General features: G+C 34.9%; 5 protein-coding genes, 1 long non-coding RNA gene and 2 pseudogenes across 28 annotated transcripts in view; 2 read left to right on the forward strand and 6 right to left on the reverse strand.

The window, feature by feature from the left end:
* Positions 1-2236, forward strand: part of LOC126690236 (uncharacterized) — a 4252-nt gene extending 2016 nt beyond the window's left edge. The window contains exons 1-3 of the mRNA XM_050385358.1: positions 1-625; positions 2039-2064; positions 2150-2236. The exon at positions 1-625 is cut by the window's left edge and continues 2016 nt beyond it. Of these exons, the coding sequence (XP_050241315.1) occupies positions 1-625; positions 2039-2064; positions 2150-2236 (738 nt within the window). The remainder of the gene's footprint in view (positions 626-2038; positions 2065-2149) is intronic.
* A 2056-nt stretch (positions 2237-4292) lies between these two features.
* On the reverse strand, positions 4293-5459 carry LOC126689728 (putative ubiquitin-conjugating enzyme E2 38; annotated as a pseudogene).
* Positions 5460-12903: 7444 nt separating this feature from the next.
* LOC126688897 (uncharacterized) lies at positions 12904-43066 on the forward strand. Its single transcript, XR_007644364.1, has 2 exons — positions 12904-13060; positions 42901-43066. It is a non-coding gene; the product is annotated as an uncharacterized LOC126688897 (long non-coding RNA).
* On the reverse strand, positions 12914-47561 carry LOC126688896 (probable enoyl-CoA hydratase 1, peroxisomal). Of its 6 annotated transcripts, XR_007644363.1 has the most exons (8): positions 46506-47549; positions 46255-46385; positions 45681-45926; positions 45340-45595; positions 45075-45174; positions 44155-44437; positions 13195-13415; positions 12914-13040 (listed from the first exon to the last, which is right to left on the reverse strand). XR_007644363.1 is itself a non-coding variant. In XM_050383800.1 (7 exons), exons 1-7 carry the CDS (start codon positions 46753-46755, stop codon positions 13311-13313), a joined length of 1371 nt encoding a protein of 456 aa, XP_050239757.1. In that variant the 5' UTR covers positions 46756-47549; the 3' UTR covers positions 12914-13310. The 6 variants fall into 6 exon arrangements, 5 of the variants coding, with proteins under 5 accessions (XP_050239757.1, XP_050239761.1, XP_050239759.1 ...); XM_050383800.1 differs by having other exon boundaries at positions 12914-13415; XM_050383801.1 differs by lacking the exons at positions 12914-13040; positions 13195-13415 and adding an exon at positions 42767-43255 and having other exon boundaries at positions 46506-47551.
* Positions 47562-60471: 12910 nt separating this feature from the next.
* On the reverse strand, positions 60472-62547 carry LOC126689729 (GDSL esterase/lipase At4g16230-like). Its single transcript, XM_050384918.1, has 5 exons — positions 62240-62547; positions 61994-62124; positions 61429-61674; positions 61090-61345; positions 60472-60916 (listed from the first exon to the last, which is right to left on the reverse strand). The coding sequence occupies exons 1-5, from the start codon at positions 62487-62489 to the stop codon at positions 60693-60695; spliced, it is 1107 nt and encodes a 368-aa protein (XP_050240875.1). The 5' UTR covers positions 62490-62547; the 3' UTR covers positions 60472-60692.
* Positions 62548-85398: 22851 nt separating this feature from the next.
* LOC126689731 (GDSL esterase/lipase At4g16230-like) lies at positions 85399-87168 on the reverse strand. The gene is made up of 5 exons (XM_050384919.1): positions 86916-87168; positions 86675-86805; positions 86290-86535; positions 85948-86203; positions 85399-85761 (listed from the first exon to the last, which is right to left on the reverse strand). The coding sequence occupies exons 1-5, from the start codon at positions 87166-87168 to the stop codon at positions 85538-85540; spliced, it is 1110 nt and encodes a 369-aa protein (XP_050240876.1). The 3' UTR covers positions 85399-85537.
* A 12430-nt stretch (positions 87169-99598) lies between these two features.
* On the reverse strand, positions 99599-101166 carry LOC126689732 (peroxidase 29-like; annotated as a pseudogene).
* A 16373-nt stretch (positions 101167-117539) lies between these two features.
* On the reverse strand, positions 117540-118950 carry LOC126688898 (glycine-rich cell wall structural protein-like). 18 transcript variants are annotated; one of them, XM_050383806.1, is made up of 3 exons: positions 118283-118949; positions 118184-118240; positions 117540-118153 (listed from the first exon to the last, which is right to left on the reverse strand). In XM_050383806.1, the coding sequence occupies exons 1-3, from the start codon at positions 118734-118736 to the stop codon at positions 117645-117647; spliced, it is 1020 nt and encodes a 339-aa protein (XP_050239763.1). In that variant the 5' UTR covers positions 118737-118949; the 3' UTR covers positions 117540-117644. The 18 variants fall into 18 exon arrangements, with proteins under 18 accessions (XP_050239763.1, XP_050239765.1, XP_050239768.1 ...); XM_050383808.1 differs by having other exon boundaries at positions 117540-117967; positions 118034-118153; positions 118184-118949; XM_050383811.1 differs by having other exon boundaries at positions 117540-117940; positions 118061-118153; positions 118184-118947.
* Between the last annotated feature and the right edge of the window lie 3740 nt (positions 118951-122690).

Below are 122690 nucleotides of genomic sequence, written 5' to 3' on the forward strand. Positions count from 1 at the left end.
GTGGATGCGTTCTATTTTCCTGTTGATTTTGTTGTGTTAGACACTGAGCCTGCTCTAAATGCCAGTACACAAATCCATGTCATTTTGGGTCGCCCTTTCTTAGCCACATCCAATGCTTTGATCAATTGTCGGAATGGTGTGATGAAGATTTCTTTTGGGAATATGACTGTTGAGCTTAATATTTTTGACATAAGTAAGCAAGTACCAGACAATGAGGATATATGTGAGGTTAACATGATTGGGAGCCTAGTCCATGATACTTTCCTACAATCAAGTTGTGAGGATCCCCCAAACGCTTGCTTAACCCGTTTTGATTGCAATTTGGATACTGAAAAATCAATTGAGGAAGTCAATGCATTGTTGGATTCTATTCCTCTCTTAAGTATTGATAGCTGGCAGTCAAAAGTGATCCCTCTTCCACTTTCTTCATCCCCATTCCCATCTATTGTAGAACCACCAAAGTTGGGTGACTTTTGGGAACACCAATTGATAAGTATACTTCAAGAGCATAAGGAAGCTATAGGTTGGAAAATTGCTGATATTAAGGGTATTAGTGCTTCTGTGGTTATGCAAAGAATTCACTTGGAAGACACTGCAATAGCTTCTCAACATGTTTTTGACCCAGGTAAGTTACAATATCATTGGACTAGTCCATTCATAATATGAATTATTTATCTCCATGGTGTTGTTGGGGTTTGGATGGTCCTGTTTATCAGGATTGATCTCCAGTTGTGTTAAATCTTTTTGCAAAAAAAAAAAAAAAAAAAAAAAAAATTCTTTTTTATTTTCTGATTTTAGATTAATCTTTGTGTTTATTTTCTTGTTTCATTTTATTTTCTTTTGTTCTAGCTAATATTTGACAGAAATTAAAATTTATAACAATCAGCTTGATTAAGGTACGTCTCCTCCTTCTCCTTACCTTACTTTTCCTACTTGAGTTTCTCATGTTGCATATTCATATTTTGCTCTCTTTTCATTAAAGACATATATTTGAGAGTATCATTTTTAACATTGAGGACAATGTTTGGTTTAGGTTTGGGGGGGATTTATATAGATTTCTATCTTTTGGTTTTGTTTTGTTTAGTTGTGTTAAAAAAAAAAAAACAAAAAACAAAAAACTTTTGCCTAGCTTGAGGTTTATGTTTTGAGTTCATTATACTACTCTTGCTTAAAGAATTTCATTGCTTTCGTGCTCAATTCATTGCACATGCACATAGCCACTTAAACAGAACTTGTTGTTGAAGGATAAAAATGATTAGAAAATCTTGATAATAACAATGTGGAGACTGTAACCCCTGTGAGTTTTGAGCCAATCATTATTTTTGGAGGGTTATTTATTGTTTCTAATCTTAAAGTTCATTTGGAAGTACGTAACATGTTTCCCTTGTTGTAGTCTCATTGTTCTTTCTTTTGGCCAAGAAAAAAAAAATATATGATTTTATGCCACACTTTAATCTTTTGAAGTCATTGATGTTGAATGAACTATACTAGTCTTTGAGAGATGAGATTATGCCGTTTTTGTCTACTTTGAGCCATATATGTGTTTTTCTTTTTCTTTCTTGATACATTATCGCTAGTCACCCCGTTGAGCCTTTTAATTAGCCTTTCTTTCTTAAAGCCCTTATCCATAGTGTTTCAAGATTGAATTTGATCAATTTGTTTCAATGTGGTGGTTTGTAAGAGAATTCAAAGAAAGAAAGAAAAATTCAAAAAAAAAAAAAAGAAAAAGAAAAAGAATTGAAAATTCAAAAAAAAAAAAAAAAAAAGAAGGAAAAGTGTCAAAAAGAAGAAAATAAAAAGGGTTCTCATCAAATTTTGAGAAGTGTAATGGAAGGAAGGAATATTACTTTGAAGAAGAAGAGTTTTAAAAAAAAAAGAAATGCTGAATGAAAATTCCAAAAAGAGTTGACATTCCAACAAATCTTGAAAACACTTCTAATTATTTACCTTCACCCATTTTTATTTCATTCCCTTTACTTTTACCCTACATTACGTCCTAATAAAGTCCTTATTTGATCTTGAAGATTGTGTAGTTCAGATATTGATATGACTGAGAAGAAAAAGGTGTGGTATGAATATTTTTGGCATCCTTTCATGAGACTACTTGTTCTTTCTTGATTAAGCGTTTTTCATGTGATTTATATGTAAGGTGTTTGATTTTGCTTACATTACTCTGCTCACATATATTGTTGAGAGTGTAATAACCTATTTCAGAGTGATTTCATTTGTTGAGTGATAACACCGGAAAGATTTGAGTTGAAGCATACTTTCAAATAGAGATTCGAGTCAAGTTTATTCTAAAACTAAGAGTATGTTTGGGTTGGCTACCACTTTTCACTCACATTGAGTTTTGATGGCATGAGAAATTTCTTTAGCATTTGTAGTGTTTTTGAACTTGAACTAATCCTCTTTGCAAAAGGCAATTGAAAAAAAAAAAAAAATTCTTTGTTTTGTTTATTTATTTATTTTTTTTTAGTATTCATTCTCAGAATTTTGTGGGTATATTCCCTGCAAACCCTCACGAGACTACAACTCGTCCACTAGTGTAAGCTAGGGGTTTAAAGGCTTGTTGCATACGCTAAATGCAATCGAAAATTCCAGCGAAAGTGGATTAGTTAGGATTTCCTTTTTCTTTGTTTTTAACTTCTTTGTTTTGTTTTACTCTTTATCTGTTTTGCTCGAGGACTAGCAAAATGTAGGTTTGGGGGTATTTGATGTGCATGAAATATATACAATAAAGTACTCACATATCTACATATTTAGCCTTACTTTTATGTTATTTTGTGACTAATTATATAAAATCTTTGTGTTGTAGGTAACAAGGGCTTTACATGCAAAGTGGGACTAAGCCAATTGAATCAAGCCAACTTACATCCAGCCAGGCATGAATTCAAGAAAAGACCAACCCAATAAAATTTAAGTCCAATTGGAGCAAGGAATCAAAGGAAATTTGCACCAAATCCAAATCCAATTCGGATTAGGATTCCAGACTGCACATCAGTTAGTATTTTTGGCATAACTTTTGGCTCAGATGTCCAATCGAGATGATTCAAGTTGGGCTGGAACGATAACTTAAAGGGCTACAACTTTGTAGTTTACCAAAAGTCCAAATTCTGACTTTAAATGGGCCAAAATTGTCGGTTAAGTGAAGCCTAAAAATCTGGGATTTTCTCCAAACGAGAATTCAACTTGTAATAGGATTCCTTGAACTATTTAAGGGCTCTTTAGGGCAAAATTCAGGGAGGCGAAGGCGGAGGCTAGTGCTAGGGCTGAGGGCTGAATGTATAGAGAGTGCGGCTTCTTCTTCGGTTTTCTTCCATGACAGTTAGTTTTATTTTATTTGTCTAGTTTAATGTTTAGTATTTTATTTTTGTGTTTTCTTTCAATTACTATGAGTAGCTAAATTTATAATTAGGGTTGAGGATGAAACCTTATTAAGGATTATCAATAATATTTATGTGATTTGATTTTTCCCACAATAGTTGTTCTTTAATGATTTAAATTGTTCTTGCTTCATATCAATTGACTAAGATGAGATTCTAGATATGAGTTCAATCATGTTTTTCTCATGATTTAGGATTTGTCTTAATTAATTGAATGCTTGGTTTATTAATTCTTGATTATAAAATTAGATATCACTTGTGATTTGTCTGTCAATGGATACAATTTATGATTTGATTTTTAGAATTGGATATATCTTGTGATTTGTTTGGCTACGGATACAATTGATGATTTGATTTTATACTTAAGAAGCGAAGAAGAACATGCTTTAGATTCTTAAACATAAGTTTTAATGATGATATTTTCCATGATAGCAAGATTGATTTCTAGATTATCATGTAGTGAGTTGGGAAAAATTAATGATCATAAATATATGCTGATATGATTTACAAGGTGGATTCCAAAACCTTAATTCCTTTCTCTTGATTGTTTACATCTTTTTATTAATTTATATCTTTTGCTTAGTTTAATTATTTGCTTAATTTTATTATTTACTTAGTTTATTTTATTGCAACCAACCAATTTTTATTTAAACTAGATTAGGATTAATTTGGTTAAGGTTTAATTAATTTTCCTACATTCATACAAGTCCCTGTGGGTTCGACCTCGTTCTTGTCCAACTATACTTCGGTACGGTTCGTACACTTGCGAGTATTTTAAAATTTCACAACATAAATCTTTTAGTATTCCCATGGGATTCAGATATTCAGGGTCAAATCCCCCTCTCTTATTATTACTATTCAATAATAATAATAATAATAATAATAATAATAAAAATCAAAAGGAAACAATCCTCTAAATTATGTCATCATAATCCTCTAAAAAAAGTTCTAGACCTGAATATGTCATCATAATCCTCTAAATTATTCAACCACCCTCTAGCTAGTGTCCCAGAAACCACTTGCTAGCTCCGTCAAGAACATTTGCTATGAAACCTGGTTCATAGAATCTTAAAAGTCTAACTGCCAAACAAATCATAGTACTCAGCCCGATTCCCCACAAAAAATCCTTGAAAATAATTTTGGTCTTGTAAATGACTTCAGCTGCAATCTTCATGTCATTAGCGATCAAAGCCCATGTAGTGATCACTGAAGTCAAGGCGGTTTTAAGGTCCGGATAGAGTTTTACCATTTGTGCCTTAAATTCTGCTGAATCTTCAATGGTAGAGGAGGAATGAGATCCATAATCTCGATAGTAGCCAACTATTGCACGACCCTCCATATATGCCTTGCAAGCTTGTAATATAAAGTTTGCACGAGTGCAAAAATGTTGATGGACAAAACCCTCAAAACTCTTTGGAGGTTTTTACAACAAGACCAACATTGTCTTACAAGATAAAAGAAAAATATTGTTGTTATAGCTCCTTGATAGCTTTTCATTAGGAAATATAGGACGACCCGGCTCATTGTAGAAGGGTTTCCTATTAAGAACAAGTCCTTGGAGTGACACCAGAACCTGGAGAATTGTGGAACTACGAGGGTTCCACCTAGCTTCCTTCTCACCAATCCATGTGTTGAAGAGGCTCAAACAGACTTTTCCATTGCTTAACAGATTTGGATTCAGCCTCATGCCATGTGCATGATAATGTGCATTTGGAGGGCTATTGGGGTAGTCAGGAGGAAACGAAAAATCGAAGAAGAAAAGGCCATCATGATAGGGTGTTCCAGCAGCCCCAACAATAACTGCTCGTAGCAAATCCATTCTTTGGTCATAGACTCGAACATATATAGATAGTTTCTGGCAGATTGTTCTCTAGGATTTTCCATTCTTGCATGATCCTCTTGAGGACGCTACAATTAGCATTTGTGAAGCAGTCTTTCTTCTTGCCAAACAAGCTCAAATTTGAGGAGGCAAAGTAATGATCCGAATAGTCTGAGACAATGTCAAATTGTTTGAACTCTTTCATTCTCTCTGCTGATGCTACATTGATAGCGTTGGTAGTGGCAGCTGCCTCTTTAATATTTCCTGATATTGTTAATTGAGATAGTAGAAAAAGATAATTATTTGGCTTTCAATTTTTGTGAATGACCGTACCCTTATGATTTTAAGAGACAGAAATAAAACGAAAGGCCAATAAAAGAATAAATTAATAAATTGTTTGTTACATCAAAGTGTGGTCAACACTAATTATACAGTTTTATTAATAGCACGATAAATTCCATTCACTAGGGCAACAAAGTATTTGTAAATTGTTTTTCATTGGATGAAGATATATATTTGTAATTTTCACCAATAACCGAAGAAAAAAATCCAGTAAAAATTATATTAAAAATACAGAACGCACACATAGACTAGTTAATCTCAGTTTCAAAGGAAAAACACACAGACACTGCATATATAGTATATACTTCAAGGCCTAGTTAAGATTGAAACTTGTTTTTATTTTTTATTTTTTAAGATTTACACGGACCACAATTTCGAAGAAGCAGAAGTCTCTTCTACCATATTCAGCTAGCTAACTCAGTTTTAATTATCTTTACAGGTTATAATATAACAATAAGCATCCAATGGGTTCACAGAGTTTAATGAAAACTTAGAAATCACATACCTGAAGACATTATATTATGCCTTTCCTCAAAATGTTTGCTCTCCTGCACTTTCTTTTGTAAGGCTAAAACCCGTTCTCAACCTAAAATTCGTCCTTCCTCACACACACACACACACACACACACACACACATATATATATATATATATATATATATATATATTTTAATCAGTTACACCTATTATTATTTTTGTTGAGTCGGTGGCTTGCTCAATAAAGGTTTGACCGAATCCTATTTATGTTAGGACTTAGGATTGTTTCAGCCGTGGAAACAAAGGACATCAAGTCCTACTTGGTTTTGGTTTCGTGGCTAGCAATGTAAGAAATCAAGTCCTAGTTGTATTAGGATTGATTAGCCGACTTGGTTAGTATATATATACACTATGCTATAGTTTTGTTTAATTGTATTGTGTGTGAAAAAGTACTGTAGCGTGAATTCTCCAAAAAAAAAAAAAAAAATGTAGCGCTAGTGCTGTTGCCACTGGTGGGTACATGTCTTTTTCTTCTTTGGACGTTTCTCCTCTCTTTGGATGTAAATTCCCCGTGTCTATTTTTCTTCTCTCTTTCTTTAATCTTGCATTAGTGGGTGTATTTTCACAACAATTTTCTTTTTTATAATTCAATTCTTTTTTGGTAGGTGAGATTCATTGTTTATTTCCCACTAATTGCAGACTCAGACAATGCTTGGGAATAAATAATTATTTTGTACTATAATATAATATATAATTTTTTCTCTAAAATTTGTTGAACATAATTTGTGGGGGGTAAAAGGCTAATAGGCCCATATCGTTGTCTACATTGGGCCAGGGGCCCAATTCAAGGAAAAATACCTCCTCGGCCATGGAGAATCCTCCTCGGACGAATATGGCCGAGGGTAAAAGAGGCAACATGTGATCAGTGGCAACACTCCATATCGTTCCATAGGATAGGAAAAACAATAAAGCAGGAAAAGACAACTGAGAGAAGAAAGACGTCTACGGGAAAAGCTGTCACGATTGTATTCAGTGCCTCATGCCTGATAGAGCCATACTTCTTTGTACCTACAACCACTCCCAACAACTGAAAAGAAAAGCTGATGGGACAAGTACCCACCCTAGGGAGTAAAGAGAGTAAAGAGAAGCAGGAAGAGGGGGGGGGGGGGCCTAAAAGGCGAGGGAGGTTAAGAAAGGCTCCTCGGATCATACCAAGGACTAATTTCCCTTGGTAGACTCGGCCCATAAGAAATACTGTGATGATCGTTTTTCATACATTCAAACCCAGCTCTTTGGCCCACTCTCTATAAATTCATTGTATTGGGCTCCCTGGACCAAGGCTCCATGCCTCTTGGGCTTGGTCTGGAAAATGTGTCCTTACAATTGGCGCCGTTTGTGGGAAGAGCTCGAGCGTTAGCAAATGCAAAAACGACCATCACAGTGGGATCAAGCTCCTGCCCCAAGGAGTCCATCAGAAAGACCATTGCGGCAGTGATACAAGCTGCATGAGAGCCCCCCCCTCCCCCCTTTATTTCCTAAAAACGCGTCGTCATCGTCGTCATTCAGCCTTCATTCAAGCTCATACTTCGAAGCGTTGATTACGTGAGAAGGGTTATTAAGTGAAACGCAGTCCTAGGGGCTTCTATCGTCAGACATTTGCCCCGGGCACCTAACATGGGGCTAATTCTCGCGGGGCCTAAAAGTCCAGTCCGTTGAGTCCCCTACGGAAAGACACAGTGAAAAGAAGGCCAAAATGCTAGACAGAACCAAGGTCTTGCATGGTCCTCGGACTCAAGCCTATGGGGAAACTAGACACAATGAAAAGAAGGCCAAAGTGCTAGACAGAACCAAGGCCTTGCATAGTCCTCAGACTCAAGCCTATGGGGAAACTAGACACACTAAAAATAAGGCCTAAGTGCTAGACAAAACCAAGGCCTTGCATGGTCCTCGGACTCAAGCCTATGGGGAAACTAGACATGGCAGATATTGCATGATCCTCAGCCCTCGGCCTTATGAAAACTAATGCACAATGATGTGTTTAAGACCATGAACAATCATTCCTCGGCCCTCGGACCATTTACCTAAAACAAATTACGCCACAAGTATTATCGAAAATGCAAGTCCTAATATCCAGTGATCCTCTCGGACGGGTTATTTCGGATTACATATCCTTAGGCGGTCATTCCATCCATAATATGGAACGTGCGACTGCTATTCAGGTTAGTCTTGTATATTAAACCTATTTGAAATTGGCATTGTTGTGCTCGTCGATTTCGATAAATAGCTGTACTAGCGAGGAGATCAGTTCTACGTACGGTTCAAAAATAAATAAATAAGTAAGTAAATAAATACATCCATCCACAAGATAATTATTACAGAAGAGAAGAGATACGTAAAATGCGATAAAATCATCTTTTATTACATAAAGGGAGAGTACAATATACATAAAGAGGCTTAGACAAGCCTGCAATCATAAGCTAACTAAAAATGAAAACAAAAATAAAGCATGTAAAGATGCACGGGGATGATAAACCCCTTCAATTTTGCTCTAACAATGACTAGGCAAATCGGAGTGGCACTAGTGATGGAAGAGAAGAAGAAGCAGAAACATCTGGGTGGCACAAAAGGCGATGGAAGAGAAGAAGAAGCAGAAACATCTAGGTGGCACAAAAAGTGATGGAAGAGAAGAGGAAGCGGAGGCACCTGGGTGGCACCAGTGATGGAAGAGAGGAGGAAGCAAAAGCACCAGGATGGCCTTAGTGAGGGAAGAGAGGAAGAAGCGGGGATGTCCCATCCCCATACCTGCTCTGGTAATGACCAAGCAAGTGTCTTTCTAGTAGCAATCGAGCAAGTATCGAATTTTTGGCTGAAGGGAGGAAAAGCTCCTTTCTCGCCTTGTCAAGGAGAAAAGGTGCCTTGAGTCTTTGTCTCACTTGTCTTGACCGGGCCATTTTGAATTTCGAAGATATCCAAGGCTTCTGAAGATGGTTTTGTTTCTTCACTTTCACCCTAGCCATGACCATTTCAATCCCAAAACCTCAGTCACTCGGAGAGGTTAGAAACCTGAAAAACTTAGGGCTCTGCAAATAATGGGGAACTGTCTCCCATTGCACGTTTTATATAGGGAGCCACTTTGGGCGCAATCAATTCACCCTAAATCTCTAGAAAGGAATTACGAACCATATCAATCTCGCTCGAATTCCAAAATAATCTTCAGCCGTTGGATTTAGGTCACCTCGTGAAAGGGCTCTAATTAAAGCGCTCCTCGTGTACCGAAACGACAGGGACGTGGCCTAGATAGACTAAAGGAATGTCTCGTGTCCAGGGACGCGCCTCAAGCAAACGAAGAGATTGTCATTAGTGAAAATCAAGGCTTAGGAAACCGTGACACAGGCTTGATTTTACCAAAACCCTCCTATCCGTCCGAGGAGTCGGACAGCAGGATTTTGAGGGGCTATTGTGGGGGATAAAAGGCTAATAGGCCCATATCGTTGTCTACATTGGGCCAGGGGCCCAATTCAAGGAAAAATACCTCCTCGGCCATGGAGAATCATCCTTGGACGAATATGGCCGAGGGTAAAAGAGGCAACATGTGATCAGTGGCAACACTCCATATCGTTCCATAGGACAGGAAAAGCAATAAAGCAGGAAAAGACAACTAAAAGAAGAAAGACGTCTAAGGGAAAAGCTGTCACGATTGTATTCAGTGCCTCATGCCTGACAGAGCCATACTTCTCTGAATCTACAACCACTCCCAACAACTGAAAAGAGAAGCTGATGGGACAAGTACCCACCATAGGAACCCTATTCAAAGAGGAGGAAACGACTATGAAAGGGAGTAAAGAGAAGCAGGAAGAGGGGGGGGGGGGACCCTAAGAGGCGAGGGAGGTTAAGAGAGGCTCCTCGGATCATACCAAGGACTAATTTCCCTTGGTAGACTCGGCCCATAAGAAATACTGTGATGATCGTTTTTCATACATTCAAACCCAGCTCTTTGGCCCACTCTCTATAAATTCATTGTATCGGGCTCCTTGGACCAAGGCTTCATGCCTCTTGGGCTTGGTCTGGAAAATGTGTCCTTACATAATTTATTCTCCCTAAAAATTAAATAATTTCTATTCAGTCCAATTAAGTCTAATTCGGTCCACTTGGTCAATTTTGGTCCCCTTCAGTCCATTTTAGACTAATTGGGCCTTGAGTTGATTCTTTTTGTAGGTTTTATTTTCAAGTTTAGCTCAAAATTTCATTTTTTTTTCTTAATTTTTGGGTTGAAAAGTATGAAATTTTATTATATTTAGGCTAAAATCTTTATTTTTTATTTAAAAAATATAAAGAAAATAAACATTAGACATGACGTTAGAAATATGAGCCCTAAAAAATAAAAATGATAAATATTCAAAGTTCTATTTGATCCATTTTGTCTCCAATTTGGCCATTTTTAGTCCATTTTGTCCACTAAAGTTATATCCGGTCCACTTTGGTCCATTCGGTCTTATTCAGTTCACTTCGGTCCTTTTGGTCCACATTGGTTCTATTCGGTCCACATTGGTCCTATTATGTCCACAAATAGAGATTTAAAAATCATAACGTATGAACCCAAATATAGTTTTAAAAATCACAATGATTCATCAATATAAAGCAGAGTTGCAGGAAAGAATAAAAAATTAAGAGAGAGAATAACCACTTTTTCAAGAGAATGTTAAAAAGAATAATAAGAAATTTATAGAAAATAATATGAGAAGAAAAAAAAGTAAAAGTAAGAAATATAGTAATAAACATTAAATTATTCAAGTCATATTTTGTAATAAAATAACATTATATTATTATACTATTTATTTTAGGAAAATTATTATATATTGTCTCTATAATGCAATATGATAACATCTATGAAATCAAAGAGAGTAAAAAATATAACAACTTAAAAACACAAAACTTAATCACATCAACCTAAAGTAAAGTTTCAAATAATACCAAAATTCATCAAACTAAAGTAGAGATACAAGAAAAATTATATAAAAAAATCAACCAAAAAAGAGAAAAAAATGAGAGAGAGAGAGAGAGAGAGAGAAATAATCCTTTGTGTATGGGGGAACGCTCTATTTATTTTGATGAAAAATATTTTCAAATGTAAAATGTTTTACATGTAAATATTTTACTTGTAAAATATTTACTGTAAAACATTTGCAAGTATTTGGCAAGTGTTGTGACCTAAATATTGCAAATATAAATCGGCCACCACTAGCCACCACATACCTAGCCAACACCAGCCATTGAAAAAATATACCCACTGTAATCCCATTCCATTAGCAACCATCATCTACCCAAACACCCAAGAGCCATTAGAATCACCACCAACCATTCAAAACACAGCCATCAAAACCACCACTAGCCACCACCAAAGCTTCAAAAAACTGCCACCAACTACCAAAAAAAACAACCATCAACCACCAAATCATTACCAACCACCCAAAAAACAACCATCAACAACCCATAAATCCATATCAGAAAAGATAAATCACCAATAAAACCAGATCAAAAACCTGAAAAGAAAATCCACAGACAAATAATCTAGTATGAACATCCAACAACTCAGCAAATCTAGCGGTAGCAAGATCAAAACAGCCACCAACAACCCAATGGACTTCATGAGAGAGACGAGAGGAGGGAGGAGTGGGAGTCGGTTGGTGGTGGCGCCAAAGGTGGGTGGCGTCGTTGGTGGGTAGCTCCGGTCGGTGAGTGGCTCCGGTCGGTGGGTGGCGTCGCTGTTGGGTTGTGCCGGTCAGTGGTTGGCACCACCAGGTTTTGGGAGAGGAGGTTCAAGTTGAGAAGGAGAGAAAATTGACAGGGAGAGAAGAGATAGCGTTAAAGGGAATGAATACTTAGCCTGAGAGTTGTCGGGTGAGAGGCAGAGAGAAATTGCAAAATATTTTACCAAAATTTTAAGTGTAAAATATTTTACACAAATTTGCTTAGGTTGATTTAGTTGATTGAAAATATTTTACTTTTGACTAAATGTTTTACTGCAAAACAAACACTGTAAAATGAGAAAATATTTTCCTGCAAATATTTTACGTCAAAACAAACGGAACGTAAGATAAATGGTAGTGAGAAGATGAAAATGTAAAAGAGGAAAGCGAAAAGTTAGAAAAAGTATAACAATAAGTTTGGAAATTAATAAGAAAACAAGTGAGAAAATGTTGAAAATAGGTGGATGATGTGACCGTTGATGTGGCTTAATAAGAGCGTAGGAACAATAAATGTTACGTTTCAGTTTTTAGATACTATAAGATAACAATCCCCACCTCCTTCATCTGTAGCCCCAGTTATCCATGGCATGCTATCCACATTACATGATTTGCGTAGAGTTGAATTTCCCCATGTTCAGTCAAGATAACAAACAATCCCCACCTCCTTCATCTGAAGCCCCAGTTATCCATGGCATGCTATCCACATTACATGATTTGCGTAGAATTGAATTTCACCATGTTCAGTTATGATAACAAACCTGCCCATTTGCTAGTAAAATATGTTTTAGGTATTGTTAATTTCTCTGCTTTGATTAAAGAAAGTCATTGTTTTTTTGAACAAACTTTTCTCCAATGATTTATTTTATTTTATTTTTTCTAAGAAAGTTCTCCATGATGTAATTTCATTTTCTATTTCTGAATAATATTCATAGTCTTTCCCATAGGAAAAAAAAAACAAACAAACAAAAAAAACACAAAAAGCAGAAAGCAAAAGAAAAAAAAAAAACAAAACAAAACATTGAAGTGAATTTAATATTTGTTATGACTTTTATGCATCGAATTTTCAATAATTTTTAATTTTGGTATATACCATCCGATTTCCCCAACAAGTAATAATAATAGTTATCAAACTACCGAGCAAAAAAATAGTTGTAAATTTGAACAATTTTATTAACAATAAACACCATTGGTTTACTTACATAGTTGGACCATCTCTTTTCTTTTTCTCTTTTCTTCTTTAAAAAGAGTTCTACTGCCTTCTTTATCTTCTTTCCTATTTTTTGAATAGGGTAGGTCAGCTTTGTGCACATCATATATATATTGAAGTTCAAAATTGGACCAAACATTTATTGATACAAAAAACTTTGAAGTTTCAAGAATTTGGAGGAAAAGAAACTGCAATTAAAGATTCACTTCATCATTGTTACCTAATAGCATCCCAAGGCTGATATGTGCAGTATTGCTATCTAAAAGAGAGGCAACTTGCATAATTTCCCACCTTTTGGGAGTTATTTTGCAACGGAGGATGTGCACATCAGAAAATCTACAGCTTTGAAGAAGGTTTCTTTGAGCTCCGACCTGCTATGAATTGCTGCATCTTCTCAAACTGCTCCTTGGTCATTCCGTTGTAATAGTCATGAGCCCTCTCCTGAAAATAACAGTGGTGCACACAAAGTTATAACAAAGTAGGAGAAATAATAAATTGCAAACTAGGTTCTTAACAGATACAACATTCCAACTAGTCACGAACAAAGAAGACAGAAACATAAGAATTTTTCAATATAGCCGTGCAGAACAGAAAACAAATACTTAATAGAAGTAGAGTAACCTATTTACAGCTCATATAATTCTATGTGATGTGTAATTTAACTCTTGCCTACTCTCTGAGGATCTGGGGGGAAATAATGACATTCTGAAACTGAGTACATCTCTCTTGCTCAGCTAAATACAAATCCAGAGCTGAATAGGCTCTTCTTCTAATTAATGCAATGGTTGTTCATTCCACATAAAATAACGCACACTTGAAATGCTCACAGCCATGAAAAAGTGATGTTACAAGCAATATGAGCTCCATCCATATCATCTATTAGTCTGACACTGTATTGATATTCTTGTAGATGCCACAGATAAAAAGTGATGTCACAAGAAACACGAACTCCATAAACAACATCTATTAGCCTGAAATAGCTACAACAACACAAATTTGATACGCTTGCATGCACCACCAAAAAAGAAGTACGTTACAAGAAATGTGATCTTTTAAAATACAGTACACACAAAATGCATGTAATTAATCCCATGCTTCAGAACAGGGTAAATGCAGACCACAGCACCTTAGAAAATTTTGGTGAAAGCCTCCAACTATGAAAACAACTTTAAGATCATCAATTTCAAAAACAGTTTATCAGTATAGAAAGGAAAATGGAACAAGGAGAGAGAGAGGCTAGATAGGAGCCATGTAAATCATCATAAGAATAACACCAATTTGATATTAATGCATTATATAATATCATTCTTAAACGTATAACAATGAAATAGACATATTACCTTTTCCAATGCAAGAGCGTGACCCAAATCCAGCTTGAGGCCATCATTTATGACTGATTTATACCTCAACACCAAGTCTTGATTATTTTTCAAAATGCCTTCACCAATTTCTCTAGCTTTCTTCAACAATTCACCTTCTTCAACAACATAGTTGACAAAGCCCAACCTCTCAGCTACTTCTGCAGTTAGTGGTGTAGCTGTTAGGGAAACCTCACGCGCTTTGTTGGGACCAATTATGCGTGAAAGCTTCTGAGAGAGACCCCATGAAGGAAATATTCCAAACCTGCAAGGAACAATTTTGAATGTACACATTCATTTACCTATCTAAGTATCTCATTTATAATAATTAAAAAAAAAAAAAAAAAAAAATCATATCTAGGTATCCCATTTCCCAGAAGCACAAATTTTGTCTTCGAGAATGAAGCGCCTTATATTATAACATTAGTAGCCGATGCCCAAGGGGCTTATTCAGTTATTATTTCCTCTCAATCAACAAGGGCTTGAGTCCCTTACAATCAATACAATGCACTAGCAGCACCTACTATAAAGGAAATTGTCATTGGACTATATTCATCATAATTACGCAATTGTTTCTTGCATTATCATTTTTTTTGCTTTTGGTACTGGCGTACCACTTGAGATAGCAACCCATATGATGTAATATATCCAAAATCAAGCATAACAAAAAGAAATACTGTATATAACAAAAAGAATGTACTCAAACATCAACTCTACCAAGCAATAAGCAAATCATGTCCAATAAAATTTATCAGAAAACGGATTTTGTGGAATCATATCAACTGCAAATGTTAACACAAAGTGCCTTCATATATAGTGCTCTTTTACCTAGCTACTATAATTCAATAAATATAACAAGTAATGGTTGGAAGACAAATTTTTTATTAGAGTTTTAAGCGTTGCTTGTACTCTTTATCATCGTACCAAAATATCAATCGGTTTTTGGTATAGGTAGGATCCCAAACCTTATAGCAAAACACTAAGGGAGCATTTGGTTATGTGCACGTTAGATTAAGGTTTTTGATTTATCTTATTTTTTCTAATATTACCAAAATTTAAAATTATAAAATATATCCCACCATCTTAATCACATAACTTGTATTCTTGTATTGAGACATTAATGTAAGATTACAAGGCGTAATGAAATATCACAACCAACCAAACGTCCCCTAAACATATACGAATTCGAATCCCAAATTTTCAAAAAAAAGAAAAAAAAAAGAAAGGAAGGAAAAGCTGTGGTTGAGCTGATAATACTAACCTTGCATGCGTGTCAATGAACTTGGTACCTTTAGCAGCGACCACAATATCACAAGCGAGCGCGATTTCGAACCCAGCAGTGATCGCGAACCCACCAATGGCTCCGATGATGGGCTTACGGGCCCGCTCCATCTGGGCCACCGGGTCGGACTCTAAATCCTTCACGTCCCCCTTGAAAACGTCCTCAGCCGATGTCAAGTCCACGCCAGAACAGAAAGCTCGACCCGACCCGGATAGAATTATGACCCGGACCGAGTCGTCACGGTCCAGGGACTTGAACGCTTGGGCCATGTCCGTCATCATCGACTTCGTCAACGAGTTCAGTGACTTCGGACGGTTTATCGTCACGTATGCGATCCCGTTCGGTTCGCGTTTTACCAGTATAAGCTTTTCCGATTCGGACCGTTTCATTTTTTTTTTTTGGGTACGGTGATGGGTCTGAGATTTTGGCTTTGGTTTTATCTTTTTTGTTTGGGTCGGTGTGAATTGGCCTTGGGATGCGTGTAGGGTTATCCACAACGACAATGACTCTGTCTTCAATCTTCATTGACCATTTATAGAAGCGGGGTGTCGTTTTCGGATTATGATCTTCTTAGAGTTTTCATGTAGCCACTGAATACGGGTATGTTTGGAATCTGTTTATTTTATTGAAATTAAATTTTTTTTGCTGAAAGTACTAAATGTAAAACTTAGCTGGAATAGTATAATAGAACCCATGAATAATACCAAAAAGTGCAGTGGGATATATGACTAGTAGCAAAAATAAACTGAATAGTAAAATAAATTAGCTTTTTAATTTTTGTCAAACCCACACACTAAATTTCTAAAAATCCTAACCATTCTTTTATAATTTAAGGGTTTAGATTTTGCTATCTCGACATTTCACTAACCATTAATAATAAAATAATATTACAAACAAAATAATTTTAACCACCAAACTCCATCTCAAAAAATTACATTGTTGTAGATTACAATCTCCTGGAAAAAAGAAAAAAAAAATCTGATTCAACTTGTTTTAACAAATTTCTCTTTAAGATATTTATCACACAAGATATATATATATATATATATACACATACACACATACACACATACATACTACTATGTTTAAAAATGCTTCATTTTTTTGTTAAAAAATGTCCCTGCACTCCTATATTTAGGTAGAGATAAAATTAAAAGATAATATAATAAAAATACAACTTTAACTCCCACTAAGACATGGCCTAAAAAAATAAGGCCGATTGATTTTCAAATTGCTTTATTCACTTATAAATTAGATTCTTAAAATAAAAATTATATATATATAAAATAAAATCATAGTTTTTTTCCCCCCTACAAAATAGGACCACTAAAAAAAAAAAAAAAAAAACCTCATCGCGCATGTGATAAGGCTAGTATGTATGTATGTATGTATGTATATATATATATATATATATATATATAACGAATTCATAATCAAAGAAAGTTTATTTTATCTCAATCAATGTGTAGTATAACTTATCCCACACTCCCTTAAAAGTTATCATGACTTCTGAGTGGAGTTTGTGGTGTACATTTGTGTTATAACTCCTTTCCCTCTTCCTCTCTCTTGTGTGTGTATTTGTATCTTTAAAAAAAAAGAAAAAAAAAAAAATATATATATATATATATATATATAGCATCACTCTTTATCAAATGATTCAGATCCATTGAGATTGTTTTGTTCAGTACAGTAAAAATTGAAATTAATAGGAACAAATGTTACAAACCCATCCCCCTGATTGGTTCCAAGGGAACAAACAAAATTGAATGTGGTAGGTTGATTTCATTTTCCAAACCAGAAAATCTTAAAATGAGAAATAAACAGCTGAGTTTAAAAGAAATCAAAAGAAAAGGTTTTCAAAACCAAAAGAGAGAAAGAATAAAAAATTTAGGGGGAAGGAGATTACAGTTGACATTAAAAATTGGAACTTTTTAAGTGAGGGTTGAGCACGAAGCACATATACAAGTTGCTAAAGAAGGAAAAATCGTCTATAATTTTGTTGGAGGTGGAAACTAGATTGGCAGATCTCCATGGGGAGAGAAGGGTTTTTTTTTTTTTTTTTTTTTTTTTTTTTTTTTTTTGCAATATTATTTTATTATTTTAAGAGTATTTTTAGTGGAATGCTGACATGACAGAATTTTAAAGAAATTTTTTTGGTAGAGTACCCTATGAACTTTAGAAAATATGAATATATTGTTTTCTAACACATGTTGTGTCGTTTAGAAGCAACAGCCATGCCAATCAGATCTCTCTAATCATGGTACAAATTTTGGATTAAAAAAATTGAAGTCCACTATATAATTATTGATCTAATTAATTAAGTTGGTAATTTGGATTAAAATTTATCAATTGGAGTTTAGGAAAATAGGGGGAACTGTTATTGTTTGTGTCCCCCCACCCTCCCCCCCCCCCCCCGCCAAAAATCTGCTTCACATTTCACTAGATGCAATCCAATTTTCTTATCTTTGGAGTTTTGTCAAAAATAAAAAATAAATAAATTGGTTGGCATTAGGGTATTTTTTGAGGTAAAATACTATTTTGGTTACAAAACCTTTAAGAAGTTCATTTCTGGTCCCTAAATGATTGAAAAGTTCATATTTTGTCCCTAAATTATTGAATTTTTTTTTTTAATCCATAAATTTTACTCAAAGTTTGTTTTTCATCCCTAAACTATTGATTTTTTTTTTCATCCATATTTTTGTGTCTAAACTATTGAAAAAACTATTTACAAAGTTTAGGGATGGAAAAAAAAAAAAAAAAACTTTTCAAATTTAGGGACGAAAAACAAACTTTTTTTGAAATTTAGGGATCAAAATAGTATATTACCCTAATTTTTATGAAGACTGTGGACCTTGCAACAAAATGTTGTCCACATCAACTTGGACCCATTAACAACATTTTCTCTCCCTTTCAGACTAAAGCAATAGTTGAGCTAAAACCTTAACACTCACTCACCATTTCCATTTCGTTCTGAACCCTACACACTAGCTAATCACTTCATCTTCTCCTTCTTCTTCTTCTTCATTTTGAGTTAGCACGAGGTATTGGTCATTGTCAAAAGAAGGGTCCATGTCGCGTTCAAGCATGAAGCGAGCTGGGGTGACTTGAGTTGTTCCTACCTTTGAGGTCCATTCTGGCAAATCCTGTGTCTCCTGACTCAAAGAAGTCATTGACATGGGCCCTCTTGAAAATCCATGGTCTAGGAGTACTCTTCAATTGTGGCATAAAGTTGGATAGAAGTAGGCAGACCTTCCCTTCTATCATCATACGGTTGATGTCTTCTTGAGTCAGCTCGCTTTGTCCATGGTTAACATTGTCTTCTTCAACTTCCTTTTCTTCAATCTAGGTGAGGTGGCTTATTATCTTCTTAAGAACTTCAACTTGCGCCTCCACCCACTTGAGCATCTTTTGCATGAGTACCTTTTCACTTGAAGCGTCCATCTTCCCTTCTTAAGGGGTTTTCCTTTTGAATGTCTCACCTTCCATTGGACTTGGATTGGAGTGGGGACGTGATGTTTGAAAAGAAGTCCCATATTCATTAAGTTCATGTCTCAACTAAATGTTTTAAAACTTTTTAGATGTCCTTAGAAAATTTTTCAGAATCATTTTAACGAAGGCTCGATTACAATATCACTACCTTTCCTCTCATGGATTTTTGCCCCTTGTTTCATTGGGCTTTGGTCCATTTACAATTAAGTTCTGTTGATATCTTATTTTGTAACTCGCATTTAACCTCACATGGAGGGTAAAAGAGTAATTTCACCTTGGAAATAGGCATTTTAATTGTGGCCATTAGATCCTTAATTTCATTTCATCAAAATGACCTTGATGTTGTAACGATCAAATCGACTAGTCATAAGCCCTAATTGGACCATCAGATTGAAAGTTATCATCAAATCAATTTTAATAGTCGAGATGCGCTATCACAAATTGAGTCCGACTATATGTGATTATGAACAATTGATTCCAATTGGTTATAATTATAATCAATTTGAGATTAATGACATGTCATAATTTGATTGGATAGGATTACATTTTATGGTAAGATTGCACACACTTAATTAATTAGATAGTCAAATATTAATTATTCAATGAGTAATTTGTGCGATTATGTTTTTAATTAGGGTAAAATTGGAACTAATTAAGTTTAATATGTGAGTGATTGGAGCGTATTAATGTTAATTAAAAACTAATTTGGGACCTATTAATGTTAATTCTGCTGAAATTATTTTCTAACAAATGACCTCTGCTTACAATTTTGTTAATATCTCTCAAAATATTTTGAATCTGTGAATAAGGTTAATTTTTCCAGAAACTAGACATCCAAGGCTTCATTTTGAGCATAAGAACGAGACAATTCCGATCAGAATTGAGTAAGATATAATTTTTTGAATTTGGCTTTACAGGTTGATACAGTAGCTACAGGAAATCCAAATTTTGCTTGCTCTTCACTCCCACCAATCTCTACATTTAACACACTAGATTTCCCCAAAGTCTAAAACAAGGTCTAGGTTTATGATTCTTTGTCAACCCTCAATAAATGACCTTCCATTTATATTTTCCCCACTACTTCTGTATAAACCCCCTTCTTCTACATTCCAAAGTATATAAAAACCCCCTCTTTTCTTCTCTCTTGAATTCTAGTGAAGTAGAGTAGTCTTGTTATATCTTGGTCTTCTTAAGACTCAAGGTATTGAGTGAGACTCACTTTCCCTCTCCTAGTTCTTCTTTTCTCCTCCACCTTTAGGACTTCCACCAAGAGCCTCCTCCTCCACCGTGTGGATCTTGCATGCAAGTATAATCTCTATCCTTAACTCGTTTTTAATGTTGCTATAATATTAATTTAAGATTAGAGCATGTTAGTGTTTATTTAAATTCCTTGAATATGTTTGAATGTTCTTAAATGTTCTTATTTGCTCTTCACATGTTCTTGGTTATTCATCATATGTTCATGCATAACACTAGCTTTGATCTTAAATCCACATAAAAAATCTGAAAAAGATATTTGTTTCATAATTTTTTTCAAATCCTTGAATCTAGGATATCTCCATCCACACACATTCACTAGAATTTATTTTTCAATCTAAATGCAATGCTTAATAAATTGAATTAGGGTTTATTACATGCACATACATTAAATTCAACATGCAAATTGATTGATAACATATTGGATGATGTGATATGAATGTTGACTACCATAGTCTATAAGACCGGTTTCACTAGGCAAGGCGGGTGCCTAACACCTTCCTACCTTGCAACATAGCCTCCCAGCTCAGACCAATGGTTGATAGATCAATGTTTATCCATGTAATTTTCAATTTCTAGAATGTAACTAGGAAACAAAGTCATGTACTTTATCTTTGATTATATCTAGGACCAAAGCCATGTAATTTCTTATGATCAATGTAAATTCATTTGCAAATCAATAAAATAAGGAATTTTTTAATTTTGGTTTTCTTATTTATTCCAATAATTAAATAAGTAGTGACTCCATTGTAATCAGTCAAACCTTCATTTTGAGAGACAATAACACAACTCCACCCATTCATGTGGGTTTGGCCCAACAAAAAAAAAAAAAAAAAGGGCCGGGGGCGCGGTCTCTCACAAGCACTCATCTTAATCACATGGGCTTTCATTAGAATGCACTTAGAAATTTTCAACCCTTTGTCTCAAACATGGACTCACAATATATTCATCACCTTTGGGCTTGTCATTTTTATTCATCATTTCATTTCATTTTGAAATAGCCCTTTAGCTAGAATATGTTGTAGCCTTCCTCTCAAAGTCCATGAAGTTCTCATCATTTTGGGCCTAGGCATACAACAAAGGGGCCCAAGATTAGGGAAGTTTATGTTGGTTTTGTAGGATTTTGGATGCTAAGTTCATAGCATATTTGTTACCTTAGACCCAAAGTTCTCTTTTTCAAAAGGGGTTTTTCCATTGGACCTATAATAACAATTAGGCTATGGTCTTATGAACCTTTCAAGTTAATATATACCTGTGGATTTAGGGACAAGCCTCTTATACGTGAGAAATTATTTTCTTTTATCCCATAACATCTTAAAATATACCATAACTTTAGGGCCATCCCTTCCATTTTTACATCTTTTATTTGTTTCTGAGAATTAAGTGGACATGTGATATATGGTTGAATAAAAAAGAGATATAAAGGGTATCCTTTGTGATAGGGTCTAGGATCTCTCTCGTGTGGGTAGGCTCCTTAAGACTAAAAGGATAGATAAGTAGGTCACTCACAACTTGGTGGGCTATGATTCCAATCGAGAGCCTAAGTGGACCCCATAGTGGATTGGTAGCAAACCTTTAACATACTCAAAGCCTATTATAGGTGATGACATCGATTGTGAGTTGGTGGAATAAAGTCTTGAAGATTTGGGCCTGAATGGAGCCTTCCATCTCCCCACTCATCACCAACCGAGGTTAAGGGACAAAAGAAACCAAGTGATGTGTGTGCGAACAAGTATTGAAATAGTTTTTGTCAAGGTTAAGAAATAAGACATAGGAATTAAACTCACAATCCCCAGTGGAGTCGCCACTGTGGACACAACGGAAATCGTCAAAGTCACCACCTAGTTTTTGTAATGGTCTAGGAACAATATATATAGCATTCTCTCAAGGAATGACCTTTTGATCTTACTATCAGAGATATGGATTCGGAATTTATGTACATTCTTAGAAAGGTGTTAGGCACCAAAGACCACCCTACACTAAAGTTGGCCTCCCATCATTATGTCTTACATCTTAACTTCGATAAAATCATGTTCAATACTTGTATTCTAAACTCACACACACACTAGCATGCATCTACGCATTCATCCCAAAACACATACATATCCATCCATACAGCATAAGAAACCCAAACACACATATATACAAACCCTATCATTCATCTAGCATGTGGAAACCCTATCATATCATACATCTAAAACAAGGCAGCAACTTGATCATGGCAACAAGGTATCATGGTAATCACAAAATTATATAAAACATGTAATTGGAATTAAAAGACATAAAACAAATATTCAAACAATATACATCATCAAATGCATGTTCATACCAATGCATGACTTACCTTTACTTACCTTTCAACAACTTAACACGTATGGCATTATGCATGAGCATATGAATGCATGTACGTAGCATTTTAAACAAGAAAGCCTTAATCTAACAAGTTAAAAGCAAACAAGAAAATAAACATGTTAAACAAGAACTCAGATATAGATATGTATGTAAAAAATGACTTAAACAGAGGCAAAATATGTGAAACAAGCAAACCAAACAAAGCAGAAATCTGAATTACGGTTTCTGGGCAAATGCATGCGTATGCAGACAGAGGCCTGCGTATGCAGGCCAAATCCCACATACGCAGGATTTGACCTGCGTACGCATGCTCATGACATTTGTGCGTAGGATTGTTCAAAACCTTAACCTAGAAACACATAACAAAAAAATAGAGCATAAAAGAAAAACATAAACCTAACAACCTAGCATGCTTATAAACGTCGCACAAACATAAAGCTAAGCTAAATAAACATATACAAACATAAACTAAACAAGAAAAACAGATCAAAATGACAAAAGAAAAATAGAAAAGAAAAGAAATCTAGAATGAATACCTTAAAGCAAAAAGCTCCTAGGCCTAATTTTTTACCATTCCCCTCAGTCAAATCTATCACAATCAATAAACACGTGATTAGCAAATGTTAAACTAAAAGGATTGGGGCTAGATTAGGTCACAATCAAACAAAAATGACTTGAGGGTGTTTTGTAAAAAACTCCCTTTTAATTCACTATTTTATAGTGAACCTTGTATTTTTCCCGTAGGATTTCTGTATGTTTTGAAAATGTACCATGTAAAGCTTTATATAGTAAAAAAATAAGGTTTAGAATGGCTCCCAGATAATGTGGGATTCATTCCAAACCTCAACCATTATTGTAGAAAACTTGCCTTTTTTATGTCTTTGAAACCCTAGTTGCTTATGTAGGAGTGTGCCTACATATGCTTGCTTTGGCCCATGTACGCAGACTGCTACCCACATACGTGGGTTGAGGGCCTCTTTGGTGATTTATTTCTAAAAATAGATTTTTTCTTATTTAAAAAATTCTATTTTCCATTTTAGTACTTTTCAAGTTAATTTGATATCTAATTGGGCTTTAAACTGGCCTTGGGCCTTAGAGTTCGGGCATCATTGGGAAACGGAGGCCTGAGTTATAAAAGGTACAAAATGCGGTGTCTACATTAGTAGAGGCCATCAAGGCGATAGTGTCGGAATTGCATGAAATTTGGCAAGTTGAAGGGAAATGGCATTTTGATTCAAACTCATGTTACGTGAGCATCGCCTAAATTTAGGCGAATTCCTTCGTTAATACCCCGAAAATAGTGTTTTTACTATTTATAGTAATATTTGTTTTTCCTTAATAACTTTTAGTTTAAAAATCAGAATAAGATCCTGTCTGTTTTGGGACAATCCTTAAGGTCAGTTGTTTATGATTCTGCATTTAACTCAATTTTGCCATTTTTGGTAAATTTCAGTACTTTGTCACCTAATCATGTAATTAGTGCTGATGATGCAAAAAATCATCAGTATGAACTCCTCGTTGATAGAGATGGACGAAGGCGTTGGATTTATCTAGAGATGAACTTGCAATAAGATATGAAATAGAGAAATGTATACACACCAGTGTGGTGTTTGCCAAACACCCTTCGATAATTAAGTTAGAATGAGATTCAATTGAAGTATATTGCAAAAGAATTCAACTTGAGAATGGTTTTTGGGGTGAGAGTTGTGTGTACCTTTGCCTTTGGTATGTGTGGGTTTTTATAGCTCTTGTCTTCATTGTCTAAATAAATATCTGCATTCATGAGATATAGAGTCATTGGTATTAAAGGCTGGCTTTTATTGTCTGCCAACGGCTATTCGTCTGTTAATGCATGTATGTTACTCCTTAGTTGTCTTGGGCATTGAATGTCTTTTATGGCTTCATCCGTCATTGATGTCCGTACGTTACGCCTTACATTGAATAACATTTAATTCGTCTGTCGAGAGATGGATGATCTTAACACTCATCAGTAATGAATGTGGAGGCGTTATAGACATCAATGGTCTTTTGCCCATTGGTTTTTTGGTTACGCATTTGCCTATCTGGCGCATTAACCTTTACTCATTTCATTTATGGGGAACTCATTTAATGTATGCTATAGTCGTTCATCACATGGACGATGCTGGCTTGATGGATGAAGCTGGCTTTCTCTTCTTTTGGACGAGGGTGATTTTTCTCCTCATCAAGTGCAAATTAGGGTTTTAGACGTTTTTTCTCAGTATTTATATGTTTTGTAGCCGTTATAGGCAAGTCAAACTATTATCAATAAATACAAACTTTTTGTCAAATTATTTCTCTGGTGGATTCTAGTTTTCTTCTCTTTGTGAATTTAGGAAAACCCCTCATGAATTCGAGGTTTATTTCCAGAAATTAACAGTTTAGTTTTAGTTCCATCAAGAGAGCATTGTGTATGCTTTCTTCAGGCTTCCACGACATCAATTTCATAGATTTTGGTATGGCCTCTTTGAGCACAACTACACAACTTTCAAATTAAGACATAATTGGAAACAATTTTTGGAATGTGCGATCCATTTAAGATGTTAGTCATTGGAATGAAACAAATGAAGCCGATCGTCTAGCATTAGTCATAAAAATGAAACAAGTTCCTTCATTACTACATCCAATTCATCTCTACGAATAATGTGATAGTGAGAAAACTAGCACATTATACAACACACCTCAATTATTATATGGCTTCCCATAAGCTTCATTGTCACTATTCTCGGGGTACCTCTGTGTATTCTGACTGATATCAAATACGCCTGTTATTGTCATCCTAAGAGTACAAATCTTCTACTAACTTTTGCTCAAATCAATCTTTGAACGCATCTCATTACAATTGTTAGGCTTTGATCACAATTGAGCAAGTTGCCTAATGTTGATAGGTGTAATGTCATTGGTGTCACCATCCATGAGACGCCTTGCAATGAGAACATTAGTTGCTTCAGAAGGGTGAGCTGGATCCCAAAACACATACTTGGATCTGTCATTACATATTTTTGAGCGAGGACCACAGGGCGTCAAACCCCCAAAGCGACCAGCAAGGTAGCAGCATGGGGAATTGGCATTCTCAAAACCTTTTAGATAAAACATGAAGTTCTCTTTAGTGCAAAGACATGGTTCAAATTCTTCTACTTATACCAAAAGCTTAATTTGTTAGGAAATTGTAAATTTAAATGAGCATGACAATTTAAGATACTCCTATCCTATGTGATCTGGCAATAAAATCTTCAGCATACTCACCATAGGATATGTAGTTTTTCAGGATATCTTCTGTGATGCTGTATCCATCTGCATAGACAAATTTTGATCCCTGAAGATTAGTGCTGAGGTCCGTTATAAGGCTTTTCAACTCGGCGTTGAATAGTTGAGCCAACTGATTTGAAAAACTAACACATTCGTCCCCCGTAGCAAGATTGATATCCCTTTGATAAGGTATACACCCTATAGGTCCAACATTTGCCACAATAATCTTTCTAGCACCCAAATTGTAAAGCCTCTGGTAATAGAATCAATAACATTTGAATTGAACTTTTACAGTTGAAATAACGTGGCTTTAAAATAATAGGTTTCTAAAATATTACCATAAGTTGTAGTCTATATCTTGAAATCATGGCACCAACAAATACATTTGGGGTGACCAAATTTTGCTTGACGGCTGAGATGACTGGTGTCAGGTAGTTATCAAGGAAATCATTTGAGCCTATTGTAGCAAAGAAAACTGCTTTTCCAAACAATGTTAAAGCTTCAGATGCTCCAATGCTTGAGATTATGTCTTGCCTGCTGTTTGCAAAATTGTCTATCTGCGCGTCAAAGTTGAGTCGACCTCCCTATGCATCATATACAAATTTAACTGTTTATGTAAACCTATTGATAGCTGTACACCTAAGTCCTAACACAATGAAGATACTGAACCTATTATTTTGAATTCCATATTTATCAAATAGGACAAAAACTGCAAAGGGCATAAGCTTACGACTGATTAGTTTACTTGGAAGTTTACAACCTTATCTTCTTTCAGTGATTCATTCACAACATCATTGGAATTGTTATGAGAATAGTAGTGTGTACGTCAAGCAAAATAAAATCTTCATAACCACAGGAACAATTGTTTTTTAGTGCTTACTAGGGAAAAATATTATACTAGTGGAGCAGAAACCTTACAAAGATCTTTCCAGTGTCATTAAGAATTCCACCTCCACCGGAAGCATAATTGACACCCCGCAGAATCACAGTTCCTGCTGTAGTGGGAGCCAAGTAAGGAGGCAGGAAGTCTTTAAAACCCAATTCCTGACCTGATGAGAAAATTCTGATGAATAAAATACTATTCGCATTTCCATATCTAGTACTTTAATAGCCTGTACTTTATGCAAAATAGAATTAGGCATGCTAAGTGCAGGAGAATTAGTACTTGCCTATAATGTCAACAATTGTTCTTCCATTTGTGAATCGGCCTGTTGGCATTCCAAAATCAATCCCATTAGGAATATAATTAGCCTTGGCGAGTGATAGAATGTAGTTATTATTTCCAGGATCAACCAAGGAATCCCCGAAAACGAAAAAAGCAGGAACATTCTGTGCAAAGCATATTTCCACTAGGATTGAGCCTGTCAACAATGCAGCCACAATCCCACCAATGATTTGTCTATTCAAGATGAAAGCCATTTCAAACAATATAAATCTAAATACTCCTTTTCAGTTTGGAACTTGGTGATTGTGCCTATAAGAGGCAAGAGAAGATATCGAAAAAACGTAATGATTAAAAGAAGTCGAGAAAACTCAGTTGGAAGGCCAATCAAAAAGGAAAATAATATGTTACTTATATAGTTGGATGTTTTCATGTAAAGAGAGTTAGCATTATGACTCAGAATATAAAGTTCAACAGAAACCCCTAGAACAAAGAAATATATAATTGAGAATATATGTGGCCCATCCTGATTCATTAGGACTGTATTTAAGAAAGATCAAAATAAAACACTAGTGTGAAAGCTATTAGCAATATGAGCTTTTCAGTCAAGTTGTGTGGAACAATTTAATGGATGGGAATGTAAAACATTCAATGCCCTTCACGTTCAGCACCAAACCTTATCTCTTTGTTAAAGTTTCAAAGTGAATTATATTGAAGAAAGAAGCAAATTTAAACAGCTATGTATTCTAGCTCACACCATGCTATTGGGGCTTTGGAGTATACAGTAAACATTTATAAATGTTCACAGCTGCCAATTAAGCTAGAAGATGGTTTGGGTTTCAAACCAACGTGATGACGTACCTTGGAAATTAACTGCAATTGTTAGGTTCTCTTAAAATGGTTACTCTGACCAGGGAAAAAAAAAAAAAAAACTACCAAGCACACACATTGACATAGGTATCATTTTTGTTTGCGTGCCTCACAAGGAAGAAGACACTATTACTGGATAGTGAACCAACCAGAATTTATGGCTTTTACAACACATGCTTATGGGTTTGGTAAGTTGGTTCATAATTTGTTGCCTCTAAATCAGGGACAGACCCAAGTAAGGGCCTAAGGGGGCCTGGCCCCCCCCCCCCCCCCCCCCCAAAAAAAATAGTAGCTTAAATTTTTCAAAAAAAAAAAAAAGCTTGCCCCCCCCCCCCCTAGTTTTTAGCTTAGGCCCCCCTCGTGAATTCCTAGCCCAGCCGGCCCCCCTTATGAAGTATATTTATAGCCCATATATTTACACATATATTGAAAAACTAAGCCCATGACCCATGTAAATCAAAAAGAAGAAGAAGAAGAAGAAAACTCAGAAAACCTAACAGAGAAAGTGAAAGTCTGAAAGATGAAGGGGAAAAAAAGAAAGAAAGGAAATTTAGGAGAGGTGAGACAGAGTCACAGAGAGATAGAGAGGCCGAGGCGAGACAGCTGCTATTGCTACTTCATCTTCTTTTTCTTCTTTCTTCTTTTTCTTCTTCTTCTTTCTCTTCGTTCGTTGGTCCTTCTTCAATTCTATTTTGAATTTTCATTGCCTTGTTTTGTGAACCTAGCATGTGACTAGGTGTTGGAAATGACAAAGAGACTTGAAAAAAAAGTTTTAGGCTTTGTTTATGTGGGTCCACACGTAATATATAAATAATAAAACTATTTTAATATTTAACTTGAGCTTTTATATTTCTATTTTTTAATAGTAAAATTGTTTTAATAGTATTTTTTTTTTTTTTTTTTGAGAATCAATAGTATTATTATAATTATTGGGTAGAGTTTTAGACTTGAAATTGATATATTAGATGAAATATGGACTTATAGCTTTAAGACTCAATAAATTATATGGATTTTGACTCATAATATATAAAGAAATATAAGTATATAAAATTATAAATAAAAAAAAAAGTATAAAAAAGGTAACTTCGAAATAATATGCCGAAACAACCCGGTACCGAAATATTTCATTCCAATAGACAAACCGAAATGAGCACCGAAACGGTATTCATAACATTGGTCAAAACTAACCTTCAAAACAAAATGGAAAATGATTTTTTGACAGACTCTTTGATGTTATACATTGAAAAGGATATAGCTTCGACATTTAGTTTGGATTCAATCGTAGATGATTTTGAAGATTTGAAAGAGCGTCGAGTTCCATTTTCATAGATGATTGTATTAAGAAGCAATAGTGTTTCGTGTCTTTTGTTTTTGTTGGTAGATGATTGTATCTTAATATATTAAGAAACAATGGTTTTTGGGTATTTGTCTTGGTTGATAGTTTATTAATACTATATGGATGCGTATTTGAAATTTTTTTTAGCTTATCTCCGCCCCCCTGCCCCCCAAGCTTGAAATCTTGGGTCTGTCCCTGCTCTAAATGTTAGGCACAGTGAAGCCAAATTTGGGTTAAGAGAGGGGCATCACAACGGTGCTCCGCCTTCATGCTACCAAGAGTTTGTTTTTGTTTTTTCATGAGTTTCATGCCTTTGGTGGCTTGATCTCTTCGACTTCAACATCTTGACTCCCTAGAGGAGCCACAAAAATGCCAAGGTCGATTTTTTCGAATGGCAAAATAAATTGGATATTTGCCCAATCAACCTAGGTTTTAAAAAAATAAAGTCAAGTCCAAACTATTTTGATCTTTCTAAGAAATAAATTTTAAACTTTAGTCTCCCTTCGTCCTAATTTGTTTGTCCTGTTTGAATAGTCAAACTTTTTAAGAGAGCATAATTTATTATCTTGTCTGCCTCATAAAATTGTATAAGTTTACAAAACTATCCTTAAATAAGTTTATCAGTTTTTTTTTTTTTTTAAAAAGAGTTATTCTTAATAAGACAACTAAAAAGGTGCCCCAACTAGATTTATTTTTTAAATATTTGTTAGGTTTCTTTTCAAATAGTTTTGAAAATAAAGTAGGGGTATAATAGGAACATTAATAAATAAATTAATTTTATTTTTAGAAACAGGACAATATTTTGGAATATCCCAAAATAGAATAGAGGACAAACAAACTAGGACAGAGGGCGTATTTTATTACAAAAGTAAAATTAATAAATGACAAGTTGTGATTGATGGAACATAGAGTGGTACACAACAAGTGGTATAGAGGATTTGTATTCCATTTTACTACAGTGGCGGCTCTAGAAATATTCTTTTCAGGGTGGTCATTAAAAACAATTAAATTTAAAATTTTTAATAATAATAAAACTTGAATATATTAACATCACAAAATAAAAGCACACGCAAATACATAAAATTTTAAAATTTTCTTTCACAAGTTTTCATATTTTGAAATCATTGTGTAATATGATAGTTTCAATATCAATGTTATCAGCTACATCCTTTTTAATGTATACAACCAAGCAATTATTAAGCCACTGATCTCTTATTCAATTACTAACATATTTCCTAAATAAGTACTAATATAAACAAAATGCATTATCTTTTCAAAAAAATATATCACATAAATCCAAAAAATTCGGCTAAAGACTAAAGCAAGCACTAACATACTAGCTATTTAAAAGGTGTGCATTTTTTATATAAAAAAATAGCAATATTAAAATATGCCATTTGAAAACACGATTTAAAAAATCACAATTAAACGTTTGATTTGAGATTTTAAGCTAATTTGTTTGTTTGGGCAATTTTTGAGAAGTGTTATATCCACAGTATTTTTGCAACACTTTCACAACAAAACTTAGGTGATAAGTTTTTACTGGTTCTAATTTAAACTTACCATTGATTTTTTTTTTTTTTTTTTTTACTAGTAAAAACCTACTATTTAGGATTGTTATGAAAATATTGCAAAAAATATTGTGAACATTGCATTTCTTGTAATATTTTTGTTCAACATTTAATGGACCAAAATTTTGAAGAGGTTTAATTTTACTTTTAATGGGCTCAACTGTTATTGAGGGTGTTTAAGTTTTTTTTTTCTAGGGTGGTCAAGTTGTTTTTCTAGGGTGGTCAAAAGACTTATATTAATTTAAAACTCAAAATTTTTTAAGGTATATTAAAAAAAAAAAAAAAAATCTAGGGTAATCCTATGACCACCCTCATAAGTACATGGCGCCGCCCCTGCTAAAGACTAAAGCAAGCACTAACATACTAGCTATTTAAAAAATGTGCATTTTATATATATAAAAAAATAGCGATATTAAAATATGCCATTTGAAAACACAATTTAAAAAATTACAATTAAACGTTTGATTTGAGATTTTAGGCTAATTTGTTTGTTTGGGCAATTTTTGAGAAGTGTTATATCCACAACATTTTTGGAACACTTTCACAACAAAACCTAGGTGGTAAGTTTTTACTAGTTCTAATTTAAACTTACCATTGAAATTATTATTATTTATTTACTAATAACAACTTACTATTTAGGATTAATTGTTATGAAAATATTGCGAAAAATATTGTGAACATTGCATTTCTTGTAATTTTTTTGTTCAACATTCAATGGACTAAAATGTGGAAGAGGTTTAATTTTATTTTTAATGAGCTCAATTGTTATTAAGGGTGTTTAAGTTTTTTTTTTTTTAGGGTGGTCAAGTTGTTTTTCTAGGATGGTCAAAAGACCTATATTAGTTTAAAACTTAAAATTTTATAAGATATATTTTTTTAAAAAAATTCAGGGTGGTCCTGTGACCACCCTCATAAGTACGTGGCGCTGCCCCTGGCTCACCTTTATATTCTTTTTTTTTTTTTTTTTGATGAAAATCCTCATAAACTTCATTCATAAACTAGGACAAATGTCCATTGACAGTACATCAGACATTAGCTGGTCTGAAATAAAAGGAGGAGAGTCCTCCACCCATATTACACTTTCTAAAACTGACTTGGCTTCTTTAGCCATTGAATGTGCAGCTGTATTGCTGCTTCTTCTTGCATGTGAAATCTTCCAGTTGTCAAAATTCTTAAGCCACCAAGAGATACCTTCAATTACCTTTTGAATAGAGATTGCAGGGGTGACACTTCCTTTAATAGCTTGAACTACTGCCAATGAATCGCCTTCTACTACAATATTCTTTAGGCCCAGATCCCACGCAAACAAAATGCCTGCCTCCATTGCCTTTGCTTCAGCTTCAATTGCTCCCATTGGTCTGCTGATTTTCTTGCTCATCGCCCCCATCACCTCTCCTTGAACATTTCTAATAACCACCCCCACACCAATACTCCCTAGCTCTTTGAATACCGCCCCGTCCACATTAACCTTATACCAGTTTGGTGGAGGCAGAGACCATCTCTGTGGGGATTGATTGAGCTTAGGACTTGTATAAGGCATGTGAGCTCGGAATTCTTCAACATATCTCCGAGCTTCTAGTGCTATTGTTCTCCCATGTTTTCCTTGTCCACCATGTCTAATAACATTCTTGTTATTCCAAATGCCCCATGCCGCAGTAGCAAAGACCTCCCAATCACTAGTACCATCATGCTCACGCAGCCACCAAAGCACATCAATAAATGCTTCCAAAGGAGGGATCTGATTGGCATTTCGAATTTTCAGCTCCTTCCAAGTGTCCTTCGTTGTAACACAACCCTATAGGATGTGTCCTGAGGTCTCCCTTTCACCACAAATGTCACACTTATCATCCATGACGACCTTTCGCTGCTTTAGGCCGAACTTGGTAGGTAGGATGTTCCTGCAAGCTCTCCACATAAAGTGTTTGATTTTACTTTGACACTTTAAATTCCAAATCGCCTTCCAAAGAGCTTGCATTCTGGAATTGTCTGAGCAGCCAGCATTATGATTCTCCAAGTTAGCTTCCTTCAGCATTTTGTAGGCAACTTTGTATGCACTATTCACTGTAAAAATCCCATTGGGTGTTTTTGTCCATACTTGAGAATCTTCAAGTGCCATGGGGCTTAAAGGGATGCCAAGGATCACCTCCGCTTCATGAGGTAGGAAGAAGGTTCTAATAAGATCAGCATTCCATCCTCTACTCTCTTCATCAATCAACGCTGACACCATTTCCTCACCACCTCTAATCTGGACTCTTGGACTTATTACCTTATACGTATCAGCCACTGGAATCCATCCATCATTCCAAATATGCACCCTCCTGCCATTGCCAATCACCCATCTAGATCCCATTTTAATAACCTCTCTTGCCGATAGAATACTTCTCCAAATGTATGATGGTCTTCTCCCTATTTGAGCCTCCAAAAAAGTTGTCTTCGCAAAATACTTTGCTTTGAAAACTTTATGAACCAACGATTCTGGGTTCTTCAAAATTCGCCATCCTTGTTTTGCCAATAATGCCAAGTTAAAAGCCTTCAAGTCCCTAAAACCCATCCCACCATCAACCTTTGGGGAGCAAAGCTTTTCCCACGACACCCAAGCTAGCTTTCTCTCGTTTTTCTTCTGACCCCACCAGAATCTGCCCATCAAGGAATTCAAATCTGAGCAAAGCGAGTCCGGTAGTTTAAAGCAATTCATCGTGTACGTGGGCGTTGCTTGCGCTACTGCCTTTAAAAGAATTTCTCTACCTGCGTTGGACAACAGTTTGCCTTTCCAGCCAGCTATTTTCCGACTCACTTGGTCCTTTATCCGATTAAAAGCTTTCTTTTTACTTCGACCCATCAGCGGGGGCAGCCCAAGATACTTCTCATGTTGTTGGATAATTTGTGCACCAAAAGTTTCCTTAGCCATTTCCTGAATATCCATACTCGTATTTTTGCTAAAGAAAAGTGAGGTCTTCTCTTTATTCAACTTTTGCCCTGATTCCTTCTCATATGTAGCAAGCACCTCTGCAATTTGAGCACAATCCCCAACCGTAGCTCTACAAAAGATAAGATTGTCGTCCGCAAAGAAAAGATGGGATATTCTTGGGGCTCCTATCTTGACCGATACACCCCTCAGACTACCAAGCCTTTCTTTCCTTTTTATCATTGCAGATAAACCTTCAGCGCATAGAAGAAATAGATATGGGGAAATTGGATCCCCTTGTCGCAGCCCCATTGAAGGGGTGATAGAGCCTCTAGGTTCTCCATTGATTAGTACGGAATAGGACACCGTCTTCACACACATCATAATCAATGACACCCATTTATCCTTGAATCCCATTCTTTGCATAATAGCCTCCAAATAGGGCCACTCCACCCGGTCATACGCCTTACTCATATCTAGTTTTATAGCCATTAGCCCTTCCTTACCCTTCCTCCGTTGGTCTATGGTATGCATTGTTTCAAAGGCAACCAAAATGTTGTCGGTTATGAGCCTTCCCGGAGCAAAGGCACTTTGCGCTTCACTTATAACCTCAGGCAGAATCTTCTTCAAACGGTTTGCAAGTACCTTTGACATAATCTTGTATATCACATTACAGAGGCTGATAGGACGGAATTCGGTTATTTTTTGGGGGCTCTTAGTTTTAGGGATAAGGCAGATGTAAGTTTCATTAGCACGGGGAGGCATAATACCTGAGTTGAGAGCCTGTAAAACACAATCTAAAACACACGGTCCAACAATATCCCAATACTTTTGAAAAAATAAAGGGGGCATACCGTCGGGACCCGGCGCCTTAGTCGGATGCATCTGATTGAGAGCCCTTCTGACCTCCTCCGGCTTGAACTCCTTAAGCAGCTCCTTGTTCATTTCAGGGGTAATACATTCTTCAATAGCATCTATGCTGGCATCAAAGTTGGTTGGACAGTTAGATGTGAAGATATTCTTGAAGTAATCTAAGATAATAGCTTCAGTTGCACCTTCCTCTTCATGCCAAACTCCTTCAGAATCCCTTAACCCCTCAATTCTATTCTTACTCCGTCTCTGGCTGGCTGCTACATGAAAGAATTTCGTGTTCCTATCCCCATTTTGAAGCCACTCCACTCTTGATCTTTGCTTCCACATTATCTCTTCTCTAGTAAGTATTTCATTAACTTCCATCCTCAATTCCTTAATTTCAGCCTCATTGTCATTTAGCAAATTAAGCAATTCCAACTGCTGCAAGCAGGTTTGTTTCTGCCTCAAATTTTTACTCACATTGCCAAACTCTTTTTGATTCCACCACCGTAGTTGATTTTGGCACCTTGTTAGTCTCTCCTCAATGGGAAGGTCCGAAAATTCTCTATATGGGTCCCAAGCCTACTCAATCACTTCTTTGCACCCTCCTTCCCTTGCCCACATAGCTTCGAAAAAGAACCGCTTATGTCTCTTCCTCTGAGGTTTGCTCTTCTTAAGACTGAGAGCAAGCAAGCAATGATCCGATGCTGCCATAGACACATGGTAAACCATTGCTTCCGGGAACTTAGCTCTCCACCCATCATTTGCCACCATTCTATCAAGCCTAAGGAGGGTACGTTGGTCACCAAATCTCCCATTGTACCACGTGTATCTTTGCCCAATGAAACCCAAATCAAACAACCCATACACATTCAAAGATTCCCTAAAGGCTTCCATCTGGTTTGAATCCCTTTCTTTCCATCCTAGCTTTTCATCCACATGGAGGATTTCATTGAAATCTCCAAAAACCACCCACGGTAATACATATTGAGAATGGAGAGTTTTTAATAAATCCCAAGAGCTAGAGCGCATACCTGTGTCGGGATGTCCATAGAAGCCCGTCACTCGCCACGGTCCTCCACCATCGTCCTCCATCACCATCACGTCAATATGGGTATGGGAGCAGCTTTTAAAATGCACCACCGTACCTTCTTTCCATAATAGAGCTAGGCCGCCACTCTGGCCATCACTAGGCACCACAATACCTTGGGTTAATTCTAGTTTCTGCTGCAGCCCCTTAATTCGGTTAAGTTGAGCCTTAGTTTCAGCTAGAAACACCAAGGTGGGGTTCTTTGATCTCACTTCCTCGGTGAGCAAACGCACTGCTGGAGTCGACCCCAAACCCCGACAGTTCCAAGCTAGCACGCTCATTGGGCTCGGCGGTGCTACCTCGCAGCCACCGCCACACCACCATCCACATTGTTTTCCTCACATAGAGGGTTTTTTTCTGCTCTCTTTCCTTTACCTTTCTTTGCGCACAGAGTGTTGGGATCTAAATCCTGGAGAGGCACAGGTCCTTCTCTTTTAACACCGACTGGGCCAAATTTTTCACTTGGACTTGTGTCTGTATTTTTCCTAGCCATTCTCTTCCAATGTCTGCTACCAGGGCCCAACTCCTCCGAAATCCAGCCCTTATTTGGATCCAGACACATAGCCAATGGGCCCATATTGTTCTCGGCCCAGCTCATTTGAGCCTCTGATGCAGCAACGTCTTTTGTGTTGAAATTTTCGCGCCCTCTCACTTCTGCACTGTCCTTAGACGTCTCTATCATCCCCCTTATTCCCATATTTGAATCTTCATGCCCTCTTGTCTCATCCATATTCCCCATACTAATTTTATCCAACACGCCAACCTGCTTTTCCTCCTTAGAATTGATTTTTCCATTCTCGTGTAACTCCTCTGTTTTCTCCCCCCTGCTCCTGTCGCCTCAGTACAGAGTCTTGGGCTGTGCACCAATGACCGGCTTTTTTTTGCACAAGTATTGTCGTCGATCCCATCTTGCTGTTCCGGACTCACCTTTATATTCTGAGTGAATACGCTTACTGTCTTTACATGAAAATTTCGAACTTTATACGTAACATATTCTTTTCCTTTATGATTGATCTTCCAGGTTCCAACTGAGTTCTCTCTCTTTTTATTTTTATTTTTTATTTTTTATTTTTTTTATTTTTTTTTATACATCCAACTGAGTTTTCTTACTTCTTTTAATCATGAAGTTTTTTTAATTGCTTCTCTTGCTTCATATAGTTTGTAAGTGTAGTTAAATTTAGATAAAACCAAGGGCCCCAATGTTCTAACTGAAAAGGCATACTTAGATTTCTATGGTTTGTAATGGCTTTTAGGAACCTAGGGTGGTCAAAAGACCTATATTAATTTAAAACTCAAAATTTTTTAAGATATATTAAAAAAAAAATTTCAGGGTGGTCCTGTGACCATCCTCATAAGTACATGGCGCCGCCCCTGCTGCACTAGGCTGATGAAAAAATAGACAAAAGAATATTTCAAATGCCAACTCTGCAATGAATCTCGTCGACAATACACTTATCACCATTACCATGACCAAAACTCTCTCTCTCTCTCTCTCTATATATATATATATACACACTACAGTTTTGTTTAATTGTATTGTGTGTGAGAAAAGTGTAGCACTACAAGACTAGTGCAAATACAATAGGATGCTCTATTTTTTGTGTGAGAGCTTGGGTCTTGTGAGAGTGTTATTGTGTTACTATTGTAATCTCTTTATTTTATGGTGAAACTTCCTTTGTCACCACTTGTGGACATAAATTCTTTATGTCTATTTTTCTTCTCTCTTTCTTTAATCTTGCGCTAGTGGGTGTATTTTCACAACAATTTTCTTTTTTATAATTCAATTCTTTTTGGGTAGGTGAGACTCGTTGTTTATGTCCCACCAGTGGCAGACTCACACAATGCTTGGGAGTAAATAATTATTTTGTACTGTAATACAATGTATAACGTTTTCTCCAAAATTTGTTAAAAATAATTTGTTCTCTTTAAAAATTAAACTATTTCTATTCGGTCCAATTTGGTCCACTAGGTCCAATTCGGTCGATTTGGTCAATTTTGGTCCCTTCAGTCCATTTTAGACTAATTGGGCCTTGAGTTAATTCTTTTGTAGGTTTTCTTTTCAAGTTCAGCTCAAAATTTCAATTTTTTTTTTCTTAATGTCTGGGTTGAAAAATATGAAATTTTATTATATTTGGGCTAAACTCTTTATTTTTGAGTTAAAAAATACAAAGAAAATAGACATTAGAAATTAGAAATATGAACCCTAAAAATGCAATAAAAATGATAACTATTCAATAGTCTTATTGGTCCACATTGGTTCTATTTGGACCATTTTGTCATCTTCGGTCCAATTTGGCTCTATTTAGTCCATTTTGTCCACTAAAGTTATATTCGGTCCATTTGGTCTTATTTAGTCCACTTCAGTCCGTTCCGTCCATATTGGCTCTATTCGGTCCACATTGGTCCTATTCCATCTACAAGTAGAGTTTTAAAAATCACAATGATTCATCAATATAAAGTAGAGTTGCAAGAAAAAATAAAAAATAAAGAGAGAGAATAACCACTTTTTCAAGAGAATGTGAGAAAGAATAATAAGAAATTTATAGAAAATAATATGAGAAGAAAAAAAAAAGAAAAAAAGAAAAGAAAAAATATAGTAATCATAGTTGTCAGTATCATACGATACGCGATACGTATCGTATGATATATATTGTATTGTGTGTAAAAAGTTTCATATCATATCAGCGTATTTTAAGTGCTCATGAATCATATGATATAGTGTGTATCGTATGAATTGTATCATATTGTAAAATCGTATGTATTATATGATACATAGAAAAACGCTTTAAAATGATTTTTTTGGTTAAAATTTGTACTTTTATTTGAGTCTAACAAGTTGTTAGACTTGTTTTTAACACAAAATTATTAGGTTACTTAATTTGGGCTAATGAAATAACATATTCATAATTTCCCCCCCTCTCTTTCTCCTATAAAATTTGGATTACACAATACACATTTACACTTCACTTTAATATTTGCAAATTTATTTTCTATACTATGAATAAGATATTTGTAGAGCGCACAACATGGTTAATGGGCTAAAAACTAAACTTGGCTCACAATCTATTTATTGTTATGGGTGTGAGGATATCATACAATGGGAAGCTCTTAAGGGCGAAAGTACATACCCAAAGTACAATTTGTTAGGTTCTAAGACTTTAGGTTTAAATGTATTAGAACTTCATTATGTAATGTTGGCAAACCATGATCAAAACGTTTAGTCTTGTTTTAGACTTGCTCAAAGTGTGTTTAATTTTCGATCGATCGAAGCTAACGCAAATTGTTTTTCTGCAGAATTTTCCAACTCAGCCCAAGCCCGTTTAACGTGTAGGGTTTTATGTTTTGCCTTAAGTATAAAAGGAAAAACCCTAGCCACGTTTTGTTATTGTTGCTTATGCTGTGTGTATGAATCTCTTGTGAGATCTAGAGGTGTTTGCCTTTATACATACTTAAGGTTTCCAATCTCAAGATTGATGTCGAGAGTTTGGTGATCGCTTTAGTTGCTGCATAAAGAGTTTAAAGAAAACGCAAGTGGGAGTACTTGTGGTTGCTGTGAATCCAAGAAAGAAGTAGTTCGTGGACTCAGAGCTGTCACGTGGTCGTGGTAGTAAGTTTCCTACTCGAGGTAGCAATAGGATGTTAGTGGTCTAAGTCGCTATTGTGTAAACTTTAATTCTTTCATAGTGGATCTATTTTACCTTGAGGATAGCTAGGTTAAATCCTCCCCAGGTTTTTTACCAGTTTGGTTTTCCTGAGTTATCATATCGTTGTGTTATTTATTTTCCGCACTGTTTCAATGATATGATTTGTTTGTGTTAACCTAGATCTGCATAATTTACCTAAGTTAATCACATGGCTAAATAACTAGGTTAATCTGTTTGTGTTTAAGGGGTCTAAACATGTACACAATTACCTGTTTCCTTCCCGAGCAGGCTTGCTCTCTACTTCTCTCTTCCTTCCTCTTCTCTGGTTCCCTACCTAAAAGTGTCTACCCCCTGCTCTGTTATCTTCCCACTATTTATAGGCTTCCTGAGTGGGTCAGTGATGATTACCTTTGATGATTTTTCGTGCAGGTGGGGCCCTTTAGGATTATTCTTGACAAAAGGGGCCCTACTTTGGAAATAGGTGCATCAATTTTGGGGCTGGCAACAGACGTTGGATGTTGCTCTGTGGCAACCTCCCCCAAGGCATTATTGAGATACCCCGGAACGGGAATCAAGCAACATCAGACTTCGGGAATGAAATAGTCCACAGCTATTTTAGCCAAGTATCATGGACTGGAATTGATGAACTCTCATCCGACCTACGACCCATGGGCTTCCCAACGATGGGCCAATAACCGTACAATATTAATTGACTAATACAATTATTTTTAATTTTTTTTCATTATTTTTATAAGTCCAATAAACTAGAATGCCAAGAAGAAATATTTTTTTTTAATTATTATAATAAAAAGAATAAGAGGAGATAGTAAATGTTAATGATGATAAAGAAAATTTTAATGAAGAAATAAGTTTGCAAAATGATAAACATGATAATAGCATTGAGTTAGATGGGGTTTATTAGGCAATATGATGAAAAGAAATTATTATTTTTGGGTCATTTGTAATATATTATCACTTTTAAATTTAAGCAATTTGAATGTGTATGTTATAAACACATGTTAGTTTGATTTAATTAGTTAGCTTGTTAAACATTATTACATAATTGATGAATAAATTAGTCATTATGATAGGCCAAAAAAAGTATTGACCCCTTGTGATGAATTAATTGATTAATTAGCCAAGTTTAATAATTAATCAAATTAACATGCAAGCGCATGGTAGCACAAACAAATCACCAATTAAATTAAGTATGCAGCGGAAAATAAATTGACACGATGATTTGTTTACAGATGGGGAAAACCAACATGGCAAAAGCCCCACTAGGTGATTTTAAGGTCACCACTCCTAAGAATCCACTATTATCACAACAAACGGTTACAAGTAAAGGAATACCAGTACCTTATACCAACTTACAATTAAACCCTTACCCCAATACCCAATTGGACTTGTTCTGTAGTAATAATCTCTCCTTGTAATACACGACTCCCAGTACATGACTAACCAATTGTGCAGATCCCAGTATGTGACTTCAATCACCAACTAGAGAAGGTTGTTGGCTGCAAAGTTTTTCAGTTCATCCAAACGATGAATATCAAGAAGATACTTGGTCACAAAACCCAACGGTGCACATACACAACAACTTCTTCACAAGAATGATGAACTAGGGCAAATTCTATCTCTGGTCACAATTTGCTTGAACAAAATTTGCTCAACACTTGTGCAACTTGTGTTACCTTTGACTGCCCTTAAAATAATCTTTTTAAATGTCTGGGGTTGTGAGAAAAGAAAGCCCAAACATACAATCACGGATTGGAGTCAAAACAGTCTTGAATTTCTGTTTTTCATAAACCTCGATAGATACCCTATCTGTCGAGCTGCTGTCGAGCCACGGGCTTCAACTACTCTACAAGTCTCGATAGATAGCTAGCTGTCGAGCTTTAATGAATAACACTTTTCACACTTAAATTTTGGACAGACTTGCATGCCTTCAACACTTGAACTTGAAACAAGGTTTCTTAAAATATTAAACACATCCTAGATCTACCCGAATACAAGTAAAGTGCATTTTGTCAAAAGATTAGCCAATTACATAAAATAATGAAATATGTTTCTAACAAGTGAATCACATATGTCCTAACACATTAGTTGAATATATTTAAAATTTATAATGAATATTTCATTTATATATGTATATCTATAATTTTTTATAAATTTTATTGAGTGTTTGTGTATCTTAAGATACATGATACGATACAATACACGATACGGAAAAATAAAAAATCAATTTACGATACAATTCACGTTTTGACAACTATGATAGTAATAAACATCAAATTATTCAAGTCATATTATGTAATAAAACAACTATATTATTATATACCTTTTTTTTTTTAAGGAAAATTACTATATACTGTCTTTATAATGCAATATTATAACATCTATAAAATCAAAGAGAGTAAAAAAGATAACAACTTAAAAACATAAAATTTAATCACATCAACCTAAAGTAAAGTTCCAAATAATACAAAAATTCATTAAACTAAAGTAGAGATACAAGAAAAAAAAAAATCAACCAAAAAAGAGAAAAAAATGAGAGAGAGAGAGAGAGAGAGAGAAATAATCTTTTGTGTGTGGGAAAACTATGTATAGAATAGGAAAGAGAATTATAAATTTATAATAAGAGGAGGGGAATAAGAAAAGCAAAAAATAGAGGAAGATAAAAAGGATAGTGGAAAAGTGATATTAAGGTAGATAGTAATAGGGAGATGAAAAGGTAAAATGAAAGAGAAAAGTTAGAGAAGTATAACAATAAGTTTGGAAATTAATAAGAAAATAAGAGAGAGAATGTTGAAAATGTGTGGATAATATGATCGTTGATGTTGCTTAACAAGAGCGTAGTAACAATAAATACTACGCTTCAGCTTTTAGATGTTGTAAGGTAACAATCCCCACCTCCTTCATTTGTGGCCCCAGTTGTCCATGGCATGCTATCCACATTACATGATTTTCGTAGAGTTGAATTTCCCCGTGTTCATAGTCAAGATAACAAACTTGCCCATTTGCTAGTAAAATATGTTTTAGGCATTGTTAATTTCTCTGCTTTAATTGAAGAAAGTCATTGTTTTCTGTAACAAACTCTTCTCCATGATGATATATACATATATATATATATATATATATATATTAAGAAAGTTTTCCATGATGTAATTTCATTTTCTATTTCTGAATAATATTCATTGTCTTCCCAAAAAAAAAAAAAAAAAAATTTGAAGTGAATTTAATATTTGTTATGACTTTTATGCATCGAATTTTCAATCATTTTTAATTTTGGTACATACCATCCGATTTCCCCAACAAGTAATAATAATAGTTGTCAAATTACTGAGCAAAAAATAATAGTTGTAAATTTGAACAATTTTATTAACAATAAACACCATTCGTGTACTTATATAGTTGTACCATCTCTTTTCTTCTTTAAAAAGAGTTATACTGCCTTCTTTTTCTTCTTTCCTATTTTTTGAATAGGGTAGGTCAGCTTTGTGCACATCATATATATATTGAAGTTCAAAATTGGACCAAACATTTATTGATACAAAAAACTTTGAAGTTTCAAGAATTTGGAGGAAAAGAAACTGCAATTAAGGATTCACTTCATCATTGTTACCTAATAGCATCCCAAGGCTGATATGTGCAGTATTGCTATCTAAAAGAGAGGCAACTTGCATAATTTCCCACCTTTTGGGAGTTATTTTGCAACAGAGGATGTGCACATCAGAAAATCTACAGCTTTGAAGAAGGTTTCTTTGAGCTCCGACCTGCTATGAATTGCTGCATCTTCTCAAACTGCTCCTTGGTCATTCCGTTGTAATAGTCATGAGCCCTCTCCTGAAAATAACAGTGGTGCACACAAAGTTATAATAAAGTAGGAGAAATAATAAATTGCAAACTAGGTTCTTAACAGATACAACATTCCAACTAGTCACGAACAAAGAAGACAGAAACATAAGAATTTTTCAATATAGCCGTGCAGAACAGAAAACAAATACTTAATAGAAGTAGAGTAACCTATTTACAGCTCATATAATTCTATGTGAAGTGTAATTTAACTCTTGACTACTCTGTGAGGATCTGGGGGGAAATAATGACATACTGAAACTGAGTACATCTCTCTTGCTCAGCTAAATACAAATCCAGAGCTGAAGAGGCTCTTCTTCTAATTAATGCAATGGTTGTTCATTCCACCTAAAATAATGCAAATTTGAAATGCTCACAGCCATGAAAAAGTGATGTTACAAGCAATATGAGCTCCATACATATCATCTATTAGTCTGACACTGTTTTGATATTCTTGTAGACGCCACAGATAAAAAGTGATGTCACAAGAAACATGAGCTCCATACACAACATCTATTAGCCTGAAATAGCTACACCAACACAAATTTCATATGCTTGCACACACCACCAAAAAAGAAGTACGTTACAAGAAACGTGATCTTTTAAAATACAGTACACAGAAAATGCATGTAATTAAGCCCATGCTTCAGAACAGGGTAAAGGCAGACCACAGCACCTTAGAAAATTTTGGTGAAAGCCTCCAACTATTAAAACAACTTTAGGATAATCGATTTCAAAAACAGTTTATTAGTATAGAAAGGAAAATGGAACAAGGAGAGAGAGAGGCTAGATAGGAGCCATGTAAATCATCATAAGAATAACACCAATTTGATATTAATGCATTATATAATATCATTCTTAGACGTATACCAATGAAATGGACATATTACCTTTTCCAATGCAAGAGCGTGACCCAAATCCAGCTTGAGGCCATCATTTATGACTGATTTATACCTCAACACCAAGTCTTGATTATTTTTCAAAATGCCTTCACCAATTTCTCTGGCTTTCTTCAACAATTCACCTTCTTCAACAACATGGTTGACAAAGCCCAACCTCTCAGCTACTTCTGCAGTTAGTGGCGTTGCTGTTAGGGAAACCTCACGCGCTTTGTTGGGACCAATTATGTGCGAAAGCTTCTGAGAGAGACCCCATGAAGGAAATATTCCAAACCTGCAAGGAACAATTTTGAATGTACACATTCATTTACATATCTAAGTATCTCATTTATGATAATTAAAAAAAAGAAATCATATCTAGGTATCCCATTTCCCAGAAGCACAAATTTTGTCTTTGAGAATGAAGCGCCTTATATTATAACATTAGTAGCCGAGGCCCAAGGGGCTTATTCAGTTATTATTTCCTCTCAATCAACAAGGGCTTGAGTCCCTTACAATCAACACAATGCACTAGCAGCACCTACTATAAAGGAAATTGTCATTGGACTATATTCATTGTAATTACGCAATTGTTTCTTGCGTTATCAGTTTTTTGCTTTTGGTACTGGCGTACCACTTGAGATAGCAACCCATATGATCTAATATATCTCAGGGTACTCCTGTTTATTCATACTGATAAAGTCTTATAAAATACGCCTGTTATTGTCATCCAAAGAGTACTAATATCCAACTAACTTTTGCTCATATCAATCTTGGAATGCATCTCGTTACAATCATTAGGCTTTTATCACAATTGAGCAAGTTGCCTAATGTTCATAGGTGTAATGTCATTGGTGTCACCATCCATGAAACGCCTTGCAATGAGAACATTAGTAGCTTCAGTAGGATGAAATGGATCCCAATACACATACTTGGATCTGTCACTACAAACTTTTGAGAGAGGACCACAGGGCGTCAAACCCCCAAAGTGACCGACAAGATAGCAGCATGCCGAATTGGCATTCTCAAAACCTGTTAAATAAAACATGAAGTTCTCCTTAGAGCGAAGACATGGTTCAAATTCTTCTAAGTATACCGAAAGCTTAATCTGTTAGGAAATCGTAAATTTAAATGAGCAGGACAATTTAAGATAATCCTATACTATGTGGCCTGGCAAAAAATCTTCTGCATACTCACCATAGGATATGTAGTTTTTCAGGATATCTTCTACGATGCTATAAGCATCTGCATAGACAAATTTTGATCCCTGAAGATTAGAGCTGAGGTCTGTGATAAGGCATTTCAGCTCCGCGTTGAATAATTGAGCCAACTGATTTGAAAAACTAACACAGTCGGGCCCCGTAGATAGATTGATATCCCTTTGATAAGGTATACACCCTATAGGTCCAACATTTGCCACAATAATCTTTCTAGCACCCAAATTGTAAAGCCTCTGGTAACAGAATCAATAACATTTGAATTGAACTTCTACAGTTGAAATAACGTGGCTTTAAAATAATAGGTTTTAAAAATATTACCATAAGTTGTAGTCTGTATCTTGAAATCATGGCACCAACAAATACATTTGGGGTGACTAACTTTTGCTTGACGGCTGAGATGACTGGTGTCAGGTAGTTATCAAGGAAATCATTTGAGCCTATTGTAACAGAGAAAAATGCTTTTCCAAACAATGTTAGAGCTTCAGGTGCTCCAATGCTTGAGATTATGTCTTGCCTGCTGTTTGCAAAATTGTCTATCTGCGCATCTAAGTTGATTCGACCTCCCTATGCATCATATACAAATTTAAGAGTTTATGTAAACCTATTGATAGCTGTACACCTAAGTCCTAACACAATGAAGATAATGAAATGCTGCTCAAAATTATTTTGAATTCCATATTTATCAAATAGGACAAGCGTACGACTGATTAGTTTACTTGGAAGTTTACAACTTTATCTTCTTTCAGTGTTTCATTCACAACATCATTGGAATGGTTATGAGAATAGTTGTGTGTACGTCAAGCAAAATAGAAGTCTTAACAACCACAGGAACATAATTGTTTTACAGTGCTTACTGGGGAAAAATATTATACTAGTGGAGCAGAAACCTTACAAAGATCTTTCCAGTGTCATTAAGAATTCCACCTCCACCGGAAGCATAATTGACACCCTGCAGAATCACAACTCCTGCTGTAGTGGGAGCCAAGTAAGGACGCAGGTAGTCTTTAAAACCCAATTCCTGACCTGGTGAGAAAATTCTGATGAATAAAATACTATTCGCATTTGCATATCTAGTACTCTAATAGCTTGTACTTAATGCAAAATAGAATTAGGCATGCGAAGTGCAGGAGAATTAGTACTTGCCTATAATGTCAACAATTGTTCTTCCATTTGTGAATCGGCCTGTTGGCATTCCAAAATCAATCCCGTTAGGAATATAATTAGCCTTGGTGAGTGATACAATGTAGTTATTATTTCCAGGATCAACCAAGGAATCCCCGAAAACAAAAAAAGCAGGAACATTCTGTGCAAAGCATATTTCCACTAGGATTGAGACTGTCAACAATGCAGGCACAATCCCACCAATGATTTGTCTATTCAAGGTGAAAGCCATTTCAAACAATATGAATCTAAATATTCCTTTTCAGTTTGGAACTTGGGGATTGTGCATATAAGAGGCAAGAGAAGATATTGAAAAAACGTAATGATTAGAAGAAGTCGAGAAAACTCAGTTAGAAGGCCAATCAAAAAGGAAAATAATATGTTACTTATATAGTTGGATGCTTTCATGTAAAGAGAATTAGCATTAGGACTCGGAATATAAAGTTCAACAGAAACCCCTAGAACAACGAAATATATGAAATGAGAATAGATGTGGCCCATCCTGATTCATTAGGACCGTATTTAAGAAAGATCAAAATAAAACACTAGTGTGGAAGCTATTAGCAATATGAGCTTTTCAGTCAAGTTGTGTGGAACAATTTAATGGATGGGAATGTAAAACATTCAATGCCCTGCATGTTCAGCACCAAACCTTATCTCTTTGTTAAAGTTTCAAAGTGAATTATATTGAAGAAAGAAGCAAAGTGAAACAGCTATGTATTCTAGCTGACACTATGCTATTGGGGCCTTGGAGTATACAGTAAACATTTATAAATGTTCACGGCTGCCAATTAAGCTAGAAGATGGTTTGGGTTTCAAACCAACGTGATGACATACCTTGGAAATTAACTGCAATTGTTAGGTTCTCTTAAAATGGTGTTGGATATATATCAACAATTTACTTTGTGATTAAGCAAAAGGAACAACAATTTACTTTGTTAGGTTCTCACATCTTTCTTTTGTTTGTAGCCTTCTATGACTAGTCTTGCTTTGTAATAGTCAATAATTCCATCAACTCTCATATTCTTAGGTGCTAGATCCACTCAGTGGCGGCGCCACGTTATGGTCAGGGTGTTCCCAGGAACACCCTGACTTGAAAAAAAAAAAATTTATATATAATAATTAAAATTTTTTTATTTGTTTACCCTTAAAAAAAAAAATAGGAACACCCTCAACAAAAAAAAAAAAAGAACACCCTCAAATTATTTAAAAAAAAAAAAAAAAGCCCAAAAAAATTTCAACTAAAATCTGAAAAAAAAAAAAAAAATTGTAACAGAGCAAAACAACGGACGGCCAGCCCAACATCAAGCCCACGGCAAGCCCAACAGAGCCCAATAGATTACAGAGAAGCAAACCCGCCCAACAGATTACAGAGCCAATAGATTACAAAGAAGCAAACCCACGGATTAAAAAAAAAAAAAAAAAAAAAAAAATCCCAAAACCCCAATACAGAGCAGATCACTAAATCAAAAACCTCAAATCAGTAAATCGGTACATCAGAAATCACTAAAGCTAAAGCAAACCTGAAAACAAAGCAACAGAGCAAGTGAGCAACGCCTCCCCTCAGAAGTCAGATCAATCCAGTCGCACTGTCGCAGTCCAGACTCCAGCACATCGTCGCCCGACTCGACTCGTCCCTCATCAGAGATCGGTCCAGTCGCAGTCCAGAGCACATCGTCGCTCATCGGAGATCGCTCGTCGGAGATCGCTCGCGCGTCGCACATCGCTCGACGGTCACTGCGCTGCCTCAACCTCAGCCTTCACTCTTCTGGCCTCCGTGCTCGGCTACTCCGGTGCTCCCTCAAGGTATTTCTCTCACTTTTTCTCTCCGACTCTCACTCTCTCTCTCTCTCTCTCTCTCTATCTGAAATCTGAAATGAAATGAAGCTGTGTCTCAGAGTGCCTCTCTCTCTCTCTCTCTCTCTCTATTCTTTAAGAGTAACTTTAAGTCTTTATCTGAGTGATTGGCTGAAGCAGTGAAACTTTTAAGTTTATTAATATTTTGCCTATTTTTTTATTTTTTTAATTTGGTTTTATCTTATGATTCTTATCCGTTAGTTGGTGTGTGTTGGTGTTGGTTAGTTGGTTAAATATTGTCTTTTAATGTAATGTTATTGTGATTCGTGATTGTGAAATTTTCTGATTGGCAGCTAGCTCATTATTTTAATAATTAATAATTTAATTAATTAATACATTATAAAAGACAAACAAATTAAATTATGTTAGACTAAATAATAATTAATAATTTTATAATTAATGAAACAATAATATAATAAATTATAGTTTATAAAAGACAAACAAATTAATAAAACAATTAAACAACAACAATTAATAATTTTATTAATATTTTAAACGAATTTATAGTTTATTGTAAGCAACCTTTGTTCATTTATTTTCTTTTCATTTATTTTTTCCTTTTGAGGTTTTTGGATGTACAAAATGCAAATTTTTTTTGATTTTAAGAACATTTTTTTTTTTAAGCACAAACTTCATACCGGCCAAATTTTGAATTTCGGCCGGTATTTACCGAAACATCCCAAAATAGACTGAAATGACCCGAAATTTTTTCAAAGTAAAATAGGAATACCCTGGATAAAATTCCTGGAGTCGCCACTGGATCCACTAATTACTATGCATAGATTTCTAAGATGGATTTAATGCACTATTTACGGTCTCTTTTCCAAGAAGGCACCTCAGAATATCGCTTCTTTAAAACTTTAAGTTCATCTTCTAACATTTAAATTAGAAAATTTGGACCAAACGAATTTGACGTTTATCCTTTTACTATGCTTAGGCTCAACTTCTCTTCGATCAACTCTTAATCATGAGAGATACTAAACACGGACTCAAACTTTCTTTTAAGAAAGCTTAACACTTGAAATATATTCTAATTAATTTTCATGCATATAAGAATAATAGATTCATAAATTAGAAAAGTACTATGCACTACAATTATGACCATAACCAATGAAAACATAATCAATGGTTCTTTATCCTTTAAGAATAGGAATCACTACCTTCATCAAACACCCCCACATTTAAAGAATTTATAGAAAGACGATCACTCTTTCCATAATTCACAAGGTGTCTTAGCGGTTTTCTTTTAAGGCATTTCAATGAAAAAATAAAGTGGAAATAATAGCTTCCTCCCACAAGTTCTATGGTAATCAAGAACTTATTACATTCATTGAATTATTTCTCAACTTCATTTTTATAATAAATGGACATCTCTAATGTCTCATCATTGTTTACTTAATAAGCACTCATAACACTCTTATGCATACAACATTTTAGACAACTCAAGTATGTCAACTAAGGCATGTAACATATATTTCATCCAATGAAATATTATAAAACATATATTGGGATTAAACACAATAATATCCAATCAAGTTCACACATGCCCAAAATATATATACATGTATGTAATTAAATAAGACTATATTTACTCAAATACAACTATAGTATATCCTCCATGTCAATACAAATAATTCTCTAAGATTTTATAAATAATATATCTGGCCTAGGGTGAACTGTACAGCCCCACTATCGTGCAATCAATCTTTTTTTTTTTTTTTTTCTTTTCAACACCGAATTGCAGAAATAGAGCAGCACGGTACGAACACAATAAACATAAGAATCTAAAAGCGAAGCCAAGCCAAGCAATAAACCCTAAGATACAAAATAAGCCTAATATTATATAATATAATCAAAGCCACCAACACTGACAAGCACGAAATCAGCTTTATCAAATGCTTAGAAAATATCTAAGACACTGATCCAATGATTCTACACAAATATCTAAATTCAACCCACGGAAAACAAAAATCCACAAACAGTATCAAAAGTAAAACCGACACCAAAACGTAATAAAAGACAAAGACCATTAACTTTATGATAGATCAAAGTAGATATTGCGTGACAAACCCACAAAATCAAAACCCAGTTTTTTCAAAATTGCCGATAACGATTTTCAACCAACCCGAAATTCCTTTCACCATAAATCACAAAATTAAATTAAAATATATAAGTCTGTTTTAAGATGGTTGGATATATATCAACAATTTTACTTTGTAATTAAGCAAAATGAACAACATATAGATCTAAATATAAGTAATAACGCAAATAGATATGATAAATAAAACAATAAATAGATACGGTATATATAAGAAGAAATTTGTAAATAATTAAAAACTCACAGACCAAATGCATGAAGAATGAATGATTCAGATCAAGTTTTGTATTTGACACAATTTCCTTAAAGTAGATTTCGCCCCTCACACAATTACTGTGGTGCTTTTGAGACTCACGGACGTTTGCCTCCCAGGATAAAAATGATCTATAGCACGAAAACGAAGCACACAAAGTCATGCTCTACGAATTACTCAATGTCTTTTTCTCTCTCTTTGACACAAAATGAAAATGCACAAAAATATTCTCCCCTAGAGAGTTTTCTGAAAAGTAGTTTTTTTTTTTTTTGAAACCTGAAAAGTAGTTTTTATGAATGAGAGACTATGAAAAATTATATGTTAGGCACTCTGTTTCAGTAATAATTGTTGTGCACAGACTAACTCAAAAAATTAAAATAATAAAATATTATTATTTGGACAAGTAGGCCTAGTCCACATATGTCAAAGGCAAACTCATATATTTTCTCTTTCCTTTTCTATGTGGGACTTAAAATTTTTACCACTTTTAATAATATCTTCACGTGAACATAGAAAAACACTAATCCAATAATTCTATACAAATATCTAAATTCAACCGACGGGAAACAAAATTCCACAAATAGTATCAAAACAAAATTCCACAAATAGTATCAAAAGTCAAACCGACACCAAAACGTAATAAAAGACAAAAACCATTAACTTTATAATAGATCAAAGTAGGTATTTCACGACAAACCATATATCAACAATTTACTTTGTGATTAAGTAAAAGAAACAAAATACAGATCTAAATATAAGTAATAACACAAATAGATATGATAGACAAAACAATAAATAGATACTGAATATATAAAAAGAAATCTGCAAATAATTAAAAACTCATAGACCAAATGCGTGAATGATGAATGATTCAGATCAAGTCTTATGTTTGACACAATCTCTTTAAAACAGATTTCACCCCTCACACAATTACGGTGGTGCTTTGAGACTCACGGACGTTTGCCTCCCAGGAAAAAATGATCTACAGCACGAAAATGAAGCACATAAGGTCGTGTTCTGCAAACTACTTAATGTCTCTTTCTCTCTCTTTGACGCAAAATGAAAATGCACAAAAATATTCTCCCCTGGAGAGTTTTTTGAAAAGTAGTTTTTATGAATGAGGGACTATGAAAAATTATATGTTACTGAATAAGCACTCTATTTCAATAATAACTGTTGTGCACAGACTAACTAACTCAGAAAATTAAAATAATAAAATATTATTATTTGGACAAATAGGCCTAGTCCACATATGCCAAAGGCCCAACCTAATGTCCAACTCATGAGCATATAAACTCATATATTTTTTCTTTCCTTTTCTATGTGGGATTCAAGATTTTTACCACTTTTAATAACATCTTTAAGTGAACATAGAAAATATCAATTTCTTATTCACTCCATGTTATTTTTCCAACAAATGGTTACTCTGACCAGGAAAAAAAAAAAAAACAGAAAACAAAAAAACCTTTCTACCAAGCACACACATTGACACAGGTATCATTTTTCTTTGCGTGCCTCACAAGGAAGAAGACACTATTACTTCTGTAATGACCCCATCTAAACTGTGTAAATATTGTCCACTTTGGGGCCTCATACCCCTCACAGTTTTGTTCTCCCCCAAAGCACATAGCAGTGGGGGAAAAGGCCTCTACACTTTAAAGGAAGGGAGATCCCTTATAAACACATTTACATATGCTTCCTTAGGTGATGTGGGATTCCATGGAATGCAAGACCCTCCTTTTTGGGTCACTACAATGCACCCCCCTTACGGGCACACGCGTCCTCGTGTGTGGGACCCACACTTCCAGCTAAGGTATGGCTCTGATATTATCTGTAATGACCCCACCCCAACTGTGTAGATATTGTTTGCTTTGGGGCCTCATACCCCTCACGGTTTTGTTCTCTCCTAAAGCACACAGCAGTGGGGGAAAAGGCCTCTATACATTAAAGGGGGGTCATTTCTTATAAACACATTCCCATGTGCTTCCTTAGGCGATGTGGGATTCCATGGAATGCAAAACCCCCCTTTTTGGGTCACTACAACTGAATAGTGAACCATCCAGAATTTATGGCTTTTACAACACATGCTTATGGGTTTGGTAAGTTGGTTCATAATTTGTTGCCTCTAAATGTTAGGCACAGCACTGAAGCCAAATTTGGGTTAAGAGAGGGGCATCGCAACAGTGCTCCGCCTTCATGCTACCAAGAGTTTGTTTTTGTTTTTTCATGAGTTTCATGCCTTTGGTGGCTTGATCTCTTCGACTTCAACATCTTGACTCCCTAGAGAAGCCACCAAAATATCAGGGTTGATTTTTTCGAATGGCAAAATAAATTGGATATTTGCCCAATCAACCTAGGTTTAAAAAAATAAAGTCAAGTACAAACTATTTGATCTTTCTAAGAAATAAATTTGAAACTTTAGTTATTTTATAATGAAAGTAAAATAAATAAATGACAAATTGTGATTGGTGAAATATAGAGTGGTACAAAACAAGTGATACAGAGGGTTTGTATTCCACTTTACTAGGCCGATGAAAAAATAGACAAGAGAATATTTCAAATTTTAATTAGTCATAAATATAGCAAGATGAAGAAAATAGAGAAGATTATAAGAGAGAGGGACATAGAGTAGTATTTTACTGCCACGTACACAAAATACCCTTAAAATATTTTGCTTATTATATATTGTTCAAAATCTTAGGTAGACTAAGTATTGTTGGTGCGGCAGTTGTAACTTGTAACGGCTTGATAATGCAAGTTTTGATAAATGATAATAAGGTTTTGTAGCTAGTTTGGGTGTTCTTTTCTGAATAAGGATCCAATATTTTACTGTTGTATTTCTAGAAAGATGTCAACCTTCATATATCCTTTTGCTAGGATCTTATGGTGATCTGGTTTAGTCACTATTTAACTCATTTTTTTTCAACGAAAAATATTTTCCTATTTTACAGTATTTATTTTGTAGTAAAATATTTGGTCAAACTAAAATATTTTCAGTCAACCAAATCAACCTAGGTAAATTTGTGTAAAATATTTTACACTTAGGGTACGTTTGGTACACTGAATGTAGATTACATTAGGAATAGTAATCTTTATTACTGGGAATAGATGACGTTGTAATGAAATAACTATTACTATTCATTAGTTTGGTTGTTACATATGGAAAGCTTGTAAAAGATAATGTATAAGGAAACTTTATATTTTTGGAAATATATTAATTTTAAAACCTATTATATATACTAAGGAATAGTTATTACATCCATTTTAAAGAGGAATAGTTATTCTTCAATTTAAAGAATAGTCATTCCAATGTAATAACTAATCCATGTAATAAAGATACAACCAAATGACCGAATTACTATTACACATGAATAACTATTCCATTACAGGAGCTATTACAGCATACCAAACGTACCCTTAAAATTTTGGAAAAACATTTTACATTTGCTTTCCCTCTCATCTTGATAATTATCACTCCCTCACTACCTTTCACGCTCTCTCTCCCTCTCAGTTCTCTCCATAACCCAACCACTCCAATCCCTCTCTCCCACCTCCAATCCCTCCCTCGCACCCATCACTAGCTCCAAGCTCTACTCGGCACCACCAACAAGCTCCGGCCTCCGCTGGCGAAACCCATTTACGTTTTCTGTCTTTTTAGATTATATTTCTTCTTTTCTTTTCGTTATTCTTCATCTCTAACCCTTCTCTGGTTCTTGTTAGGTTCGATCTCTACTTTCCTTGCTGGAAAAACACCTCAAAGTTTCAGGTTTTATTTTTGATGAATTATAATTTTTACACATATTTGATCTCTTATCATTTTTCATATGGGTTTTTTGGTGTTGATTTGGTTGTGTGAGATTTATTCATTTCTTTGATGACTTTGGCATTGGTTGTTTGATATGAGTTAGGGTTTATGATTTTTAGGTCTATTTTTTTTTTTTTTTTTGAGTAAATGGGGGGGGGGGGGGGGGGGTGGGGTTGTTATGTGTGGCATTATGATATTTGTATGATGAAATTAGTGTTAAATACTAGTTTCTAATATGTGTTTCAGATCCAAGATCCCTTGTTAGAATTTGGAGTAGCAGCTCTAATATGGATTTATTGTTTGATTCCCTTTGAGGCCATGTTTGCACTTTGGTCCTTGGATTTCATGTAATTGACATTTAAAGGCTGTTGTAATTCTTTTAATCTTTTTCCCTGGTCCATCTTGATTACTATATAGTTTTTCTTTTTATTCTCTTTCAATTATTTTTGTTCTTCTATGAGTATATAACAAACGAAATGTATGTAGGTTTGATTATTTGGTTTCGGAAAACATAAAGTTCTTGATTTCTTTTTCTCTTCTTTTTCTCTGGATTGTTGTTGTTCCTGTTTTATTATTATTATTTTTTTCAGTGTTTCTTTGTGATATATATAACATGATTTTTTGTTTCTTTTTTTATTAAGCTTGATTTTTTGAACCCTTTTGGACAAAAACGACACCTACAATACAAAACCTGCTAAATTTGTCAAAACTTGTCAGAGAAATTTAGATAGGTGCTTTCACTTCGCTAAAAGTGGTTACCATGGGCTTGTTCATGGACTCCTATATTTTGCCACTGTCGCCAGCCTATTTGACAAATTCTATGTCTTGAGCTCATGATAAACTCCAAAATTGGCCAATATTTACCTAGAAAAATTACACTTTACCACTTTGAACTATGCCCCAAATTACACTTTGCACCCTAAACTATTCGAGTGCACAGTTTATACCTTAAACGATGACCATTATTACACTTGCACATGTGTATTACTTAAGCGGCACAAACTTAAAAGACCAAACCCCCCCCCCCCCCCTCTTCCCAATTAATTAAAAACAAAGATTTTTTTTTTAAGCTCTTTCATGCGCATCAGCCCCTCTCCTCAAATCCAAATCCCTTGTAACCCTAAATCCCCAAATCAAAACCATATTTGGTAGTTTTGAGTATGTATACGCTGCTATGAGGTTTTTATAGTTTGGTCATAGTCCTCATGGTGGTGTTGTGAATGATATTGGTGAAGACTAAAGAGAATTGATGAGGCCAGAGACCTGCTCTAAAATACCAAAAAAAAAAAAGAGGACGAACAAAGAAATTAACACAGAGAGCCACGCTAGTTGCAATCAAATAAAGAAATTAACTCAGTTTTTGTGATGAGAAGGGGCTTTGGGTAAATGAATTTGGGTGAGCCACGCTAGTAGTAGTGGTATCAAATAAATAAATGAAAAAAAAATTAAATAATCAATTAACATAGTGGTGGAGAAATGGTGTGCCAAGGGGTTGATACACAGCCCTAGAGATTTGCTTTTAATTAATTGGAAAGAAGGAGTTTTGGTCATTTAAGTTTGTGCCACTTAAACAATACACATGTGCAAGTCACATGTTTCATATTTTCGTCTAATTTAACAGTAAAATTAATTCGGGGTGTAACGTGTAACAATGGTTATAGTTTAGGGTGCAAACTACGTATCCAAATAATTTATGGTGCAGAGTATAATTTTGGGTATAATTTAGGATAATAAAGTGTAATTTTCCCAATTTACCTCCATCAAATTAATGTGCTCTAGCCTCAAGTCACGCATAAAAAAAAATTACTAATAGAGATAATGGGCCCAAAAGGGATTTGGGCCTTACTTTGTGTGACCTGGAAAGAGTTTTAGCAAAATAGCCTCAACAATATGCTAGTGATATTTTTCTTTTTACCAAGACTATTATACAAAACAAGACCTCCGCTAGTGAAATGGAGAAATCCATTTCATAGTTAAAATTTTAGTTTCTGGATGTGTCAAAGTACGAATTGCCAGATCATTTAAATTTTATATGAAATGTTACTAGATACAAATTTAAATTTGACATATTTAATCTAAAGCAGAAAAAGAATTTATTTCAAATGGATTGAATTATCAGTGTGATTACAATACATAGAAACTATGTCTCTAGTTGGAAGTTATCGTTATAACTTATAAGTTATCAGTCTGTTACGTGTTATAATTTCTATTTGTTGTGAAGTTACATTGTATCGAATTAAACCACATGCTCCACCGTTTGTGCAGGTCTTGTCCATTCCTTTGTTCTTATTCTTAGAAAGATCATACCATTTTTTTTTTATCAGGTTGCACAGAAGGGAGAGTTGATCACATTGAAATCTAAATTGCATGTGATTGAGTGCTTGACTGGAACAATGGCCTATAAAGACCGTAATTACACAGATAGTTGCTCCTTTTTTTTCTTTTTTTTTTTAAGGCTTTAAGGCGAACCGTGTGGTGGTTTCAATTGTTATATCTAAGTGTTTTGTCTCCTCCATAAACAGCTGGATGTGACCACCACCTCAGACAATTTTGGTTACAAATGTTGATGGGTCCAATTGCTAAAGAAATGTCGGAGATCTTTGAAACGAAGGGTTATTCAGTGTGGCGGCCTGCAATTGCACGTGCACTACTAACACCAAACGTGTAAGATTATCTTTTGAGGGTGTGTGAAGCACTTCAGATTGTAGCCCAAAAATCTTCCCCGTCCTTGCCTTAGCCACATGAATCATTGATGGCACTGTTGTTTCCTTTCCCTAATTAAAGGCTAATGCTGTTCGCCTATTGCTATAGTTCTTATACGACTGCACAATTTGCCATAACTTGATGATGTGATTAATGTGAGTGGTGGAGAATCACTTCCACACGAACTTACTACATTTTTCCATCACTCATAGTCGATCACTTTAAAGTTATATCATAAAAGTTATCCCTAGACTTTCTCCACCTACAAGAATTGTTATATTTAAATTAAGTTCATTGTTTTTGCAAGTTGCACCAGCAATTACTGAATATAAAAGATTCCATGTGCTTGTTTGGGAGAGTTTATTAATAAGGTGGCTCAAAAATACAATTATACTTATAAAAAAAAAAAAAAAAATTATACACAAGCCAAATAAACTCAAATATATATATATATATATATATATATATAAAAGTTTAGGCTACACCACTCAATATTTTTTAATTAGATGTGAATTTTGATAAATCCACTGTTGGATTACATTATTTTTGTATATTCTTCATGCTTTTAAAATTTAAAGATGATATCAAAGATCAATAGCTATGTCATTAATTAATTTTTTTAATTCAAGTTTTTATAGTTAAAATAATACATAAAAGATGAGTATATGGATTGTATAGTAAATTACATCTGATTGACATAAAAATTGACACGCATCTTAAGAACATATAAAACATGTAATTCAACAGTTGAATTTTTAAATATGAATTCAATAACAAGTTATTGGATGATATAATATTATTTAGAGTTATACCATGTGTAACTTGAACCCAACTCATATATATAAATATATATATATATATATATATATATATATATAGTTGATTGTTTGTGGTTAGTTGAAGGTGAATTTGTCATATATCAATTAATATTGTCCATCTGACAAATTCACCTTCAACTAACCACAAACAATCAACTATATATATATATATATATTTTTTTTCTCTGTGAGTGCGTGCTTGCTCTTTGGTGTTTCAGTAGCCTGTAGTATTTATTTATTTATAGAATGATAGCCTGTAGTATTTGTTGTAGAGAAGATTGTCATTATTTTATAGTGAAATTAGTTTTTACCGAATTAGATCTCATAGTAAATTCTCAATTGGAGGGTTTTCTATATAAAAATTTGATATCTTAATTGATGCTGAATTTTTTGTTTATATTGGCTTTTTTTTATTGGCTAATCGACGTGAATCATCGATAAAGTTTGCACCAAAGAAAAATTGAGAACAAATTTCCATTTCGTATTTTTATATTAATAGTCTAATTTTTTTCAAAAATTCTAAGACCACATAAAATGCCACAACTTGTGCTACAATTATCCACGTGACAAACTGTGATTAGTGGAATGAGTTCATATGAAAGTGACAGGCAACCAGTCATAATTTGACACATAAAATAGTTGTGACAAAAATTATAATATTTTATGTAGTACTAGAACTACTTTTTTGGGGTGGGGGGGATAGAAAACAGTTTATTTTTCAACATTGACAACTAGTGCTTGTCTATAGGGATGGCAAGAGGGCGGGGCGAGGCCGAAGGATGTGGTCTTTGCCCCCAACTTGCATGACGAGAAAAATTTTCTTCCTACATCCTCACCCCACTCCTTAAAACTCTACTTTTTTGTTAATTTTCCACAACTATTACAATTTAAAAAAATAAAATAAACATCCTTCATTAATAAAATATATATATTTGAAATCACAACTAAATTTATCCCATCAAATCAAACTAATTTTTAGCAAAAATTGAATAATATTATCGAAGTGTTTAACAAGAAAATATCACAACAGAAACAAAAACCTCATAGTATAACAAACAACAAAATAAAGGCAGAAAGCCACGTTGGAGAGAATAAAATAAGCTAGCATTGATATGTTTGTTTAATAGTAGTGTTTTAGAGTATGAAAAATTTACCATTATAATATTTATCATCACATGACAAAATTGTCATCCCTACTTGTCAACAAAAAGAGTTTGTTACAGCAACTACAGTATATTTTTATTTTTAATTTTGCATGTGAGCATGTATGTGTTTTCTTTCCCCCTAGGAATTTCACAAGCACCATATAGTTTTGCATGCTTCAAAATTGTAATCCATCACAAAACAGGCTTAACTGCTCAAGTCTTCCTTGCCACATTTTGGATTAACCTTTGGGCAAAAATGGGCTTTTGTCCCTTTCACCCAAAAAATGTAGCAAAATACCTTTATTTTGAAACTCGATTTTCTAAAAATCGAGTTTTACATTATAACTCGATTTTTAGAAAATCAAGTTATAGGCAATCAAACTAATAAAAAAAAAAAAATTTAATGGAACTCGAGTTCCATGTGAATTTTTCCAAATAACTCAATTTTCATCAAATCGAGTTTTACATTGAAACTCGATTTTCCAAAATTCAAGTTTCAAAACAGGGACATTTTGCTAGATAGTTTTAGAACTGAAGCATTTTGCTACATCTTTTAGACGAAATGGGCAAATGTCCATTTTGGCCTTAACCTTTGTCTTTCTTGTTATTCTTCGTACCTTCTTTAAGACGAAGTCAAGCTCATATGCTACATAAAGAAGAAAGTTATTTTTTAATTTATTTTCAAAAAAGATTTTGTTAAATTTAACTCATCTACTACGTAAAGTAAATAGATTTGTTCTTAATAAAGTTTCACATGGATTATGTTGTCATTTATTTTGCACAAAACATAATACATTTAATGTTGAATCTTTTTTTTTTTTTTTTTTTTGAATGGTAAATGTTGAAACTTAAGTAAATGGTAAACTCAACTTGTTGGCATCTTCTTGTGTTTTTAACGGAAATATTCAGGGTTCAAATCCCCCAACTCTCAACTATCGAATTATCAACAACAAAAAAACTATTTTTTTTTTTTAATTTAGATTTTGGATCCAAAGTTAACTCTCAAAATTTTGAAAAAATAGTTATTAACTTCACATTTACTTGTAACTAATTAGGCAAATTACAATTTTTCACACTAAACTATCACACCAATTTCACTTAACCCCCTTAACTGAATGAAGTTGAAGGCCACCTTCACCTTATAATAATGTCGTCTAGCAAGAACATATTTTTCTACGAATACCGTCAACAAATTCGATGAACTACTGACTACTGGTGTTAGTCATAGAAATGAAACGTATTCCTTCATTACTACATCCAACACATCGCTAAGAATAATATGATAGTGAGAAAACTAGAACAGTGTACAACATACCTACTCAAATATTATGTGGTTTCCGTAAGCTTCATTGTCACTATTCTTGGAGTACCTCTATTTATTCTTACGAATTAATTACGCCAGTTATTGTCATTAAAAGAGTACTAATCTCCTACTAACTTTTTCTCAAATCAATCTTCGAACGCATCTGGTTACAATCGTAGACTTTGGGTCACAATCGAGCAAATTGCCTAAGGTTCATAGGTGTAATGTCATTGGTGTCACCATCAATGAGACGCCTTGCAATGAGAAAATTAGCAGCTTCAGTAGGATGAGCCATATCCCAAAACACATACTTGGATCTGTCACTACAAACTTTTGAGAGAGGACCACATGGAATCAAACCCCCAAAGCGCCCAGCAAGATTGCAGCATGAGGAATTCGCATTTTCAAAACCTGTTAAGTAAAACATGAAGTTCTCTTTAGAATGAAGACATGGTTCAAAATTCTTTTACTTATACCAAAAGCTTAATTTGTTAGGAAATCATAAATTTAAATGAGCGTGATAATTAAGATACTCCTATGACCTATCCTGTGTGAACTGGCAGTAAAACCTAGAGCATACTCACCATAGGATATGTAGTTTTGCAGGATATCTTCTACGATTCTATAAACATCTGCATAGGCAAATTTTGATTCCTGAAGATTCGCACTGAGGTCTATGATAAGGCTTTTCAGCTCAGCATTGAATAATTGAGCCAACTGATTTGCCAAACTAACACAGTTGTCCCCTGCAGCTGGATTGGTATCCCTTACATAAGGTATACACCCTATAGGTCCAACATTTGCCACAATAATCTTCCTAGCACCCAAATTGTAAAGCCTCTGGTAACAGAATCAATAACATTTCAGTTTAACTTTTACAGTAGGAAATGTGGCTTTAACATAATAGGTTACTAAAAGATTACCGTAAGTTGTAGTCTGAATCTTGAAATCATGGTGCCAACAAATACTTCTTGGGTGATCAACTTCTGCTCAGCAGCAGAGATGACAGGTGTCAGGTAGTTATTGATGAAATCATTTGAGCCCATCATAACAAAGAAGATTGCTTTTCCTAACAATGATAGTGCTGCAGGAGCTCCAATGTTTGAGATTATGTCTTGCCTGCTGTTTGCAAAATTGTCTATTTGCGCATCCATGTTGATTCGATCTCCCTATGTACAAATTTACTTGTTTATGTAAACCTATAGATTGTTTCACATCTAACACAATATACGTACTGAAATGCTGTCAAAAATGACTTTGAAAATCATAGTTATCCAAGATAGGGTAAATATTGCACGGGTAAAGCAGATTAATTTACTTGAAAGTATACAACTTAATCTTGTTCAGTGATTCACAACATCGTTGAAATGCTGATGAGAATGGTTGTTTGTACGTCAAGTAAAATAGAAGTCTTCATAACCATTGGAACTTCAATGTTTATAGTGCTTACTTGGGAAAAAAATTACACATGTGGAGCAGAAACCTTACCAAGATCTTTCCAGTGTAATTAAGAATTCCACCTCCAGCAGAAGCATAATTGACACCCTGCAGAATCACAGATCCTGCTGTAGTGGGAGCCAAGTAAGGAGGCAGGTAGTCTTTAACACCGAATTCCTGACCTGGTGAGAAAATTTTGATGAATTAAATACTATTCACATTTGCATATACTTTAATAGCCTCTACTTTATGCAAAATAGAATTAGGCATGCAAAGTACAGGACAATTAGTACTTGCCTATAATGTCAACAGTTGTTCTTCCATTCGTGAATCGGCCTGTTGCCATTCCAAAATCAATCCCATTAGGGATATAATTAGCCTTGGCAAGTGATAAAATGTAGTCATTATTTCCAACATCAACCAAGGAATCCCCGAAAACAAAAATAGCAGGAACATTTTTTGCGAAGCATATTTCCACTAGTATTGAGACTGTCAACAATGCAGGCACAATCCCACGAATGATTTGTCTATTCAAGATGAAAGCCATTACAAACAATATAAATCTAAATATGCCTTTGCAGTTTGGAACTTGGGGATTGTGCCTATAAGAGGCAAGAGAAGCTATTGGAAAAACGTAATGATTAAAAGAAGCCAAGAAACTCAGTTGGAAGGCCAATCAAAAAGGAAAAGAATATGTTACTTAATTATATGGTTGGAAGTTTTAATGTAAAGAAGGTAAGCATAAGCTATATAAGCTTTTCAGTCAAGTTGTGTGGAACAATTTATGGGATAGCTAGGCTGTAATCGTGTAAAACATTCAATGACCTGCACATTCAGGACCAACAGTATCTCTTTGTAAAAGTTTCCAAGTAAATAATATTGAAGAAAGAAGCAAAATAAAACAGCTATGGGGTTTCCAACCGTACTTCTAGCTCACACTATGCTATTGGGGTTTTGGATATATAGAGTAAACATTTATAAATTTTCACAGCTGCCAATTAATCTAGATGACGGTTTGGGTTTCAAACCAACATGATAACACACATCAGAAATTAAATGCATTTTTTTCTTTTCTTTTTATTAGAAGAATGATAAAATAATAAATATTATTGCCAGCTTTTTATATTTCTCATAAAAGTGAACGTCAAAACTTTTCTATTATAGTTTATTAACAATTATCCAAAAGGTATATGTTATTATGACCTTTTATTTATTAGTAAATATACTCGTTATGTTCTTATGTTCCCTTTCTACCAAGGGCGCACATATATAGCATTACTCTTTTCGTGCTGCACATGGAAGATGACACTATGACTGGATAGTGAACCAAGCAGCATTTATGGCTTTTGCAACACATGCTTATGGGTTTGGTAAGATGGTTCATAATTTGTTGCCTCCAAATGCTAGGCAGAGCGAAAAAATTCTTGGGTTAAGAGAGGGGCATCACAAGGGAGCTTCGCCTTCATGTTACCAAGAGTTTTATTTTTATTTTATATTTTATATTTTCGCTTATTCATTCCTTGTCCTGATCCCTTCAACTTCAACCTCTTGACTCCCTAGCGGAGTCGGGAAAATGTCAGAATTTATTTTTAGAAAAAAAATAAAATGGATATTTGTTGATCAACCTAGGTTTTAAAAAATAGAAAGAGAGAAGTCCAAAACTCACTTTACTTGTCAAATAGAGGCAGATGTTCCAAGGTAGATTCAAGGGCACTAGCTCACAAAAGGGAAAAATAGACAAAAGAATACTTCAAATCTTTATTGGTCATAAATACAGCAGGATGGAGAAGAGAGATAGAGAGAGTAGTATTGTACTACCACATACACAAAAACACCCTCAAACTCAAAATTTGTTGCTTCGAATGTTCAAAAGCTTAGTTAGAAAACGTATTTTTGGAGAGGTAGGCGACCCTCTACTTGTGGCAGTTGAACCGCCACAATAGAAACTCCTGCTAAAGACAGTTTTAGCAGCTGTTTTGAAGCGTCGCAATAGACTGTTTTTTTGTAGTGTTTGTAGCTAGACTGGGTGTTCTTAAGATCTTTATTTATTTTTTATTTTTTCACAATAAGGATCAAAGATTTTATTGTTGTATTTCTAGAAAGATGGCAACCTTAAAATTTGTTTTTGCTAGGATCTTACACGTACGGTGATCTGGTTTAGTCATTATTTAAGTACTTTGTTGATTAAGCCTGATTTTCTGAACCCCTTGGACCAAAACAACACCTATGAAACCTGCTAAATTGAATTATTAGCATGATTACAGAGGACTATATCTCAAGTTGGAATTTATCTATGTAAGTTATCATTTTGTTATGTGTTATGGCTTCTATTTGTTGTAAAGTTACGTTGTATTGAACCACCGCTTGTGCCCTACTAACACCGAACGTGTGAGATTATCTTTTGAGGGAGTGTGAAGCACTTTAGATGCAAGCCCAAAAATCTTCCTCTTCCTTGCCTTAGCCACATGAATCATTGATGGCATTGTTGTTTCCTTTCCCTAAAGGCAACTACTATTGCTACAGTTCTTACACGACCACACCATTTGCCACAACTTGATGATGTTGTTGATGTGAGTGGTGGACAATCACTTTCGCTAAACTTACTACATTTTTTCCACCACTCATAGCTAACCATTTTAGAATTCTATCATAAAATTTGTCCATAGACTTTCTCCACCAGCAAGAATTGTTGAATTTAAATTGAGTAAGCTCATTTTTGTTAGGTTCTAAATATTTAGAATTAAATATTTAGGTTCTAATTTTATGTATGTTGGCAAACCGAGTACAATAACGTGTCTAGTATAAGATATTTATGTCTTAGAACAGTTTTAGATATTGCTCAAGTTGATATAAATAAAGATTCAAGAACATACAAGCTGTAGAAAGAAGAATCCAGAAACTACTAAGCTCGATTGATTGAGAGACAGGTTCGACCGATCGAATTGCAATGTTTGTAGATTTTAAATCAAGTCCAAAAGCCCGCGAAACATTTAGGGTTTGAAACCAACACTACTAGGTATAAAAGCAAAACCCTAATACACATTTTTCAAGACTTGTGAGTTACTCCTATGAGATCTGAGAGGTTTTGTAACCTTCTAACTCAACAAGCATTTATCTACCAGAAAGAAAAGCAAACACAAGTATCGGTGGAGATAAGTTGCTGCAACAAAATCAACTACTACTGATGATCTAAACCTTTGAGTAGGTTCTCAAAGTCACAAACATGAGCGCTTTTGTGCAACAAATTCATAATAAAAGAGTCCATAGATTCAGAACTGCGTATGGTCACGTGAGTAAGTACTACAAGAGATGGCATTAGATTTAGGGTTATGCCTATTGTAAAACTTACATTCTATTAGTGAATTGTTGCCTTGTGAATTGTTTAGGTTAAATCCTTCCTAGGATTTTTACCTTGAAACTGGACGGTTTCATTGGTTTTCTTGGGTCATCATAATACTTGTGTTCTTTACTGTTAGGGTTATATTTTATGTAATTGGCTAATCCTTTGACAAAATGTACTTTACTTGTAATTAGGTAGATCTGAGTTGGGTTTAATACATCAAGAAATATGTTGTTCAAGCATATCAAGTGTTCGTATTAAAAACATGAAGATTGATCCAAGAAACAAGTAAAGAAAAGCTGTTTCATTAAGTTTCGACAGATAGCTCGACAGATACTGCTATTGAGACTAAATGAGTAGCTTGACAGTGGCTCGATAGAAGCTCGATCTATCAAGAATTACAATTTTCAGATTTCCAGATCTAAAATTCGGTCTAAGCTTATGTATTTGTTTAGGGTTTCTATTCTCACAACCCTAGACATATATAAGACTTATTTTAAGAGCCGTCACACACGGATACAGAGACCAAGAGTTTATTTTTCTCTGTGAGAAGCTACTGCATTTGTACGCCATAGGGTTTTGTAACTAAGTGCTTCCTGATCTTCATTATTGATGAAATGAAGAACTTTACTGCCAACAACATCCATTCAAGTTGCTGGAGTTAGTCATGTACTAGGATCCGTGTAAAAGGGTTATTCACAGATTGGAGATTTATGCATCAAAGGAAAGAATGCTACTACAAGATCAAGTTCAATTGGGTATTGGAGAAAGGGTTCAATTGTAAGTTGGTATTTCGAGATAGGCCAAGGTAGTGTTAAGATTTCTTATACTTGTAATCACTTGATTGTTGATTAGTGGATTCTTGGGAGTGATGACCTTAAAATCACTCAGTGGGGTTTTTGTCTTGCAAGACATTTTCCCCATTTGTCAACAAATCACCATGTCAATTTAATTTCCGCTGCATTTAGTTTAATTGGTGGTTTGTTGGTGCCTTCACGATTTGCATGCAATTTAACTTAATTAATCAACTTGAGTAATTGAATTAATTAACTAGGATCAAGCTAATCTTAACCCAACATTTACTTTTCCGCTTTATGTGATATGATTGATATTTGTTTAACCTAGATATGTTTAATTGAACTAAGTAATTTTTTTTTTTTTTTTTTTTAGGGAAAGGTAAGTCAACTTTATTAAGAGAGATCAAACTGAAGTACATCAATCAAGTCTTGTGGTAGTTCTTCTAACCACACATCTGTATTAGCAACTAAAACTGCTCTCTTTGCCAGGGAGTGGGCCAACTTGTTGCCCCCCCTATGTATATGAATGAAATTAAAAAATTGCATGCCAGCTCCTAATCTTTGGATATCAGTTATAATATGGCCCAGCTGAGTTCTGTTGGGCTTTGGGTTATTGAGTGCCTGTATTACTTTCAAGGAATCCCCTTCCACAACGGCCTTGAAGATGCTGATCTCTTGTGCGAAATAAGTGCTCGCCTAGCAGCCAAAGCTTCCACCATGTCCACCGAGCTTGGCAAAGGGATTTTCTGACTGAGGGCCACAATGATCATCCCAGATTCGTCGCGGATGACAATACCCAGACCAGCAAGCTTCCTATCCTCAAACACAGCGCCGTCGAAGTTGATCTTGAAAAGCCCAACACCAGGTGGCTGCCATTTCGTTTCAACCTGAGGGATGACAGCTCGTGTAGGAATATCTTGCACGTCATTAAATTCCTGTAACAACTCCCTCGCTTTTTTCACTATTTCACCAACGTCCCACACAGGTTGCCTTTCTCTTAGTCTGTTACGTCTAGTCCATATACACCAAGCTACTGCGGAAAAGAGCGCAGCTGTACCTGAAGATAATTCCAATAACACGAAGGACACCAAGTCACCAAAGCTTCTGAAATTTCTTGTACTTGGGTAGTAAAATCCAAGAACCAAATACTCTTCGCATGGTCACAGAGCCATAAGCAGTGAATGACATCTTCAGGAAACTCTTCACAAAGTCCACACTTATTATCTGTTAGGATATGCCATGCACAGAGATTGAGCTTTGTAGGTAAAGACTCATTTGACGCTCGCCACAGGAAGTGCTTGACTTTGTTAGGGGTCTTAAGCCCCCAGATACCATTCCACAAGGGCTTTGAAGCTTCTGGATTGGACGAGCCAGCCTGGGATAAGAATGATTCATTTGCCAAAATCCGATAAGCACTCTTGACCGAGTAATCGCCATCCAAGGTCCACGGCCAGATAAGTGCATCCCTGTCAGTATGAAGACTAACAGGCATACTCTTTATACAATCTGCCTCCCAAGGGTAAAACATCTGATCAATAAGTTCCGAGTTCCACATCTCGTTCCCGTGATGAACGAGTCTTTCACAACAGCTAGAGATGAATCCATCTAAGGAGATAGGATTTTTCCCCCACTTGAAGAGTCTAGCCACCTATGCTTCCATATATCTATTGTAGTGCCATCCCCTATACGCCATCTAGCACCCTTACAAATAACATCCCTTGCCTGCATTATACTCTTCCATGCAAAGGAACTCCGAGGATTAATCTCAACATCAAGGATACAACCCGAAGGAAAATATTTTGGCTTAAACACTCTGTACAGCAAGGTATCTTCTTCATGGCAAAGCCTCCACACCTGTTTACCAAGGAGTGCATCATTAAATTGTCGAAGGTCACGAAACCCCATGCCTGCAAGAGCCTTTGAAGAGCAAAGCGTCTTCCACTTCACCCATTGCATCTTCCTTGAATTATCTTGATTCCCCCACCAAAATTTGCGGATCATAGATTCTATATATTTTATCAACCCAAGTGGCAAGCGGAATACATTCATGGAATAGGTAGGGATGGATTGAATCACAACCTTAATCATTACTTCCTTCTCGGATTGAGATAATAGTCTCTCTTTCCATCCTTGCATCTTGTTCCAAATTTTCTCCTTGATTTGATTGAAGCATGCTTTTTTTTGCCTCCCCACAAAAGATGGCAAACCCAAATATTTGTCATAGTGCTTTATGGCCGGCACTCCCAATAGATCCTTGATCTCCTGTTGAACCTCCTCAGAAGTGTTTTGGCTAAAGAAAATGGTTGTCTTAGCCCTGTTTACCTGTTGGCCCGAAGCAGCTTCATACCACTCAAGTAGGAGCTGAATTTTTAGGCATTCAACTACATTAGACCTGCAGAACAGAAGGCAATCATCTGCAAAAAACAGGTGAGTAATCCTTGGACCCTGCCGGCAAAGAGATAGACCCTTTATTTCCTTGTCCTCTGCTGCTTTACACAAGAGAGCATTAAGACCCTCTGCACAAAACAGAAAAAGAAAGGGAGAAAGAGGATCACCTTGTCTCAATCCCCTTGAAGGCCGAATAAAGCCTTTTGGCTCTCCATTGATGAGTATGGAATAAGTCACTGTTGATACACACTGCATTATCATTGCAACCCATGATTCTGTAAAACCCATACATAATAGAATTTTTTCCAAAAAACACCATTCCACTCTATCATAAGCCTTGCTTATATCGAGCTTCATGGCCATATACCCCTCTCTTCCTGAACATTGTGTATTCATATAGTGCAAAGATTCAAAAGCTATCAGAATGTTATCAGTGATGAGTCTATCTGCAATGAAAGCACTTTGAGCCTCTGAAATTATAGAGTTCAAGATGGGTTTGAGTCTGATGAACTCTGGGATATCAGTGGACTGAAAATGCCGGGCCTTGATAAACTTGCGACTGGATCCTGAGAAAACAAGTAAAAACTCAGAGGAGACTGGTGGAAGCCAGCCAAGAACCCTCCGATGGTGAAGTTAGTCTCTGACTGAAAAATGTAAACTCAGTTTCTCAAGAACAGAATGCCTTACTCTTTCATTGGCGTGTGCTTATATAGTATGCGGGAAGCGGTTACTTGTTTAGTAACCGCTCCTACAGTTGAGGAATCCAACAGGCTCAGAAGTAACTTCCGTAACTGACGTAGAAGTTTGTATTTCACAATGGTTGGGCTTGACTGGTGACGGTTCGTTCTTCCACTCGGCGGAGACGTAGTAACCTCCCTTCTCCTTTATGGACGAGGAGATGGTAGCAAGCTCGTCCGTCCTTTACAGACGGACGAACGCTAAAAAGCCCGTCTGTCCTCAAGGACAGACGGACAATAGTGAGCTCGTCTGTCCTTAAGGACAGACGGACGAGTTAGCAAAGACTTACCTCTTGTCTATCCTTTGGACGACGCATATGGACGGGAGATGACTTAGCGAATTTTCGTTGCACATCAGAGTCTATTTGCAATAACTTTACTAATGATTTTATAAAGCACATTGCATAAACTAATGGGTCTAAATTCCGAGACTCTTTCAAGATTGCAAACCTTAGGAATTAAAGTAATGAAAGTGTGATTTATGGATTTAAGGAGAGTACCAGAATTCAAACAGGAGAGGACAGCTTCAATAACTTCTGGACCCACATTTTGCCAAAAAGATTGATAAAAAATGGGCGGCATCCCATCTGGACCTGGTGCTTTTAAAGGTGCCATTTGTTTAATAGCATCATCCACTTCTTCTTTGCTGTAAGGCTTCAACAGTTCAACATTCATACTCTCAGAAACAACCTTATTCACACCCTCCAAGATTCGGTCAATATTATGGCCATTTGAAGAAGTAAAGAGCCTAGTATAGAAGTCAACAAATAATGAAGACACCGCCTCGTCCTCTGACTGCCATACCCCTTCATCATCTCGGATTCCTTTTATAAAATTTTTCCTTTTTCTTTGGGTAGCCACCGCATGAAAATACTTTGTATTCTTATCACCTTTAGCCAACCATTGTGTTCTCGCTCTCTGTTTCCACATCCGGCTTTCCTTGTCAAGTAGAATATTGAACTAAGTAATTACTTGGCTTTAAATTAGGTTAAATAATCTAAGTTTACAAGGGTCTAAAAAAAACTAACAATTAATTTTGCTTGCAAGTTGTACCAGCAATTATTGGATATAAAGGATGCCATGTGCTTGTTTGGAAGAGTTTATTAATAAGGTGGCTCAAAATTAGAATTATACTTCAAAAAAGTTGTACACAAGCCAAATAAACTCGAAAAGAATATTGAGCACATAATATCGTCCATCAACTAAGAAATTCTCGTTCAACTAACCACAAACAATCAACTATTGACTTTTTTTTTTTCTTTTTTCTTTTTTTTTTTTGGTGTGCTGTTGAAGAGAAGATTGTTATTATTTTATGGTGCAAGTTTTTACTGAGTTAGATCTCACAGTCTTTCCATTCTCATTTTAGGGTTTTCTATATAAAAAAATGGATATCTTAATAGGGGATTTATGCTGGATTTTTTCAGTTTATATTGGTTATTGTGTTTGGCAAATCGATGTGAATTACCCATTAAATTTGCACCCAAGAAAAAAAAAAGAGAAAATTATTGTTATATTAATAGTCTTTTTTTTCCTGTAGAAATAGTTTTTTTTTTTCAACATTGACAACTAGTGCTTGTCAACAATAAGAATTCACAAGCACCAACTAGCATTGCATGCTTCAAATGAACCCCCCCCTCCCCCCAAAAAAAAAAAAAAAGCATTTTATTATAGCTTGTTGGTCAATATAAACTAATTAAACCAAACTGCCCAAGCCAATTATTGTGGTACCTGTTACATTATATGATTTTTTAGTTAGCTAGTTATTAGGAAATATGTGAAACTTGTTAGAATATATGTTATTGTAACTTGGCTAATCCTTTGACAAAACGCATTTTACTTGTAATTGGATAGATCTAGGATGAGTTTAATACTTCTAAAAACATGTTGTTTAAGCCAAGTATTAAAGCCATGAAGATTGGACCAAGAAACAAGTGAAGAAAAGCTGTTTATTAAAGCTGGACAGAAGCTAGATAGATTCTCGATAGAAACTCAATAGAAATATCTATCAAGATCTACGAAATCAGAATTTTCAGATCTAATTTTTGGCCCATGCCAACATGTATGTGTAGGGTTTCTTTTCTCACAACCCTAAACATATATAAGACTTATTTTAAAGGTCATCATATAAGAAAATACAAGGAGAACACATGCAAAAAGTAACCGAGTGCCTCATTCTCTCTACAAGAAGTTACTGCGTCTTTTGCGCCTTAGGGTTTTGTAACCAAGTATTTCTTGATCTTTATTATTAATGAAGTGAAGAACTTTACAACCAACAATTTTCTTCAAGTTGGTGAGTTAGTCATGTACTAAGAGCCGTACATCATTGGTTAGTCACGTACTGGGATTCGTGCAAAAGGGTGGTGTTCATATATTGAAGAGTTCAGAGGTTTTGAAGCAGTAGAAGGTTTCTGCTGTAAGTTTATTTATGGGGATTGTAGAGTCTAGGAATAAAGATTTTGTACTAGATCTGAAACTTCTATTTATTATAGTGGATTGCTTTTCGAGAAGGTTTCTCCTCAGGTTTTTTTACTGTGAAACTAGTTTGTTTCATTGGTTTTCTTGAGTTATTATATCTTGTCTTATTTACTATTCCGCTGTGCATGATACTGACATGATATTGATGTTTGTTTGTTTTAACAAGATTTATTCATAATAAATCTAATTAACAACTTGGGTTTAAAACTTGTTAATTTTATCAACCGGGGTCTAAATTTCCCAATACTAATTAATATTTTGAGGTAGGAACAGAAGGAGGTATGAATTGAATCCCAAATTTCACCCTTCATAAACACACTAAAAATCAATTACACCAAATAAAACAAATTCAATGTTCTCTACTCATTCTATTCAAAAAATTTATTGCTCTATCAACTATTTTACTAAATATCATATTGGCGCAATTGCACTTTTAGTCCCTATATTTTGAAGTTTTTCCATTTTAGTCCCTACATTTTATTTTTTCCACTTTTAGTCCCTAAAACCAATTTACGCTTTCCGTTTTAGTCCTTTCCGTCAGTCAACCAACGGAAATAACTGAGGTGGCAGCCGGAACAATTAAAATATTATAAAAAATGCCACATCACCCTGACAAATCAGCATATATATTTTAAAAATTAATTTATTAATTTTAATTAAATAAAAAAATTAAAAACATAATTAAAAATAATAAAATCAAACCTAAACCCAGAAAATCAAATCCAAGAACACAAATTCAGAATTAAAAACAATGAAATCAAATGCCTATGAACACAAGAACACAAACCCAGAAAATCAAACCCAAGAACATGAAATTTATACCTAAATAAAAAAAATTAAAAACAGATAGTTTAAAAAAGAAATTAAATTAAAAGTAAGAGGATAGATTATGTTCTTCCTAGTTATCATGAAGAACATGAACTTAAATTAATCTACCACCACCACCATGCACGAAAGGAAAACCCAGAAAATCAAATCCATTCCTAAATCAAAACCCAGAAAATCAAATGCCTATGAACACAAGAACACAAACCCAGAAAATCAAAACCCAGAAAATCAAATCCAAGAAATTAAATCAAACCCAGAAAATCAAATCCAAGAACACAAGAACACAAACCCAGAAAAGCCAAGCCCCACCGTCCTTCACATCGACACAAGACACAGCCCCAACGTGTAACACAAACCCAGAAAATCAAAACCCAGAAAATCAAATCCAAGAAATTAAATCAAACCCAGAAAATCAAATCCAAGAACACAAGAACACAAACCCAGAAAAGCCAAGCCCCACCGTCCTTCACATCGACACAAGACACAGCCCCAACGTGTAACACAAACCCAGAAAATCAAATCCAAGAAATTAAATCAAACCCAGAAAATCAAATCCAAGAACACAAGAACACAAACCCAGAAAAGCCAAGCCCCACCACCACCATGCACGAAACCCACAAAATCTGAATCCAAAAGGAAAACCCATCCCTAAATCCATTCCTAAATCAAAACCCATACTAAATTCTAACCCCAAAACCCATCGGAAACCACCCCAAATCAAAACCCATGAACCATAAATCAACCCATCATCAACCACAGTGCTTCAATCAATCTACCTCAACCAACACCACTACACCACAGAGCTCAAAATTTGTCAGGGTATAAATTTAATATTGAGGCGGAGGAGGTGGGTCTGCCATGGATAAAGGCTCAGTCTTAGTTTTGCGGTGGTACCGACATAGGAGAGTAGGAGGTGGCTTTGCGTGGAGGCATGGATCACTGCGACGGTGGAGCATTGTGGGTTGTTTATTACTTTATTGTGGAGTAGTTGTGAGTGGGGTATGGGTTTGATTTCACTTGGTTGGGATTATTTCCGACTATTTTTCTTTTGTCTTTATACGATTTAAACCAACACCACTACACCACAGAGCTCAAATTTTTCTTTTAATTTAATTTCTTTTTTAAACTATCTGTTTTTAATTTTTTTTATTTAGGTATAAATTTCATGTTCTTGGGTTTGATTTTCTGGGTTTGTGTTCTTGTGTTCATAGGCATTTGATTTTATTGTTTTTAATTCTGAATTTGTGTTCTTGGATTTGATTTTCTGGGTTTAGGTTTGATTTTATTATTTTTAATTATGTTTTTAATTTTTTTATTTAATTAAAATTAATAAATTAATTTTTAAAATATATATGCTGATTTGTCAGGGTGATGTGGCATTTTTTATAATATTTTAATTGTTCCGGCTGCCACCTCAGTTATTTCCGTTGGTTGACTGACGGAAAGGACTAAAACGGAAAGCGTAAATTGGTTTTAGGGACTAAAAGTGGAAAAAATAAAATGTAGGGACTAAAATGGAAAAACTTCAAAATGTAGGGACTAAAAGTGCAATTGCGCCTATCATATTTATGATGTACGTGGTAGCTTGATGTAACAATAGAAAGTAAATGAGTAATATATAATACATTTGTCATTTAATCCCATTTGCTACTCCCTTACATCATAAAACACAAGTTTTACGCCAGCCAATAGACCTTCACCACGTCACCTTTTGTATTCTCATCACTTAAATCAGATTTAGAGAAACAGAACAGAACGATTTAAAAAATAATAAAAAAATAAAAATAAAAATAAAAAAGGTTTCACGCCGTTTGGTTTGGATCTGCTTCGCCTCTGCTTCCTTCATGTCGTGTCCTCTCCTTCACACCATGATAGCCCAGACCCAGTTCCTGAGACCAATAAGAGTTCAAAGGCTACATATTCGAAGAAGATTGGTGATGAATTAGGGAAAACTAAAGCTATTGCATCAACTGGCGTGAAGAAAGCTAAGGAAGGAACCGCTGTGGGTCTTCCTTGGATCAGAGACAAGTAACAGAAGAGCTAGCTGATGATGCATGTCTCATTTTCAATAATCATCATCTTTTTTTGTTCTTCAATTTTATTGGGGTGTATATAATCTTCATTCTTCTGATACTTCTATTTATTTTCTTTGCTCCTACTTTTGTTTAATAAAAACTCATTGTTGCTGTGTACAGATTTGATTAGAGCCAGATCTATTACACTTGTCTCTTTATATATATGAAAATTTTCTTTTCTTCTTCTCTTTTTTATATTTATTTATTTTGTTATTGAGAGGGGTAGAAAAATCAGAAGGGATATAATCGTGGCAGGAAACCAATATATCATTATCAACTACATTTGTATGAGAACTGTTAAAAAATATCATGAAACTAGATTGTAATGGCATTTTATGTTTCCAATTTTTGTTTTGCAGAGGACACGGCGTGAAGGAAGCAGAGGTGAAGCAGATCCAAACGACGTGAACCTTTTATTTTTTATTTTTTATGAAATCGTTCTATTCTGTTTCTCTAAATCTGATTTAAGTGATGAGAATACAAAAGATGATGTGGTGAAGGTCTATTGGCTGGCATAAAACCTGTGTTTTATGCCACAGCCTAACCTAATGTTTACTTAAAAAATAAATAGATGTTTAAAAGAAAGGAACACTATTTTTTATATACAAAGTAACACTTAAAAAAACTATAATCCATCACAAAACAAATAGGCTTAAGTCTTCCTTGCCACGTTTGGATTAACATTTTGTTGTTCGTGTTATTCTTGTACCTTCCTTAAGATGAAATCAAGTGAAGGAAGTCAATATCATATCGGTTGTATGGGAAAATATACTATATTGGCCATTAAACTAGTACCAATACTCCTCTAAAATGTACCAAAAAAATACCAAGTTGTATCGGCTGTACATGACATATTTCAGGCATTTTGGCCGGTACAATTAAAAATTTTAAAATTTTAATTTTTTTCAAAACATGTTATTTAAGCTTATATATTGATTAATGTACTTAAACTGATATTTAGTTTTATAAAATATGTGGATTTTAAATTTTATACTAACTTACATAAATTTTCATACATTGGTATCAATTGGCATCGAAATATTTCATTTCCTTAACCAAACCGAAATGGCTTCCAATATGAAATTGACTCTCTTAAGTCAAGATAGTATACAACATAAAGAAAAAAGTTTTATTTATAAAATAAAAAAACTTTTGACAGACTTAACTCGTCTTTTGCGTAAAGTAAACATATTTGTTCTTAAAAAAGTTTCATATGGAATATTATGTTGTCATTTATTTTGTACAAAAGATAATATATTAAATGTTGAATCTTTTTTTCTTTTTCCTTTTTTTGAATGGTAAATGTTGAATCTTAAGTTTTATTTGCTAAGAACTTTGTAACTTAACTAGTTGGTATCTCCTGGGGTTTTTAATGAAAACATGGAGAAAATGGGCAAATGCCCCTTTCAAAAAAAAAAAATCTAGCATTTTGAACCATTTCCCAAACTAATTAGGGAAATGCCCCTCTTTTAAAACTCGAATTTCTCAAAATCGAGTTATAAAAATAAATAAATAAATTCTGGATCCCTATAGTGGCGTTTTAAAACTTGATCTCCATGAAGTCGAGTTACGTGCAATTTTTTTTTTCTTTTTTTTACCTATAAATCGAGTTCAAGGAGATCGAGTTGCAAAACGCCACTATATGTCCTTAAAATGTCACTATAAGCTCCTTAAAAACGCCACTATAGGGCTTAACTCGATTTTGAGGAAATCGAATTTCAAAAGAGGGGCATTTCCCTAATTAATTTGGGAAAGAGGGCAAAATGTTGGATTGTTTTTTTAAAAAGGGCAAAGGCTTTCCTGAAAACATCTAGGATTCAAATTCCCAACTATCAAATTATCAAAAAAAAAAAAAAAACTTAATTTTTTTAATTTAGATTTTGAATACAAAGTTAACACCCAAAATTTTGAAAGAATAGTTATTAATTTCACATTTACTTGTAATTAATGAGGAAAATTGCATTTTTTTCACCCTAAACTCTTGCCCCAATTTTACTTCTTTTTTTTTTTTTTTGGTTGAGAAACCACCCCAATTTTACTTGACGCTTAACAATCAAAACGCATGATTAATCCCCCAGAGTTAGAACTTAGTTTTAATGCCTCCCTTGTTGTTTGTTTTGGTGTTGAGTCTAACGGGATTTAACATTTAAAGATCAATTTACCCATTTTTCTAAAACAAACAACTAAGAGGTAAATTGGTCTTTTAATACTAAATTTCATAAGAGTTGATAAAATAGATTACAAAGGGTTAAGTTTAATGTATTTTTAAAATTGAGAGGTTGATCATATGTTTCTTAGTATAATTGGGGTTTAGGGTGAAAAGGTATAATTTACCCTAATTAATTATGTAAGATTACATATTTTATAGTTTACTATCACCTAAGTCTTTAAATGAATAAATAAATAAATAATAATAAAATAAATCGGCTTAAACAAAAACCGGTTCCAAAGTTGTGGTTTTTTTTTTTAAATGTTCTTATCACCGCAAAGAACTTTTTTTTTTTTTTTTATACAAGATAGAAATTCTACTCGTGCCTAATCTAAGTATATATATGTGTGAAGCTCCCTCTTAGAGAGTTAAACCCCGACCCTTGCCCACACCCCACAAGCACTTATACTTGTGGAGTGACCATCACATCAAGGGTGTGCGGTGGTGCCACAAAGAACTATTTAAAAACACTTTTCTCCTACACCAGTATAGAGGGATTTATTAGCTCCAACTTTCTTGTGTTATCAACACAAAATTACCTCTATAAGTCCGACACACAAAAATCACACTACCATTGCTAAAATGAAAATCTATAGTTAGATTTTTTTCATTTAGCCAGGCTCAAGATTCGATGGATGAACCTACAAAAGAGAACAACTAATAGGTTGTGGCTTGAACACCGGTGGGTGTTGACCAAGGGCCCTCTAATGCCTTTGTTAGTGTAGTATAATTGTAAGCCATGTAAAGCATACCTTTCTATGTGGAGTGGTGTTTCCTTTTATATGAGAGCCTTTGTAGCCGTTTGGCTATTGATTCCCATAAATGGTGTGCATTTATAAGATTAGTGTAACATCTATCTCATTAATTGTGGCAATGACTATTTATTTGTCTATTGCTGGGAGAAACTATAGATCTTGGCTTTAAAGGCCAAAATTGGGAATTAACATTGGTTTTCAAACAATATAATTAGTAGACACGATTTTCAAACTATATTTTTTACTAGCATCTCGAGTCTAAGAAACTCGATTTAGGGCCTATAAATCGAGTCTCAAAGACTCGATTTTCATGGTCTAAACACGTTTGATGTGGCATTTTTTCCACCTGGAAATCGAGTCTCTAAGACTCAATTTGTATTTGACTGAAAAGATTTTCACAAGTGTTTGGAGTACAAAACACAAACACATATTAACCACCATCAAATACAAGCACAAACCAGCCACTATCAACCCACAAATCCGAGCATTAATCCAACAATTCAGCATAAATCCAACCAAATCCACCCCTAACAACCACCTAAAATCTAGATTAAAAAAATAAAAACCCCGAAACCCACGACCCGTTTGGCTTGTTGATCTGGGTTCTCTGCAAGAAAATCCAAAAACCCACGACCCTAAAAGTTGGATTGTCAATAATGGGTGGAGGCAGAGGAGGCGCGAAAGCGGCGGAGGCAGAAGATGAAGGGAGTGAGCGATGGAGCAAGATGAGGACAAGAAGCAGTAGAAAAAGAAAGGGCCGAGTGCGAGTGGTGGTGGTGGTGAGAAACCTTGCTGTGAGCGTAGTCGCTGAGGGTGGCACCGGTGTTCTTGAGATACATGGCATAAGAAGAGTGCTAGGCGGCGAAGGCGTTGCAAGCAGACACTGCCTCTAGAGCTTTCGATCTTTGCATCGAGACACAACTTCTTTGTTCTCGATCTTTGGCTTCTTTGCAAACACTGCCTCTGGAGCTTTCTGGGTTCTGTTTCTGGTTTTTTTTTTTTTTTTCCCTCTCTCTCTCCTTCTTCTCTGATGAAAAGGAGGCTGAAGATGCAGGATTTTACTTGTTTAGTAGGGTTGGCTTATAAATTGAGTCTTAGAGACTCGATTTCCAGGTGGTCGCCATAAGGAAAAAAACGCCATATTAGACGTGATCAAACCATGGAAACTAAGTCTTTGAGAATCGATTTATAGGCCTAAATCGAGTCTTTTAGACTCGAGATGCTAGTAAAAAATATAGTTTAAAAACAGTGCCTACTAATTATATTTTTTGAAAACCAGTGTTAATTCTCAATTTTGGCCTGGCTTTAAATGTCGATATCTAACTGTTTGTGTTAGTATTGAAGGTTGCGTCTGGATGGTGTCATTTGACTTTGGACGATTTATTTTGCACTTATCAACAACAATGTGTTCAACTCCATTACTTGGAGTATTATATGACTAAATTTCATACAATGAAACAATGAGATAGTTTCTCAAATTTTAATTGTTGTCCTTTGGCTTGAGAAATATAAACCTTGAATCCTTTTGGTCTTATTGCTAAGTGATTGTAGTTTGAAGTTTGAACTCTGAGATGTATGAAAAAAATAATCTTATGCAGCGGCTATATGTATTTTACTCCTACCTCTAACATGTGAGCCTAACAAGTTGTAAGCTATACAGGTTAAAACATGTGAGAGTAGACATGTAGCTACTACATGAATTACCTTCTCAATTTATAAGTCATGTCTCATCTATATATATATATATATATATATATATATATCTATATATATATATATGAAAGCTCAAAAATGTGTTAAAAACACAAGAGCTGTTTAAACCCCCAAATTAAAGTTACGGCTCGATAGATTTTACACTAACTTAATTCTAAGTACGGAATAGTGTAAATGCAAGCGGATAAACAAACAAGCTACTCTAACACATATTCATATAATCATAGCAATAAAATAAAACGTAAAAGAGTAAGGAAGAAGAATGCTAACACAGATAACACGCCGATGTGTTATCGAAGAGGAAATTGAAGAACTCGACGAAAAACCTCTCCGCCGCCCTCCAAGCGGTAATCGATTCACTAGACAATCAGTTGGGATACATGGGTTAGCAAGAGACCCTCCAAGCCTAATCTACCCGCTGTACCTAAGCTCTCCAAGCTCCTACTCTAACAAGGCTTCTCGAAACCGTGTCTTGTCTAGCTCTCCGGATCCCACAACAAGCTCCATGTTGCATCTGCCATCCTTGGCTTCTTCCAATGCTTCCTAGCAACACCAAAAACTCACTTGACACTCTGAAAGGGTGTGGTAAGTGTTTGGGCTATCAACCTCTCAATAGCATGGAAATGAAGAGGTAGTAGTTGAGGAAAATCCACAAGGAATTATGTACAGAATTATGGGTATGACAATCTCTAACTCTCAAGGTGTTTGGCTAGGGTTTTCTCTCAGAAACACTCCTTAACATTTGTGGGTAATGTGAGTATAAATAGTGTAGGCACAGAAAGTGTGTATCAAAATTGACAGTCTGGCAAAATAGAATGTCTCGCGGGTGTCTTGCGGGAAGGCCTTACCCATGAGATACTCGCGAGACACAGCTGTCTCCATCCTGTCCTAACTCTTTGCATTCCAGCATGTGCAAGTCACATGAGTCACTTCACGGGATGTTTGGTCTCGAGATACCTGCAAAAACTCTTCAGTCTTCAATTGCTTGAGTCTTCACACTCTCTCTCTCTCTCTATCACACAACCTTACAGTCAAATCCCACAATAAATATAGAGTACAAAAGATTGAATAGAATTACAATTAAATTTGGCACGGAATTAAAGCCAACAAAACACATAGTTGTAAATCACAACTTTACAATATATATATCTGCAAGTTGAAATAGAACATTTATTGTTGCTACACTTCTGTTAAGTCACATCAGTAGCCACATCATCCACTTATTTCCAACTATTTCTTTCTTATTTTTTCATTCTTCTTCTTCTTATTAATTTTGTACCTTACTATTATATTTCCTCCAACCTTTCCTTCTTTTTTTGGTAAACTCTCCAACCTTTCCTTCTCCATTTTATCTTTTCATCTCTCTATTACTCTCAACCTTAATATCACTATTCCTTGTCCATTCCTCTTCATTTTATTTTTTCTCTTCTTATCCCCATCGTCTTACTATAAATGTGTTATTCTCTCTCATTCTATACTTATTTTCCCACCAAAAAAAAAAAAAAAAGTTATTACTCTCTCCCTCTCTCTCTCTCATTTTTTTTTCTTTTTCTTTTTTTTGGTTGATTTTTTAATTTTGGTATCTCTACTTTATGTTGATGAATTTTTTTGTTCTTTAGAACTTTACTTTAGGTTGATGCAATTTGGTTTTGTGTTTTTAAGTTTTTTTTTCTTTAATTGTTGAATATTATCCTATTGCGTTATAAAGATAGTATATAAGAGTATTATATTATTCTATTACATAGCACAAATTGGATAATTTGGTGTGACTATATCTTTTATTTTGACTATTCTTCTTCTCATCTTATTTTCTATAAATTTATCTAATTAAGGTTTCTCAAAAAAAAAAAAAAAAAAATTGATTACTCTCTCTCTCTCTCTCTCTCTCTCTCTCTCTCTCTCTCTCTCTTATTTAGTCCTTCTCGCAACTTAACTTTAGGTTGATGAATCATTATATTTTTTTATAACAAAATTTTGGGTTAATATGATTTGGTAGTGTGTTTTTTGAGTTCTCCATCACAAGCCTTCTCTCTCCCTCATATAGCTTTTGTTTGATTTTTGTCTAACATAATCCTTTGTTATATTGAAAGTGAGAATTTGAATTTATATCAAAATATAATCTTAGTATGTATTTGAATATGCCTATCAACGTGGATTCTAACTAGCTCAACTGGTAAAGTCTCTGATGGTTGAATAAGAGATCTAGGGCTCAATCACCGCCTACACCAAAAACTGATTGGTGTCTTGGTTTGATGATAAAGAGCTATCATCAGGAGCGAATGCCATAGGTTGAAATTCTCAACTCTCACTCAAACAAAAAAAATGTGTCTATCAACTATTTGAGTAATATCAAGTGTAATTATGTGATAAGTTTTGATTATTATCATAATCTCATTTAAAAGAATAAGAAATTTGAATAATATATTTGAAACTTAAAGAGCTTAGTTATAAAAAAATATATATATAACGTAACATAACATAATTTAGAAAAATATAAACCACCTCAAAAATGAATAATATCAATCAAACACACTCAAAATAATAAAATGATATATTTGTAGAACTAGATAGATGGAAAATAATTTTAGAAATTATTTAATTTTTACAGTGAACAAATGATCTTTCACAAAATTTAAAGAAAAAATTATACATTATACCACAAATACAAAATAATTATGGATAAATTACAAGTTTAGTCCTTATCCTTTTCGCTAAATATCAATTTGATCTCTAACATTTTAAATGTGTCAATTTAGTCTCTAACATTTTGTTATTGGGTCAAATTGGTCCCTGCTGTTAAATGATGGATGAAAAATACTAACTTGACTAACAGCTAAAATAAAAAATAATTTTTATGCCAAATCAGAATGTCACGTGTACGGCTTACTAAGATTGATTTTATATATATATATATATATATAAACTAGATTAATAAAGGTTTCACGTTGGGATCGAAATCCCTAAATCAATCACGCCCATGGCCCCATCCCCAATTTGCTACACGTTTTGGTCTAGAGAGGAGAACGTGAATGTTGAAAACACATTTAGCAGATATACTCAAACAATGCAAGACAAGCTAACGCTTGGAGAGATTTAGGACATGAAAGAAGGGAATTGAGTTGCAATTGACTTCTTTGGATGGTTACGATTAGAGCCCTCTATTAAACTCTTTTATCTCCAACTCAAATGTTTGCTTTTATGGGATTTTTACTCTACAAGGTATAGGTATTGTTGGTGTGGGTGGGGCTTGCAGGTTTGCAACTAAGCTGGAGTGGACAACTTTGTATGTCTTGGCTGATGATGAGGATGGTATTGGTATGCTGAATCTATCATGTCCCCCCAATGAACCAAACGGTACTGTTCTCTACTTTGAGATGTGTTGAATTCCTTTATTAATGACATAAAGTATTCTCTGAACTCCTTTTGCTAGGATTTCCCCTTCGCTTGCTTTTGAACTCCTTTTGTAAGGATTTCTCTTTTGTTAGGCATGTGAAATTTTTGAGGTCTCACTGTTCTCTTCTCTCTGGACCAAAACGTGAAACAGATTGGGTTTGTGGTGTGGACGTAAAGGGGGAGGGGGGAGTTGCCACCTAGTTTTTGCAATGGCCTAAGAACCATATATATAGCGTCCTCTCAAGTAAGAACCTTTTGATCTTACTACCAAATATATGGGTTCAAAGTTAAGGTATGGTCTTAGGAAGGTGTTAGGCGCCCAAAACCACCTAACCCTAAGATTGGATTCCCATCATTGTATCTTACGTCTTAACCCTATTAAAGGCACACTCAACATTGTTATCTAACTCACACACACACTAACATACATCTGACAATCAATCATGGCATCAAACATCCCTAACCATATATCTATCATGCTCACAAACAAAGCCTACCATACATCTAACATGGCATCATCACATCACACCCTAATCATACATCTAAGCATGCTTCATCACAAATCATATTACATCATAGCATACCCTAACATACATCTCATCACATCATCCTAGCATTCATCTAGCATGGCATCATATCATATTCAAGGCAACAACATGTAACATTAAACCAAGGCAAAAACACAAACATAAGAAAAGATCCAAGCAAACATGTGATTAAGCATAACTTAACCAAACAAGCATATTCATCTCTATCATCAAAGCAAGATCATATCACAAATGTGTGAACATTACAAATGCATGACTTACCTTTACTTACCTTGCAGTAACTTAGCACCTATTGCATTATGCATGAGCATGTGAATGCATGTTCATAGCATTGAAACCATAAAACCCTAATTCTAACATGTGACAGCAAACAAGCAATTAAACATGTGAAACATAGAATTTGGAAGCATAAAAACATGGAAAAGGAAGCTAAACAAAACAAACATGTGAAAATAGAAGCAAAAACAAACAAATAAAAATTAGGGTTTCTAGGCAAGTTCATGCACATGCATGAACTTCCCTACATGTGCATAATCAAGCCTGCGTGCGCAAGTTTCTACCCAGAAACCCTAAAAAACACAACCAAGCTTAAAACACTAAATCTAACACCCTAACATGCATTTTAAACATACAAAAACCATAAACCTAAGCTAGATAAACATGTTAAAGCATATTGCAACAAGAAAACAAAACAAACAAAAGAACTAAAAGCATAAAAAAGAAAAGAAAATGAAAAAGCAAAGTTTGAACTAATACATCAAAGAAAAGCTCTTCAAGCTTGATTTTTGATCGTTCCCCTCAGTCAAATCATGTAAGTCTACTTATAGTGTGAATAAAAGGGTTTGGAACGACTCCCAGACGATGTGGGATTCGTTCCAAACCTTAACATAAATGCATAAAACTTGCGTTATATAGTTTCTAGAAATCGCTATGCGCACACAAGAATCAGCTTGCGCACGCAACTAGTCAATTTAATTTCTTATTGGGCTTTAAACCAACCTTGAGTTTTAAAATTCAACATCATTGGTGAACGGGAGCTCGAGTCGTAAGGCATGAAAAATGCGATGTCTACAAGGGGTGTGATTGATTTAGGGATTTTGATCCAAATGTGAGACCCCTTAGTTTTTATTTTCATTTTTCTTAAGTTTAATCAGCACACTTGGGATTTGAGTTAGCATAAAAATTATTTTTCATTTTAACTGTTAGCCATGTTAGCATTTCTCATCCATCACTTAACAGTAGGGGCTAATTTGACCCAATAGCGAAAGGTTAAGGACTAAATTGACACATTTGAAATGTTGGGGACCAAATTGACATTTAGCAAAAAGAATAGGGACTAAATTTGTAGTTTACTTAATAATTATTTATTCTCATGCAATCGCATGGGTCTGCAACTAATTTTATTTTTATGTCTATGAAGAAATTTGAACGGATGTATTTAGGAGGTGAGATGTATGACTCTATGAGCTATGCGCCATTTTAACCAAATTAGAAATTACCAAGTAGCAAATAGCTATCATTTGGGCTCGTGTTGTTTTAGCTGAAGTGACGAATGGTTTTAGTATGGCCCAAGTACACATTAAAACAGGGATGACATGATTGGAGAGGAATTGTATCCCTAATTAGAAAATTTTGCGAGTTGTAATTTATGAAATTTTGTATGAACTTATCAAAGATTTTGATCAATGATGGCTCCAATTTTCCAAGTAATTAACTTCCATAGATTTTTGGTATGGCCGGCCTGTCTGAGAACTGCTACAACAAAGATATAATGTGAAATAAGTTTTGGAATGTGTGATCCATTTAAGATGTTAGTCATTGAAATGAACCGAATGAAGTTGATGGCCACTTTCACCTTATAATAATGTCGTCTAGCAACTTACATATTTTTCTTTAAATATCCTCAAAAAATTCAATCAGCTACTGACTACTATTGTTAGTCATAGAAATGAAATGAACTCCTTCATTACTGCATCCAATACATCTCTAAGAATAATCTTTTGTTTAAGAAGAAAGACTGAATTTCATTGAAAGAAAATCAGCCGTGGTCAACAAAAAGAACAGAGTACAGGTGTGGAGGAACATCCTCCATCCACACCGAGAAACTTCTAAGAATAATTTGATAGTGAGAAAACTAGAACAATACAACACACCTAAAAATATTATATAGTTTTCCATAAGCTTCTTTGTCACTATTCTTATGGCATGTCTATTTATTCTTTCTGATAAATTCCCATAAAATACGCCAGTTATTGTCATTCAAAGAGTACTAATCTCCTACTAACTCTTTTCAAAACAATCTTTGAATGCATCCCGTTAAAATCGTTAGACTTTGGGTCACAATCGAGCAAGTTGCCTAATGTTCATAGGTGTAATGTCATTGGTATCACCATCCAAGAGACGCCTTGCAGTGAGAAGATTAGTAGCTTCAGAAGGATGATATGGGTCCCAAAACACATGCTTGGATCTGTCACTACAAATTTTTGAGTGAGGACCACATGGAATCAAACCCCCAAAGCGCCCAGCAAGATAGCAGCATGCGGAATTCGCATTCTCAAAACCTGTTAAATAAAACATCAAGTTCTCTTTAGAGTGGCGACATGAGGATCACCTACTATGATGTTATGATAAACTTCTACTTATACCAAAAGCTTAATTTGTTAGGAAATGATAAATTTAAATGAGCGTTCTAATTTAAGATACTCCTATCCTATGTGAACTGACAGTAAATTCTACAGCATACTCACCATAGGAAATGTAGTTTTGCAGGATATCTTCTAATATGCTATAAGAATCTGCATAGACAAATTTTGATTCCTTAAGATCAGTGCTGAGGTCTGTGATAAGGCTTTTCAGCTCAGCATTGAATAATTGAGCCAACTGATTTGCCAAACTAACACAGTTGTCCCCTGCAGCTGGATTGGCATCCCTTTCAAAAGGTATACACCCAATGGGTCCAACACTTGAAACAACAATCTTCCTAGCACCCAAATTGTAAAGCCTCTGGTACAGAATCAATAACATACATTTCAGCTTAACTTTTACAGTACCAAATGTGGCTTTAACATAATAGGTTACTAAAAGATTACCGTTAGTTGTAGCCTGAATCTTAAAATCATGGTACCAACAAATACTTCTGGAGTGATCAACTTCTGCTCAGCAGCAGAGATGACAGGTGTCAGGTAGTTATTGATGAAATCATTTGAGCCCATCGCAACAAAGAAGATTGCTTTTCCTAACAATGTTAGTGCTGCAGGAGCTCCAATGCTTGAGATAATGTCTTGCCTGCTGTTTTCAAAATTATCTATCTGCGCGTCCATGTTTATTCGGCCTCCCTACATACAAATTTTCTTGTTCATGTAAACCAATAGAGAAATTTTACATCTAACACAACATACGTACTGAATTGCTGTTCAAAATGATGGCTTTTAGTTCTTATTAGGGCAAAAAAATTAAGTGGAAAAGAAGCCTTACAAAGAGCTTTCCAGTGTGATTAAGAATTCCGCTTGCACCAGAAGCATAATTGACACCCTGCAGAACCACAGATCCTGTTGTAGTGGGAGCCAAGTATGGTGGAGTGAAGTCTTTAAAGCCCAATTCCTGACCTGGTGAGAAAATTTTGATGAAGAAAAAAAGAATATGCCATTAACATTTGCATATCTAGTACTGCAATAGCCAGTAGTTTTGTACAAAGTACTGGAGAATTAGTACTTGCCTATAATGTCAGTAATTGTTCTTCCATTTGTGAATCGTCCTGTTGGCATTCCAAAATCAATCCCATTGGGGACATAATTAGCCTTAGAGAGTGTTAAAATGTAGTTATTATTTCCAGCATCAAGCAATGAATCCCCGAAAACAAAAATAGCAGGAACAATTTGTGTAGAGCACATTCCCACTAAGATTGAGATTGTCAATATTGCGGGCACAATCCCACCAATGATTTGTCTATCCAAGTTCATGAAAGCCATTACAAACAATAGAAATCTAAGTATGCCTTTTCCGTTAGAACCTTGGGGCCCTTGGTTTTATCTAAATTTAACTACACTTAAAACTATATGAAGCAAGAGAAGCTATTGAAAAAATTTAATGATTAAAAGAAGTAAGAAAACTCAGTTGGATGTATCAAAAAAAAAAAAAATCAGTTGGAACTTGGAAGGTCAATCATAAAGGAAAAGAATATGTTACGTATAAAGTTTTCATGCAAAGACAGTAAGCATATTCACTCAGAATATAAAGGTGAGCAGCAACAACTAGAACAACTAAATATGAATTGAGAATGTACGTGGCCCATCCACATAACCAACCCAAAATTTTAGGACTTTGGCTTTTAAGAAGGATGGAACAAAACACTAGCGTGGAAGCTACTCCATTAGCTATGAGTTTTTCATCTAGATGGGCCCGTTAGACTTTGTTATGCCAACAAGGATTATTAAACTGACACACATCTAAATAGAAGATTACACCACAAAATACTGGGGGGTCAAAAGAGAAACAGCCTTATTTTTGTCTGGAAAAATTTAAGGGATGGGATCGATGTAAAGTGTAAACATTCAATGCCCTAGCACATTCAGCACCAACCCGTGAGAGTAAACTTAAACTATCTCTTTGTCAAAGTTTTAAAGTGGCAGTTATTGAAGAAAGAAGCAAAGTAAAACAGCTATATACTTCTAGCTGACACTATGCTATTGGGGCTTCGGATATATATAGTAAACATTTTTTAAATTTTCACAGCTGCCAACTAACCTAGATGACTGTTTGGATTCAAACCAACGTGGTAACACACCTTGGAAATTAAATGCACCTGTTAGGTTCCCTTAAAATAGTAACTTTGGCCCGAAAGATGAAAAAACCTTCCTACGAAGCACACGCAAATATATGATATATCAGTATTCTTATCGTGCGACACTAGGGAAGCTGACACTATTGGTGGATAGTGAGCCAAGCAGCATTTATGGCTTTTGCAGCACATTATTGTCTTATAGGTTTGGTTAAGTTGGTTTCAAATTTGTTGCCTCCAAATGCTAGCCCATCTCATGAGTCATGATCATAATGAATCATAATGGCACCCCATGATTTCAAGTCGAGGTTGCGGTTTAATAAAGCTTCAAAGGGTATCTTTAGGTTAAAAGAGAGAAAAGAGGGAGGAATTGGAGGAGGGAAGGGGTATGACTTATGAGTAAAACTTAGGCACAATTATTTAAATGTTGTAATTTAGATTCCTTCATCAATTCCAATCGAGAAATTCTACAATTACAAACTATTGAAGGGGAAAATTCTTACAAGTCTTCATCATTAACATCATTTTTTTTATTTACCAATAACTACTTACTACATTATCAATTTGTTAAAAAAATTGTAAAATAGTTTGTGTCTTTAACATTTTACATTCCAATCATGTGGCCGCAATGGCCAATAAACCATCAAAAATTATTTATTAATTTAATTGTCATTAAGAGAAAATAATATTATTTGTATCATATTGCTCAATGTAGTCAAATTGTTGAATTTAATTGAAAAACTTTAGATATAATACTAAAAAAACTATTCATATTTTTCCCAAAGGGTATTATAGAGCTTATATCTTCATAAACTATTCATATTTTTCCCAAAGGGTATTATAGAGCTTATATCTTCATAAATAAGTTCTAAAATCAAGCTAAACTAACTATTTTAGGCTACACTTTCACCATTTATTATTAATTTAAGTTTCATAGTATTTTGTGCTTAGCTTATTTTGATTAATTAGTTTTGGGTAAATAATAATAGATCATTTTTGTGTTGATCCAAAAAAAAAAAAAAATAGTTTGATTAGGATGAGTTATAATTTGTTTTGTTGATAAACTTTAGGAAGTTGAAAGTTTTTAGGTTTTCGAGTTGGCAAAGTTTGTGTGACAACTCTTTGAAGGTATACGTATGTCAAAAAGTTGATTGAAGACATAGAAAATGTGAAGGTTCAGTAAAGCAAAATCAGGATTTGCTTAAGTGATCATTAAAGTCAAGCATAAAGTTTGCAAGACAGTTCATCGACTCTCGCTCAAGCAAGATCATGGAACCTTGGTTCCTATTTCTATATGCAAGACACACACACTCTCTCTCTCTCTCTCTCTCTCTCTCTCTCTCTCTCTCTCTCTCTCTCTCTCAATTGCATACAAGTTTGTGCGTGGAGGAAGTTTTATAGAAGAATTCCATAATTTCGAAGCCACTATGGAGGGAGGCAAAAATGGCGTTTGTTGAGATTGCGTAAAGAATCTAGATTACAATGGTTTTGTATATTCTAATTCTAGTAACCTTTTTTTTATGTAGTAAATCTCCTAAGAAATTGGGTACTCCTAGAGTGGTTTTTTCTTTGAAGAGTTTTTCATAGGTTATCCATTTCATCACCAAATCTATGTTTTACTGATTTTATTACTTTTAGATTATTGTGCTATATTTGTGATTAATTTAATATTGTGATTGCACAATCTAATGATTTTCTAACTTCAGTCTTAATCATGTATCTACTCATAGTTAATCAATTAATACTTAAGTTATTAGGGTTTCAATCAAGACTTTTCAAAATTTTAACTTTATTTAATTGAAATTCATGTATAAGTGGAAAATGAATTAAAAATATATATATAAAAAAGAAATTTGTTTCTAGTTTAATTTGAAGGTCTATTTTCAACAGTAGTATTTTGTTTTATTCCTATCCAACTTAGTCTTTTGTGTTGGGCATGCAATGCACTCCAATTGAATAGACATCGAAGCTTAACCGACTTAAGGATTATTATTCCTTCTCTGCATGTATATGTGTATATTACTGATTGTCCGAAAAATTTAAACAGTTAAAAAATAATAAACTTAATTTTTTAACCATAATTTCTAACAGTGCAAAAACTCTTCTGACTAGTATCCGAACTCATACATGATAGATTGCATCATTTGAGCCCATTGCAACAAAGTAAATCGCCTATGTACATATGTTGCGTGAACAATTTCTTAGTTGTAGCCTGCAGCAGCACCAATTTAGAACCATATATGTTATGATGAGGGCATACATGTTGATCTTCTCTCTCTCCTTTTTGTTTTTTTAAGATTAATGTTGATTTATACTACTCGTTCTACATTTTGTCATTTTAACCACTGAAATATGACATGATATGGCATATGCTACAATGAGACGTACATGCATTTGATTATACAGCTTATATGAGTCATATCAAAATCAAAGGAAATCGATCCCATTGTTATATATGCATGCCCATATGTGCATGACATATGGCAGAAATTACACATCAGTATTGTTGTAACTCATGCTATTGTCTGTTCTACTTTATAAGAAAATTCAGGGCGTAAATTCTCCCTCCTACTTGTTGTAACAATTGTACTAACAAAATGCACTTAAATTTTCTTTTTCTAACATAAAATGCCCATACTTATTACAATGTTTTTGTTTTTATTTTTCTAATTTTTTTAATATTTTTTTCTAATTTTTTTAATATTTTTTTTCTATGTTTAGAAGAGTTTTTAGGAATATCCTAGTCAAAATTGAATTTTAATTTGGTAGGATACTAATTATAATATATTTAGATATATTTTTGCTTAAAAAATAAATTTTTAGAGTATTGGAATTAAACCTTTTAGACATAGGGTTCAACTATTCAAATGATAATTTAGTGGCAATAACATCCTTTGTGGTGTCCTTCAAACATCACCTCTCCCTCTCCCACAATTTATATATATATATATATATATAGGATTTCAGATCTTTGCCTTAAAAATGATGGGTTTATGAATTCAAGATGATGGGTTTAGTAATATACTAACCCTTCTTTCGTTGCATCATTTCCCCCACAAACAATCATATTCAACTAATACCATCTTAGCGTTATCAAATGTGATATACTAAGAACTTTATTTTTTCTGAATTTGAATATTTGCCCCCTTTAAGGTTGTCGAACTAAACATGATACCACTTCAATGAAAGCAAACTTAGTATACCCTTGAACAGGGCCTGCTCAAGGTATTGTGGGGCCTAAAGCGACAACTTTAAATGAGATATATTCTTATACTTTGAATACTAATATAATATTTATTTAACTTTTTTTTTAATTTAAAATCTATTTTTTTAGAAAAAAAATTACAAATTAAAACGAACCCATTGCATTACTCAAAGGCTATACAACTAAAATAAACACTATTTATTGAATGACGTAACCAAATACTAAAAAATTATGATTGAAAATTTTAATAAAGTTATATATTTGATATTTTTAAATAGAATTTGAGTATAAATTTATTTACTAGTGTAAGATTAATGAGGTCTTTTAACATTTATATGTGAGATTAAATGATTGACCCATCCAATGAAAATATTTTTCTTTAACTGGTTTTTCTTTGATAAAAAATACTTTTTATTTATTGGTAAATATTTAAGCCTTAATTAATACTTCTATTGGTACAAGAATATCTCTATTGGTAAAAATTTAGGAGCCTTTTTTCATTGGGGGCCTTAGGCGGTTGCCTATTTGGCTCACCCATTGAGCCACCACTACCCTTGAATCGCATTGACATACACTACACCCCACATTAGTGGTGGCTCCAGAAATTTTTTTCAGAGGGTCATTAAAAAAATTTAATAATGATAAAACTTGAATATATTAACATCACAAAGTAAAAACACATGCAAATACATAAAATTTTAAAATTTCCTTTCACAAGTTTTCATATTTTGAAATCATTGTGTGATATGATAGTTTCAATATCAATGTTATCAGATACATCTTTTTTAATATACACAACCAAGCAATTATTAAGCTACTGATCTCTCATTCAATTACTAACATATTTCCTAAATAACTACTAATATAAACAAAATGCATTATCTTTTCAAAAAATATATATCACATAAATCCAACAAATTCGGCTAAAGACTAATGTAAGCACTAACATACTAGCTATTTAAAAAGTGTGCATTTTTTATATAAAAAAATAGCGATATTAAAATATGCCATTTGAAAACACAATTTAAAAAATCACAATTAAACATTTGATTTGAGATTTTAGGCTAATTTGTTTGTTTGGGCAATTTTTGAGTAGTGCTATATCCACAGCATTTTTGCAACACTTTCACACCAAAGCCTTGGTGGTAAGTTTTTTGAACTTACCATTGAAATTATTATTTTTTATTTACGACTAATAACAACCTGCTATTTAGGATTGTTATAAAAATATTGTAAACATTGCATTTCTTGTAATTTTTTTTGTTCAACATTCAATGGACCAAAATTTGAAGAGGTTTACTTTTATTTTTAATGGGCTCAATTGTTATTAAGGATGTTTAAGGTTTTTTTTTTTTTTTTTTTTTAGGGTGGTAAAGTTGTTTTTCTAGGGTGGTCAAAAGACCTATATTAATTTAAAACTCAAAATTTTTTAAGGTATATTATAAAAAAAATAAAAAATAAAAAAATAAAAAAGGATGGTCTTGTGACCACCCTTATAAGTATGTGGCGCCACCCTGCTAAAGACTAAAGCAAGCACTAACATACTAACTATTTAAAAAGTGTGCATTTTTTATATAAAAAAATAGCAATATTAAAATTTGTCATTTGAAAACACAATTTAAAAAATCACAATTAAATGTTTGATTTGAGATTGGAGGCTAATTTGTTTGTTTGGGCAATTTTTGAGAAATGTTATATCCACAACATTTTTGCAATATTTTCACAACAAAACCTAGGTGGTAAGTTTTAACTAGTTCTAATTTGAACTTACCTTTTTTTTTTTTTTTTTTGGTACTAGTAACAACCTGCTATTTAAGATTGTTATGAAAATATTGTAAAAAATATTGTGAACATTACATTTCTTGTAATTTTTTTTGTTCAACATTCAATGGACCAAAATTTTGAAGAGGTTTAATTTTATTTTTAATAGGCTCAATTATTATTAAGGGTGTTTAAGACTCCGTTTGGTAAAGTTGTTAAATAACTTATTTTCAGTTTTTAAACAACATTACACACTTTTTCACCTACATATATTTCGAAAAATTACAAATAACATTACTCAAATTCTTCTACCAAACAAGTCCTAAATTTTTTTTTAAAGGTTGGTCAAGTTGTTTTTCTAAGGTAGTCAAAGGGCATATATTAATTTAAAACTCAAAATTTTATAAAATATATTTAAAAAAAAAAACCATTATTAGTACGTGGCGCCGCCCTGCCCCATATTATAGGACCATTGGACCAACCCCATGAATGCAAACTTAAGTATCCCAGATTAATTAAGGTCTCTGATATATATAGACTGGTACTCCGGTAGTGGTCGGTGAGGTGCAATATTGCATAATTGGGATTTATTAGCTGCCTATTGAAAGTCAGCAATCAATCAATCAATCAATGAGTAAAGATCGAACACGATGGTGATAGTTTGCACCAGTTGGGAGTTGTCATGATGCCGCGCAGAACTGATTTCATGAAACTGAAAGGCGGCCTAGCCCGCTGGCCTATAATTCACTCTGTTGGAACTTGGAACCAATGTTGGGACAAGAGAGGTAGGGTTGTAAATGGTTAGGTTGTTTATCCGCGGTTCTAGCTCGGCTTGTGAAAAAAAAAAAAAAAATGTTTATGTTTGATTTGTTTAGCAAACAAACCAAGGCTCGTGTCTAAGTTTTGTAGGATTTATTTTGTGAGTTCCAGTTAGTTTTATTAGTAAAATTTCTAATGGTTAAATAAAATATCTAGGGTTCACTAGTGCTACATTGTTACGTCCACAAAGTTCACAATATCAAATAGAATAATACAATGGCACCAAAAAAAACCTAAATTAAAATCATAACGCTCCCAAGTCGAGTCCAAACCACATAAAATCAAGCTCCATATATATAGCCTATCAAGTTTAGGCTTGAGTATTAAATGAGTCAAACCCAAACTTAATAATTTGTTAGTGAATATGAGACTCAATTTAACTATATATAACACTATATTTTTATATGTATATTTGTCTATAAATTTGAGATTAGATTGTATAAGTTTGTAAAAAAGTTTATATGATACAAGTTATTATTATGGTTTATTGATAATATAAATAATTTATTCAAACTAAAAAAACACATGGATTTGTGAAGGGGTAAATTTTTTTTGTCATAGTTTATTTACATATGGGGAAAAAATAATTTAATCAAGTAGCACACAAACAAGGTCAAGTTTATTCGATAAGAAAATGAACTAAGTTAGAATATGTAATCTTATTTGGTGATGAGGTCGAGCTCTGTTAGGGTCATATTTTCTATGTAATTGGCTAATCATTTGACAAAACGCACTTTACTTGTAATTAAGTAGATCTAAGTTGGGTTTAATGTATTAAGAAATATGTTATTCAAACATATCAAGTGATATCATTAAAGACATGAAGTAATCCAAAAAACAAATAAAGAAAAGCAAGTGAAGAAAAGTTGTTTCATTAAAACTCGACATTAGCTACTATTAAGGATTAATGGAGAAACTTGACACAAGTTCGATCTGTCGAGAACTACGAATTCAAAATTCTCAGATCTGAATTTCGGCCCATGATGACTTGAATAATTAGGATTTCTCTCTCTACAACCCTAGTCATATAAAAGGCTTATTTTAAAAGTCATCAAGTATGAAAACAGAGACCTAGAACTTATATACTCTATGTGAAACCACGATGTTTGTATGTCTTAGGGTTTTGTAACCAAGTGCTTCCTGATCTTCATCGTTTATGAAATGAAGAACTTTGCAGTCAACAACAACCAATTAAGTTGCTGGAGTTAGTCACGTACTAGGATCCGTGCAAAGGAATTAGTCACAGATTGGAGATTTTTGCAAAGCAAAGAAGTCTACTACAAGATTAAGTTCAATTGGGTATTGAAGCGAAGGTTCAACTGTAAGTTGGTATTTTGGAATAGACCAGAGTGGTGAAAAGATTCCTCATACTTGTAACCACTTGATTATTGATTAGTAGATTCTTGGAAGTGATGACCTTAAATTCACCCGGTGAAGTTTTTACCTTGTGAAAAGTTTTCCCCATTTGTCAACAAATCACCGTGTTAATTTATTTCTACTGTATTTAGTTTATTTAGTGAATTGTTGGTGCCTCCACGATTTGCATGTAATTTGACCTAATTAATCAATTTGAGTAATTAAATTAATTAAACAGGATCAATCTATTTTAAACCAACAAGCTTGACTCTTGTTTGAAATAAAATTAAATAAACAAACCTAAACTTTTAATATTCAGCTTAGCTCAACTCATTTTCAACCCTAAAGATAGGAAGCCAATTATTACATTTTTTTTTCAATCAATTTTACTCTGTTAAAGATGGAGTTTTACTTGCTAGAACATTTGGGCTCACTCACTTGACACATAATGGTGGATTTTTTTTTTTTTTTTGATAATTTGATTGTTGAAAGTGGGAGGATTTGAACCTTAGATATTTCTATTGAAAATATCAAGAAGTGACAATCAATTGAGCTACAAAGCGCTTGGCAATGCTTAATAGTAGAACTCAAATGCTAAATTAGTTTTACATTTTTCAAACCATGTGTGGGGGTCCGAGGACCGAGAAGGATCAAACCAGGGAATAATTTGCATAGTCCAAGCCCAAAGAGATAAATATACTCTGAGGATTTTGCCCACCTGATGATGGAAATAAAATCAAGACAATTGGTGTCCTGTGGTGTTCCAAGGTAAGGAGAAGGGATAGCGATGGAGGCAAGGATGGTGGGAGGAAGTTTCCTGGAGGGTACACTTCCCCCCTCCGCATTAAATGCCGTACACCAACCTTATCAGCTACATTAATGTAGAAATGACCCTTGAACAGTAATTTCACAACTAGAAGCCCCTTCCACCACCTTCAATAGAGTTTTGATGAGACAAGTATCCTTAGGAATGCCTGGAGGGATACAGGTGGAAGGTTAGGATACAAATAATGGGGATATAAAATGAAGTGAATCTCCCAGAAAAAGGGGATGGACAATTTTTTTAAGAAATAGAAAAAGAAGGAAGTGAATAGTTTATTATCTGGTGTAAAACCTGAACCAAATATATATAAGAGACTAATCCTCGGACCAGCCCGAGGAGAACATTATTCTCAATTACTACTTAAATTTCACTCATCTATTGCTCTGGACTCTTCGGCCTTAGACTTGAACTTAGCTAGGAATTGCACTTAAAGTATTTTCTCACTCTCTTCAAAAATTCTATTATTTGGGCTTGGTTTGAAGGATAAGGTACCACTATTCTTAGTGGGCTTGGCCCTTTATTTTCTGAGTACTTACACCATGGTATCACTAAAAAAAATATATATGTCATTATTATAGGGGATTGTAAATCACTAAATCTTTCACGAGGTTGATATCCCATCTAGAGCTAATTAAGTCCTATTGTGAAAGAAATGGAAAAATCTTGTATATGCCGATCTAATAAGACCCATGTCTCACTAACATGTGGATCCCATGCGTGTGGGACCCACATGTCAGTGAGACATGGGTCTCATGAGACCAGCACAGGTAATACTTTCTCAAAAGAAACAAATGGTTGATTGTCTATAACCATTTCGACCCGTTTTGTCAATATTCGTAATAGGTAAAACTCAAGAAAAAAATATGGGGAAAAGAGGTGAAAAAATAAAGAAAACAAAGGAGGCCAATGAATTAAATACCTGAAATATACTATAAATAAATAAATAAAAAGATAATTTTTTTTGTTCTCTCTTTCTTTTCAAGTTTCAACAAAACAAAACAAATCAACAAAACATAAAATAAAAAATAAATCTCCAAACTTATTTTTCTTTTTTCTTTTCTTTGTTAATATCATAGGAAAAAATTATTTATTTATTTTTTAAAATTGTTGGGTTAAGATAGGTTAACCCTGGTTAATTAATTCAATTACCCAAGTTAATTAATTAGGTTAAATTGCATGCAAATCATGGAAGCACCAACAAATCACCAATTAAACTAAATGTAGCGGAAATTAAATTGATATTGTGATTTGTTGACAAATGGGGAAAACTTCTCGCAAGGCAAAAACCTCTCATTTTAAGGTTAGCACTCCCAAGAATCCACTAATCAACAATCAAGCGGATACAAGTATAAGGAATCTTACCACTACCCTGGCCTATTCTGAAATACTAACCTACAGTTGAACCTTTGCTCCAATACTTAATTGGACTTGATCTTGTAGTAGCCTTCTTTCATTTGTTGCACAAATCTTCAATCTGTGACTAACCCTTTCGCATGGATCCCAATACATAACTAACTCCAGCAACTTGAATGATTGTTGTTGGCTGCAAAGTTCTTCACTTCATCAACAATGAAGATCAGGAAGCAATTGGTTACAAAATGTTATGGCGTACAAACGCAGTAGCTTCTCACAGAGAAAAATAAACTCTTGATCTCTGTATCCGTGTGAGACGGCTCTTAAAATAAGATTTATATATGTCTAGGGTTGTGAGAAAAGAAACCCTAAACAAATACTTCAACATGGGCTGGAAATTTTGAATTCGTAAAGCTCGATAGATCGAGCTTGTGTCGAGCTGCCCAGTAAATTTCAATAGTAGCTTTTTGTTGAGCTATCTGTCGAGTTTCAATAAAATAGTTATTTTTTACTTGTTTCTTGGATCAATTTTCATGTCTTAATACAACCACTTAATATGTATCAAACTCAACTTAGATCTACCCAATTTACAAGTAAAGTGCATTTTGTTAAAAGATTAGTCAATTACATAGAAAATATGACTCTAACAAAAATCTTGGCCTAGCCCCCAATTTTATCCATTTGTAAATTTGTAATAACTCTTATTTCGTCTTTATAATACAGTCTTATAAGCCAAGGCCATTGTAGCTAAATTGGTACCTCTCTATGCACAAACTACTTTGGGGTCTAGGGGAAAATGATTTGAACCGTGAAATTAGCAACATATTATAATTATCCATAAATAAATAATACCGCCAAAAAAAAAAAAAAAATCCTTATGAGTCTCTTAGGCCTGGTGATAAATTAGAAAGGCTGTGAATCTAATGGACGGGTTTCAGTCAAAAAAATGGACGGGTTAGAACTTAGAAATGCAAGATAACAAACCCAACTCTATAAACGCACTAAAAGTCGGCCCAAGCGGGTGGATTTGAATTCAGCCCTGCTCGAAACCATCTAAACTTTATGAGACTCAGCCCAGCCTTAATTTGGAACCAATCTAAAGACCCGAACCTTAAGAAATTCAGACCATTTAGCCCAACCTTACTATCATTGTTTTGTGTTACAACTCACAAGTATAATGCTGGCGGTGATAGCAACATAGTCAATGGTTGATGCTGGTAGGACTAGCAATCATAATGGTAGTAGTTGCTGTTACGTTAATGGTGATGTTGATGGTGATTGTAGAACCTACAAAATTGATAGTGACAATGACGGTGGCAACTACAATGTAAATGATGGGTGGCATGAGAGAAGAAACGTGGATAGAATTCGTAAAATTACACTTCGCCAGGAAATTTGAATTTGGAATTTGGATGTTTGGAATCCACATTTCCACTAAATTTTCACATTAACCCGAATAAAGGAAATCAAGTTTGGAAAATCCCTCTTTTGTTTTTCTATAAAGAAAAAAGGTAATTCCCTTTCGTATAAAATTCCCTAATAAGAACTTGGAGTAAAATTTCACTTCAAATTTTTTTCTCCAAAATCAGTAATAGGATTAAGTTTCATATGTTAAAGTTGTCAGAAACCAGCTGCTGATAAAAGATTGAAGCCCTAGCCCCTATGTCGTGTCCTATCGTTCTCACTGAATGCCTAAAGCTTATAGCTAATTTTGATAATTTTTAATTAATCTTTGATCTAAACTCTAGATCTTTTCACAAAATTTCGATCGTTACAGTTAAATTAGACCCTCACAATTCAAATAAAGTTAGAATTAACCCATTTAATTATTTAATTGAACTTTTGGACATTCTTAATCTACTAAGAGAAGGTAGATTAAATAATAAATATTGATTTTTTTTTTTAATAAAACTCTACACATGATAACCTAACTATAAGCAACTAATCTATCTTAATGCTTGCTCAAATCCCAAAGAAAAATCTTGCAGAAAATTTATGGACATGTTAAAGGTGGATAATGAGCTTTCGAAGAGTCAGAAAGCTTTAGTAATTCAACAAATATAAGAACATAATATTTTTTATAACCATTTTACCATTACTAATATAATTTATTATGATTAGTGCATAATAAAATAGTGTTATTTGTGGACTCATATAAAAGTATGAAATTAGTATTGCTCTAATCATAACAAATCATATTAATTAGTAATTATGAAGAAGAAAAAAAACAATTGTAAAAGATGTGTTTTTAGCATTACTTATAATAATTAGAAGCGTTGTGACAAATTTATAATAAGTTGGTCATGACTATAAAATTGTCAGCTTCTTGAAACATAGACTTGAACTTTAAGATATAGGGATCATGTTTATTTACATCACATGACTACGTAAATATAAAATAAGTTGATAGTAAACTATCATCTCTAGTAGTTCAAAACCACTTAGTCTAATACATTACAACGCTTTCTAATAACACCTTGATTCAGAGAGCCTGAAGTAGAGAGCTTAACAAAGGCCGAGGAAAATGCACGAAAGAAATTATCCCAATCACTAGCAAAATGTTTCACAATTTGAGCCGTTCGAGGATCAGATACCATTTCAGCATCAATTCTCAGTACACCACGGCCTCCCATTGCATTCTTGTAATATAGGTTATCAAATATAAAGGCAGTAGGATCATTAAGAACAAAACTTATGTTCGAGGTTAAAGACCATTCAGGACAATTTAACATCAAGAATGCTTCACACCCAGGTTCCATTTCTTGATGAGCCTTGTCACCTTCAGCTTTGTACAGACGATTCAAAATGCTTGCACAATGTGTAAGTGTAACTCCTAGTGTATGCGCACCTGCAAATTTCACAACCATCCTCTTTTAAGTTAAAAAAAATTCCTAGACAATTATTCCAAGGCATAGGGTAAGAAAATCAAGATAGGCACCAATCTGTATATGCATAATAGCTGGAAACATGCCAACATGTATATTTTAAAATCTTGAAATAAACATTTTTTTTTTAAAAAAAAATGCCTAAAAATATATTAATTAATTGTCATATCACTGCTATGTAATTTTTCAAGAATTGTTGGTCTAGTGTCTTGTTGTGTTTCATGTTTGCGTCCATGTATATATTATGTATGACAATGAAAATTTCATGATCATTTGATTATATACCGATTAGGGCTACCGATTCTTGAATGGTCATTCCTTTACTAGTGAAAATGTGAAGCATGTCATCAACTCCAGTTGTGGCAGGAGGGATCCAGGCATCAGCTCGTTGATAGTTTGGAGTAGTGAAGGAATCCTTACGTCCCAAGGGAACCTCTATATGTGGCCCTCCGGACATAGCAACTGCCTCACGAGCAGCCAATATGAGAATGTCAGCACAAGAAACTTGCTGGGGACATGCTGCTTCCACCATTGATTTTACTATGCTGATTAACTCCCTTTTCTGAATTCCGAAATTTCTCACTGAAGCCATTTTGGATGACACATTTCCCTCAATTGGATCAACAAGAATTGAAGCATCACACCCCTTTTTAATTATGAAACAATTAACTATATGTTAGTGTCACAATTAAGTCTAACCAAATGTAGTTGTCTGTGTGTAAAAGAGAGAGAGAACCTGAACTTGGCAATCATGCATGAAACATGAGCCTCAACAAAGCTGCAGGTGAGGTGGGATCAGTGACAAAGAGAGGTACTAGGCCAGCTCTAGCAATGTTCTCAAGTTGTGGACAAGACTTATCATAAAAGTTATAATGGAGAACTTCCCCCTCAGTCACATTCCCAAGTACAAACAAAAGAACCATCAAAACTGTAGTTGTTAGATCCATGTTATCCCAGTGCCAAACCACATGGGAACTTAAATGTAGATATGCACTATTTATAAGCAGAGAACCACCACAGTACCACTAACTTAAGCAATAAATAAATCAATTGTCCTAGCAGTTACGTATTTTCTTGAAAAGGAAAAGAGGAGATGGACAAAATACTGTGGGTGGTTGAGGAAATGGATCCTTTGGTCCCTACTTGAAATGGTCATTATTTGATGGTTCAAATTGCTACACCATTTAAGTGTGGCACTGTATGCATAGTTTTCAGAACCGAACCGGACCGGGAGATCGGACCGTGAAATTAAACCGGGAACTGGGATGAAAATCGATTTTTTAAGCCTAAAGAACCGGATTTTTTGTTAATTCCGCGAACTGCTAAAACCGGGGTTGGACCACACGAACTGGTGAGAACCGTGCGGTCCAACCCCTTAGAAATTTTTTTTTTTTTTTACAATTTTATTCTACTTAATTAAATTATCCATCTCTTACAAGAAATAAAAAAAATTATAATTAAAATCCTTCAAAGATATTCAAATTTACTTCAAAAATTAATCATAAATTTTAATGTTTTCATGGTTATTATTTTATTTTATTAACTTTCTTATTTAATTATTAAATATATGCTTGAAAATTATTAAATTTCCCTTACATATATAGATATATTGTCAATTTTGCTAGTTTTATAAATTTGATATCTATATTTAGGCTTTAATTAATTATTAAATTAATTATGACATCATAACGATTCGACCCTGGTTCGACCTCGGTTCGACCTCAAAAACCTTGAACATCTCCCTTTTACGGTTCAATGAACGGTCCGGGTCTAAAAACCTTGACTGTATGTTGTTAGATTCTAGAAATAGAATCCTAACCATGAAATGAATTCTCGACGTGGAACTATATATATTGTTAGATTCTAAATATTAAATTTTTACTTTAAAATAGACTCTCTCCATTTCAAGTGAAGTGGATGATAAGAAAAATGAAGATCCATAAATTACTCAAATCTTAAAAAAAAAAAAAAAAAAAAAAAAAATGATTGCCTCTATGTAGATCTATTTCATTATTCACATTAAATATTATAAATATAAATATTGGAGATTAATATATTTTTACGATTCAAATTAAACATTATAAATATAAAGATTTTTCTAGTGTCACGTAATTTAAAATATAAAATTATGTGACATTTTATAATTTGTAATTTATTAAAACCATAAAATAAAAGTTTAACCGTGAAATATACTGGAAAAAGTTTAAATCGCTGTAAAAGTTATCATAAAAGTTATAATGGAGAACTTACCCCTCAGCCACATTTCTTAGTACAAACAAAAGAAGCATTAAAACTGTAGTCCTTAGATCCATGTTATACCAACACCAAACCACATGGGAACTTAAATGCTATTTGCACTATTTATGAGCAGAAAAGTAAGTACCCACTGTAATTCTAACTTAAGCAATTAATAGAGAAATCAATTGCCCTAGTTACGTATTTACTTGAAAGAGAAAAGAGGACAGGTAAATTACTCTGGGTGGTTGAAGAAATGAATCCTTATGGACTTTATTTGATATGAATATATTTGATTGTGCAAATTAAAAATTATTAAATTAGGATGTATCCAATGCCACATAATTTAATATATATTAAATGGTGTGACATTATGTACGTTGTTAAATTCCTGAAAATAAATTCTTAATCATATAATGAATTCTTAGCATGACACTTTGTATATTATTAGAATATGAAAATTAAATCTGAACCGTAAAATAAACTTTCTGTTGGGGGGTAAAAGACTAATAGGCCCATGTCGATGTCTACACTAGACCAGGGGCCCAGTCCAAGGAAAAAACCCCTCCTCGACATGGATATAGCTGAGGATAAAAGAGGCAACCTGCCACTAGTAGTGGCACTCCATATCGTTCAACAGAGCATGAAAAGCACTAAAGCAGAAAAGGACAACGGAGAAAACGGAAGTGTCTAAGGGAAAGGCTGTCATTATTGCATTCAGTGCCTTAAGCCTGATACGGCCATACTTCTCTATCCTTACAACCACTCCCAACAACTGGAGGGAGGGGTTGATGGGACAAGTACCTACCCTAGGGACCCCATTCAGGAGGAAGAAAACTACTATAAAAAAAGAAGATGGAAAGGGGGCTGGGACCCGGGGGGGGATCCCACCAGAGGCACTGGAAAAAGCTCCCTAGACCATGCCGAGGAGCAATCCTCTCTGGTAGACTCGATCCATGAAGAACACCGCGATTATCGTTGGTCATAAACCAAAAGCCTAGCTCTTTGGCCCACTCTTTACAAATTCATTGTACCGGGCTCACAAGTCTAAGGTCCCAAGCATCTTGGCCAGGCCTAAAAAACGTGTCCCTACACTTTCTATTTCAAGTGAAATCAATAAATGAGAAAAATAGAGACATGTAAATTATTCCAATCTTAACAAAAATGATCGTATTCATTTGAATTTTGAAATTATTTTATTTCATAATTCAAATTAAATATTACAAATATAAAGATTTATCTTGTGTCCAGTTATCTAACAATTAAATAACCTGGCATTTTATAATCTATACTTTATTATAAAATGACTAAAATTTCAATAGTGAAGTATTAACCAACTAAAAAAAAAAACCTAATTTGCTGTAAAAGTTTGGTGGATGATAAGTAACTAATTAATAAGTTCAATGCCCAAAAACTTTTGTCAAAAGAGACTTCTCTTAGGATACACTATTCCCTCAAGAGTGAACATTAATTGATTGAGGGAATAGTTACATTTGTACACAAAGTAAAGAGCTTGAGCCTTGTACAGCTTAGCTTCAGCAATTGCTATGTGCCTCAAAGTGCTGACCAGTGAAAACATAAGGAAAATTGTTTTCCGTGTGATGACAATACAAGTTCTAATCTTGAATCCCTGTAAAAGTTGCACTTCTAAAGCATCTTTTGCTTTAAACTTAAAATGTTTTAAATGCCATCTACCATGTTATAATTGTAATTTTATTCACTACGTACTTAAAATAAATAGGTTTAATTACTATTTTGGTCCATAAGATTTGTGATATGTTTTAAAATAGTATCTAACGCTTAAAATGTGTTAATTTAGTTCATAATGTTTAAAATGTGTTAATTTAATCCATAATTTTTTGATATTATATCAAAATAGTTCCTATCATTAAGTAATGGATGACAAAAAAATCTAACATGGCCGATGGCTATATTAAAATACTAATTTTGATGTCATGTACGGCCTTTATTCCCCTCCCCAAAAAAAAAAAAAAAATATATATATATATATATATATATATATCCAAATGAAGCTTTAGCCTATGTAAAGTTGTAAACATTTAGGCCCTGTTTGAATTTTATTTTTTCATCACTCATCACTCATCACTTGAAATACCCCAACTCCCTATACGAAGTCTGTTTGGCACTATCACTCAACTTGTCATCACTTAAATTTTTCAACTGTTTGTGGATCTCATACTTGTAACTTGGTGCAGCTTTTACTTTCTTTCTTTTTTCTTCCCTCAACCCCCAGTACCTAAACTCGCCCAAACTCACCGAACCCAGTGAGGAAAAAAAAAAGAGTTGCAACTGGACTCTGACCGTGGGACCCATTATATAGTTTTAATTACGAAAATGTCATTGAAAACTGAGTTATGAAAACTGAAAACACCTAAAATGTGTTTTCAGTTTCCATAACTCATCACTTAAAATCAGAAAATTGAGTTAATGGAAACAAAAAACCAAACAGACTTCTTAGCCATAGGTCCCACCATTTTTGAGTTATGAGTGATGGAAATAGAGTTATGAATTAAGGAAACAGCAAATCCAAACAGCACTTTAGGATCTGAAAATCCCTAAACATTTAAGAGATTTTGAGAGATTTGGGAGAAATTGGAGATGGTATCATAGTAACTCTTTTAGCTGTTAGAATCATTTTCTTTGCCCACAATGAGGTCGGACAGTAACCGAAAATTTTCTAATCTGCTTTTTTTTTTTTTTTGGCCACTCATTCAAGCCAGTTCCACCAATATCAAGATGATGCTAGTTTGAAAGATCCCACATGTTTTCACGCAATTCAGTAAGAGGATGACAATTTGACATTATCATTATTTGTAAAAGGCAGGGAGCACAAACTGATTCAGGTAATTGAAGTATGAGAGAGCTCTATGTGCCGTAACTGTTTCAAATTGCCAATTGAATCAGATAGTTTAGTGATATGATAAAGTGAAAAAGAAAAGCACTCGTAAGAATTACAGTTTGCACAACAAATTTGGGAGAAATTTGGAACCCATTTAACGGTATGGACTATTTTACAACAATATCAAAGAATTAGAGATTATACTTCAAAACTATTTTGAGAGATGTGGCAAACGTCAAGGACCAACATGGTAATTAAAGTTGCAATGTCCATGCAAAGGATTGATATGGATTGCAGGATTGGTAACATTTATTTCTAGAAAAATAAGCCATGCAGGTCTATAACTTAAAATTCAAATTGGAATCCAACTAAGCAAATGACACAGGAAATGGATATAGGATAATTAATGTGATTCTCATCATCAATTGTTGATGGTAACATATGCACCATTAGGTCCACCACAAATTTTTCTCATTTTGTTTGGCGCAGAAAGCCAGCATGACTCTTAGTAAGCTTCCTCAACATTCACATGGTCAATTTCAACATTGATTTCCTTTATTGGTTCAATCAGATTCCCACTTCTTTCTTCATTTATTTGCACATCTGTTATAGGATTGAGATATTATCCTTTCCTGCTCTTGAAAATTTCTTCATATTGAAAATATTTGGCATACCAACCAATTAATAGATTGGTTCTTGGTTTGAAAATGACTGGCTATCAGCAAGTATCAACCGTTTAATTCTTAATTAATGATTTGAGCATCCTCCTCACATGTTTGGATAACATCAATTAATAAAGTGTTAAAGTTTTAAAGAACTGGACATAAGCATGGTGCTTGATAATTAGAAGGTGATCTTTGATAATTTTTTGAGGTGGATTACCTTTGGCATCTTCAACTTCACTGATGCAAAATCTTGAATTTTGTAGCAAAGTGAGAGTTAAAAGACAAAAGAGGAGAAACAGACTATGAAACGAGTGAAGCTAAAGTCTAAAAGAAGTGGGGGCTATTCAGCAGAAAAGAAAGAAAGAAGTGGGGGTAATAGGTAGGGAGGGTAGGGATATTTAATGGGGTTTTTAATTACCAGTAGTAAATAGAATTTTTTTTTAATTGTTCAAATATTCAGGCGTGTTTGGTTCGCCGTGATGTTACATTACACTGTAATATTACATTATTGTAATCTCACATTAATATAATCTTAATACAAAAATACAACATCACATTGTTTAGGAAGGTGATGTGATATATTTTGTAATTTTAGATTATGGTAATGTTAGAAAAAATAAAATAAACAAAAAATTTTAATATCACGTCATTGTAATATGCATCAATCCAGTAGGGTTGGCCGAGTGGTTGGGCATTCGGTCTCAAAGTGGATGTCTTAGGTTTGACTAGGAGCTCCCTAGTTCAAGTCCAGGCACTGACACTTTGTAAAAACTCCTTGAGCCAGCGATTTATCCCACTATGGGCCCACCCGTCACGAACAATGATTAGTCTCTAGTTGAAAGTTTTGAGAAAACACTGTCAAAAAAAAAAAATTGTAATATGCATCACATCACAGACAAATCCAAGGCTGATTTAAGGCAAAACAATTGGATAAAACTAGTCTTGTAAACTTGATTGCGGGCCTTATTGGCCAGTTGGCAGAGTTCAACCCAGCCTAGTTTCAGCATCATTCTATCAGCATTAGATAGTTTTGAATTCCACCATGTCCCACCCAAACCGCCGGAATTTTCCATTTCAATTAATTACCTGGTATCAACCATCCCTCTATTTTATCTCGTTCTAAATTTTAACCCAGTTTGCGCCATTCAACCCGTATTGGTCCTTTAATTTCACTCTATTCTTTTCGGTACGGTGATTTCAATCGATATGTAAATAAATCGTTATTTTTTTCAATACTTATTTTCTTTCTATTACTTCACTCACACGTAACATTTCATTATTATTTTCCTTTAACATTGTTTGTTTTTTTTTTTTTTTGGTAAACCTGGAATATATTGAAAGCTAAACAGCAGCCACAGGGGCTGTGTAGTTACAGATCCGATTACAAAAAGGACCAGAAAGGTCTTGCATCAGCAGTTGGGACAACTCCACAGGCAGAGTGTCTAATATACAAAAATCTAGATGACTAGAGACTGCCTTTTTGGCCAAAGCATCGGCGCAAGCATTAGCTTCCCTATAGCAGTGCTGGATTTTCCACAAAGGTTTCTGGTGTAGCATGTTCCTGCAGTCATCAATAAGAGGAGCATATTGAGCAAAGGATTCTGTATTGCAGGTTAGAAGACTAATAACAGCTTTAGCATCAAGTTCTATAATTAACTCCTGGATTAGAAGTTGGTTGCAGAGAAAAAGGCCATCCCGAATAGCCCATAACTCAGCTTCAAGGCTTCTAACCGTACCGATTCTTCTAAGGAATCCCTTCACCCATCTGCCATGATCATCCCGGATAAGTCCACCCCCACCTGCCGGACCTGGGCAGCCCAGGGCTGACCCATCAGAATTTAATTTAAACCATCCTGGGCTTGGGAGTTTCCATCTAACCTGAATTAAGTGTTTTTCGTAAACAGACCGTTGGGAAATGACAATACAAGAGAACTCAGATGCAAGAGTTTCAACATCACTCAACAGAGAAGGTTTGAGATTAGAATGTTGAAAGTTGCATCTATTTCTTTGAAGCCAAAGGTTCCAAATGCCAAAAAGGAAGAAGATGTCCCAGGTAAAGGATTTATTAGGCATAGTGCTACTAGTGAGGGCATTAGATTTAAGCCATCTATTACAAGGGGAAGAGAAGAAATCAGGGTCAGTAGCAGGAATCCCTGCCTCAATCCAGAACCTTTTGGCTACATGACAATCCCTAAGGACATGAGAAATGTCTTCCACATGAGAGCAGTGAATGCATGCGGAATTTTCAGCGAGGCCTCTGTGATGAAGAGTATTTTTAACTGGGAGACTATTATGAATACATTTCCAAATGAATAATTGCATCTTGGGGTAACAATTGAGTTTCCAAATCCATCTACCCTCAAAAGAGAAAGTAGGACCTCCCTCCCCAAAAGCCAAATTATAGGCATGTTTAGAGTCAAAAAGGCCTTTGGCTTTCCCATCCCAGCAGAGAATATCCTTGCTAACAGAGGTTTTCCTAAGGGGAATGGCTTTCAAAATCCGCAACCAACTATCAGGAATTACAAAGGATATTTGGGAGCAATCCCATTGACCATCAACCATGGTGTTCTTTACCATAAGGTTTTCTTCAGCAAGGGTGAGTGGCCCCTGTATCAGCTGCCTAAGAGAGCCAAAAGTGGTCCACTTATCATACCAAAAGGACAAGTTACTGTTGTTGCCAATAATCCAGTGAGATCCTTTGGTGCATAGATCCTCACTCTTGGTGATGGCCGACCAAGTTCTAGATAACCCATGCTTGCGAGGGTGATTTCTATTCAAATATTTCTTTTTGAGAGTTTCAGCCCACAGCTCCCCTTTACAATTTTTGAATCTCCAACATAACTTGGTTGTAAGAGACAGATTTTTCTGTTTCGCAGCTCTAATTCCTAAGCCTCCCTCCTCTTTATGGCTAATCACTTTATCCCAACCAACAAGGTGAATTTTCCTTTTAACCTCAGTGGATCCCCAAATAAAATTTCTGTTAATTTTATCAAGAGCATTATGAATTCTGGCAGGAAGGATAGTGCCTTGCATAATATAGGCCGGAATGGCTGAGGTAACAGAATTAGCGAGGACACATCTCCCAGCCATAGATAGAAGGTTAGATTTCCATCCAGCCAACTTACTTTTCACCCTATCAATGATGAAGTCAAAGTCATGCCCAGTGGAACCTGGCTGCTTTAGGGGAAACCCCAAATACTTCCCTAAGTTTGAGGTTGCTTCAAAACCGATGGTTTCACAGATAGAATCCCGGGAAATCTGTGAAACATTGGGAGAGAAGAAAATTTTGGATTTTAACAAACTAACTTTAAGACCAGATAGCTCGCAGAACGACTCTAACACATCTTTGATGCTTTGGCTATTTTTGAGGTCAGCTTTGGCAAAAAGAACAATATCATCAGCATAACACAAATGGGAGAAGGCAGGTCCGCCACAAGCTACCTTTAAGGGGTCCCACAGATTGTTAGAACATTTGTCATGAATGAAGAGACTTAGCATTTCCATACAAAGGATGAAAATATATGGGGAAAGGGGATCCCCTTGTCTAATGCCTCTTGATGGTAGAAACGGGTCCAGCTTACCTCCATTGAAAAGAACGGAGATGGATGTAGTCGAAACACAACTTAGGATCAGCTTTATCAAGTGAGGAGGAAATTTAAACAGATTTAGCATATCTCTTATGAAGTTCCAATCTAGCCTATCGTAGGCTTTTTCTAAGTCAATCTTGATTGCCATGAAACCAGCTTTTCCTTTCTTTAAACTGAGGGTGTGGATAAGTTCTTGGACAATGATCATGTTGTCCATACCACGTCTCCCAGGAACAAAGGCAGATTGGAGGGGAGAGATAATTTGGTCCAGAAAAGGTCTAAGTCTTTGGACAATGAGTTTGGATATGATTTTGTAAACTGTGTTGCAAAGGCTTATAGGACGGAAGTGATTAATGGATTCAGGACCTTGGCATTTGGGAATTAGGACAAGCAAGGTTTGATTAAGGTAATCAGGGATGGAGCTAGTTTGGAAAGCCTCAAGAACCACCTTTTCAACAGATTCATGGACAATAGCCCAAGAGTTTTGATAAAAGCCTGCATGGAGACCATCCGGTCCAGGGGCTTTGAAAGGCTTAATGGACCACAGGGCATTCCTAATTTCCTCCGAAGAGATGGGGTGGTTGAGGGACAACAAGGCTTCCTCAGACAGGACATTGGACCAACTGGGTAGCACCCAAAAGTTTCTAGGAGCACTATGCTTCTCAGTACAGAATAGCTTCATAAATCCTCTTCTAACAACATCGGCAACCTCATTTGCCTCATGCACCCAATTACCCGAGCTATCAATGATTTTGTCTATCCTATTTCTTTTCCTTCTAACAATGGTAGAGGTATGAAAAAAGGAGGTATTTCTATCACCAAGAATAGCCCAATTGTATCTCGATTTGGTGGCCCAAAGATCATGTTCCTGTTGAAGGATAAGGTTGTATTCCTTTAACAAAATCCTTTCCAGATTAATAAGGAATTGGTTCGGGTTTCTAGCTAGAGCATGCTGAATGCCTTTGATACGAGCTTCAATTCTGCTCTTTTTATGAAAAACATTGCCAAAAGGGGGTGAGAAAGCCACATGGGTTGGAATTTAAACGGTCTAACAGTATGGTTCCCAATGCTAGGTTTGAGACTAAGAAGGACAGGGCAATGGTCAGAATGTAGCCTCGTGAGATGAAAAACCGAGGCCTCAGGGAACATGGTACGCTAGCTCGCGTTAGCAAAGCATCGATCAATTCGTTCTTGAATGTAGGCTAGGAAGTCTCTTTTATTAACCCAGGTGAACCTAGGTCCCTGGAAACCCAAGTCCAGAAGATTACAAGAATTCAGGCATTGTTGAAAAACCAAAGCTCTGTACATATTAATAGGTCTCCCCCCAAGCTTATCTTCACTCGAAAGGATTTCATTAAAGTCTCCTAACACTAGCCATGGCAAATTATGAAGTGTAGCAACTTGATTTAAATTATCCCACAAGATACGTCTTTCCCTATATCTAGGGCTTGCATAGATAGCAGTAATGAGCCAAGACAGATTTGAAGAATGTACCTTAATAACTGCATGTATCTCCTGTTTCGTAGATGCAAGAATGGTGACATCCATGACGTCGGTGTACCAGAGAACCCAGATACCTCCAGCATAGCCAACAGTATCAGCATGTGCCGCTCCATCAAAGGAAAGTCTGTCAGTAATTTCTTTCGCCCTATTTCCACCAACTCGAGTTTCAGTGATGATCATCATTGAGGGAGAGTGGCAACTAATGATATTATCCACCGATTGATGAAAGTTGGGGTTCATTGCACCCCTGCAATTCCATAATATAATATTCATGGATAAATGGAGGTTCGAGTCGGGACACTCATCAATTGGAGGAAGTGTCCTCATCTGGTCCATCATGGTCCATCCCATTTCCTTCAAAAGAGTCTTCTTGAACCCCTCTCCCTGCCTGAGCACCAACACGTGTTCCATCACTCCCATCATGCATTCCCGTTGACTGACTACCAAACTGAAAGTTTGGATCGGGGCAAAGACCTGAATGATCTTCCTTCCTTCCATGTCGCCCATGATGCTGGCTGTGATGGGTTTGTCCACAAACATTCTCCTCTCCAATAGGGTGTCTGGTTGGCTTAAGTCTCCCAAGATTAGCTCCCTTGATCTTGAGGGAAGCCCTCTCCATCCCAGGATCTGACTCTCCTTTCGTGACGGCCTGTCTGTTAGGAAATTCCACCAAGGGTTGTGCCAGTTGAACCATGCTGGGTCCGAGAGAGGGAGATAGCCGTTCTCCCGGCTCTCCGGCGTGAGTGGAAAAATATGGCTCCAAGCCAACATCAGTTCTTCCTCGAAATAGCCCATTATGTGGGTTGGGCTTGCTTTGATTTCCGCGATCGTGTTGCTTGAGATGACAATGATCTTCCCTTTGTAGAATATCCCCCATTCCTGAGTTACTGGCCTCACGAGGGGCTTCTCCTTTCCCTTTGAGCTGGTTGCGTTTGCCATGTTTATTCAGAGTAAGTTTGGGGTTGGGAGCGTGTGACTGTGAAGAAGAAATTTTAGGATTCGGTGAGATTTTTGGGGAGTGGGGTTCACCAAATGAGAAAGTAACGGGCGGTGGGGGTTGTTCAAGGGATGTATGGCCAGACACATCAGAGTCACGTCCCATCTCACAGGAAGTATGGGAAGGCTTGGGGTCAGGAATAGTGTCACAATGCACAGCTGGGCTCTTTCTTTTGGCTTCCCTGGTCCCACGTGAAGGCGACTGAGATGGGGGACCAGCTTTTGAAACACCTTTTCGCGGGTTAGGGGGCTGATCTTTGGTCACGGGATGGGCCCTAGACTTAGGATTCTTGTCCTTTCTTCTAGAAACCAGGGTCCACTCACCATAGGTCTCAGACGTAGCATTGCGAGTGGGGGAAGGTGGTGCAGATGAAGAAGTGTTCCTCTCCGTTGAGTCCACGTGCACCCCTGCATGCACCAAAAAAGGGCAAGCTTCCCTTTTGTGACCAACTCTGCCACAGGAAAAACAGAGCGTGTTCAAACCTTCATAGATGACCGGTTGGGCAAATTTACCAATCATGATGGTTCGGATCAGCGGATTATCAAGATTAACCTGGACACAAATGCGCGCAAATCGACCTCGTGCCTCAGATGCAATTTGAGTGTCTATCCTAAGCACAGGGCCGATGGCTTTGCCAATTTCCTTGAGAGCCATTATTTCGAAATATTCAATCGGTAATTCTGGGAGTCTCACCCATACTGCAACAGAAGAGCATTTGGCAGTGGACGGTTTAAAGTGAGGTTCCCAAGCTCTGATAGACAAGAACTGACCACCAATAAACCAATGTCCCTCCCTTAGGACTTTGTCATAATCCTCAGCTAGACCAAATCTGATCAGGTAGAAACCAAACTCAAGATCAATGCACTCCATACGGCCCGCAGGTTTCCATAGAGCCAATATCTTATTATGCAGGTAATGAAAACCCACAGTCCTACCAAAGGGTTTAATGATAAGAGCGAAAGCCCATCTACCTCTAAGACGAGCTTTATCTCCACCTGAGAAGCGCACAGCTGCAACACCCTCAGTTAGCTCATCCACTTCGTCATACACTTCATCGTCTGAAAGAGTTTCATCCTCCTCCAGAGGGTTGAACCGAAAAGCCTGTGCATAAGCACCAGGCAAATCCCCGAGAAGCTTATCTTTGAATGATCCATCACCGAAGGAAGGGTGTGAATCTTTAACTTTTTTTGTACTGCGCTTCAGCTCTGCCTCCTCTTCTCTAGAGCGTTCTTGAGTTTCTCTCTCCATTGATTTTTACAATGCTTTTACTTAACATTGTTTGTTTTACACACATATGACATAGTTTTTTTTCCTTAGTAATTTTTTTTTTTACTTTTATATATATGATGCATATATTTATATTATGTAATGATGATATTGAAAATGTGTATTATTTGATTTTTTTTTTTTTTTTTTTTTTTGAGAAGCTAAAATAAAATTAGGGAGGGTGACGGCTCTGGAGGAGGGGAAGAATTTGGGGAAGGGTTTTAAAATTTTAAATAAATCATAAACAAGGTCAAGTCTCGAACTAGAGATCATTTGACAAAACACGTGATGCACACCATTATTTGATTTTGAATAATAATTTGATATGGTATAATATCATCTAATACAAACTTAGGTATATAAATTTTTTAATGCAAACTTAGGTAACTTCGAAATAGTACCTTAAAATAGGTCGATATCGAAATATTCTATTTCAATAGATAAACCTCCTAACATAATTAATAATTAGAAAATGCTAATGAATGTCCTTAAGGCATTAGTTAATAATCCATTTAAAAAAAAAAAACAATTAACATTTTAACAGTTTTTTTCATTTCCCATAAAAATGGTATCAAAATTTTCCTAAAATAAATTATTAATCAATATCCTAAGGATACTCGTTAACATAACCTTATTAATTAAGAAGAAGCCACCCAAGTGGTGTAGACCTGTGAGTTTGCATGGAAAATTTTAGCCATGTAAGCGCATTCACACTGGCACTGCTATATGCGATATATTAGCAAATTTTACCATTTTTGCACAAAAACCAAGCTTCATCTGGACTTGTATTCACTAACTATTGCAAATTTTTTTGCAATAGTGCTACAATGCAAATCTAAAGGTAGAATTGCATTGTAGCACTATTCTTAAAAAAAAAAAAAAACTAATATTTTATTTTACAACTTTATCAATTTTTCTCTTTTTCATCGGGTTTTGGGTTTTTGTTTTTATTTGGATTTTGAAATATATTATTTTATTATATAAAAATATTATTTTAATATAATGAATTGTAAAATAAAAATTAAGATACTAAGAATATTATAAAATAATATAATGTAATTGATAAAATAACTTTTTTGAGATAGTAGAATAAAACGAAATAAAATTTTAGTACGTGAATGCTTAGCTCTTCATTTTATTCCAATTGGTGGGTGCCTCATATATATTAGCATTATTGGTGTATCAAAAGTCAAAACGAATGAATGCTCTTAACTAGCCATTTAATTCGATTTGACCCAAGGAGAAAAAAAAAATAATAAAGGCTAAACGCGTTGCGAACACACATTTTCACGTATGTCTGTATACACGCGTGAAAAACAATTGAAATTGTACAACACATGAATTCAATTATTGTTTTTTCGCATGTGTCTTGGAGAAAATTATTGTATATTTTTATAGTATCATAAATATATACTTTTTTTTCTCTTATGAATAATGGATTCTACTAATTAAATTTATGGTAGAATCCATCATTTATGTAAAATAAGAAAATATACATTTATGATATCTCAGAAGTATCTAATAATTTTCCTATGTACATATGCGTGACAAAATGTGTGCAATTAATTATCACTGCCCAAAACTAAAATTGTTTTCTATTGCTATAAAACAACACATGGAAGTTGATGGTTTCTAACGTTTGCTTCACATAAAACACTAATATTTTAGAAAGGAAGATTACTCATATTTAATAAACCATTTATAAAGCAGCAGAGAAAACAATATATATATATATATATATATATATATTTATATGTACCAAGTTCAACATCAACCTTAAATTTATCTCTCTCTTTTTCTGGTCATGATTTGTCATTCTTGTTCAGCATTAACTTTATTTCTTTTTTGTCTTCAACAATGCAGAATGAAGCACCCACTAGGATAGCTTATAACTCAAAATATCAATCAGTGGCTACATTCAGGGACGGAACTAGGACTTGGAGTTAGGGGGCAACTATGCTTCTAGCTGTGTGCGGCGGTTCCAGACTTTGAATTTACTGCTTTACTACAAAAGATTTTTGTTTAAAATTTTTTAAATGGTCAAATAGTTTGTTCGGGGTAAAATAGATTGATTGGGCTTAATTTTTTTAATTTTATTATTGGTAATTTTTGTTGTTGGACTAATTTTTTTGGGCTTATATATTTTGTTTTAGATTTAATCTATTAATTTTTTACGTCCTTTAAAAGGTGAAAAAAAGCTAAAATTACAATTTTTTTTTACAAATTGCTAATATAGTGAGTAATTATTGATAAGTAAAAAGTGATGCAAATGTACGAATTAATAATAATTTGCTATCTCAATAGTTTGTATAAACGTTGTAAAAACATCTGTAGCTATAACATTACTCTCAAAAGAATTGATGGCATTATTAAGGAGGTAAAGTGTAATTTTATTGAACAAAATTACTAAAATTAGTACATATTAATATAGTAATATTTTTTTTTTAAAAAAAATTAGGGGGGCAACCCCTAGTCCAATAATAGCTTCGTCCATGGCTGCATTTGTTTTCGCAAACCAAATTGTATTTTGCCTTTGCGCATTCTACAGTACACATAACACTCTTTTATTACAAAGGCAGACATTACTATTATTTGCTTAAATAAATAAACTCACAATCTCCTAATAAACTTAACTTTTTAAGAGAATCGGTAATTTAATACGGTATCAACAATAAGAAGTTCATCCCTTGTCACCAACTCACCTCTTATTTAAATTTTTACATGTTGGGCCCCTACTCAATAACACCCAAGTGTGGCCCACACATAAAGGGAAGGTGTTGAACTAAATGAATAAATTCATCATTTTTTAATAAGCTTAAGTATTTTTTAGAGAATTGATAATTTAACAACTATGACAATTTTTTCATCGGAAGTTCAATTGACTTCATCTTTGACCATAATAGATCGGTCTTCCATGTAATTATTTAAATTTGCTTTCATTTTGTTCTTTGTATTTTAAAAGTTTTGCTATGTACCTAGATTCCATGTTTATAGGAATCAATTTTATGATTAAGATTTTATATATTTTTATCTAATAGTGTACATGAGTCCATGTTATTTAACGATACTAGATAAATTTTTACATCAGTAATATTTAATCTATGGAATAAATCCATCTTTTTTTTTCCTATCACCTAGATCATCCATATCAAATGTCGTAATAATTGGTACAAATTTGGATGCAGAGCTGTGAGATCCTTGTGATTGGAGACAAGACTAGAGGGTGAAGATTCGTGGACTTGTCACTGCTTAAAACAGGGTAAGTGAAATTAAGGGGTTTGTATTTATCAAAGATTCGTGGACTTGTCACTGCTCAAAGACCATTAATGTACCACATGGCTGGACCCACTGAAGTAATGAACTAATGATGGTAGCACTGAGTAAGAAAGCTCAAGCTCTACTTGCCCCCTATGGGTTCTTCAATTAATCATACTTGATTTATAAACCAGCACATAGGGTGTTAAAAAAAATAAATAAATAATAATAATAATAATAATAAAACATAGATGATGTGGTCCAAGCTAACACAATTTCAAGGGCTAATGTTCTTCTTTTCTGTGCTACAAACACTTTTTTTTTGGGTTCTAACATTGAAAATAATGTAAATTAAACAGGATTCTATACCACGTGGAGTTCAAGTGCCATGGACCAGGATCCAAGTCAAAAGAGCGAGCTCCTTGGTCAAGAAAACTGACTGAGCAAGCAGTAGCACCCTCTGTATTAATAGATTTACATTGATGGCTACTAATGGCTGCCAGTGTGTTGGGCAGCTATGAAGTTGGTCTTAACTCTTAAGCAAGTAGAAGAAACTGTTGGGGCTGTGCTTTACAAATGACATGCATGCATGCATGCAGCACATGCAACGACCCTGCAAGTCTCATGACGACTTTATATATGATTCATATCATGTATTACGCACTCTAGTGTTCTCAATCAATGTTTCAAATCACACTTTTGGCCTTTAATTTTAGGCTAATTAGGCGAATTTAGGTGGCACAGTTTGGTTACCATTATTGTATGGATATTACGCATGTACAATGCGAGTGCAGTGCAGTCATATGTTAACGTAACTTTTGAAATTAATTTAAAACTCTAATTAAATTGATATTTGTTTCTTGTTTTATTGCTACTTAATTTGAATCCGGAAAGTGCCGTGACGATTGTTAGTTTGTCTAAACAAAACTTACTTTTACATTATATGGAACTGATAGAATTAAAATTTTGCATGGAAGAAGTGAAAAAAACCATTTAAAAAGCACCTGCTCTTTTGTTTATTCCATTTGTTTTAACTACTAACCATGCAGGAGCATGGTATTACATTACATTACAAGCTATATATTTTAACTTTTGGTTTAAAATCCACCACCAATGCCCCCTCCAGCACCACCACCAAAGCCACCGCCAACACCACCACCGGCACCCACACCTCCACCTGCACCACCTCCACCACCAACCCCTCCTCCAGCACCACCACCAGCTCCCCCACCCACACCTCCACCAGCACCTCCTCCTACACCTCCTCCTACACCACCACCTGCACCCCCTCCAACACCACCACCTGACCCACCTCCAATTCCTACACCACCTCCTTTTCCACCCCCAATGCCTCCACCTGCACCACCTCCACCTCCAATGCCACCACCTGCACCTCCACCAACTCCACCACCAGACCCACCTCCAATTCCTACACCACCGCCCTTCCCTCCCCCAATGCCACCACCTGCACCGCCACCAGCACCACCTCCACCTCCAATGCCACCTCCTGCACCTCCACCAACTCCACCACCAGACCCACCTCCAATTCCTACACCACCGCCCTTTCCTCCCCCAATGCCACCACCTGCACCGCCACCAGCACCACCTCCACCTCCTGCACCTCCACCAACTCCACCACCAGACCCACCTCCAATTCCAACACCACCACCCTTTCCTCCCCCAATGCCACCACCTGCACCCCCACCAGCACCACCTCCACCTCCAATGCCACCACCTGCACCCCCACCAACACCACCACCAGCACCCCCACCAACACCACCACCATGGCCAGCACCACCTCCAACTCCTACACCACCACCATGGCCAGCACCACCTCCACCACCAAACCCTCCTCCAGCACCACCCCCAACTCCCCCACCATGCCCAACTCCTATGCCACCCCCTTTTCCACCCCCAAAGCCACCACCAACTCCTCCTCCAGCACCACCACCTCCGCCAACTCCTCCTCCAACACCACCACCCTTTCCAAATCCTCCACCAACACCTCCATCACCTCCAACGCCTCCTCCACCACCAACACCACCACCTCCTCCACCACCCAAGCCACCTCCTATGCCATCAGAAAATGTGTCTTTTTCAATTTTCCTACATTCTGTTGTCCCTGCAGCTATCACTAACAACACCAACATCACACCAAACACACCACAGTACTTAGAAAACCTCCCCATCTTCTATTTTAGAATAAAAGGAAACAAATACCAGTACGTACAAGAAAAAGGAGGTTTGCTAATTGTTAATATTAGCAATGGGTTGCAGTAGCTTTTATACTGTCAAGTACGGAGTACAACATTAATGCATGTAGTTGAAGTGTTCTCAGTTTTCTTCACTTCTCTGTACATTTGATTGTGGCCAACTAAGCCATGCTTAATGAAATGGCGCAATATTCAACTGGTTTTGAAAATGAATGATCATTGGCCGGTGAAATCATTAATATTGTAGTAGCCTAGCCTCATCTGCCAACTACTTCTAAATCGTACGTACAGCCTCCCACCGTCAGTGACCCAACTGTCTGACTCTAATCAGTGGACTTAAGCCCAAATCTCTATTCAAGCCCAAGCTTTGGCGGACACCAGCCCATTTTTAAACCCTCCGAATTCGTAAAACCCATCCCAACGTTCCTGAAGCCTGTTGTTGTTCTTAAACAATTGGAATTAACTTTTGGGATAATTCTAATACCATGTTAAGTCACAACTTTTACTACAATTATTTTACATAATTGATTGTGATTGACTGTTTATCAATTTCATAAGTTCCACAATTTTTTTCTCAACCACTCTAGAGAGTTGTAGCAAGAGTTTTGTGGTACTAGATTTTTTGTAATTTTAGACTCTGCGATCAACGCCTGAGACTACGTGTCATGTGCTATGGGAATGCCCATTTGCTAGAAATGTTTGGACAATGGCTAGAGGAAGAATACAGAAGTGCTCCAATGCTGCATCAGAATTCTTTCTTACTGTTTAGGCTTTATGGAATGCATGCAACAAGTACTATTTAGGAAAAATCCAATTAAAACCAAAGGTCACTTTCGATGGGCTACTGGCTTCTTGACAGAATACCCAACAACTCACTGCAGCACAAAGGACTTCTTAATTTCCATGTTCTGATTTGTCATTGTATGCAGATCGTGATCTGGAGATGACTGATCTGTTTTAGTGAAGAGAGCTGTCGAAAAGACCCATCAAAAGCAGCGCCTGATATGATGTTGCTCTGACCGTGGATGTATTTAATTACCAAAATGTCAACATAATTCTGTTTTCATAATTTAAAAATACTTAAAATTTATTTTTAATTTTTATAATTTATCACTCAAAAATCAAAGAATTGAATAATGGAAACAAAAACTTGAAACAATGCCAGACACATTTCTCAGCCCGTGAGACCCACATATTTTGAGTTATGGGCGATAGAATCAGAGTCATGGAGATGGAAACACAAAAACCAAACAGCAACTTAGGCACCTGGGTTAGCCTTGAGGTTCTTTTTGTTTTATGTCTTTCTGGGCCTAACTTTTGTATACCTCAGACTTTTACTTCTTTTCCTTGTTTCGATATCTTAATACAATTTCTATCTTTATCTCAAAAAGAAGGAATATACATATAGGAATTATTAGAATGGTTGATCTGCTTCGGTTAATGAATATGAAATTGGAAACCACAATGGCTTTTAAGTTTTAACTGCATTCTTAACAGAACTAAACCAGAATTATATGATGATTTGCATACTTTTCAGTCAAGCCAAAATCGTAGTTCTTTGAGTTTCTAACCTATATTTCCTCTTTAAATTGTGACAAGCTTTTCTTTTGGGGAGGGGGGTCGAAATTTAATTGTTACACAATAATGGGGAAGGGGAATGGGAATTTGAACTAAGTTACCAGGCTCTTGACCTAAATTGTGACAAAGTTGAACTTCAGTTACAACAATAATCAAGCCTTAATTCCAAAATATTAGAATCACCTATAAATTCTCAATAAACTAATGAGAATTCGTTACATATAATTTTGTAGTCAATGCCCTTGTATATATAATAGACTAGACCCTTTATAAATGACTAAATTTTATGTTAGTTGTCTACCTACATCTCTTCCTTTTTCGAGCTTTGAACCGATTGTAAACAAAATATGACACTAACCATAGACGACACAAGTGAATTTTTTTGGGTAATAATTGAACTTCATAGATTAAATTAAAGCAAGAGAGTTAGGAGGACAAAGCCTCTTATATTACGTGCCGAAATTGTCATATAGGATAACATGTAGATCTCCACGGGCAGACTATCATAATTCATAAACAACAAAATCGTGTGCTAAGTCTGGTCCTTTCCTAGTAAGATAACACGGTGGAGTTGGGATACATAAACCTTGATTCTGTGATTTGATGTGTCGAGAAGCTTATAAGTTCGTGCGTACACGTGTCTGTGTGTTTGACTACAACGACCCCTTCTATTTTATGTTCATGGGGTTTGTGGACCTGTGAGTTTGCATGGGAAGTTTGGGCAGGAACCAAGGAAATGATGAACCTCCCAGAGGAAATTTCAAAATTTTAAGATTGATATGTGTTTCTTCTTCTATTGCTGAATTGAAAGTAACCGCAAAGTGCTATCAAGTTTGTTTGCTAATTTTTCCTTTTTCTCTTTTTATTTTTATAATTTTGTTTGGGAAAAAAGTAATTTTGCATGGAAGCATGCAGAGAAGCCATGTAACAGTTCTTCATTTTATTCCAATTGGTGGCGGTGCCTCGTATTAGCATTATTGTTGTGTCAAAAGTCAAAACGAATGCTCTTATAATCTTAATCATTTAATTCGTTTTGACAAAGGGGTAAAAAAAATAAGAAAAAAAAGTTAAGAGATGCATCCAGAGCATTGGTTTTAGGCTTTAAACTATATTTTTAGAAATTTTTTATGTGAAAAAAAAAGATAATTGATTTTTTTTTTTTTTTTAAGTTTGTTATATTTCTCATAATAAAAGTTGTACTAAAACTTTCTTAAAATAATCAATTAACAAATGCCCTAAAAGCACCTAGGCTATTAACTGAATCTAAAAAATAAAGGTTATAAGTTATAACCTGTTGCGCACGCACGTCCATACACATGCGCAAAAAACAACTGAAATTTCTCAACACATGATTTCAATTGTTTTTTCATATGCGTGTAAGAGCATTCTTATCAATATGTGCAAAATGGAAAAAGTAACTAATTTTACACATTTTGAGCAAAAATACACCCATATCAGTGGGTGTAAAGTTGTGCATAAATGCACAATTGCTACAGTAACCATGCATATATGCACGGTTATTGTAGCATGTGCATTTAATATTTTAACAATTTTTTCTCTCTCTTGGTCTCTGTTGCTCTCACTCTCCCTCTCACCTCACTCTCCGTGATCAACATTAAACCACTGCCGCACGAAGAACTCGCCTGATCAACATCAAACTGGCAACAGAGAATGACGATAACTGGAAAAACAAAACATTAAGGCAAGTTGGGTCAACTTCGCATCCTAGAACATTAAGGCAAGTTCTAGTTCTCAAATCTCAATCCTTCAAAGACCTTGCCATACTATCTTCGCATCCCAGAACAGTCCAGTTTCGCATCCCAGAATTACAATGTGTCGAGAAGTCAAGTGGGTGGGTGGGTGATGATTTGGGTTTCAGATTGAGTGGGTTTCGGCTTGAATGAGTTTCTGATCTTGGGTTGGTTTAATCTTGAATGGTTCACCAATCGGGTAGTGATGATAACGGTGGTTGGGTCTGAGAGGGAGAGAGAGGCAATGAAGAAAATAAGTGAAGAAAATAATAATAAAAATGGTAAAAGAATGAATATTTTGTTGAATAAATGTGTAGAATAGATAGATTGATGGAGGTGTTTGATATTTTATTAAATAAATGTGTAGAATAGATAGATTGATGGAGGTGTTTTGTAAAATTAGATGTGTAAAATAGAAAAAGTATGTTTTTTGTGCAAAATAGAAGGAAAATTTACACCCACTTATGTGAATGCTCTAATTTCAATTGTTTTTAATGCATACATATGTACTTGTGTAAAAGTGTATGTAATTAATAATGCCCAAAAACAAAGTTGTTTTCTATTGCCATAAAACAACATATGGATTTTTTTTTTTTTTTTT

The sequence above is a fragment of the Quercus robur genome, chromosome 6 (assembly GCF_932294415.1).
Source record: "Quercus robur chromosome 6, dhQueRobu3.1, whole genome shotgun sequence".
In the NCBI taxonomy this organism is placed as follows: domain Eukaryota; kingdom Viridiplantae; phylum Streptophyta; class Magnoliopsida; order Fagales; family Fagaceae; genus Quercus; species Quercus robur.

What these genes read in the sequence shown, in the direction of transcription:
- LOC126688896 (XM_050383800.1), bottom strand. Translation starts at nt 46,755, where the DNA reads ATGGCTTTCACCTTGAATAGACAAATCATTGGTGGGATTGTGCCTGCA. An exon ending in GATACAGACTACAACTTATG is followed by an intron (nt 45,596 to 45,680) that starts GTAATATTTTTA and finishes TTCTGTTACCAG; the next exon opens with AGGCTTTACAATTTGGGTGC. An exon ending in GAAAAACTACATATCCTATG is followed by an intron (nt 45,175 to 45,339) that starts GTGAGTATGCAG and finishes TTTATTTAACAG; the next exon opens with GTTTTGAGAATGCCAATTCG.
- LOC126688898 (XM_050383805.1), bottom strand. Translation starts at nt 118,736, where the DNA reads ATGGGGAGGTTTTCTAAGTACTGTGGTGTGTTTGGTGTGATGTTGGTG. An exon ending in AATTGGAGGTGGGTCTGGTG is followed by an intron (nt 118,154 to 118,183) that starts GTGGAGTTGGTG and finishes CAGGAGGTGGAG; the next exon opens with GTGGTGCTGGTGGCGGTGCA.
- LOC126689729 (XM_050384918.1), bottom strand. Translation starts at nt 62,489, where the DNA reads ATGGCTTTCATCTTGAATAGACAAATCATTCGTGGGATTGTGCCTGCA. An exon ending in ATTACACTGGAAAGATCTTG is followed by an intron (nt 61,675 to 61,993) that starts GTAAGGTTTCTG and finishes ATTTGTACATAG; the next exon opens with GGAGATCGAATCAACATGGA. An exon ending in GCAAAACTACATATCCTATG is followed by an intron (nt 60,917 to 61,089) that starts GTGAGTATGCTC and finishes TTTACTTAACAG; the next exon opens with GTTTTGAAAATGCGAATTCC.
- LOC126689731 (XM_050384919.1), bottom strand. Translation starts at nt 87,168, where the DNA reads ATGGCTTTCATGAACTTGGATAGACAAATCATTGGTGGGATTGTGCCC. An exon ending in GATTCAGGCTACAACTAACG is followed by an intron (nt 86,204 to 86,289) that starts GTAATCTTTTAG and finishes ATTCTGTACCAG; the next exon opens with AGGCTTTACAATTTGGGTGC. An exon ending in GCAAAACTACATTTCCTATG is followed by an intron (nt 85,762 to 85,947) that starts GTGAGTATGCTG and finishes TTTATTTAACAG; the next exon opens with GTTTTGAGAATGCGAATTCC.